The 119,952-nt window shown below is 48.4% G+C and overlaps 5 protein-coding genes, 1 long non-coding RNA gene and 1 other non-coding gene across 10 annotated transcripts; 1 reads left to right on the forward strand and 6 right to left on the reverse strand.

Annotated features, from left to right (window-relative positions):
• Positions 1-210: 210 nt before the first annotated feature.
• On the reverse strand, positions 211-6,120 carry XKR8 (XK related 8). Its single transcript, XM_047085039.1, has 3 exons — positions 5,789-6,120; positions 3,377-3,573; positions 211-1,795 (listed from the first exon to the last, which is right to left on the reverse strand). Exons 1-3 carry the CDS (start codon positions 6,079-6,081, stop codon positions 1,086-1,088), a joined length of 1,200 nt encoding a protein of 399 aa, XP_046940995.1. The 5' UTR covers positions 6,082-6,120; the 3' UTR covers positions 211-1,085.
• Positions 6,121-6,952: 832 nt separating this feature from the next.
• Positions 6,953-29,912, reverse strand: SMPDL3B (sphingomyelin phosphodiesterase acid like 3B). Its single transcript, XM_047085048.1, has 8 exons — positions 29,852-29,912; positions 20,890-21,103; positions 16,128-16,225; positions 12,011-12,154; positions 10,996-11,168; positions 9,959-10,139; positions 9,740-9,873; positions 6,953-7,318 (listed from the first exon to the last, which is right to left on the reverse strand). Exons 1-8 carry the CDS (start codon positions 29,910-29,912, stop codon positions 6,953-6,955), a joined length of 1,371 nt encoding a protein of 456 aa, XP_046941004.1.
• Positions 29,913-39,982: 10,070 nt separating this feature from the next.
• RPA2 (replication protein A2) lies at positions 39,983-57,463 on the forward strand. 3 transcript variants are annotated; one of them, XM_047082168.1, is made up of 10 exons: positions 39,983-40,375; positions 40,613-40,719; positions 45,395-45,496; positions 45,623-45,736; positions 47,908-47,982; positions 48,490-48,606; positions 54,950-55,057; positions 55,473-55,567; positions 56,762-56,869; positions 57,019-57,463. In XM_047082168.1, the coding sequence occupies exons 1-9, from the start codon at positions 40,366-40,368 to the stop codon at positions 56,844-56,846; spliced, it is 813 nt and encodes a 270-aa protein (XP_046938124.1). In that variant the 5' UTR covers positions 39,983-40,365; the 3' UTR covers positions 56,847-56,869; positions 57,019-57,463. The 3 variants fall into 3 exon arrangements, with proteins under 3 accessions (XP_046938124.1, XP_046938123.1, XP_046938125.1); XM_047082167.1 differs by having other exon boundaries at positions 39,985-40,375; positions 56,762-57,463; XM_047082169.1 differs by lacking the exons at positions 39,983-40,375; positions 40,613-40,719 and adding an exon at positions 40,770-40,869 and having other exon boundaries at positions 56,762-57,463.
• A 2,696-nt stretch (positions 57,464-60,159) lies between these two features.
• On the reverse strand, positions 60,160-74,156 carry THEMIS2 (thymocyte selection associated family member 2). 2 transcript variants are annotated; one of them, XM_047082164.1, is made up of 6 exons: positions 73,881-74,155; positions 71,579-71,719; positions 68,669-69,079; positions 63,591-64,657; positions 61,221-61,377; positions 60,160-60,790 (listed from the first exon to the last, which is right to left on the reverse strand). In XM_047082164.1, exons 1-6 carry the CDS (start codon positions 73,972-73,974, stop codon positions 60,735-60,737), a joined length of 1,926 nt encoding a protein of 641 aa, XP_046938120.1. In that variant the 5' UTR covers positions 73,975-74,155; the 3' UTR covers positions 60,160-60,734. The 2 variants fall into 2 exon arrangements, with proteins under 2 accessions (XP_046938120.1, XP_046938122.1); XM_047082166.1 differs by lacking the exon at positions 60,160-60,790 and adding an exon at positions 60,811-60,898 and having other exon boundaries at positions 73,881-74,156.
• A 761-nt stretch (positions 74,157-74,917) lies between these two features.
• On the reverse strand, positions 74,918-80,671 carry LOC124516580 (uncharacterized). The gene is made up of 3 exons (XR_006963072.1): positions 80,393-80,671; positions 79,977-80,133; positions 74,918-75,074 (listed from the first exon to the last, which is right to left on the reverse strand). It is a non-coding gene; the product is annotated as an uncharacterized LOC124516580 (long non-coding RNA).
• An 11,197-nt stretch (positions 80,672-91,868) lies between these two features.
• On the reverse strand, positions 91,869-112,434 carry PPP1R8 (protein phosphatase 1 regulatory subunit 8). Its single transcript, XM_047084797.1, has 7 exons — positions 112,327-112,434; positions 110,372-110,432; positions 104,094-104,247; positions 102,553-102,773; positions 100,878-101,022; positions 95,679-95,743; positions 91,869-93,345 (listed from the first exon to the last, which is right to left on the reverse strand). Exons 1-7 carry the CDS (start codon positions 112,380-112,382, stop codon positions 92,992-92,994), a joined length of 1,056 nt encoding a protein of 351 aa, XP_046940753.1. The 5' UTR covers positions 112,383-112,434; the 3' UTR covers positions 91,869-92,991.
• LOC124516841 (small Cajal body-specific RNA 1) lies at positions 108,677-108,842 on the reverse strand. Its single transcript, XR_006963230.1, has one exon. It is a non-coding gene; the product is annotated as a small Cajal body-specific RNA 1 (non-coding RNA).
• Positions 112,435-119,952: the final 7,518 nt, after the last annotated feature.

Below are 119,952 nucleotides of genomic sequence, written 5' to 3' on the forward strand. Positions count from 1 at the left end.
ATCTGGGTTCTGATGCCCACCTGGCGACCATCAACCCGCAGTGGCTTACCATCTCCGAAACTTGGAGAACAAGCTTGAGAAGTCCAGCCTGTGCCAGCTGTCTTCTCTGGTCCCAGGACCTTTATCGATTTTAAGGGGTGAACTTCATGTCCCTGGCCCTTCTTTCCAGGTGGCTTTGAACTCTAGATTGAGTTCAGTGACACAACCAGGTTGGAGGGTTCCATGAGGTTTTAATAATACTGTAATAATACTGTTTAATAATACTGAACAAAAACAACACACACGTGTCCACTTGCAGAGACACATATGCGCACACACCTCTTCCTCTCCACATCAACTCTGAGGTAGAAAGTGTACTGCCTGAAGTATAAGAAACACTCTGGGCTGAGCCCTGGCCCAGACCACAGATTCAGAAGCACTTGGTTGAAAGGTGGCCCCTAGAGAGCAGGACCAGAGTCTGGGCCAGCGGCACAGAGGCCTTGGGAAGGTTGACAGGGGCCACTAGTTGGACATCCCCGGCTTCCACCGTGACAACTTACTCAGGAGTAGCTGGAGAGGGTAAGAGATGAAGCTCGGGTGGCAGCTGATCCTGCTCAGGTCCCAAGGATAGAATGTTCCTGGCACAGAAATTGCTCCCAGTAAACATTTGTTGAATGAACTCAATGACGGGTGGGGCAGGGAGGAAGAATTCTGGAGAACACATCCTGCAGGTCCTGGACCTTCTAGCCCAGGATACGGAAACCAAGGGGTAGGACAGCACCTCTACCAATTTTAGAGGTGGCCAGGGAGGTGAAAATGCCAGCACTAGGAACTTTGGGGCACCAGCTATACTGGTTGGCAGGGGAAGGGGGGGGGGTCTCTTCTTTCCTCCCAAAGTGCCTTGTACATAACTAGGGCCCTTGAGCCTCCAGGGCCCAGCCTTTCTCATCTCGTTCTTGTCCTTGAAATCAGGCCTCTGCCTTATTCAGCTCTGGTCTCCAGTGCCCGGCACATCAGGCATTAAGTGCTTCTTGAGTGAATCAAGAGTGAATCGGTTCCACCAACTGATGCCATCTGTTCTGTCCCCTGCTGGGTCTGACCCTGCCTCAAAGGACCCCGTTCACCTCTCCCTTCTGTGGCAAAGCAGCCTCATCCCTAACCCTGGGGAAAAAGTTCTGAGCCAACTGGGCCATGCGCCTGTTCTGAGGCAGCCGACGCCACTCGAGGGAGCCGAGGCCTCGGGTCCCATCCACGCGGTCAGGCTCCCAGCGGCAGCTAGGGTGCAGCCAGCGGTAGTAGACAAGCCGCAGAGCCAGGCCCAGGAGGACGCAGACGCCGCCCACAGGCAGCAACGTCTGCAGTGGGATCCCACTGGGCAGCCAGGCGATGTGAGTCAGCCAGGTGACCGCCATGAGAACACTGTCACTCAGGAGGAACACCAGGTGGATGGCGGCGCGGCCTCGGGTACGGCCCTCGGCCACGTTGAACCAGGAGAAATAAAGAATGGTGGCCACGGTTGCCCGATACAGCCACTCGGAGCAGGAATCTGGCATGAAGTCCGTGCCCTGAAGCCAGACCCAGAAGAGCAGCACCAGCCACAGGCCCAAGAAGTGCAGGGCCACATAGTGGGGGAAGAGAGCTGAGAAGAGGGCCACGACGAAGACTCGGGGCCACAGCAGCAGCAGGTTCCACAGGAAGTAGACCACAGAGGAGCCTGGCCCCAGGGGCGGCTTGGAGGGGAGGCAGGTGCGCAAGGCCCGGTGGTAGTCAAGCAGAGCCCACGAGATACCCACGAAGGATGTGCAGATGCCGACCCCTACAGAGAGCAAGTGGAAACAGGTGAGCCCTGTGGGCAGCCTGCCCGGCGCTCCCTAGAGGTCACAGCCCCCCAGAGGTGGGTGTGGCAGCCCCTGATAGCTGAAGGGAAACTACACCTGGAAAACATCCATTCAGGCAACCAAACACCGAGCTGGGGTTCAAATATGGATGGAGTCTGCCCTGCACCACAAAGCTTTACTTTTCAGGTGCTACCATGGTGATATTCTTCACGGATGAAGGGGGTGTGACTTACCCTCATCTGCACCCTGTCACCCAGCATCCAGGACCCCGGGCCCTGGCCACACCCTGAGCATCTTCTGGGGCCCTGTAACCCCTTCCTTTCCCGGAAGAGCCCAAGGCTTTCTTGGGACTGAAAATCAGCAATCCCAGTTCCCCTTCTGTGGTCTCAGAAATGGAAGCAGGAAATCCCAGGGTTTCCTGGGTGAAGCCGCACTCCGGGCCAGGAGGGATGTCTCTGCCACACAGATAGGATGTCTCAGCTCAGGCTGGGCCTTCGTCTTGCTTGATTTCTCGACACTCCAAGGTTACGGTGGAGATTCTATCCCACCTCCTGGTCGCCCACCCTGGACTAGAAGCACTGGACCTCCAGGGAGGGATAGAAGCAGCGCTGGAATGTCTCTAGAATGCTTCCTCCCCTGCCCTTTCCCACGGTGGTCAGTCAACAGGTGTTTACCGGGAACCTGTCATGGACTAGGAAGCCCACCCTCACCCTGGAAGCAGATCTGTGGCCCATGACCCTTTCAAACTACCTGGCTGATATCCTTCCAGTTTGCCCAGCACACCGCATTCTCTGACCTGGACAAGCTTAGCCCACAATGTTAGGTAGACCAGGAGCACGTGCCCTGCGAGTTCCAGCCTGAATGGCCCCTGAGGACACTTATCCTGACCCCACTCCACCCCACCCCGCTCTGCAGGTGACCTGTAACATCTCAGCCGCTTCTGTCTGGAGTCTTAGCACACGGTAATTATCAATCTCCTTGTCTCCGAGCTCCTTGAGGGGACAAAACATTCTGCTCCACTGGGACCCCTGGAGCCCAGTACCTGGCACATAATAGCAGCTACATAAATGTTCACTAAATAAAGTTAGGAAAAGCTGTCTCTTCCCTCACTCCCTGCCTCCCATGCACATACAGTGTAGACTGGCTCCATGTAGCCCTGATCCTAGACACCCACATCCCTCAAACGGACAAAAATACGTGCCCAGTGGATGCTATGTGCCCCGGGCAGATTACTTCACCTTTCTGCACCTCTTCCCTCTCATGTAAAATGGAGAGAAACGTAGCACAACCTGTAGGGCTGCTGTGCGTGGGAGTGATGCCGACCATACAGCACTTTACAGGGGGCCCGGCTGATAGCTGGCCCTCGATCGTCATGGCCGCTGTTACTGTCATTCATCCTGACTCAGAAGGCTAAAGGGTTGAACGCAGACCTGCCGGGCTAAAGGGTATTCTCCTGTTTTCTAAGCAGCTTTTATAAAAGAGTGAAAACACTCCTGACATTTGTCGGAAGCTTTCCCAAGCCATGAAAAGGGGGGCTGGCCACTGGCCCCATCACTCACACTGGTAGGACTCGGCCCGGCCGCTCTGCAACACAATGGCCAGCACCAGCGTGAGCTGTGGAGTCGTCTCCAAGAAGGTCTCAAAGAGCCGCAGCATGCTGATGTCCAGAGTCAGGAAGTCGGCATAAGCCAGGTCAAAGTCAGAGGGCGCCTCCTGCTGCCACACCAGCAGCCCCTGCTGCAGCCCCTGCACGCACCTAGGCAGCACATACGGATGCCCCAAGGGGCCAGGTTAGTGTCCTGCGATGTTCCACCTTCCCTCCCCCGCTGGGTAGATGCGGACGGGCTCCGATCCTAGTCTGTCACTTACATGCCGTGGGGCCTTGGGCACCAGTGACTTAACCTCACTGAACTTGTTTCCCATCGTAAAGTGGGGATCAATACAACTACCGCCGCTCCAGCTGGCCAGCACGTCCCAAGGTCATCACAAACCTTGTCCCATGTACTCCTTACAACATCCCCATTTGACAGATAGGGAAACAGGACCAAAGTGCTAATAAATGGTGGAAACAGGATTTGAACCCAAAGTTGTCTCAATTTCGAAGGCATACTATGAAATTGCCTCAGGTGATAGTTCTCAAATGTTAGCAAGCATAAGAATTTCTTAGGATCCTGTGGGGAAGGGGGGGCCACTGAGAGCTTCTGAGCCCGGGCAAGATAGGTCAGACTGTGCTATGGAAAGATCACCCTGGCTGTGGAGATGTGGGAGGGATGGAGGGGTTAGAATGGAAGCACAGATCCATTTAAGAGGACTGCCCAGAGTGATGGGCATGGAGTCCAAGGCAGAGTTAAAAGCGAGCCCAGAGGCTGGAGAGATAGGCATGGGTGACCGACCCATTGGCATGAGGGAGGTAGTGGAAGGTGCCCCAAGATCTCCCCCACCCAGAACTGATCTCGGTTGTCCACTGGGAGGTGAGCCCATTCACTCACTGTGAATTCATTCATCAGACATTTACTGTCACTTTCCCTGGACAGACTTGACAATACACTAAGGGAGCAGGGGGGCAGGCCCAGGTTGGGGCTCTCCCTCAGCAGGAGCCTCTGCCTCTGGTCCCCAAGGCCCCCGCCTCAGTCTAGTCACAGACAGGTAGAGACCCCATTTTCAAAACCAAAGTTCAGTATAGTCCGTCTGCCTCGTGCTCAGCAGAAACAGAAGGGAAGACACATGATACAGTTATGGATTCAGGCTCGTTGAGGCCCACTGGGACGGGGTAGCTGCACCCCTTCATGCCCGGCTGGCATGTAACTGATGCCTGTGCAGTCCCTCAGGCAAAACTCCAAGATTCCAAGCTCCTCTTGTCCACCCCTGGAGACTCAACGCAGCTTCATCAAAGCAAGATGTGGAGAGCATCTGTGAAATGGATTCGAGAGCAGATCCCGCCTCCAGCCACCCCATCCCTACCCAGATCACATCACGTCCTGACTTCATCACACGGCTCTGATCCCTTGGTTTCAGTTTCCTCATCTCGAGGGGGCCCTGCCAGTGCTGAAAAGGAGTACAATCCACACAGATTTGCTGGGCCCCAGCCTGTGCCCGGCCCTGGCTGGCTCAAGGGGCATGGATGAGTCAGACCCCATCTCTGCCCTCTTGCTGGCGCTGGGGGTGCGGGGGTGGGGCAGGGAGAACAAAAGTGGGAAAGAAGGGCTGAGAGAACGGGCTCTGCTCTGGGGGGTCCCGGCTGCTGAAGCTCCCCAGGCACCCAAGTAATCAAGCTGGCTGACATTTGTCGAATGCTTACTCTGCATCAAAGCAACTTACAGGTCTTAGTTCGTTTAATCCCTCCCAAACTGAGGCAGGCACTATAACCATCCCCACTGGAACAAAGAGTAAACTGGGACCCCAGAGGGCTCAAGTGACTCGCCCAAGGCCCCACCCACAGCCAAAAGGAACACCTGGGTCTGCCATTACCCTAGATTCTGCCAAGACCCCCGGCACCATGCTAGTCACGTTCCCACTCTTGCCTTCGCTCCTCACAATAGCCCCCCCCCGCCCCCGCCCCTACCAGAGATGTCTCTCGATTACTGCCGCCTCTTAACACAGGAGGAAACCGAGGCTCAGAGAACGGCAGGAATGAGGCCACAGATGGCAAATTAGCTAGGACTGGATCCCAAAGAGGTCGGGCTCCAAATCACGTGCCTCCTTTTCTTCTCTGGGCTTCAGTTTCTTCCCCCGTGCCAGAGGGTAGGACTAGCTGGGCTCTGACGGCTGTCAGCGGGTGTTCTCTTTCTTTAGGGGCGGGGAGCTCACCTGTAGGCAGAGGTGCCCACAAGGGCTTGGCTTCCCCCCCGGGTCCCCATCCTCTCCTTCCCAGCCCCTCCCCGGTGTCCGTGCCCTCCCCTGTGCTACTAGCCCAGCCGCAGGTGCCGCTGGGCTCCGTCCCTCTTCCCTCCCCCCGAGGGCGGGGCGCTCACCTGTACAGGTAGCCCAGCTGCAAGAGATGCAGCAGTGCCAGGCAGCGGCCTGGGGGCTGGGACGCGTGCAAGCCGACGGGGTCGGCGCGCAACCAGACCCAGCTGAAGAGCTGCAGCGCCACAGACGCGAGGCCCAGCAGCGCCAGCACCAGCGCGGCCCACAGGTAGCGGCCGCTGAGCACATACTGGACGGCGGCCCAGAGGTCGGCGCCCAGGTCGACCAGGAAGGCGGCGGTGCCCAAAAAGCCCAGGACCAGGTCCCAAAGGAGCGCGGCGCGGGGCAACCAGGGCATGACCCGCCAGCCTCTCCCCCTCTGGGCTCAGACCCGCCCTCTGAGCCCGGGGTCGCCGCGGCAGGAAGGAGGCGGGCGCAGCTCCAGGGGCCGCCCAGCTCCAGGGCCCGGGCCTTCTGGGCGGGACTTCCCCGTCCCGCCCTGTCCGGGGAGGAGCAAGGCCCCGGGACCCCGCGGCTGGGGCGTCCCCCCGACCCCACCTGTTTCCGTCTGCGCCCCAGACGGACGCCCGCGGCTGCGTTCCCCCAACCGGCGTAGGGGTACCCGCACCCAGCCCCGCTGGGCCCCGAGGACCGCTAGGACCGGCCCAGGCACACTGCCCTTACTTAGCTCAGCAAACTTCTAATTGCCTCGTTTTGCAGTTGAGGCGAAAGGAGGCCCGAGATGACAAAAATGGCCGGGAGAGTAGCGCCCGAGCAACAACTGGGATCCCTCACTTCCGCATAGTTGCAAAACATAAAGACCTGTTCCGATTCCCGATTGCGGGACTTCGCGAACTGAGGTTAGGCCTCGATTTCGGACGAGCGCGGGAGAGAACGAGGGCACGGGGTCAAGACTCGGCTTCCAGGAGGCTCGTTTTGCTCTGATTATCCAAATACAAGGGGCGGGGGGAGGACGTACGGTAACTGTGCAAGGGAGTTGTATTAAACCTTACTTACATATTAAGAGAAACGCACAGAGTAAGATGCTCGATGAGCATTGTTTTTTGGATGAAAAATGTCCTGGAGGGGGGCGGGGCTGGTTGCGCGGGAGTCTTTGGAGGTTCATTTCCCAATCCGGCTGCCCCATCCCAGTTCAGTCTGCCGACGCCGGGCAGGTGTGGCCGCGTGCTCCCCGGGGACCGGCGAGCCAGGCGGCCGGGCGCCCGAGGTCACGGCGCTAGCAGCGCGCACAGGCCCAGCAGCGCCGCGAGCAGGAGCGCGAGCCGGGGCGCGGGCGCGGCACCGGGGGCGCGCAGGCAGGCGGCGTAAGCGTCGAAGGCCACCTCGCGCATCGCGCACACGTGCTCGGCGCTGCAGGCCGGGTCGCAGGCCTCCCTGTCGTAGCTGACCGAGTTGTAGACGTAGTAGCGCTGCAACGTGCCGGGGTCGCTGGCGATGCGGCCCAGCACCGCGTGCATGGAGCGGGAGCCTGCGTCGGGCACCCCGTAGGCCTCGGTCAACCGGTACTCAAGCTCCCAGAGCGGGATCCCCTTTTCGTTCGCCTGGCTCAGGTTCACGAAGTAGGTCACCATGTCCTGGTGGAGGGAGGGAGGAGGGTAGGCCATGAGCAGCCGTCAGCTTCCACCCCCCAATCCTGCACCTTGCATTTGCCCCCAGACTCTTTGTAACTATGACTGCTGTTGCTGACGAGGTACCTGCACTTAATACCCGATTTCACAAATGAGGAAACTGAGTCCCAAAGAGTTTAATTAATTTGGGCAGGGTCCTACGGGTATTTAGTAGCAGTAGCAGGTTTGGAATCCAGGTTGTTAACCCTGCGGCCTACGCGTTTTCTGTCCCAGATACACAGGAAATGTTTATAGAATTAATGGATAAAAAGCAACTTTAAAAAGTAGGATGGGGTGCCTGGCTGAACGAGGTTATGGGATTGTGGCTGCCGAGGGCTTGGGATACACTCAAGACCCCTGGGTCTCCAGTGCATCTTCAGAACTAGAATCTGGAAAGGTTTATCTGTCCAATGCTTTCCACTTAACTTTGTGGGCCTGACTCAAGTCACTAGAAGTGGGGTAAGAGGAGCTGCTATGAATAGATGGTAACTTCCCCCTGGGCACATTGCATTATTTCGTTTGGTCCTCTCCAAACCCTGTGAGGTACTGTTACTCCCATAAACGGAGGCCAAAGAGGTAAAAAAAAATTTCATGAGTGGTGGAAAACCCAGGCCTCTCTGACTCCCTCCCTGAGAAGGATGTGGAGTATGTTGGGGGCAGGGGGGACGAAGAACCAGGCTGTGATTCCTCTGCTAAGGCCCTCTGAGTGCCCATGTGGACAACACGCCATACTCTTGAAAGTCCTCAAAAAAAAAAAAAAAAAAAAAAAAAAAGCCCTCAGACCTCTTTTCCATACACATTTGCTCTGGAATCAAGGACCTACGTTATCTCATCCAGCCCCTGGCTATAAATGTCCTCTCTCAACACCCAGATTAAATCTCTATATCCACCTCTTCCCGGGCCTGCTCCTTGAATACCCTGCTGCCGCTTCCCTGGGCACTTTTGCCTGGATAGCATCTAGACCTCCCAAAGTTAACAGGTCCCCAACCAGACTTCTGATCTTCCCTCTGAAACCTGTTCCGTGTGCAGTGATCCCATTTCAGTGAAGGACAGCTTCACCCTTCGGGGGGCTGAGGCCAGAGCCGGGACTCCTGTCTCTCACACTGTTATCCAGTCCACCGGCAAATCCTGTCTTCTCTGCCTTCGGCACACATCCAGGATCTGGGGCATCTCACCGCCCCACTGCCACACCCTGGCCCGCGGCACCGTCACCTCTCAGTGATTATTGTTGTCACCTCCTAACTGATCCCCCACCTCCCCACCGCCATTTCTGCCCTTGCTTGCCCTTTAAGCCTGTTCTCCGAATAGCAGACGTGGCGGTTTTGTAAAATTACAAGTCAGAATATTTAGTTCTTCCGCTCCAAACCCTTCACATCCAGAGTCCCACTCATGGCTGACATGATCTGACCTCATTCTTCCCACTCTCCCTTTGTGCCTTCCTCTGCAGCCACAGACCTCCTTGCTCTTCCCTAACACACCGAGCACACTCCCACCCCAGGGCCTCTGAACTTGCTCTTTCCTCGCCGCCCCCCCCCACACCATGCTCACGTGGTTCCCTCCCTCAATTTACTCAGAATTCAAATGTCACCCTATCAGTGACCCTTCCCTGCCTCACCCATCTCACAGCATACATACATACCCTACCGCTGGCACACTGGCCTCCTCACTCTGTTTTCTCCTTAGCGCTTCTCTCCATGCCTCACTTAACTTTCCTGATTTATTTATTGTGTGTCTCCTGTAAGAACGTCAGCTCCAGGAGAGTGGTGACTTTATTATTGTTCACTTATGTATCTCCTGAACTCAGGGCCTGGGAACCAGGGAACACGGTCGATGCTTGGTATATTTTGTTGAATAAATTAAGGAATAATATTTCTTTGCTGTTTCAACAATCGCAAGCACATCCCAGGAGATGAGGGGTTGCTTGATGAGTTAGGGGCCTGCTTTGGCTGGGACCTAGTTGGTATAGGCATGAGGTGGGCAATGGGCATGAGGTCACGACTGTCGGAAGCCTTGAATACCAAGCCAGGGAGATCCAGCTTATTATCTTATGGGCACTGGGGAGCCATTGAAGGTTTTTGAGCAGGAGAGAGACAAGAAGGACTTAAAACAAAATTAGTTCCTTCTGTAGTATATAGCAGACGAGCTACAGCAGGGCAGGGCTAAAGGCAGGGAGGCCAAGTTGGAGAATGTGATCTAGGGTGAAGGGAGATTTGGGGACAAAAAACTGACCTGATTTGGTTGCAGGATTTGGAGGTGGCTCAGGGGTTCTGAACCTGAGCTCTAGAAGAAGGTGGATTCCCTGGAAGGACTTAGGCAAGGCAGTGATACATTCAGGTCCCTCCCCACCCTCCTCCTCTGGCCCCAACAGACCCAGGCAGGGCTCCTGACCTGCAGGCTCAGTGTGGCTCGGTCGTATTCAAATACCCGGATGCCTGGATTGTTGGCCCCGTTGACCACTCCAGGTAAGGTGGTTTTCCATGGGGTGACCCCCGGTGTAAGGAACATGACGCTGATGGGGGCACCTTTCAGGAGAGAGACAATGGGACTGAGAGAGGCTGGCAAGAGGAGGAGGGAGCTGGGCTGGCAGTTGCCCTCCTCGCCGAGTACCTGTATCATCATAAAACATCCGGAAGCTGTCAGTGTGGTGGTGACCGAAGAACTGCCCCGCGATGACATGATGGTGCTTCCGGACCACCTTCAAGTACTCCTCATTGAAGCCCTCCCGGAACCAAGCTTTGTTCCGAGTCTTCTCAAAGAACCCTGGGGGCACGTGGCCAATAATGTACACCTGCACAGAAGGGGTACCCAGGAGGGGCTCAAGGATGCCCTCCCCGACCCCTCACGCCTGCCCGCCCTCCTCCCAAAAGGCAAGCAGACAGGATCAAAGGTACCCCTTGCAAAGCAGATTCCGGTACTCTGGGTACCCAGCAAAGATTTCACCAGGTGTTTTCCACTGTGTGCCTTTGCCTGTGCTAAGCCTGCCACCTGGAGTACGCTTTTCTATTTTTCTATTTATGTATTTTGAGAGAGAGAGAGAGAGAGAGAGAGAGAGACAGAGTGTAAGCCAGGGAGGGGCAGAGCGAGAAGTAGAGAGAGAGAATCCCAAGCAGGCTCTACCCTGTCAGCGCAGAGCCCGATGACGGGCTCGATCCCACAAATCATGAGATCATGACCCGAGCCAAAATCAAGAGTCAGACGCTTGGGGCGCCTGGGTGACTCAGTCGGTTGAGCGTCCAACTTCTGCTCAGGTCATGATCTCGTGGTCCATGGGTTCCAGCCCCGAGTCGGGCTCTGTGCTGACAGCTCAGAGCCTGGAGCCTGCTTCAGATTCTGTGTCTCCCTCTCTCTCTGCCCCTCCCCTGCCCATGCTCTGTCTTTTTCTCCCTCTCTCTCAAAAATAAACACGAAGAAAACAAAAAAGTCAGACGCTAACCAACCGAGCCACCCAGGTGGCCCCTAGAATACTCTTACTCTTTTTCACAGGCTGTTGTGTGGATGGAAAAAGCTGCCTCCTGGTACCAGGATGATGAAGGACCCCTCTGTGATGGGGGCATCTTGAGTGGTTGGGTGAGTTTGTGTGGAGGCAGGAGACTCCTTCAGGAAGTGACCCCAGAGAGGTGGGAGGTGGAGGCAGGAGCCGTTACCATTTCCTTAGCTCGGGATGCATTGGTCAGCACGTCTTCCAACCACTGGAACTGCCGAGCGGGGTCGGCCATGCCCGCTGTTTGCTCATTGTTGCCGTAGTACAGGTTGGTGTTGAGGACCACGACTCGCCCAGCCCCACTCAGTCCAGGCAGCTTCTCGGCATAGAAGGCACCTAAGACGTCACAGCCAGAGAGGATCTGAAGGGACCTCTGTGCCCTCCACTCCATGCCCAGCTTCTCCTGCCCTTGCGTCCTCCCTTCCCATCTTTCCCATAGGAGGGGCACGGTGAGTAAAACCAGAGGCTCTGGAGCATTTGTCCCTCCAGATCCACTGTCAACCCCATTCACTCAACACTCTGTCCCAGAAGCTGATCTCTATGGACTAAACCTGCGGGCTTCTGGTTGGGTTTTCACCATTTGGAACTGAGGACAGGGAAGAGAGTAAGCCAGGGTCACCTTGTGCTGGCCGTGTCTCTGGATCGGTGGCTCTCAGCCACTGATTTTGTCCCCCAGGAACCATTTGGCAGGGGCTGGAGACATGTTTGGTTATCACAGTGGAGGGTGTTACTGGTATCCGGTGGTTAGAGGGCTTGGATGCTGCTGTGCGCCCTACAACACACAGGACGGCCCCCACGGTGAATTATCCGGCCCGAGGTGTGAACGGTGCCAAGGATGGGAAACCTGGCCTCAATCGGAGATCACTGCCCCTTCCTAGGGTTTTTGTGAGGAGTCTCGGAATGTGCTGAGAGTAAGTGCCTGGCACACAGTATATGCTCAATAAACATTCATTTATGATCCTCACTAGTGCCATGGGGTGGAGCGTGTGGGCGCTGGAGTCGGCCATCTCTAAGCTGGTTGATCTTGGCCAAGTGACTCGACATCTTCAAGCCTCTGGCTCCTTATCCGTAAAATGGGGACAAAATCAGTACCTGTTTCACGGGGTCGTGTTGAAGACAAAATTCAATCAGACCTTGGCATACAAGTAAGTGCTTATAGCTGCAGCTGGTGCTAGTACCTTCTTTGAAGAGAGCGATGGATTCGTTACTGAGCCAGGGCCTCCACAGTTCTGCTACCTGATCATAGATGCTGTTGCTCCCTGCTGGGAGCTGGTTCTTGGGGTGAAAGTCATGATTCCCCAAAGCAGCGTAGACTTTAGTACCTGGGCGGAAAAGAGAGAAATATAAACATATTTATGTGAAAGCGCCTGGTGGAGTTAGTCATTTTCGGTCCGCGAGGAGCCGTCCGCGCTAATGGAGAAACGCCGTGGCACAAATGAGGAAAATACAGAGATAAGCAGAAAACCACATTCAGTGGAATCTGGCTCTACGTTGTTCAGACCTGGGAAGGAAGAGCCGTGAGTTCTCTGATCCCAGTTCCGAACCCCATTCCCAGCATAAAGTTCCCTGGTCGGAAGGAAGCGTCAGAGGATGAGAAGAAGAAAGCTAGAAGACCTAAATAACCTTCACATCCATTATCAGCCCCTTGGCAATTTAGTGCTCCCTTGTTCTTGTCGATTCCAGATCCACTGACTTTTAGGGAAAGGGTTTGGTTCACTCGGGGAGCCTTAGGAGTTTCACTCATTCGTGAGTCAAGGGGTGTTTATCGAGCACCTCATGTAGATCTGGGAACCAGGCACCCAGTCCCCGTCCCAGGGGTCTTGCAGTGCAGTGGGGTTGACAGGTATTGAGTAATTAGAGGTGTGAGGGTGTCACAAAAAAGGGAAGAGCCACTTGCAATAGAAGCCTACAACAGGGTGGGGGGTGGAAGGAAAGGAAGGAAAGGAAAGGAAGTGGCTTGTGAATGACTCCTGTGGGGAGGGAGCCCATCAGACTCATTTCCTCCCCAGAAGTAGCCTCATTCTTGCTTGTATTTTACTTCTGTGTCTGGCAAGTAGTAGTTTCTCAATAAAAGTTTCACAATAGGGGCGCCTGGGTGGCTCGGTCGGTTAAGCGTCCGACTTCGGCTCAGGTCATGATCTCACGGTCTGTGAGTTCGAGCCCCGCGTCGGGCTCTGTGCTGACAGCTCAGAGCCTGGAGCCTGTTTCAGATTCTGTGTCTCCCTCTCTCTCTGCCCCTCCCCTGTTCATGCTCTGTCTCTCTCTGTCTCAAAAATAAAAATAAAACGTTAAAAAAAAAAAAAAGTTTCACAATAAACACGGGGCACCTGGGTGGCTCAGTCGGTTAAGTGTCTTCAGCTCAGGTCATGATCTCATGGCTGTTGAGTTTGAGCCCCAGCTCGGAGCCTGGAGCCTGCTTCAGATTCTGTGCCCCTCTCTCGCTCATGCTCTGTCTCTGTCTCTGTCTCTGTCTCTCTCTCTAGAATAAATAAACATTACAAAAAAAAGTTTGACAATGAATAAAAACCCCTCTGAGCTCAGGGCAGGGTTTTGCCTTTAGCCTGGCGTTCCCCAGGGACTGACCTTGAACCAATGAGGGAGGATGGAGCCTCCAGTTCCCACTTGGAGAGATATTTTCACAGAGACTTTTTGCGCTGTAGAGCCTACAAGATCTGAAAGTGCTAAAAGGTCTGCTGAAGGAGGAGGTTGTAAAATTCCCATCAAGAATTGTTTGCAAAGGCAGAAGCCCTCACTGTACCTGCCTGGAAAACCCTCGCCTCTTTAACACAAATGCCACCAGCCTTTAAGAATCCATTTCAGGGGCACCTGGGTGGCTCGGTCAGTTGAGCATCCGACTCTTGGTTTAGGCTTCAGATCGTGGTCTCACGGTCATGAGATCAAGCCCCAAGCCGGGCCGGACCCTGCACTGGGCACGGAGCCTACTTAAGTTTCTCTCTTTTTCCCTCTCTCTCTCTCTCTCTCTCTCTCTGCCCCTCCCTCATGCACACTCCCTCGTGCTCTCTCAGAAAAGAAGAAGAAAAAGAAAAAGAAGCCGTTTAAAAAAAAATGCCCCAAGCCCCACAAATCCCTGGAATTCTAAGAACAGATGAGAAGGGAGGAACTCTCTCCTTCCTTCGCTGCTTCTTTGTGCCAGGCACGGTTAGAAGCTTCTGACAAGCACAAGCTCCATGAGGGCACAACCTGGCCAAGTTCCCTCCCCCCTAGAATGGTATCTCACTCACAGTAAGAATAAGATGCTCAATAAATATTTGTTGACTCACTAAATGAGTGAGTGGATTACTTAATCCTGACAACAACCTTCTGGGCAGGTACCGTTCTTCTCCTCGTTTTGCACAGAGAGGAAACTGAGTCTCCAGGGCATTGCCCCGTGGGAACTGGCAGAGACTGAATCCGGACTGAGATCTGTTTGCCCAGCACACCTGCATTCACCACTCAGCCATGCTGGAGGAGAGGGGCCGGGGTTCACAGTGACTCTGATGGGGAACACAGGTGGCACGTGGCCAGAAGAACGCATGACACACGATGTGGATCCGAAATCCGGAGTTGCGGTCCCTTCCTCCCCTGCAGCAATTTGCTTGACTTCTCAGTGCTCCGGCTTTATTTACCAATAAAACGGAGAGTGCTTGCTTGACCTGTGTTGCTGTAATTCTCAGATAATGCCTCGGGGCGCCTGGGTGGCTCAGTCGGTTAAGCATCTGACTCTTGATTTTGACTCCGGTCCCGATCCCAGGGGTCGCGGGATCCATTTGATTTGAACTCTTCTAGTATGTTCTATTTTAACATCTCTACAGGCGGAGTGTAACTTACTGAGGCCATGAGGAAGCACTGTCGTACTTGAATTAACAGCGTTTTTGTCCTTAGCAATACATAAAATACGATGCGACTTACAGTTGATAGCGTCTGGAATATTAGGAAATTCAGTAACTGTGCAAGTGTGTTATAAGCTAGAGGATCTTCTAACTTATGTTTGTGTGTTAACTCATACTTAGAAAGCATTTTCTCAGCCATCGTTCCGCTTTTATTCCCGAAGTGCGTGGGGAGCCAAGGAAAGAGGGCTCAGGGTTGGATGAGTTTGAGTCCCTCCCTGGGAACTGACTGGCTCTGAGCCATAGGTTCCTCATCTATGCGTCCAGACAACTAGACCATGCTGCATAAAATGATTCCCATCGAGGGAAGAAGGTGGCAGAAAGGTTGCCTGGAGGACAGATGTGGGGTGGTGACAGCACAGGGCCCCTCCTGGAGTGGCAGTGGCAGTGGTGGATAAGAGTGGCGCTCAGAGCTGGATTCGTGTCCTCACCCTTGCCACGTGACCTTGACCAGTTTACTTGACTCGGAGGCTCACATTTCTCACCAGGAAAGTTGAAACAGTAATAGCACGTCCCTCCAGGATTATCGCAAGGAGCTAAAGCATGTAATGTTCTTAGCACGGTGCCTGACACAGAGCACTCGATGCATAGATACGTGTAGTCACTGCTGCTGCCATATTTATTTGTGTCATCATTAGCCCATATCTGGGTCCTGGGGACCCATGACTAAGGCCTTTAGAGGACGCAGCTGTACCAGAACCCGAAGGAAGGGAGTGGGGGGCTAGTGGGCTGCTCTCACGGGTCCCCGGCTGGCAGCCCGAGAGCCTGATTCAGCCCCCACGACCTCGTGTTTGGCACAGGCTGCTTAAAAACATTTTCAGGGTCCATTAGGTGAGGGATGCGGATCCCATTCTCCTTGTCGTGTTCCATGGGACTGCTGCCATCATCACTCACAGCTCTGCCTGCCCTCCTGGGCTCTGAAAGCCCTAGAAGAACAAGAACATCACTTTAGCTGGAGCCCAGCATCTCCCGGAGGCCCCTGTAGCCAGGATGGTTTCAGGGCAGTGGATGGCAGCCCTGGGGCCACCGCAGGACATAGGGCTCTCTGCGAGTCCCCGTGAGACTTCCTGGGAACCGTGCCCGTATGTAACCGTAGATGCCCTGAGAAGGGGCCGTGAGTCTGCGTTAAACAGGCAAGGGCAGAAGGCAGCGAAATGTCAGGCATTTCTGTTAATGGGATGCTGCGTGTAAACACAGGCCGGTGATGTCTCACATTCTTTGCAGCGTTGCTGGAAGGGAAGAAACAATCAATCGCCGTGAAGTGCCCCGCCGGGGACTTGGCCAGCAGCCAGTGCTGCCCGTGGTTGAAGGTCGCTCCTCCACATCTTGCTGCTGTTGCTCTCCCACCGTGCCGGACACTGCCTGGGGTTCCGGAACTGCTTCAGGGGAACCAATGACAGAGTCTTACCTGGAAAGACCTCTCTGATGAGCCTGGTCAGGCGGTCCACAATTCCCAGCACGGCTGCCTCTCCCAGCCTCTCATTGGGCACATGAGGTGTGTCGTCACTGGAAAACACCATCGAGCCGGTTTGGTGTGGGCAGCTCAGGAAGGGGCACGAGAAAAGGAAGGGACAGCCCAGCCGTGAGAAAAGAGGCTGTGGAACTGGCCCTCAGGCATCCCCTGAGAGGGAAGGGCCAGGCTGGAGCTGGGGGTCACGCAAGACGGAGCTCAAACCTGGGCTCTGCCGTTGACCTGCTGTGGGTCCCTGGGCTGGTTGCTTAACCTCTCTGAGCCTCCATTATGTCGTCTGTAAAATAGGGAAGATAATGGTACCTACTCCTAGATTTTCATGAGACTTTATTAAAGGGGGAAAAATTATGTGTGTGTGTGTGTGCGCGCGCGCGTGTGTGTGTGTATATATATATATATATATATATAAAATGTAGACTGGTGGGACCACTTTCTGCCTTATAAAGGGCATATTTCCTGGGCAGCTCTCCTAACTTGGAAAGTCTTTTCCTTTATTTTCTTTTTTTTTTTAACTTCTGCTTTTTGGGGGTTTTTTTAAGCTTATTTATTTTTAGAGAGAGAGAGAGAATGTGCGTGCGTGCATAAGCAAGGAAGGAACAGAGAGAGAGAGAGAGAGAGAATGAGAATCCCAAGCAGGTTCCATGCTCATTGCAGAGCCCAACACAGGGCTCCATCCCACGACCCTGGAATCATGACCTGAGCTGAAATCAAAGAGTCGGACACTCAACCTACCGAGCCACCCAGGCGCCCTTGTTTTCCTTTCTCTTAAAAAAAAAAAAATAATAATAAATATAAAATAAAATGTAGAATAGTAGCTGCTCAGTTATAATTATTATTTAAAGAGGGAAGCTTGAGAGTTCCAGTCCCATCTTGCAGGCCCCCAGGAAGCTCGGGGTGGAAAAGTCATCTCTGAGTCCTGGTCTGTTCCCTAAAGGGTTCTCAGGAGTTTGGAGCTGGCTTCAGAGTTTAGAGTTCAAATCTACTCTACGGCAGATCCAGGACCTGCCCCAGGACCGTTCTGTCCCTCGTTCGGCTGACCTAAATTCCTGGATCCAAGTTAGAAATACACAGCAAGGCCAGGGAGCAGGGAGGAGAATGGGGAAAGGCAGGTTAGGGGATGGGTCGGAGCCCCCACAATCTAAAGCCTGAGGACCCTGCTGGACCTGACAGGGTGAGGCAGCCGCTGCCCAGGTGCCCTCCGCCCCCTCCCCACCGCCCCCCATCCCCGGAGAAGTTAAGTAGCTTAATTAATAGTACTGCTACCGTTGCTAACAGCTCACCGTGGCTTACTTTGTGCCAGGGGCTTTCTGTGTGTGACACCCACATCCCCGTGGGCTTCCCATCGATAATCCTACAATGTGAATTCTGTTGTTAGTCCTGTTTGACAGATAAAGAATCCAGGCACAGAGAGTTTAGAATCCAGGGTCTGAGTTTAGTCAGACTGGCTCCAGGGTCCACGCTTACACTCATCACACCCTGCTGCATTCCTGACACCCTCCTCAGGGCTGCAAGAGGAACCTCTCGGCCCTGTCTTCCCCAGGGACAGGCCAGGGGTCCAGAGTCATCAGAACAAAGTTCCTTTTTTATTTGTCCCTAGTTTGGAGGATCTAATTCTTTCTTTTGGAAAACACTTGCAGTTTCTTGGGGCGCCTGGGTGGCTCAGGCCGTTAAGCGTCCGACTTCCGGCTCAGGTCATGATCTCACAGCTCAGGGGTTCGAGCCCCGAGTAGGGCTCTGTGCTGGCAGCTCAGAGCCTGAAGCCTGCTTCAGATTTCTGTGCCTCGTTCTCTCTCTGCCCCTCCTCCACTCGTGTTCTGCCTTTCTCCCTCTCAAAACTAAATAAACAGGGGCGCCTGGGTGGCTCAGTCGGTTGAGCGTTCGACTTCGGCTCAGGTCATGATCTCACGGCTCCTGGGTTCGAGCCCCGCATCGGGATCTCTGCTGACCACTCAGAGCCTGGAGCCTGCTTTGGATTCTGTGTCTCCCTCTCTGCTACTCCCCCACTCACGCTCTGTCTCTCTCTCAAAAATAAATAAACATTAAAAAAACAATTAAAAAGAAAACAAAACTAAATAAACATTAAAAAAAAAAAAAAAGAAAGAAAACACTTCCAGTTTCTACAGATTACCCCTTTGGGATGGCAACTTGCCCAGGGAAGTCAAACTTTTTAGAAATTGAATTGTAAAAGGTCCCAGAGGTTTCCCGGAAACATCCTGTTTCTGTTAAAGGGTCAGAATTTCCCAAAGTAGTCACCTTTCCCAGAGGGCTCACGTCTTTCAGAATGTTGCACGTCCCTCCCACAGCTCCTCTTCAGAGAATTCAGAGCAGAGGCTCCCGGAGCCAGATGCCTCTTGGGAGCAAGAGTTCAAGGTCATGGCTTAAAGCTCACTCTCTTCTTAGACTGATTCCTGAGCTGCCCAGGACTGCCCTGAGACACTGCCCCATTTCTTTTTTGTTGTTGTTTTTTAAGTTCATTTATTTATTTATGTTGAGAGAGAGTGTGCAAGCAGGGGAGGGGCAGAGAGAAAGGGAGAGAGAGAATCCCGAGTAGGCTCCATGCTCAGTGTGGAGCCTGACATGGGGCTTGATCTCACGACCGCAAGATCACCACCTGAACCGATACGAAGAGTTGGACGCTTACCCGACTGAGCCACCCAGACGCCACGACCCTGTCACATTTCTTAAATGTCTAGTTTCCCCCCCCCACCACCACCAACCACAGGGTCCATCTGAGGGTCATTCCTGGTCACTCCCATGCCACACTAAAGGACAGCTGAGGGCATCATGGGTTTGACCCTGCCCTGTAGAAGTGTCCATTGAGGCTGAAAAAGGGAGCAAGAGGTCAGAGCTCCTGCCAGCCTTCTTCACCAGCTCCCTGGATACCACTTCCTGTGAGAAGCCCTCCCCGATCCTGCCAGATGGAATCAGGTGCCCTGCGAAGCTCCCGCATCCCCCAGTGACCCTCTCTCCTTGCCGGGATACGGTGGTTCAGTGGACTCGTCTGCATCGCCCCAAGACCGTGAGCTCCTTGAAGGCCAGTCCAGGTCTTATCATCTCGGCTCCCCAAGTGTCTACCCCGGGGGCTGAACACAAGTCAGGCTGACCTACCAAGGGAGGGAGAAAGGCGCCGGTGAGCGAAGGGTGGACCTCGAGTGACAAGGACCGCCAGTGCTAAGGGAAGTTGGAGGACTCACGGCAGCGTCCTTGGATAAGAAGCAGAAATGGAGTCTGGCTGAGCAGAAATCACCCCACATGCTATCTTCGGGCGGAACAGTCTGACCAGTGAGAACCCTCCAGGGCCAGGGCGGCCAGGACGCTTGGTCCCAATGCCAGACCACTCTCAGGCTCTCTGATGTGGTTGGAAGGAGCAGGGTTCGGAGCCCATGGCCAAGAAAGAATTCTTGAGACCTCTTCGGTGCAAAGAGGGTGGTTTTATTAGGGTACAGGGACAGGACCTGTGGGCAAAAACAGCTGCACTGGGGTTGTGAGGAGCGACTGGTTATATAAGATTTTCTATCCTATGGAGGAGAGGGTGATGTTAGGGCTCCAGGAAATTGAGTTATAGGTTTCTGGGGGGAAGTGGGGTCTGATTATTGATAAGATTGCTTTTTTTCTTACAAAACATAAAGCCAGGGGCTCCTGGCTGACTCAGTCGGTTAAGTGTCCGACTTCGGCTCAGATCACAGTCTCACGGTTCGTGAGTTCGAGCCCCGCGTTGGGCTCTGTGCCGACAGCTTGGAGCTCGGAGCCTGCTTCGGATTCTGTGTCTCCCTCTCTCTCTCTCTGCCCCTCCCCTGCTCGCACTCTGTCTCTCTCTGTCTCTCTCAAAAGTAAACATTAAAGATTTTTTAAAAAATAAAAAACAAAATAAATCATTAAAACAGTTGGCAAACCGATGAAGACCCATGTCCCGCATGACTGTGATCTCTATCAGTTAACCACTTGCTTTTTCCTTTCCCTTTCCTTCATTCTTGGACAGCCAGGAGCCTGAGAATGTCACACATATCCCACCGGGGGGCAGGAATAGGGTTCTGGGGTGTTACCTTGCGCTTTGTCCTCAGCTTGCCTTTTGCTCCCTCCTCACCTCTACCTTCTTCCCTCCCTGCATTTGGATCTCTAGGGCTTGGAGTCCCTAAACACCGGTGGGAGTGGCCCCAGTGTTTGTCCACCTGACTTAAAATCCAGGAACTCTTGGGGCGCCTGGGTGGCTCAGTCCGTTGAGCATCCAACTCTTGATATTGGCTCAGGTCATGATCCCAGAGTTGTGGGATCAAGCCCCAGCACTCTGCACGGAGTGTGGAGCCTGCTTGAGATTCTCTCTCTCTCTCTCTCTCTCTCTCTCTCTCTCCCTCTCTGTCCCTCTCCCCCACTCACATGAGTACAGGGATTCTCTCTCTCTCTCTCCCTCTCTCTCAAATAAAAAATTAAAAAAAAAAAATCCAATAGCTGTCCACATACCCAGATGGGCCATGACTGTCCCCAGCCTCAGAGTGAGCTGCGTTCTGCTAAGTCTGGGAGACACAGAGTCAAGGGCACAAATTTTGGGATCAGCCAGGCCCAGAGTCCTTTGAGCAAGTTGCGTAACTTTGAGCTTTAGGTTCGTAGACTCTGAATCAGGGCTGGTGAGAGGCCAAATGGAGATAGTGTGGGGAGGGTGCCGGGCCGGCAGGTGAAGGCTAGCTCTTGTGACTGCTCTCACCCGGTCCAGAGGATGAAGTCTGGCTTGGGCTCGATCTCCTTCATGGCATAGATGGAGGAGTTGATGAGGACCCAGGGAGAGTCGCAGAGGTAGTCACCCCAGGGGCCTGCATTGGGCACCGGCTGGGAGCCAGCTGATGGGCACACCTGGAGGGGGTCTTCAGACACCTTGTAGTCAGGGTCAAGGTGCAGGTCCGAGATGTGCCAGAACTTCCCTGCAGAGGAAAGGAGACCCTCTTCAATACTGGTCCCTCCCTGAGCCTGGATGGCGAAGGCGCCCAGGGGTACCCTGGGCTGGGAGAGAGCAAGCTGTAAATGTGAAATGAAGTTTCCTCTGAAGCCAGCGTTCAGAGAAAAAGAGCCACAGGTCTGACTTTGCCCAGGGAGGCACTGAGAGTAGGAGAGAAAAAGATTGGCTCTGTCCCTGCCCTGTGACCTTTGACCTTCCCCATCTCCCCACCTCAGGGGACCCAGCAGCAGCGTGAAGGATTGGGCTTCGTGACCCTCAAAGAATCCTTTGGGAGTTAGTTCTAAGCAGAGTGCCTGTTTTAAAGCAAAGTTTGGGGAGGGGCACCTGGGTGGCTCAGTCGGTTGAGCGTCCAGCGTCAGCTCAGGTCATGATCTCGCGGTTTGTGAGTTCGAGCCCCGCATCGGGCTCTGTGCTGCCAGCTCAGAGCCTTGGAGCCTGCTTCGGATCCTGTGTCTCCCTCTCTCTCTGCCCCTCCCCCACTCATGCTCTGTCTCTCTCTCTCTCTCTCTCTCTCTCTCTCTCTCTCTCTACTTCAAAAATAAATAAAAATATAAAAAAAAAAGAGCAAACTTTGGGGAGTGTCATGGATAAGCACTCAGGCTCTGGAGCCACATAGAAGCTGTGTGACCTTGGGTGAGTTGCTTCACCTTTCTGAGCCCAGAACCAGAGGCAGATCTTCTCAGGCTCCAGAGAAATACAGATGAAAATCTGAGCTGGGAGAAAGTGTACACACCAATTGCCTTGTAAGATCTTGCTAATTAGCGAAAGCCTGGGGGACATGTGTGGAGATGCAGCTCAGCAGTGCTGGGCGAGAAAAGAAGGAATGTTCCTTCAGGTTGGGCCGAGTTTCTGGTGTGTGTACTTAGTGGCTCTGGATGCAGCTGGGAGTGGCCCTGAAGTGGTCAACTGAAACCTGGTCTCAGCCAACTAAGGGCGGCTGAGATGCCAGAAAACCTCTTGGTGTGAGGGGAGCCTGGCTGGCTCAGGTGGTAGAGATACTCTCGATCTTGGGGTTCTAAATGAGTCCCATGTTGGGTACACAGATTCCTTAAAAATAAAGCCTCAAAAAAAAAAAAAAAAATCTCTCGGTGCGATCGAGAGAAAGGAGTCCCAACGAAGAAAACGAGCTACACGGGGCGGATTTGTCATCTGTACCCAGCACAGCACAATGGATAAGTAGTTTCGAGGAGGCTTATGGAACAGGTTTGGCCTCTGCCCTAAAGCCTGGAATTTCCTCACCCTCCACCATTGCTGTCGCTTCCTCCTGCATTTCCTGTGTCATTTAATGCCAATAGTCGTACCCACCCCCCACCCCCGCCCTGCCCCCAGCCCAGGAAATTGGGTCAGCCTGAGAGCCCCAGCTTCTGCAGCTTTCATGGTTGGATGGCCGGGGCACCACCCAAGCCACAGGGCATTCAGTGTGGCTCTAGGAGGGGTCCGAAGGTCAAGTCCAGCCCCTGATCCTCTCTCTCTATGACTTCTCACCTCTCCTTATCTAAACCTGGCCCCAGGAAAGGATCAGAAGCTTACTTATACTAAGGTGCAAATGACTGATTAAATCTTGATCCCTCCCAAGGTCATTACATAGTCACCAGAGCCCTGCAGGTACAGTTGACCCTTGGACAGTGCAGGTTAGGGGCACCGACCCTCCCTCAGTCACAAATCTGTGCATAACTATGACTCCCTCAAAACTTAACTACTAATAGCCTACTGTTGACCCCAGAAGCCTTACTGATAACATAAACAGTTTATAAACACTTATTTTGTATGTTATATATATATATATATATATATATATATATATATAATATACTGTATTGGTACAATAAAGTAAGCTAGAGAAAAAGTGTTATTAAGAAAATCATAAGGAAGAGGAAATACTGTATCAAAAAATCTGTATGTAAGTGGACCTACAGTTCGCACTTGTGTTCTTCAAGGGTCACCTATATTGATCACCACCCCCATTTTGCAGATAAGGAAACTAAGGCTCAGAGGTCAACCTGCCTGAGATCACACGGTAAATGGTGGAGGTCCTGCGTCTCTTGATTCTCTCCCAGGAAGATGTGATTGCTAACGGGGTAAAACCGATGCCTTTTTATTTTAGATATGTCTTCTTGTAGTCTTTTGCAGTCTATGCCTGCATGTTTATTCTTTACCCAAACTGAGAGTCTTTGTTTCTAATGGGGGCAATTTAAACTTGTTACACGGGCCATGACTGCATGTGAAATTACTCCTACAGAGACAAAATCCCAAGCCCGAGGAAAGAAACTGCCCCGTTTCAACTAGTAAATGGGCAGAGTTGGTAGGCTTTCCTGAGCCCCTGCACAGAGACTGAAAGGGGGGTCACATCCGCTTCCAAGCCGGAGACGGGGCTGACCGGGTCGGATGCAGTGAGAGGCCCTTTGCCCTTCTCTCTGGAGCGTGATCCCCCCCACCCCCCCACCCCCGCCCCGCCCAAGACCATGCAGAGACCATTCCCCTGCCTCAGGCCGGCTCTTTTCCGCTAACCATCAACAGGGAGCAGATCTGCCCTTTTGATGTCATCCCTCAAAGAACTCAGTGACAGTTGCTTCACTTCAGAAACTCCAGTCTGCTGACAGGCTCACGGGTCAGCTGTTGGTTTCTCTCTTCCCACGAGCTCCCTTCCCATGAGCTCTGGTCTAGTCAGAGTGTAGAACTGAAACTCCTTCCAGCCTCCCTGGCATTCCTCGTGGTGTGTGTGTGTGTGTGTGTGTGTGTACCTGCACGTGCCCCGGAGGCCCGACTCCAGGAGAGGCCAGGATGGTGGAAGGAATGGCGTAGAGAGCAGGGGGCTCCACCTCCTTGGGCTCTGGTGTCTTCACTGTGGAAGTAAATCACACAGACCTCACACAAAAGAACTCACCCCACTCTTTCGCCTCGTAGGGCCTCTTTCTGGCTTCTCTGCGGCCTTCCCCAGTCTTCCCCAGGCCATTGCTCGCATGGCTGCTTTGTGCTCCTCATTCAGGCCTCAGCCCAAAGGTCACCACCTCAAAGAAGCCTTCCTTGACTACCTTTTCTCAAGTTCCATCCCCCACCACCCGTCTGGTCACTAGTTATCGCCTCCCTCAGTTTTATTTTCTTCAGAACACTCTCACATAATGAAATGAGCTTATCGACTTGTGTATCATCCACCTTCCCTGTCTACTCTGTCAGTTCCGTGAGAGATGCCGCCTGTCTTGTTCATCTCTGTGTCCTCAGCACCTCGAGCAGTGCCTGGGAGGTGGAAGATGCCCGAACAGATGTTCAATCGGTGAGCAAGGCTGCGAGGAAGATGATGGGACTAGTGAGACTCAAAGAATGTTAGCCAGGTGCCCTTTACATGCTCATCTCATTTCATCCTTGCCGCCATTCTGTGAGGTGGGATTCTTATGCCCGTTTCACAGATGAGGAAACTGAGGCTCAAACCCAGCCCTCTCTGACTCCAAAGCTGAGACACAATGTTGACTCGGAGCCTCCAACAGATGGCTTTTATAAAACATGTATGTTGCCCACAGAAGGGTGGAAACCACAGGCTTCTATGGAATTAGCCACAGACTGTGAGGAATTAAGCTCTAATTAAAACGTCATGGAGGGGCGCCTGGGTGTCTCAGGCGGTTAAGCATCCAACTCTTTTTTTTTTTTTTTAAATTTTTTTTTTTTCAACGTTTATTTATTTTTGGGGGGACAGAGAGAGACAGAGCATGAACGGGGTAGGGGCAGAGAGAGAGAGGGAGACACAGAATCGGAAACAGGCTCCAGGCTCCGAGCCATCAGCCCAGAGCCCGACGCGGGGCTCGAACTCACGGACCGCGAGATCGTGACCTGGCTGAAGTCGGACGCTTAACCGACTGCGCCACCCAGGCGCCCCAAAGCATCCAACTCTTGATGCTTGGATGGCACCCGGCCATGTGGTGGACAAGCCAGCCTGTGCTCATTCCCTGGGCCACTCTGCCCCTCAGGCCTCAGTTTTTCTTCTCTTCTGGAACCTCTGTTTCCTCAAACTCAAGATGAGAATATTGCACAAAGGTTATCCGAAGGCCCTGCCGGTTCTAATGCTATTATTATTGTGTATAACCCACACCACAAGATGATCGTGGTCCCTATTTTAGTCCTTTGTTTTTGACCCTAAGCATCGACCCCAAACATTTCCATTATAATTCCTCCTCTGGAAACCGAGGCCCTCCAAAACACAGAGGGTTCCCTTGTTAAATCCAACATTTAGGACCCCTTGTGGTAAGTACATAAATTGCTCTCTCTTCATGACAGCCCCCTAGGCTTACTCTTGAGGGAAATGTTTTCCTACCATGCTAACCCACACTGAAAGAGACTGTTTCTCTGCAATTAGAAACTGAAGGATAGGGGCGCCTGGGTGGCTCAGTGGGTTGAGCATCCGACTCTTGATTTCAGCTCAGGTCATGATCCCAGGGTCATGGGATCAAGTCCCGCATGGGGCTCTGTGCTGAGCATGGAACCTGTTTAGGATTCTCTCCCCCTCTCTCCCTCTGCCCCTCTCCCCCACTCATGCACTCTCTCACTCTCTAAAATAAAAATAAAAGAGTGTGTCTCTACCATTTATTCTTTAAAAAATGAAGCTGAAAGACAAGGCCGTGCTGCACGGGGGCTACATGGGAGGAGACAGAGCCAGGGAGCAGGCACCCCACCCAAGCTCTTCGCTAAGGAAGGTGCAAGCAGGAACCCCACAGTTCAAGACAGAGCAGGTATGATTGCTCTCCGACTGGGTGTCTCAAAGTTCTCCTGCACTTGAGGAAAGATTTGGACTCTGAAAAAACCTAGCGGTACTGTGGAATTCTTTTAAAATTTCATTTTGGGGACACCTGGGTGGCTCAGTCACTTAAGCGTCTGACTCTTTGTATCAGCTCACGTCAGGATCTCACGGTTTCGTGGGTTCAAGACCCGCTTCCGGCCCCGCTCTGGCAGTGCGGAGTCTGCTTGGGATTCTCTGTCCCCACCCCCCCCTGCCCCTCCCCCATTTGTGCTGTCTCTGTCTCTCAAAATAAATAAATACGCTTAAAAAATAAAATAAAATGTAATTTTGTTTTTTAAAGTATAGATGTATACATTCCAGAAAGTTTGGAGAAAAGAGAAAAAAATAGTACCTATAAAACCCACCATCCCAAGAGGACCCTTCCAAGGGCATACTGTGTAAGGCAGCTGAGTACGGACTTGGTCTTGCCACTTCCTAGCTGTGGGACCTTGGGCAAGTGTGGAGCCTCCTCTGAGTCTCATTTTCCTCATCCGCAAAATGGGCATAATGGTAATAGTACCTGCTTTATAGGGTCTATAAAAACCAAATGAGGTTTTTCTTCTCTCATTTTTCTTTTTTTTTTCTTTTTTTTTAATTTTTTTTTTTAATTTTTTTTTTTCAATGTTTATTTATTTTTGGGACAGAGAGAGACAGAGCATGAACGGGGGAGGGGCAGAGAGAGAGGGAGACACAGAATCGGAAACAGGCTCCAGGCTCTGAGCCATCAGCCCAGAGCCCGACGCGGGGCTCGAACTCACAGACCGCGAGATCGTGACCTGGCTGAAGTCGGACGCTTAACCGACTGCGCCACCCAGGCGCCCCTAATTTTTTTTTTTAACATTTATTTATTTTTGAGACAGAGAGAGACAGAGCATGAACGGGGGAGGGGCAGAGAGAGAGGGAGACACAGAATCGGAAACAGGCTCCAGGCTCTGAGCCATCAGCCCAGAGCCCGACGCGGGGCTCGAACTCACGGACCGCGAGATCGTGACCTGAGCTGAAGTCGGATGCTTAACCGACTGCGCCACCCAGGTGCCCCTTCTCTAATTTTTCAAGTGGGTTTTGAAAGGACAGCTGATAAGCCACTAACATCAGCCTGGCCCCTCCTAAGTCTCAGAAAATAAATGGTAGCTCTTCTTGGCTCTTTGCTTTAGTGTCTCTTTGTTTTGACATAGCATTATTTTATAAACAGAGTGACGTTGTACTGCTTGGGTTCATGTCCCAACTCGGACATTTACTACACGTGTAACCTTGGGTTGGTCATTTAACTTCTCTGAGGCTCCGTGACCTTGATAATCCCTACCTGACAAGGCTGCTGTGAGGGTATTATGTAACAATTTCAGCAGTGCCTGGCATACAAGTACTTGATAAATATCCCTATTGTTCTCAGTTTTGCTGTGACTCCTTAAAACTCTTCCACCGGGTGGTTTTTTCCACAATCTCTTCAGCTATTCCATTACTGCTGTCAGCATAAACAACGCTGCAATGAACATCTTAGTGCCTTTGTGGGGCGGGGAGATCCATTTTAGCCACTAGGACGCTGGGCTGTGGGGTGCCCACTGGCATTTGGATTTCCAAGAAAGCACATTTAAAAGCGAAAGAGGGGCGCCTGGGTGGCTCAGTCGGGTGCTTGAACGTCTGACTTCAGCTCAGGTCATGATCTCACCATTCATGGGTTCGAGCCCGGTGTTGGGCTCTGTGCTGACAGCTCAGAGCCTGGAGCCTGCTTCCAGTTCTGTGTCTCCTTCTCTCTCAGCCGCTCCCCCATTCGTTCTCTCTCTCTCTCCCTCTCCTTCTCCCTCTCTCTCTCTCTCTCAAAAATAAACATTAAAACACTTTCAAAAAGAAAAGAAAAGAAAAGTGAAAGAGCAAGAGAGTGAGAGATCCTTGCAACCATTCCCGCCCTCCAGTCAGACTGGCAGGGCCCGGAGTCCCCCAGCAGGGTCGAAGGAGGACTGCCACTCAGCGTCTCCTGGACACGTTGCCCTCACAGGGAATGACACACTGTCAGCGCTCATCCCAGCGACACTTCCTCCTTGAGGTCAGAGCTTTTAGAGCCAAGTCCCTCTCAGGCGTCTCGCTCTGGTCTCCGGCCCCAGGCCCCGTGCTCCTCCTCGCTGGCCTCTGGGATGCGGCCACACCAGCAGAGTGCTTTGCCAGGGCTCCCAGCTGCTCCTGGGTAGTGTCTGGGGACATGCACTGACCAGGGGAGCACCTAGCAGCTCCAGCCTGGGAGAACTGAGCTCCGCCGAGCAAGCCACCAGCAGAGCCCTGACCCCTTTCAGCCTCAGTTTCTGCAGCTACAGAAAGGGTGGAGGGTCACCTCTAAGGTCCCATCCGAGGACTCCCGGAAAGGGCAATCTAGGATCCTAAGGAAAATTCCAAGTCCAGCCGGTCCACTGACTCCTCTTCCAACGCATGGAAATCCTTAACGGGCATCCCCAACTGGACACATCCCTAATCAACCTGCCACCCCCTCCTGCTGCACCTCAGCCAATGACAACTCGGTCCTCACAGCTGCTGAGACAAAAATCTTGGAGTCACCCCAGAGTCCTTCTGTCACCCCCACCGTCTGCCAGCAAGTTTTGTCCAGAATCACACCGTCTCCAACCACCCCTGCTCCTACCGCCCCGGGGAGCCTCCACCTCCTCTCACGGGGACGATGGCAACAGCCCCCCATGGGTTTGGCTGCTTCTCTTTTACCAGGGAGCCCAGGACTGAGGGAGCGTCCAGGTCACTGAACTTCCGGTGCTAAAACTAGGCAAGTCTCGGGCACACTGAGACCCTGCCTTTACCCCACTGCTGTCTCCTCTCAACATGCAGCCCAGGGAGCCTTTTAAACTCACACAAGACAGGGACACCTGGGTGGCTCAGTCGGTTGAGCATCCGACTTCAGCTCAGCTCATGATCTCATGGTTCATGGGTTCGAGCCCCATGTCAGGCTCTGTGCTGACAGCGTGGAGCCTGCTTTGGATTCTGTGTCTCCCTCTCTCTCTGCCCCTCCCCCGCTCATGCTCTGTCTCTCTCTGTCTCAAAAATAAATATAAACATTAAAAAATTTTCTTTTAAACCTACACAAGTCAGGTCACCCCACAGCTCTCCCCAAACCCTCTAATGGTGTCCCATTCTACCCTGAGTCCTCACATTGTCTACATGCTTATATGTGAGCTGACGCCAGCCCCCAGCGCCCTCCCTCCCCCCATCATGCCCCCAACTTCATCTCTCCCACTCACCTTGCCTACTCTGCCCCAGCCACTCTGGCCCCATGCTCGTCCTCATATGCATCACCTGAGCATCAGGCTCAGGGCCTGTGTGCTTTGTGAGCTCCCTTACTGGAATGTCCTCCTGGATGTCCATATGGCTCTCTCCCTCACTGCTTCAGGTCTCTACCCAAATGTCACTTCCTGGCCACTCGTAAGTACCCCCATCCCCCACTCCCACCCCTTTATTCTGCTTTATTATTCGCCATAACACTTATTATCTCCTAGAAGACCATGCATTTACTTGTTCGTGTGTCTTTTGGTCTGTTTCTCCCCAGGTGAAGGGCTGCTTCACTAGGGCTCGGCTTTGTTCCTTTTCCTTTCTGTCCCATTCCTGGTTCCTAGAATAGTGCATGATATGCAAATGGCCCTTAACCAACGTTTGCCGAATGAATTCATGAATCTGCCCGCCACCTTCTGCCTCTACCAGATGGCTGGCTCTTATGTGCCCACATCTCTTAGTGAAGCCAGTGTCCCTCCCCTGGCCAGCCCTGGCCTCCACTTCAAATCTTCAGGCCCAAAGAGCAGCCCCTTCCCACCCCCACTGACTCTCTCCCAGGCCTCCCTGCCCTAGCTTCCTGCCTTGCTATTTTTAGCAACATTTTCAGCTTTCTGTGAGCAGTCCCCAGCAGCCAGGATCGAGTTCATAGTACAAAACAAAGGCATCAAAGGCATTTGCAGCACCTACCTGGTTCAGCCCTGGTGACTCCCCAGTGGGCCAAGAAAATCAGCAGCTTGAACAGCCTCATCTTTGGGACTCGCCTCGTCTTTAGGGCTCACTTCACGGGAGCCACAGGACTCCCCCGAATCTGTGACTGAAACTGCAGGCTTCCTAACTAGATGTTGTTGGCCATGGGCCTGAGCACGAGTTCCCGTCCTGTTTCCCTGTGTGCCTAGTCATCCAAGGCCCTGCCTCCTCTGGTTTTTCTGCCTTTGCCTCGAAGGGCGTGAGCAGGGCTTGCCCAGGAAGATGCACCAGCCAGGCCTTTGAACTCTGAGGGGTAGAAAGCCACACCTGTCCTGCCTGTCAGTCCAGCCAGTAACTGGATTCTCCGGGAAACTCACTCGGCACCAGCCACTGAGCAGCAAATATCACCTACTTTCAGAGGTCTTACGTTGCCCCACCCTCAGCAGAACAAACAAAGCTGGATGAAACGGCTGGCCTTTGCCATCAAAGGAACTTACTGCTAGCTGGAGCTCCAGATGCCCTAGCATAAGAGAACCAAGACTGAGTCATCCGTTCATTTATTCCAGGAACCCATGTCCCCAGGAGACAGAAGGGACCCAGGACAGCCCCTGCCTTCAACAGGGAGAGGGAAACCAGTGGACTGCAGTTTATTTATTTATTAAAAATATTTTTTTAATGTTTAATTTTGAGAGAGACAGACACACACAGAGTGTGAGCAAGGGAGGGGCAGAGAGAGAGGGAGACACAGGATCCGAGGCAGGCTCCAGGCTCCGAGCTGTCAGCACAGAGCCCGACGTGGGGCTCGAACTCACAGACGTTGAGATCGTGACCTGAGCTGAAGTCAGACACTTAACCGACTGAGCCACCCAGGTGCCCCGAGATGCAGTTTAGCCCGTTAGGTGGCTCGACAAACCCAGAGGAGGAATCAAACCCTTGAGGAAAGGGAGGTGATGGGGCTCATATCTTCTTTTATTATGGAAATTACCAAACAGAAGCAGGTAGAGAGAACAGCATCATGAACCCTCAGCATCCATCCTCCAGTTACGACAATTAGGAACTTATGGCCAATCTTACTTCATTTGTACCCCCACCCTAACCTACTGGATTATTCTATAGCAGATTCCAGAGATCATATTGTTTTGCCCATAAATACTCTAAAAGATAAGGCTTCTTTTTTTTTTTCTAACAAAGTGATAAAATAAAAAATAAAATACTTGGTCAATGTTTAAATTCCCGACTGTCTCATAATATTTTCTTACAGTTGGTTCATACAAATCAGGATCCAAACCAGGTCTGATGCGGGCAGGCTGAGTCTGAGAACCCAGAGGAGGGTCCCACCAGACCAGCCAAGAGGGTCCTTGACTTCATGCAGCATAGAAATCAAATGCAAGCCAGAGAAAGTAAAAACGGAGTTTATTGAATAGTGTAAGTGATGGGTAGAGAATAACAGATGGGGTGTCTGGGAGACTGAGAAAGGAAAATAGAATAAGTCTTGTTGCTTGGGGCTCGGGGTTTATATTAGAAAAGGATCTAAGGTATGCATTCCTCCAGGAATCCAGGGTAAAGTCCAATCCTAGGCGAGTGTCAGGTGAACAAGCGATGTCATTCCAGGGGCGCCTGGATTTCAGCTCAGGTCATGATCTCACAGTTCGTGAGATTGAGCCCCAACATCGTTCTCCACTCTGGCACTGTGACACCTGCTTGGGATTCTTTCTCTTCCTCTCTCTGCCCCTCCCCTGCTCACTCTCTCTGTCTCTGTCTCTCTCAAAAATAAATAAATAAACTTAAAAAACAAACAAAAACAAACAAACAAAAAAACCCTGGTAGCAGAGCCCTCGGGGTGTGGAGGCAGCCCTCAGGTGACTACTGACCTTTGTCCAGGCCTCAGAGCCTCTGGGAAGCCAGGCTGTATCTATGGTTGTCTTGGGGTTCAAGTCCACAGAGTCCAGGAAGGTCAAGAATGAGGCCATGATAGAATCCATGAATGTTGACATCTAGTCCAGTTTTTCTAGAGCAAACATACATTGCTCTCATGTATTCCTTCATTTCCTCTTGTATTTAACATGTATTCATTAAATACCCTCTGTGTGCCAGATGCTGGTGATATAATGATGGACAAAAATAGTTTACAGTTTACTGAAATAGGCTTTAGTAAAATTCATATAGATTAATGTCAAATTATAACTCTGATGGTGCCCAGTTTGGATGCCATCCGAAAGACCTCAAGCTTTTTCCTACAGGTCATGGGCGATCAACGGAAAGTTTTGGAGCAGGTACGTGAAAGGATCGTAGAAGAATTCCTTGTGAATTTTCCCTTTGCAGCAGCAGTGACTGACTCAAAAGAATGAGTATCTAATAACAAAACGTGGCATGCCTCAAAGTATACTTTATAATTTGTGTCTGCTCTAAGCTGGGCTTTTTGTGATGGTTGATTCTTAAAGATCCCAGAGAGAGGGGCACCTGGGTGGCTCAGTTGGTTAAGCATCCGACTCTAGATTTCAGCTCACGTTATGATCTCATGGTTCATGGGATCGAGCCCTGTGTCAGGTTCCGTGCTGACAGCAAGGAAGCTGCTTGGGATTCTCTCTCTCTCCCTCTCTCTCTCTCTTTCTGCCCCTCCACTGCTTGAACATACACACACACACACACACACACACTCTCTCTCTCTCTCTCTCTCTCAAAATAAATAAATAAACATTCAGGGGAAAAAAAGATCCCAGAGAGAAATTCTGAAGCTGGCCATACTTAACAAACTCAGCATGGCCAAATCTTCACCGAAGAGGCTTGCTTCTGTTCTTGAATTCCTGATCTGTTTCTCCTTGTTACCCAGATTCACAACTAGACTCCATTCAGGGTTAGCATAGCTCTTGGCACTTCACAGGCACTAAATAAGTATTTGGTGAATAAGTGGATGATGGAGAAATTAAGACTGAATGAAGAACAAATTAATAAGTTGCAGACCTCTTGATGTAAATTAAACAATAAATAAATTTTTTTTAATTTTTTAATTTATTTTTGAGACAGAGAGAGACAGAGCATGAGCAGGGGAGGGGCAGAGAGAGAGAGGGAGACACAGAATCCGAAGCAGGCTCCAGGCCCTGAGCTGTCAGCACAGAGCCAGACGCGGGGCTCGAACTCATGGACTGTGAGATCATGAGCTGAGCTGAAGTCGGACGCTTAACCGACTGAGCCCCCCAGGTGCCCCAACAATAAATACATTTTAAAAAAAGATTATATGATTACTTCCACAAGAAAAAAAAATAAGTTGCAGACCTCTTAAATTCTTTCCTTTCCTGTGGCTTTTGCTTTATCACTGCCTCTCTCACTCCCTCTGGCCTGGGGCAGGCCCACAGCATTGCTACCTTGTTTTTTTTTCCCCAGCTTCCTAACAGATCACCCCGCCTGTAGTCTTGGGCCTTCCCTGGCCTGTCCTTGCTCCCTCACTCTGCCAGGGAGATCATCTCACAACCCGGAAGTCATCATGTAACTCCTCCGCTCCAAAACCTTCAGCGGCTTCGGGGGGAAAAGTTAGGTTCTTAGCATGACGTCCGGATTGAGCACTGTCACCCCTTTGGAGGTCCCCCTCTTACCATCTGTCCTCTTGGGCACACTTCCTCTTCTGGAGGCACTCTTCAAAGTTGCACACAGTTTTGAGAAAAGCCCCTTTTACTTGTGTTGGTTTGATAAGACAACAGCATCCAAGGGCTGAGTGTCTGAGGAGGAAGCCATGTTGACGAGGCTGAGGGGATGGGCGTAAAGGAGACACGGAGGGACTGAGCATCGTGGTTAAGAGAGTCAGGAGCACAGAGCGCTAGGTTCGACGCTGGCTCTTCTCTTTACCAGCTCTGTGACCTCAGGCCGATTGCTCAGTCTCACCCACAATGGTCAGGCACCCCGGTGTACCATTAAAAGGTCACAGGAGCAAGGAGATGTTATTCATCCGTAGGTCAGCCAGGCAGGCTGGGCATGGGGCAGCTAGGGACCCCTGGCCGGATACCTCTGCAAGGTGGATTAGCCATCTTGGTCGGATGGGGACTGGAGGCGTTCCCAGGACCAGGTACTTTCAGTTGTAAAACTGGGAAAGTCCTGGGCAAACTGGGATGAGTGGTCACCCTATACCCGGGCCCCTGCCAACCTCGTGTGTTTAATCCGGCATATGTTATTTTGTACACGTGTCTACGATATGGAAAAGGTTGGGAATTCTGTAAAGTGGGGATTGGAAAAGGTTGGGAAGCTCAGTTTCTTCATCTGTAAAGTGGGGGTGCTAAGAGTGCTTACCTCATTTGGTTGTCGTGAAGATTAAGTGAATAAAGCAGGACCTTTTGATCCTGCGCTTTTGACCCAGAGGCACAGCCAGATTCTATGTCTTTGCCAACCAAGGGCCCCTTGCTCCAAGATTTAAAAAAAAAAACAAAAACAAAACTATCCACAATTTATCTGCCAGTGTTACAAATGTGAGGTACAGTAGCACACTACGTTAAATTGGAAAAATAAATGCAAACTCCTCACCTTAAAAAAATAATTATTGTCAGTGCCGATTACTAATAACTATTGTCATTGCTGATTACTAAGAGGGCTCCAAGGGCAGCAGCCCCCTGCCCAGAGACAACTCTCAGTAGGCTCATGTGTGCTGTTCTCCTCCAGAGGAGGGGCAATGAGTCCATGGCTTAGGGAAAGAGAAAACTGGAACATCCTCCTGTTGCCAGAAAGCCAACAGGCTGCAAATAACATTAGCGGCACTGATAGGACAAAGGAACCAACCTCTCACGGGCCACGATGTGACCACTGTGGCATCTATATCAACCTGATGGTTATTTTATTATTGTTGCTGTCAAAGTTATTGGAAAAGTTGAATCTGTGAAAGGCCATGAGTCCATGATGACAACCGAAATAGGAAAGTTCCAAATAGAGAAAAGACACAAAAACTGGTTGAAACGCGTAAGAATGGTGACTGTCATACAATATGTTTAACGTTTTTTTTTTTTCTTTTTCAAGGAAGCTCTATGTCCAACGTGGAACTTGAACTCACAACCCCGAGATCAAGAGTCACATGCTCTACCAACTAAGCCAGCCAGGTCCCATAACTTTTTAATCTTAAAAAGATTGGGGTGCCTGGGTGGCTCAGTCGGTTAAGCGACCGATTTTGGCTCAGGTCATGATCTCACAGTCCGTGAGTTCGAGCCCCACGTCGGGCTGTGTGCTGATAGCTCAGAGCCTAGAGCCTGCTTCAGATTCTGTGTCTCCCTCTCTCTCTGACCCTCCCTCGTTCATGCTCTGTCTCTCTCTGTCTCAAAAAAAAATAAACATTAAAAAAAATTTAAAAAAAAGATTACTTAGTTGCTTCTTTTATTAATGAGATGTCTGTTTATAAAGTATACATATGTACTGTTCCCACCAGGATAAGGAAAGCAACTCACAGGTCTGTGAGAAGTCAAGAGTTCCAGGGTGCTTAGGTGGCTCTGTCGGTTAAGCGGCTGACTTCAGCTCAGGTCATGATCCCAGAGTTTGTGGGTTCAAGCCTTGGGTCGGGCTCTGTGCTGACAGCTCAGAGCCTGGAGCCTGCTTCAGATTCTGTGTCTCCCTCTCTCTCCACACCTCCCCTGTTCATTCTCTGCTTCTCTCTCTCTCTCCCAAAAATAAATAAACATTTAAAAAAAAAAAAAAAAGGAAGGACTCAAAGAGTTCTAGACAAAGGGAACTGTGGGCGGAACACAGGTGGTTGGGCTGGGTTGGTCACACACAAAGACGAAATTGGTGAGGACAATAGAGTACTCCGAGAACCAATCAGCCTTGAGTCCTGCTAACTCAACAGACTCAATCCCTCTTCTAGGAAATGAAGCCTTCAGGTGGCCCTATGAACACAACAAAATACGTCTTAGTAGGAATACATGAATTTTCAAAAATGCAAAAGTGCCCATCAGTGTTAACAAACGGACGAGTTATGTAACGTGGCCCATGTGAGACAGAAAGCCTATCGTTTGAGGGAAGACATCAGGTTGCAAAAAACTAACACCTATATAGAAGGCATGACTTAAAAAGTCTTACAGACACAACAAAAAGAAAACATCATTTTTGTGTGTTTTGTCTGTTCCCTAAGATATTTGAAGTACTTTTAAGAAAGAGCCATACCAAAACTTTAATTGCAGTTCAAAAATTTAAAGATATTTACTTAAGTTGGTCAACAATGTTTAAATACTCAAAAGAGTGATTTCAAGTTTTATTAGCTGTAAGACTTGAATAGAGTGAGCATTAAATAGTTGTGGGGGTTCTGCCACATATAAAAGCCTCTCTGGTATTGAGATAATTCTGTAGGGAGCGCCTGGCTAGCTCCAGTCAGTAGACCATATGAATCTTGACCTCAGGGTTGTAGGTTTGAGCCCCACATTGGGTGTACAGATTACTTAAAAATAAAATCTCATAGGGGCACCTGGGTGGCTTAGTCGGTTAAGTGTCCTGACTTTGGCTCAGGTCATGATCTCGCCATTCACAAGTTCGAGCCCCACATCAGGCTCTGTGCTGACAGCTCAGAGCCTGGAGCCTGCTTCAGATTCTGGGTCTCCCTCTCTCTCCGCCCCTCCCCTGCTCACACTCTGTCTCTCTCTCTATTAAAAGCAAATTAAAAAAAAAAAAAAACAGGAAAAAAAAACTTAAAAAAATAAAATCTCATGAAAAAAAGAATTCTATCAGTATTATCCAATTCATATCTATTATTACTGGTAGAAAGAATCAGTACAATATAAAACTGAAAATTGTTACCCAGTAAAAGTTGAAGAATCACATGTTGTGTATAACATTGACAACTTCAAAAAGTCCCCTGAATCAAATTGTTCTTGATAGAAATAATAAGCACCCATAAAACTACAGTGGCAGATGTGAAAAATTAGTAAAATTTGGTTTGGATCAAACTTGAATAATGAATTAAGCACTCAGTATAAAATTTGTCCAGGAAAGAACTGATTCACATAAAAATTATTTTAGTATAATTAAAAATGGAAAAAATTAGAAATGAGTAAATCTCACTGTAGAGAAAATTGAGCAGGAAATTAAGTCTAATGAAAATTCATCAATGTAGGGACAGTTCTGATTAAAATATGTGCATTTATAAAGTAGAGGCAAAATGACATGAGAAGTTGAAATGGCTTTTTTTTAATTTATTTTTATTTTTTATTTTTTTATTAAAAAAATTTTCTTTAACGTTTATTTACTTTTGAGACAGAGAGAGACAGAGCATGAATGGGGGAGGGTCAGAGAGAGGGAGACACAGAATCTGAAACAGGCTCCGCGCTCTGAGCTGTCAGCACAGGGGCCCGATGCGGGGCTCGAACTCACGGACCGCGAGATCGTGACCTGAGCTGAAGTCGGCGCTCAACCGACTGAGCCACCCAGGCGCCCCATGGCTTTTTTTTTTTTTTTAACTGTGGCCAAATATACATAAAATAATATTCATCATTTTAACCATTTTACTTATTAAATGTTTTCATTATTTTAATTTTTGAGAGAGAGAGAGACAGAGACAGACAGATGTGAGCAGGGGAGGGGCAGAGAGAGAGGGAGACCCAGAATCTGAAGCAGGCTCCAGGCTCCCAGCTGTCAGCACAGAGCCTGATGTGGAGCTCGAACTCGTGAACTGCGAGATCATGACCTGAGCCAAAGTCGGATGCTTAACCAACGGAGCCATCCAGGTGCCCCATTTTAACCATTAAAAAAATTTTTTTTGGTAATGTTTATTTATTTTGCAGAGAGAGAGAGGAAGACAGAGAGAGAGGAAGACAGAGAGAGAGAGAGGGCAGCGAGAGAGGGACACAGAATCTGAAGCAGGCTCCAGGCTCTGAGCTGTCAGTGCAGAGCCCAATGTGGGGCTTGAATGAAGAGCCATGAGATCATGATCTGAGGTTTAACCCACTGAGCCATCCAGGCACCCCTAACCATTTAAAATGTACAGTTCAGTGGCATTCGCACTATGTTCCCTGGTATTTTAGCATGTGTCAGAATTTCCTTCCTTTTTAAGGATGAAAAATATTCGATTGTATGCCCATACCACATTTCGTTTTCCATTCATCTGTCAGTGGATACTTGGGTTGCTGTGAAATATGCTACTATGAATGTGGGTGTACAAGTATCTGAGTCTCTTTTGGTTCTTTGGGGGTCTCTTACAATCTCTGGGGTATATACCCAGAAATAGAGCTGCTGGATCATATGGTAATTTTACTTTTCATTTTTTGAGGAACTACCATACCTGGAGAGGGAAAAGGAAGACTTCAACTTGACAAGAGCAAACCTTGAGAGATGAAATCACGAACATGCACACAAACACACACACATAAGTCACAGAATTATTTTAGTGCTGATTGAGAACTGAGCCCTCTGCTCATTTCATTAGGTCGTCAAGCTCTTGAAAAGGTGTGAAGAAAATCTTATTTTGATGTTTTGCCTTGTGCAGTATTTTAATTAAGACACTTTCATTTCATTTATTTTTAAATGTATGATCTTCTCGGCTGAATTTATAACTAGTAGAACCCACATGAGGACAATTACCTCAAGTGAACCCACATCTTAAAATTTCCCAGAATACTCTTAATTCCAAACATGTTACCCTATATATCAAATATACTCTTATTTGCCAGATTATGTAAATTTCAATCACCTTGGGCTTAATATAACAGTGTCCTCATGGTATGCCTCAAGTTTTTGTCCTTGGCTGTATCTTGTTTATTCCTCGGTGTTGATTTGGAGGCTTACAGAATTTAAATTTTATTTTTTTTTAGTGTTTATTTATTGTTGAGAGAGAGAGCGAGTGCAGGAGGGGCAGAGAGTGAGGGAGACACAGAATCCAAAGCAGGATCCAGGCTCCAAGCTGTCAGCACAAAGCCGGTGCAGGGCTCAAACCCACAAACTGTGAGATCATGACCTGAGCAGGTCAGAGGCTTAACTGCCTGAACCACCCAGGGGCCCCCCCGGAGGCTTACAGAATTTACATAGGTAAGAGGTGGGAGATGGGCAATGTCTGACCCACAGATACCTTTTCTTTGGCCTACACGGTGTTTTTTTAAGATTTTTAAATTTACTTAAAAACACTTAAAATTCAGAAATTTTTTACACAAAAATCAAAATTTCTGGCATCTGCTAAAGAAGCACATAAATGGCAACACTAGGCCCATATTCATTGGGTTGGTTGCTGTTTACCATTATGTTTGCATGGTTGTTTTTCTCACTGCGGAGAAAAAAGTAAAAAGTTTCCCTCTATTATCTAACCCACTACATCTACAGTTTTGCTGCCTGACCCCAGTTGTCAACTTGAGTTTGTGCTCCAGTTCTAAGATGTACAAGAAGGTATAGTGACTACACTGGTTGGTGCAATCAGACTTCCTGGGCTTGAATGCCGACTTCCACAACTTAGCCTTTCTTTGCCTCAGCTGCCCCCTTTGTAAAATCGGGACAATAAACGGTACTCACCTACCTCACAGGGTTGAGTTAGTGAATGTAAAATATTTAAGGCAGTGTCTGCAGTTTCAGAAAAATAAAATGGCCCAGGAACCCAGATACCATGTCTATCTTACTATTGAACCCTGGGGCCAGCACAGACCTTGGACACAAGACGCAACATTAAATACTTATCACATAAGCGAGGTGTGCCAACCTAGTGATATTTAGAGGAAGGAACTGACAGGCGCGTTCCCCTCTCTACAGGACGGACAGAACAAAGTTATATGAAGAAGTGGTTAAGTAATCGGGGATGCAGGGGATGCAGAGGCGTATTACCCTGGGGTGGATGGCGGGGCAGGAGCAGGATGCCATCCTCACATATTTTGGGGAAGAGAGTGTAAGTGCCTTATAGCCTCGCTGGGAAGAATCAGGACGAGGGAATGCGAATACGAGGAAAGAACTCGGCTTTTTTTTGAGGAAAGGAACTAGCAACCCCACGAGGGGCTGTGAAGCTCGTAAGGCGAGGTCCCCCGGTGCGCAAGCGCCGCACGACGGCGAGGCGGAGTCGCCGAGGCCTGAATTCTGCTGTAACGATGTAGATTACGGCGACGTCTGATTGGTGAGAGTTTGGCGGGAACAGGAGGACGCCTAACAAAGGAAGTGATGTAAAGTGTCGCCCATCTGGCGGAGGTGGGATTATACGGCCTGAGCTACGGAATTATCATTTTGCTTGGTTGTTTTCTTGAGACACCGCCCATCAGCCTCTCTCTGCTACTTGCTTCCGCTTGCGCAGCGTGTTTTGCCCGTAGTAAAAATGGCCGCAGAGCCTTCGGGCCCCCCGTGGCAGCGCAGGGCGCGTTTTCTTAAGCAGGGCCTGGGAAGACAGGAAAAAGTGTAGAGTTCGTGAGCATTGATTGGCTGAAGGACGAAGCGTTCTGGACGCTGATTGGCTCCGTCCTTCGCGGGAAGGAGTTTGTGGCACCCGCGGGAAGTAGGTGTAGCACTGCGGGCGAAAGGGGGTTCTGAGGATCCCGGCCAACCCACTAGACGGGAGTCTTCTGGGCCTCTCTCCTGAGGGGATCGTGACCAAGATGTGGTTTGGTAAGGATGAGCGTCGCAAGGAGGATTTAGCAAGAGGGCGGGGGGTCGGACAGACGTGTGGCGGGGGGAGTGGGGGAGGGACGGGGTGGGCAAGGGGCGAGGGCCCGGGGCTAGGTGGTGGGGAAGATTAGGGCGACGCTGGGAGTGGTTGGCCGTGGGGTGAAGCCTGAGGGGCCCGGTGGGCTCTTCAGAGGCTTGGGAAGCAGCACAGGCATTAATACTGTTGTTTAAAACCAGGCGGATCTGAAAGCTATGGCACTTCCTTTGGCGGAGTCGGCGGCGGCTACACACAGTCCCCGGGAGGCTTCGGAATGCCGACACCTTCCCAGGCTGAAAAGAAATCAGTAGGTTGAAAGAGCATTTCGTTTTATTTTATTCTGGCCTGAAGCTCCTAACTCATCCCTGAGAGAAAATGTCTGCGGCGAAAGGTGTTAAACATGAACTGATTGGATAATTACCAACTATTGTCGTATGGAATCTTACAGTTGAGTGCTGTAAGTTTCAAAAATGAAATTTCTCCCACTTTCACTTCCACTGTTTTTTTGGCTTTATTTTGAAGTTTACTAAGGAATCAGTTTTGTGGACAAACTAAACTGGTATTAGCCTATTTTGCCTTCTTCGTGTATTTGAAAAATTTTTTTTTAATTAAATGTAATGAGGTGATAAAAAGCGGTGGAAAGAGCATGGTGTTGGAAGTCAGGTGGATCTGTGTTCTGTTGCTCTGACACTAATGGTCTCATTGGACAAATTTCTTAACCTCAGGAATCAAGTGGGATTACTGCTAAATGGGATTAATAATACATGCCTTATATGTTGTAATAATACATGTAATATTGTAATAATACATGCCTTACAAAGTTGTTGTGAGACTTAATATTGTGGTATATATAAGTGCCTGCCTTATAGTCCCTTTTAATAAGTGATCCCAGATATTTTTATTAAAAAAGACATGAGTGATGGAGCCCAAATACATAGCGTCAAGAATCGGCTTTTAACTGGCGGTGACTTTAGTGCAGCAACTTGAACCTTGTGGCCCTTGGTTTTTCTCATCTGATAAATGGTACTAGTACGACTTCTATCACAGGGTGGTTCTGAGAATTGATAGGTGAGGTAATGTGATGTATAGGAAAGCTATGCGTAAAAAGCTGTCCAAATGCTTCTTATTCACTCTTGCAGGAATGAGTTTGCCTTTAACAACTACCGTTGATTTCATCCTTTATTTTTTTTTAATTTTTTAATTTTTTATTTTTAAACGTTTATTTATTTTTGAGACAGAGAGACAGAGCATGAACAGGGGAGGGGCAGAGAGAGAGGGAGACACAGAATCTGAAACAGGCTCCAGGCTCTGAGCTGTCAGCACAGAGCCCTAAGCGGGGCTCAAACTCATGGACCGTGAGATCATGACCTGAGCTGAAGTCGGACGCTTAACCGACCGAGCCACCCAGGCGCCCCTGATTTCATCCTTTAAACACAAGGTTGATGTGGCTACTCTTTAGCTGTCGTTCACATGTGGTGTTCAGGTTCAATATTAGGAAGTTCTCTGTTTTTTGTATGGGTTGATAAGCTTTCACCTAAACTATTAATTCAGGGGTGTGTCGGTGGGAAAGAATTCGTCGATAATTACCATACATTTGACACTGCATTATATTTTTCATACAGATTATTTCCTGTAATCCCATAACGTATTTATTGTTTACTCCATTGTACAACAGAGGCTCTGGGAGATTAAGGGACTGCCTAAGCTTATATAGCTAGTAAGTAAATGGGACTCTAGACAGTGCACACGTGATGCTGAGCGAATCCAAAATCTGGTAAGCAGCTTCTCTGTATTGTAGTTTTCTTTTTCCCAGCCAAGACCACAGGGGACTCCCGTACGCTTTGTCTTCCTTGAGGTTGTGAAGAAGAAAACAAAAGATAGAGCATTAGTTTTTATCTTTTCTGAGCGTAACTATTTTCTTCATTCCAGTTGATAGAATTTTTGTCTCAGGATCCCTTGCTTGGGCCGTGTATTAAGACAGCTTTTCGGAGAGTGATACTGGTTATAAACTGAAGACTCAAACCCAGATCCCGCTGTTTTTCAATCTAGTGCTTTTTCAACAGTAAATTAGATAATCACCTTATCCAAAATGTTTCCTGTCTCCTGTAAACCTGTTATATTTTATTGAATCATATGAAATTTTCTTTTTTTTTTTTTTTTTTTTTAATTTTTTTTTCAACGTTTATTTATTTTTGGGACAGAGAAAGACAGAGCATGAACGGGGGAGGGACAGAGAGAGAGGGAGACACAGAATCGGAAACAGTCTCCAGGCTCCGAGCCATCAGCCCAGAGCCTGACGCGGGGCTCGAACTCACGCACCGCGAGATCGTGACCTGGCTGAAGTCGGACGCTTAACCGACTGCGCCACCCAGGCGCCCCTCATATGAAATTTTCAATACTGATCATTTTTTCCCCTGAAGATGGTAGTTTCATACAGCACTGTCCAGAGTAACCTATAGTTTGTAGTCAACGAGAAAATAATTCTATTTTCAAATAAATATACATTCACATGCTCTGTGAACCTCTTTGGAACAAACCAGGAACTCCTTGTAACCAATTCCTGGCACATAATATGTGCTTGTTAAAAAACAAGAAATACCTGTGATTTGAGATGAACTTGAAGGTATTGCTAACACCTCAATCATTATTGGAATAGTATTTATTTATTGAGTACACACTTCATGGAGAGATAAACATTAGCATTTTTATATACATTATGTTTTGTTTACAATTTGAAAGGTAGATCTCCCTGTTTTACGGAAGAGGTGGTGGCATGTCCAGGGCTATGAAGCTGGGATTGAACGCAGGTCTATAGAACTGTGGCACCAAAGCCCATGTTCTTGTTCCTGCTACCAATCGTGGTTCATAGTTTTCTTATGCTAAAAATACAATGAAAATCTCACCTTTCATAGATGGAAACAGTATAGAGTAGTGAGAACTAAAACATGGGACCTCAGCAAATTTTAAATCTATAAATACTAATATCACATGTAATCTTGCCTATAAAGTACCATAAAATAAAATTGAAAAGCATCACTACTGATTCCTTCACAAGCTGTTGCACATAAAACAGGAGCAGTAGCTGACATAATAATTGCTAACATTTTTGGCGGGGGAGCAGGGGGCGTGCCTGGGTGGCTCAGTCGGTTAAATGTCTGACTTCGGGCTCGGGGCACGATCTCATCACAGTTTGCGAGTTCGAGCCCTGTGTTGGGCTCTGTGCTGACACCTCAGAGCCTGGAGCCTGCTTTGGATTATGTGTCTCCGTCTCTCTCTGCCCCTCCCCCACTCACGCTCTGTCTCAAAAATAAATAAACAGAAGGAAAATTTTTTAAAGTAATAATTGCTAACCTTTTTTGAGTGCTTACAACGTGCCAGGTATTATTCTACGTACTTCACCATATACTTAATTTTCGGAATTTTTATCATTCCTAGTTTTACAGATAAGAAAACTAAGATACAAATGAGTTGAAAAACATGACCAAGAGCACACTGCTCCTGATAGAGCCATAATCTTAACCCTCAAGCTTTACTGCCACTTTTTGTGACGTGTGCTGGTAGTTAGCGGGGCTTACTTTTTACCATCCTGGCAAGGCTCCCCATTCAAAATTATGCTTCAGCAGAAGGAAATACTCTGCTAGTATCATATGGACCTTCAGGACAAAGCTGCACCTTCTAAATCCATGAATGCTGAGAGTCTATTACGTTCTGTCTTCCACGTAGAACAGCTGTTGGGTTGTTGATGTCTGACAGGAAGAATTGTAATCTCTCTAATCCGTCGTGCATTTTCTTCCGTGTACTTATTCCCTCTATGAGTTTGCGAGAGTGCCTGTGTACCCTTAGTGTCATGCCCATCCCTCGCTCTCTGTTTTTTCACTGTCGAAGTTTTCACACTTCAAGGTGGAGCCCAAATGCTGCCTCTCGAAAGTGCCAGTATGTTTTTCTGGGATCCCACGTAGTGCATCTCATTCAAGAGTGTACCCAGACCAGGTCTATTATTTACACCTCTGCCTCCATTAGGTAGGAATGTGTTGTGAGCAAATCCTATCCCATTTTCCTCATCTTCATGCCATGAGACAAGCCCTGGCCAGTGGTAGGTGACAAGAAGAGTTTACGTTGTCGGTAGGCCGCTTTTAGATGGGATTTCAGTGTCCTCACTAGACAGTCTTCCGCCCGCACCGTGCCCTTTCCCTTTAAGAAAAGGCCCACACTGGCCCAGTGTGGCCAAACCCTTATCCCGTTTCCCCCAAGACTTCCATCTGATTGTCAGAACATCTGTTCTTAAGGAAGCCGTACCTCTAACGTTTTCTTATATTTTATCACAACACTTAGAGCAACTCCAAAGTTCTGTCTCCTCTGGCCATTTCTCAGACCCTTTCCAAATACCATCTCATGTCATTGGTGACCTGAACAGCCAGCTCCAGCTTGCCTTCATTCTAAAATTGGAGTTAAAGTTTTGTTCTGGAAGCAGGTCATCCTTCCTTATGTTGTCCCCATTCTGGCCTGGTCATTTCGGTGAATCTCTCGTGTCCCACAGACTTCTCAATTGACTGGGAGCTTTGGGGTCAAACAAGCCTGGTTTGGATTCTCAAGTATGGCATTTGTTAGCTATATAACCTTGGTTTCCATCTCTGCGAAGCAGGGGTAATGAGATTCATTCTTTTTTTTTTTTTTTAATTTTTTTTAAACATTTATTTATTATTGAGAGACAGAGCATGAGCACAGGAGGGGCAGAGAGAGGGAGAGATACAGAATCTGAAGCTGTCAGCACAGAGCCTGACACGGGGCTCAAACTCAAACCTTGAGATCGTGACCTGAGCCGGAGTCGGACACTCAACCGACTGAGCCACCCAGGCGCCCCAGTGAGATTCATTCTGAAGAGTCAGTGTTAGGATTGTGTAAAGTGCTTGGCACATAAAAGGTGTTAACGAGTGGTAATTATGAATTCCTTAATTGAATTTATGCGTACTTTTCCTTTTCAGAGAGCCCGAGCCCAGCACATTGTACCCTGTACCATATCTCAGCTGCTTTCTGCCACCCTGGTCGATGAAGTGTTCAGAATTGGGAAGGTTGAGATTTCACAGGTAAGTAAAGTAATTTGTTGCAGGTTCCCTTGCTCATATGAAGAATGAAATAAACTTTCTTTAAAAACACATAAATGTTGTTTTAGTTTCCAGGAAAAGCCAACTTTTTTTTACTTTCTGATCTAGGTCACTATTGTGGGTATCATCAGACATGCAGAGAAGGCTCCAACCAACATTGTTTACAAAGTAGATGACATGACAGCTGCACCCATGGATGTTCGCCAGTGGGTTGACACAGATGTAAGCGGCTGTTTCAGGGTGGGGTTACTTTGGGGCTTTGGAGAGGTTGAACTTCTTTTGTCTCACTTTGTAATTTCTTCCTGTAAGAATAATTTACAAGCAAGATATCAAAGGCAGAGGCCCTGCAATGAAAGGTTAATACATTTGGTTTCCTGGAAGTTTCAAATGTTCTCAACTTCACTATCCTTACAAGCAAAGTTAAAAGGCAAGTGACAGGAGGCGCTAGAATGTAAACTCCGTGAAAACGGGGTTTTGTTGTTGTTGTTATTTGTTATTTGTTGTTGTTATTTGTTTTTTAGGACAGGGATTTTTGTCTCGGTCACCATTGTATCCCCCTCACCTAGAACAGTGCTAGTTACATGGTGGGCCCTCGGTAAATATTGTTTAAATCAGCAGGAAGGTTTTTTGTGACACATTACAAATATTAACATTTTTCAATTAGTAAAAGCTATTACAAAGCAAAAAAAAAAAGCCACTGCGTCTTAGAAAAATGGGCAAAGAAGATGCAGAGATAATTCATAAAAGGTGAAACATAATTTGCAATGGTAACAAGCAGGTTTAATAAACATTAAGGTACCGTTTTAACTTATTAAATTAGCATAGAAAAAAAAAAGAATGTCCACTTCTGGTAAGAGTAGTAGCTAACACAGTGCCTCTGGCACTTAGCACTTAGAACGTTCGTTGAATGATTTGCCATTATTTCTCCAGGAAAGCGAATACCATCCTACCTTGATGGTTTGAGTACAGATGAGTATAACCTACCTCAGCAATCAGCCGGTGGTCAAAATCACCCATCATAAAAATGTTGACCTGGCACTCCACTGCTAGAGGTTTACGTTAAGGAAGTAATTAAAGATGTGTGCCAAGATTCAGCTGTAAGAATCTTGATCGTAGCATTGTTTCTAATAATGAAAAATTAGGGATGTCGTGGGGGCTCAGTTGGTGAAGCATCTGACTCTTGATTTCGGCTCAGGTCAAGATGTCACGGTTGTGTCAGGCTCCACGCTGAGCATGGAGCCTACTTGAGATTCTCTTTCTCCCTCCGTCCCTCTTCCCCACTCATGTGCTCGTGCTTTCTCTCTCCCTCTCACTCTCTAAAAAAAGGTGTGGGGGCCGGTGGGGGGGTGCCTAGATGGCTCAGTCAGATAAGTGTCTGACTTGTGGTTATTCGGCTCAGGTCACGATCTCACAGTTTCATGAGTTTGAGCCCCACGTCAGGCTCTGTGCTAATAGCACAGAGCCTGCTTGAGATTCTCTCTCGTACTCTCTATTCCTCCCCCACTTGCACTCTCTCAAAAAAATAAAAGAAAGGGGCGTTGCTTAGGTGGCTGAGTCGGTTAAATGTCTGACTTTAAGTTCTACATTATCACTTGCAATGGTGTGAAGTATCCCATTGTATAAATGCATGACTGTTGGGTATTTAGGTTGTTTTCAATTTTTTAGTATTCTAAACTATGCCATATGAATATTCTTGAAGCTTTAAGTGTTAAGTAATCTCTACACCCAACATGAGGCTTGAACTCAAAACCTCAAGATAAAGAGCTGCATTTAAAGCTAAATCTAAATGCATGTTCTTAATTATTTCCTTAAAATCCTAAAGGTAGAGTTGCTATGCTGATAAGTGTATCCACCAGAAAGTTGTATGCCCAAGACCATTTGAACACGAGTGCATATTGTCTTTTTTTTTTAATATATGTATATTTTTAATTTATTTATTTTGAGAGAGAGAGTGCAGGAGTGAGGAAGAGAGAGAATCCCAAGCAGGCTCCACACTGTCAGCATGGAGCCCAATGCAAGGCCCACGAACTGTAAGATCATGACCTGAAGTTGGACACTCAACCGACTGAGCCACCCAGGGGCCCCTAGCAGTTTTTCATTTCTTTCTTTTCTTTTCTTTTTTTTTTTTATGTTTATTTATTTTTGAGAGCAAGAGAGAGAGAGACAGAGCATGAGCAGGGAAGAGGCAGGGAGAAAAGGAGACACAGAATCTGAAGCAGGCTCCAGACTCTGAGCTGTCAGCACAGAACCTGACGCGGGGCTCGAACTCACAAACCTGAGCCCAAGTCGGACGCTTAACCGACTGAGCCACCCAGGCACCCTTATAATTTAGCAGTTTCAGAGTTTCACCAACATCTCTAAAACCTTAGTGTGATACGTATTTTATCTTTTAGGATGCCAGCAGTGAAAACACAGTGGTTCCTCCAGAAACGTATGTAAAAGTGGCTGGCCATCTGAGATCTTTTCAGGTAAAGTCAGAAAAAAATCATAGTTGAAATATGTTTGCATGAAGCAGTTTCTGGATTCATGCCTGAGTTTAGGATACTTAAGATTGAACCAAGCCTTTATATTCAATGGGTGTTAGACTGAAATTTTTTCATTATTCTCTTCAAAGAAATAACGGGTTTTGACCTTAATATGAAACTAACAGAATGGTAGGGAAAGAATAGGATCCCTGCCTATAATTGCCATCTGTGGCATCCGCTAGGGGTAAAAGGAGGACACAGGATTCGCAGTCAGACTATACTCTGCTTGGTTGTATAAGCTCGCGCAAGTCATTGAACAGCTCTGAGCTCTAGCTTTGGTTTTTTCTCCCATTAATAACTTTATTTGGATTAACCTTAAAAATTTGAAGTATATAATACATTTTCTCCATTTTGGCAAAATATAACCAGGAAAAGTGCCACGGTGTTTTAACCTGAAGTTGATTTGAATGTGCTCGTGCCTTATTTACCTTTTTCTCTTTATTTCAAAAGAACAAAAAAAGCCTGGTAGCCTTTAAGATCATGCCTCTGGAGGATATGAATGAATTCACCACACATATTCTGGAAGTAGTCAACGCACACATGATCCTGAGCAAAGCTAACAGCCAGGTGAGCAACTTTACTCTCAGAATTTTCCCTCTTCTCTGGAAGAACATAGACCGCTCTGTGCTACAGCTTTGATTTTCTTGACATTTTGAAGGTTGGGCCAGAAGAAAGGCCTCACTCCGTCCTCAGAACATTTTCTTTGTGAGCTTTGCCATGTGCCAAAGGAAGCACTCATGTTTCTCAGAATTACAAGTTCCTCTGACCCCACTGACTTGAAAGGCTGAGGCCTAAGACAACCTTCAAGTGTAGACGTATAATTACAGGCTGAGCACTTGGCTCTAGGATTATATTCATAGAAAAACCCCCACTAGGAGGTATTTTACTGCTTTTTTCCGAACCTGTTGGCTAAATAAGAAACATTATGGACCATTATTTTGCCCCTGAAGTTGTTTTTCTTGCTGAATATTGAAATTTCTCAACATTTTTTTCTGCTGTGTGAATTCCATTTGGCTAGTCCATCTAGGACCCCACAAAAGGTTTATTGATTCTTGTATTAGAATGTCCTTAGAGGGGCGCCTGGGTGGCGCAGTCGGTTAAGCGTCCGACTTCAGCCAGGTCACGATCTCGCGGTCCGTGAGTTCGAGCCCCGCGTCAGGCTCTGGGCTGATGGCTCAGAGCCTGGAGCCTGTTTCCGATTCTGTGTCTCCCTCTCTCTCTGCCCCTCCCCCGTTCATGCTCTGTCTCTCTCTGTCCCAAAAATAAATAAACGTTGAAAAAAAAAAAAAAAAAAAAAAAAAAGAATGTCCTTAGATTATCTAGGGGTGCCTGGCTGGTTCAGTTGGTAGAGCATGTGAGTCTTAATCTCGGGGTTGTGAGTTTACGCCTCATGTTAGGTGTGGAGCTTGTTTTAAAAAACATTAGCAAAAGGGGTGCCTGGGTGGCTTGGTCAGTTGAGTGTTCAACTCTAGATTTCGGCTCAGGTCATGAGCCAGGGGTCGTGGGATTGAGCCCCGCGTCAGGCTCTATGCTGTGCACGGAGCCTGCTTGAGATTCTCTCTCTCTCTCCCTCCTTCTGCCTCTCTCTCCCGCTCATGCTCTCTTTCTCTCTCAAATTAAAAAAATATAGCAGGGAACCTGGGTGGCTCAGTCAGTTAAGTGTCTGACCCTTGGTTTCAGCTCAGGTCATGATCTCATGGTTCGTGAGTTCAAGCCCCGCGTCAGGCTCTGCGCTGATAGTGCGGAGCCTGCTTGGGATTCTCTTCTCTCTCCCTCTCTCTCTGCCCCTCCTCTGCTCATTCATTCTCCCCACCCCCCAAATAAATAAATAAATAAACTTAAAAATAAAGTTAGCAAAAAAAGAAAAAGAAGAATATCCTTAGGTGATTCTGGTGCCAAGGTGGGGGATTGGTCGCAGTAGGAGAGACTAGAAAACTCTTCAGCCACTAAGGATGTTATTGCATCCTATTCTGTGCCAAACAGTTTGGTAAGCACTGGGGATACAGAGATAAATGTATTCATTCGTTCATTCATTCATTTCTTGGAGAAATATTTATTGAGCCTGGTATGTGCCAGTCATTACTCTAGGCCCTTAGAAGGTTTCATCTGGGGAGTGATGTGGTCTGATTTGTCTTTTAAAAAATTCATTTGGGCTGGGCTATTGTATGGAGTACAGATTATGGGGCTCTAAGAATGGCAACAGAATTGATTTGGGAATGGTAGCAGCAGCTGGGGTAAGGAGTAGTTGGATTCTGACGGATTTTGGAGGTGGAGCTGACAGGACTTCTTGGTGGGGACATGATATAAAGAGGGAGAGTTCAAAAATGACTTCTGGGTTTGGGGCATGAGCAACCAGATGAAGCTAGCAAATCTGGGGGTAAAATCCAGACTTCTGTTTGGACTTCCCAAATATGAGGTGCTCGTGCAATATCCAAGTGGAGAACAGAATGGATGGTTGAATATGTAGAACTGGGATCCAAGGGGGAGAGGTCAGGGCTGGAGGTAGAACTTTGGGAGTCGTCGTGTAGGTGATATTTAAAGCCTTGGATTAGATAAGGTAACTGGGGAGTTCAGAGGTCAGAGACCTGAGCTCTGGGACACACTAATCTTTAGCAATTTGGAGAAGAGGAGCCAGTGGAAGTCAAAGAAGTTGCAAATTGGGCAAGAGGAAACCAGGGAATGTGATTCTGTAGAAGATTCTGAAAAGAGTATTTTTAGGAAGGAGGGGGTGGCAGTCAACTGTAGAATGCTGCCTTGAAGTCAAGGAAGGTGATGGGAGAGATCTCCTGTTCGATTTAGAAACATGGATCTTTGGGGCGCCTGGGTGACGCGACTAATTAAGTGTCTGCCTTAGGTTCAGGTCATGATCTCACAGTTCGTGAGTTCAAGCCCCACATTAGGCTCTCTGCTGTCAGCCAGAGCCTGCTTCAGATCCTCTGTCCCCCCTCTTCTCTCTCTGCCCCTGTCCCACTCACACACTCTCTCTCTCTCTTAAAAAGTAAACTTAAGGGGCGCCTGGGTGGCGCAGTCGGTTAAGCGTCCGACTTCAGCCAGGTCACGATCTCGCGGTCCGTGAGTTCGAGCCCCGCGTCGGGCTCTGGGCTGATGGCTCAGAGCCTGGAGCCTGTTTCCGATTCTGTGTCTCCCTCTCTCTCTGCCCCTCCCCCGTTCATGCTCTGTCTCTCTCTGTCCCAAAAATAAATAAACGTTGAAAAAAAAAAAAATTTAAAAAAAAAAAAGTAAACTTAAAAAACAATTATAAAAAGTTTTAAAAAAAAGGGGGAGATGCCTGGGTGGCTCAGTCAGTTGGGCATCCAACTTTGGCTCAGGTCATGATCTTGCAGTGGTGGGTTCAAGCACCGCCTTGGGCTCTGCTGACAGCTCAGAGCCTGGAGCCTGCTTTGGATTCTGTGTCTCCCTCTCTCTCTGCCCCTCTCCTGCTCATGCTTTGTCTCTCTCTCTCTCTCTCTCTCTCTCTCAAAAATCAATGAACATTGAAAAGAATTATAAAACTAAAAAAAAAATAGGTTTAAAAAAATTAAAAACATGGATCTCCAAAAGGGAGGCTTTGGTGGTAGAAGATGGGGGAAGTAGGTTAAAAAGAACAGAATTGTGTATAGAAAGTTTAGGATGTTGGGGCACCTGGCTGGCTCAGTTGGAAGAGCATGCAACTGTTGATCTTGGGATCATGAGTTCATGTCCCACATTGGGTATAGAGGTTACTTAAATAAAGTTTTTTAAAAAGTTAAGGGGTGTCTCTTATATTACCATATTTAATGACATATATGTATGTATCAAATATATCATAAAAATGATTTTAAATTGAGGGTGGGTGGTTAGGGAGTAGAAACTGGGGGTGTAGACAATTGTATTGAGTAAATAAACCCCCCCCCTCTCCCTCAAAGAGTTGGTGTCTGAGCATTGGAGATTCAGATCACTTTAAGCTGTGAGAGCAGTGTAAGTGGCAAGCACAGGGTGCTGTGAAACCACGGAGAAGGGTTTCCTGTCCTGATCTGGACATCAAGAAAGACCCCTTGGAGGGGCACCTGGGTGACTCAGTCAGTTAAGCGTCCTACTCTTGATTTCAGCTGAGATCTTGATCTCAGGGTTGTGAGTTCAAGCCCCTTGTTGGGCTCGGCGCTGGGCATGAAGCCTACTTAAAAAAAGAAAGACCCCCTTGGAGCAGGTGATGCCTAAACCAAGTCCCAGGTACAGGAGGTGGGGCTACCTGAAGGAGGACATGAAACCCTTTCAAGCAGAGTATCTGGGTAAGAAATCGTATTCAGTTCGGTATTCTTAGATCATAACATGTGAAGCTTCTGTTTCACAGCAGGCAGTGTGAAGGCATCTAACTTGAAAACAAGGGATCGTGATCGATTTTTGTTTAGTACCTCAAAGCAATAGGCGTTTAATGAATGTTTATTAAATGATGGAATCTCCTGACTGGATGGGATTTCTCCTGATGAACTTCCACAGTGCTCTTACACCTGTAATGGGCACTTACCATATTTGATCTTCTATCTTGCTTATTTATTCAGTTCAGTAGGTTAAACATCGACTGGGCACGTACTGCACCAGGCACTGTGTGAGGATGAAGGGGCTAGTGGAGGAAAGTGACAGGAGAACAGCATGATGGCTGTTGTGAGAGGGAATGGGCCAAACATATAAGAGCCAAGGAAAGAACATGGCTAACCTGGCCTGGGGCGTGTCAGAAGGCTCTGCAAAGGCAGTGGCAGTTAAGTTGGCCTCGAAGGATGAGAAGTCAGCGTTTACTAGGCAGATGAGGGAGGGGCATTCCAGACAGGGAACAGCATGTTCAGGTCAGAGGCATGTTTGTAGCTGGCAAGAAGTCCAGGTGCAGCTGGGGAGTGAAGTGTATTGAAAAGAAATGGCCAAGAGTAAAATAGAGATTTTGACATCTAGTGGTACGTCTTAAATGTCTAGGTTTATATGATTTCCACAGGCAGGGGGAGCCACCTGAAAGCTTTCTGTCAGAGGAGGGACACGATTAGAAGCTGTTAACGTGGTAGCAAAGAGAAGGACTGACTGGAGTAGGCCAGACTTAGCGGCCAAAATGCCGCCAGGAAGCCAGGGTGAGGAGAATGGGCTCGAGCACCACCGAAGATTGTGTGATAGGCTATGGTGACAGGTTGTGGGAGGTGAGTGAATGGACAGTTGAAGTCTGCAGGATTGCATTTGGGTTTACTCACATTGGGTTTGGAATAGAGCAGGGCAGGCAGGTTTGGGGAAGGATGTAACTTTACTTTGAAGCGTGTGAGAGAGCTAGGTGGACGTAAGTCCAGTCAATGGCTGGGAACAAGGAATTGTGGCCTAGAAGGAGGTCTGGGATGGAATCCTGGGGGATCGATCAGCCTTTTGGGAGATGGGTAGAGAGAAAACTGGTAAGAGATACTGAGAAGGTATAGTTTGAGTAAGTAGGGAACCAGAAGAATATGCCATCAAGAAGTCTAGGGAGGGGTACATTTCAAGAGTGTGATCAGTATGTCTTTCTGTGAGAAGTCACATGTTTGGAGGGCTGAAAGAGACTGTCTGGTAGGTTGCTTGAAAAGTCATTGCTGATTTTGGTGAGAACAGTGTGAGAGGTGTATTTAAAGTTTTTTGGGTTTTTGTGTGCTTTTTAAGTTTATTTATTTTGAGAGAGAGTTGGGATGGGGGAACAGAGAGAGAATCCCAAGAAGTTACTATGCTGTCAGTGCAGAGCCCAACGCAAGGCTCGATCTCACGAACCGCGATATCATGACCTGAGCCAAATCCAGGAGTTGGACCGAGCCACCCAGGAGCCCCCCAGGTTCTATTTAGTGAGATTCCAAATAGTGGTGGGCTGGGGAGTGACTAAGAAGGGAAATGGAAACAGTGATTATAGCCCGTTATTTTTTAAAATTTGGTGCTAAAAAAAAGAACAAAAGAGTGACGGGCACTTTTTTTCTCTCCTTGTCATGCTTCATGCCTACATGACCACAGATGCTTGAGTGGGACTGTGGGGAGAGGGTGAAATGGGTGAAGGGAAGTAAGAGATACAAACTTCCAGTTATAAAGTAAGTAAGTTACAGAGAGGAGAGGCATAGCATAGGGAATATAGTGAATACTATTGTAATAACATTGTGCAGGGACAGGTGGTGACTACATTTATCATGGTGAGCGTCGCATAATGTAAAAAATTGTCAAATCACTGTGTTGTGCACCTGAAGCTAGTATAACATTGTATGTTAACTGTACTTCAATAATAAAACTTCTTTAATAATAATATGGGGCGCCTGGGTGGCTCAGTCGGTTGGGCGGCTGACTTCAGCTCAGGTCATGATCTCGCGGTCCGTGGGTTCGAGCCCCGCGTCGGGCTCTGTGCTGACAGCTCAGAGCCTGGAGCCTGTTTCAGATTCTGTGTCTCCCTCTCTCTGACCCTCCCTCATTCATGCTCTGTCTCTCTCTGTCTCAAAAATAAATAAACGTTAAAAAAAATTTTTTTTTAAATAATAATAATAATAATAAAGTCAAGAGCAAGGTAAGAATACCCCAAAATAATAAATGAGTGAATGAATACATGCATGCATGTTTAAATAATTAAGCACCAAGGAAAGATACCATTATAGCGGATCTCCGGGTAATTTTCTTCTCGGTGCTAGTTTTCCTTTGGTTCCCCTCAGCATCACAAAAACAAGAATGAGCCAGGAGGTACCCTTCTCTCTGATGTTATGTGCTTCAGAGGGTCACTTTACCTTCCTTTGAAATACTCGTTAATGATGACAGCTATCCCTTCCAATGTAAGCACTTGTTACTGGGAAAACTACTTAAATTCTTTCTTGTGAGCCGCTTATTAATAAGCTATTTACAATAACAAGGACTGTTTTTTAAATTGGTAAGTGTTCTAACGTTGTGAACTTTCTTAATTCAGCCCTTAGCAGGGAGAGCAACTATCAGCAATCCAGGAATGGGTGAAGCAGGGAACTTTGGTGGGAATAGTGCCATACCAGCAAATGGCCTCACTGTGGCCCAAAACCAGGTAAACACTGAGTGGCTCCAAAAATTCAAGACACAGAGAGTCCTAAATTTGTTACTTCCTTAATGATTCTAAGGCTTTCTAAGTACCTGACTCATTACTTTGTTATAAAGGGACTCAGGTAGGGGTGCCTGGGTGGCTCAGTCAGTTAAGTGTCCAACTTCAGCTCAGGTCACGATCTCGCGGTCCGTGAGTTCGAACCCTGCATTGGGCTCTGTGCTGACAGCTCAGAGCCTGGAGCCTGTTTCAGATTCTGTGTCTCCCTCTCTCTCTCTAACCCTCCCCCGTTCATGCTCTGTCTCTCCCTGTCTCAAAAATAAATAAATGTTAAAAAAAAATTTTTTTTTAAGGGACTCAGGTTTACATAAGGGAGTGGATTCAGAGTAGTTGCTAAAATCTTTCTCATTTGACTCTTCAGGTGCTGAGTTTGATTAAGGCTTGTCCAAGACCAGAAGGATTAAACTTTCAGGATCTCAAGAACCAGCTCCAGCACATGTCTGTAGCCTCAATAAAGTGAGTATTTGGTTTCCATCAGCTGGGGCTCCAGAATTGTACCCATTTGACCTCACTAGAGTTTTCTGGTAATGGAGAAGTAAGTTTAAAAAAACAAAACAAAACTGTCAGCTGCAATCTTAACTGACAGAAGGGAAGTTGTCCAGTCACGGAAAGAAAGAAAGAAAAAGGACTTACAAAAATGATGCTACCTGTCACGTCATTCATTCACTTGTTCATTTAACAAATAATGAATCCCATTACGTGTGGTGATTGTAATTTTGGACAAAAACTGACCAGATAAATTTGACGTCTTGTGGGATTCAGTCTGGAGGAGTGAGATCCTTAGCTCCTGGTCCTCAGATAATAACAGTCCCATTGGTGTTACTGTTCCACTGTGGAGATGTGGGCTTGGCTGTCTGACCCTGAAACTGTAGACGGTCCTTCCAACATCCTTTCTCTGATTCCGTGGTAGACAAGCAGCTTCCTGATTCTGGTGAACGAATCCAACCAACAGTATTTTGGTGCTTGTGATGGTTACTTGTTACTGTAAATCAGTTGATATTCTAGGCTTACACAGAATAAAAAGGCTCAGGTCTAATCTCATTTCCTGTTTTAAACAAAATGAAGATCTTAATTCTTATCTCAGAGTTACAGTGTTGATGAGGTACAGAATCACTGTCATGTGGTAATTGCTCTACAAATTATTACTGTTATTACATATGTTACTGGCACTGATCCAGAGGGCCTTGAAGGGTGTCCTGTCATTTCCGGAAAGATCTTTCCTTTATGCCCTGCAACTTTACTTCCCAGAGGGGGAGCAAGAGGGTTGTGATGGGTGGGTAAGGAGGAGGAATTTTAAAAGTAGCTGTTTATGCTAGGAGATTCTGTGTGCAAGCTGGACTGTGTTTTTAGATTCTTCGTTTGCTTACACGGGCATTTGAGTTAGGCCCTCGTTTCTTGTGTTTACACAGTTTGGGAGGAGTCCAAGGCACCCCTGATAGCCATTGTCTCCGTGCATTATCTCAGTTTTGCAGTTTTACTGGTATTTCTCCTTGTAAGAGCCCTCTGAACAAAGTGGCTATGAATTCTTAGCTAAGATAAAAAATGGGAAGTGAGTAAAATCTATGTTTGGCCATATCCAAAAGGCAGTTTCCTGTCTTCTGCATCAGTTTAAAATGAGCCTTTTTTTTTTCTTCCTTTGTTTCTTCCTAGGCAAGCTGTAGATTTTCTTAGCAACGAGGGACACATCTATTCCACTGTGGACGACGATCATTTTAAATCCACAGATGCAGAGTAACTGGGTCTACTTGAGTACCCGAGGTATTTTCCAGCTGGACCTGTTTTCATAATCTGTTGTCTCCAGCTGTGCATGTTTGGCCAATTGACTTCTAGGGAGTAGCTTTCATCTAGAAAGGGTCTCATTTTGAAAGTTACTGCTCTTCTTTTTTGTTTGTTTTTGTTTTTTGAAGCTCCATTTGGGGCAACTGACAGAATGTAAACCTGGCTGGACTTTCTTAAAGAAGTTACAAACAAGCCGCTTACAACATCAGCACAAATGGAAGTGGAAGAGAGATGCTACCAAGAGAGTTGGGCAGCATTACTCAAGCTATACCCGGGAGTTTCCACTCCTAACATGTTTCCTGTTGGAAGAAGATGAGCAGGACCCAGGGCCTTCAGCGGGGAGCGAGCCAAGAAACCCCCTAATCTCTGCCTGCTTTTGTTCCCCCCCCCTTTGGTTATAGGGTGTTATTTTTCACAATTGCACTCTCCTTCACCTCGTCATGGCTGCTGCCGAAAGTGTGTTGTTACGTTCTAGAGTGGTGGCCTCATGAGGGCAGGAGAGAGCAAGAGATGTTACTTCGATTTCATACAAAATAAGTGCCCCCATATGTCTAATAAAATAGTTCTATTGCAGAATTTGTGAAAATGTTATTCTTCTTCCTAAGCTGGTGTAATTACTACTTGATTATCCGAGGCACGTAGCATAGCTTGCTTTGGGTTTGAAATCCTGGCTTTTCCACTTCTAGTTAGGTTCTTGGGCCGGCCACATCCGTTCTGAGGGCCTCCCATTTATTCATGAGAAGAGAACAGCGTCAGTTCCTGTAGGTCTGTTGTGAAACTCGAGTAAGATGATATTCGTAAAGCATCAAGCATTGCCATTCTGAATCTTGACTCTGGCAGTATGTGGTCATGTAGCCGGATTGAGCGTCGGCCATTTGACCCCAAGAGGAGACTGTCTGAAGGCCGACAGCTAATTTTTGGCCAGCGTAACCAGTTCCACTTCTTGTGGGAGGGAACACTAGCTCAAAGATGTTTTTGACAACTCCAGAATGTAAGCTATGTCTTGAATAAAAGAACTAATTCTGAGGTAAGTTAATGAGGTATAACATGCAAATAAAAATTCTGTAACTGCTTTAACTGTGTTTCTGAGTGAAACCTACTAGCAGCAGTGCGGGAAAGGCCCCACCCTCCAGTTTCTAAAAATGAACAACAGTCTGGTGGTTGTTTCTGTACCTGCCGAACGGTTCCTATCTAGGGAGCTATATTCGTGCGTAAAAGTCAGTCAACCAGTACATTATCTGCAGATCTGTCTATATTTTGAGAGAGAGCACAGGGGAGGAGCAGAGGGTGAGGGAGAGAGAGATCCTAAGGAGTTTCTGGGCTGTCAGCACAGCCCAATGCGGGGCTCGATCTCACAACCTTGAGATCATGACCTGAGCTGCTCTCAAGAGTCGGACGCTTAATGGACTGAGCCACCCAGGCACCCCAGACATGGTTTCCCCTTAACCTCATCTTTCCTAGCTGTGAAATTGCTTTCTCCTCATTGCGGTGTTTGGCCACTCAGAAATCCCATTATGTAGGAATGGGTAGCCCCCTTTTGTGATCCTGCTCAATTTGGTGCCACAATTAAATGCAGACGGAAGTGAATTTTGTATGTGGGCTTGGTCCTAAGGGTTCTGTGCCAAGAAGGAACTTTTTTTCTTACTTTCTTGCTTATTGTTTGTCCCAGAGCACACTCTTCCTCAGGGTCCCGTGTAGTTTAGATGGTCTCTGCGGGAAGGCATGGGAACTGGCCCGCCAGCCTGTATTAGCTGCTTGGTAGTCATCTGGAGAGCTCCATGCTGGGGTATGGAAGCCAAGAGGCTTCCATAGGAAGTGCAGTGGGTCCGGACAGCCCGAAGGAGTGTTAGCAGACACAGGAGGGACACACTCAAGTGCAGTACCTAGAATCCAGGCTGCATATTGACACTCTTGGAGCTCGCATCTCAGCTGGAGACTCAGGTCACCTTTTTATCTGTGTCCTATCTCCTGCTGTCCGTGGTGCTTAGTTCCGTGACTGCATCAGTCTAGGAAACCAAAGCCCCACCACTTCCAGAAGTGAGGTCTGTGGTCTTAACTCACGGAACAGGCCTAGACTGACCTTGGAAGCTGAGTTGGTCTCTGCATAGAGCCGGGTTTGTATTTGTTCCCTTATCTCTGTTACACTGGATGGTGAGGCTCTCCAACCGATCAGTACACGTTGTCTCCAGAGTCTAAGAGCTTAGTATATTTCAAACACTGAGATGAATTCTGTGATTAGGGGACAGTGGGAACAGGGAAAGAACATAGGTTTTAGAGGGGCGCCTGGATGGCTCAGTTGGTTAATCATCTGACTCTTGGTTTTGGCTCAGGTCATGATCTCCTGGTTTGTGAATCTGAGCCCTGCATCAGGCTCTGTACTGACAGCATGGAGCCTGCTTGGATTCTCTCTGTCCCTCTTCGGCTCATGCATTCTCTCTCTCTCTCTCTCTCTCTCTCAAAATAAATAAACATTTAAAAAAAGAACATAGGTTTTAGAGACAGGTACAGTTATGTGATCTGGGTCAACAATAAGGATAATTAACATTCTTACTGAGTATTTATTATGTCCCAGGCACTGCACTAAATACTTTACCAAGGGGCACCCAGCTCGCTCAAGTCAGTTAAGCAACCAACTCTTGATTTTGGCCGAGGTCATGATCTCACGGTTCATGGGTTTGAGCCCTGCTTGGGATTCTCTCTCTCAAAATAAATAAACTTTAAAAAAAAAAAAAAAAACTTTACCAAGATTACTTCATTTAATCCTTAAAACAATTGGGGCGCCTGGGTGGCTCAGTCGGTTAAGCGTCCGACTTCGGCTCAGGTCATGATCTCGCGGTCCGTGAGTTCGAGCCCCACATCAGGCTCTGTGCTGACAGCTCAGAGCCTGGAGCCTGTTTCAGATTCTGTGTCTTCCTCTTTCTCTGACCCTCCCCTGTTTGTGCTCCCTCTCTCTGTCTCAAAAATAAATAAACGTTAAAAAATTAAAAAAAACAATTTTGTGAGGTAGAAAACTATTAGTTTCATTTTACATATGAAGAAACTGAAGCTTAGGGAGGTTAAAATAACTTGCTCATAGTCACGGCTGATAGGTGGTGAGCTGGGGTCCTAACTCAGCTCATGACTAGTCTGCTTCCTAAAGCACCTGACCACTCAAGCTTGTATTCTGATCTTTAAAATCGGGCCGGTGTCTATCTTAGAGAGTTAAGGATTTAGATCATGTTTATAAAGGGTCTGGCACACGACTTAACTAAATGATAACCTGTTAACCATTTTTCCAGAAGCCCAGATGTCATTTTTATTCAATGGTTTTCGAGTGAAAAAATCTTGGATAGTCCCCTGCAGCTCTCATGTGCTGTGTACTGCAGAGATGAGAGGGTCCTGGTCTCTCGGGGGCTTAGAGTTGGGTGGGGGAAGAGGAGAAGGAGTGGGCCAACAACGAGGGGGTGGCAAACATAACAAAAGGCTCTTGGTGCGGTGTGGTCAAGATTGAGTCCCCTTTACCAAGAGGCAGGAAACACTGTGCCACCGCCGCCCAGTTTGGTGTTCTCTGATTACTTTCTGCACCAACCAGTGAGACGACTGGTGCTGGGGACTCAGGATTGAGTAGAACCCAGTTGGCTCCTCTGGGTACCAAAACTCTGAGGCTGAGGGAGTGCAAGGTGCCAGGAGCCTAGAACCGGACGGAAGCTGGTACAATGTCCATCCCTTTACAGATCAGGCCCCCAGAGTCCTTTGCCGTCCGTAGTCTGATTTCAGTGAGATCCCGTCCACCGTCTTGTAATGGTTGGCTGGTATCTCAGATTCCCTGAGAAGCAGCAGTTAAGAAGCAGGGCTCCTCCGGCATCTACAGGGTATTCCGAAATTGTTCAAGTACTTCTTCATAATCATGTTCGTCATCATCTGCAGAAGAGTTCAAGTCAGTGACGATCTTTGGCCTTAAGCGGGTTCCTTCCCCTTTTTAGGGCACCGGACAGGGAAGGAGTTGGTGTGGATGCTCTGAGGTCCTTGCTAGACCAGAAACTACAATTTATTCTTTCTGAATGCTGTGTAAATATTCCCCCTGCATGCCTTGGGGAGGGTAGTATGTTTGAGGATGAACTCATTTTCCTTGCCAGGACTTGAGCCCCTGAGAGGGGGACAGTAGAGACCCCCCCCCCCCCCCCCCCCGCCCAGCCTCAGCCCACCCCTTAGAAGCCTGTCTGTCCGGCTGGGACTGCGGAAAGGCCTGCTCAGGAGCAGGGAAGGCCAACACCAGCAGAGGTGAGAGCAGCAGCAGAGGAGGGAGGGGAGAAGCAAGGACTCGGCTGAGCAGGAGCTGGCAGGGACTCACCTGGAGCCTTCGTGTTGGACTTAGTGGCCCTGAGGCCCTTCTTGTGGGCAGAAACCTTGCTGTATGTATCTGAGCTGCTCTTGGCACTCTGTGGCAGTGTCTTCATCCTGGGTTTGAGGAGCCGGGGGCATTGCTGCAGTTCTAAGACTTGAGAAGACTAAGTGGGAGAAAAAGCAGAAGTCAGCAGGGTCCATGACATGTAATTCCCTTCAAATGTCACTTCCTCTGCTCCCTTCGGCTTCCTTTTCAGGGTAGGGCTTCTCGGGACCCCAAGCGTCTTTGCTGCTAGCATATCTGAACTGTTCTTAGGCCGAGGAGACAGGCCAGGATGAGAGATGAAGGGTTGGGGGCTAGAGATAGGGTGCGCCGAGTGTCTCCACAGAGAGGATTCACATCTGCTGCTGAATGGTGGGGGGCGGGGGGGGGGACAAGCACAAAATCTCAGGACAGGTGCCAGAGCTGAGAGCGGTCCCAGAAGGAAGAGGGCTTTTGTGGGACTCCTACCTTATGCCATATGCATACCTGCTCATTTATCCTCAGGTGACCCTCTGAATAGCTGTTTGAATTCCCCATGAACACATGAGGGAAACAGGCTCAGAGAGAGTGTACCAGGTCAGACCTCAGGATTGCAAGCTGAGCCAAGGTTCAGACCCAGAACCATGTCCGTGGCTTCTAAAGCTGGTGCTCCTCCCACCACACTGTGCTTTGGAGAGCAAACAGTATAGGGCCCCTCATCAGCAGTGGGGTATACTGATGCTCGGAAAAGAAAAGTTGCAGGATCAAAGGCAGGGAGCAGGGACCGGGCCCAAAGTCGCTTCCAACAGGGGCGAAGGCTGGGACTGAGGTCTCAGTTCTTTGTACTGCGGGGTTTCCAGCACTGTCAGCAAGGCCTGTGTTTCAGACCCCCCAGCCCATTCTTTGTTCCATCAGAAAACCACTGCCCTCCTCCCTCCCCTACAGATGCAAGCCTCTTGTGGGGCCGAAACTGCTCAGAATTCATCTTTCTAACTTCCTCTGCTACTCCACCACTTACCCTCACGGTACGAAATAGGAGTCTCCCCAGGTCCCAAGACAGTAACCTTATTACACTCTATAAAGTGCTTTTGATATAGATCATCGGTTAGCACAGCACCGTAGTTAGGTGCTCGGGCTGGGTGGCCAGACCCAGTGTCAAACCCCATCCTGCCATTTGCTAGGTTGTGATCTCAGGTCAACTACTTTATCTCTCTCTCTCGTCTTCTCAACTGTAGAAAGAGGGGTCAGTGCCCATCTCAGAGGGATGTCATGAGAGCTATCTGGGGTCACACGCAATACAGCGTCTGCCACCGAGTAGACACCCGGCAGGTAGCCGCTGTGAAGCCAGCATTGTGAGTGATAGTATCTCAGGTTCCCTGGTGAGAACATGGATACTCAGAGAAGGAGTGCAAGCCACAGAGTAAACGGAGCCATAAACTTGGTCTTTCTGCTTCCGTGCCTGGTTCTTCCCCATTGTTGTGATTCCGTTTGGATCAGTTCAACACTTACTGGCAGTGCCTGCCTGCCTGGCGGCGGGTGAGGTCCCAGCCCTCACAGACCTCTCCCAACCAGGGGAAAACTAGGTGTGGTCCCGCCCACCCACGCTGTGTACAGCCCGCAGTATGAATACAGAAGAGGGAAGGCTGTCGCTGCCAGAGGAAGTCTGAGCTGAGCCTTGCCCACCGAAAGGAGGAAGGACATTTCCCAGCCAAAGGACTGGGATAGTAAAGTGCTGAGGCAGGAATCCTGGCCTACTGAAGAAGCCTCAGGAATTTCTCTGTGCCTGAGCGTGGACCAGAGAAGGTGGGAGAAGATGGACCTGGGAAGGCGAGGTTGAAATCAGCTTATAAAGGACCGTGGATGCCATGTTAAGGGGTTGGCATTACCCTCTGGAAATAGGGAACCACTGAAGGTTTCAGAAGAGAAGGGGCAGAGGCCCGTCGGTGACTGGGGAAGGGCGTGGGGGGGGCCATTCTGACAGCTGTGGGGAGGGGTGGGAAAGGTTGCTGACACCGCTTAGGTGGTGGATGATGACGCCTGACCAGGGGACGGCAGGGGAAGCACAGTGAACCTGGCGGCAGGACGCTCCTGCTCCAGTTTAGCCCTCCCACTTTTTAACTGGGACTTTGGGCAAGTCTCGGGGTCTCTGAGTCCTCAATTTCTTAACCTGCCGAATACGGATAATCCCACCAGCATCGGATTGTCAGGATCGAATAATAGCCACAAAACGTGTAAGTGTATATATAAACTGCAAGTTCTGTACAGTTGAAAGAAACGTGACGCTGGACAAACATGGCAAGACCTGCAATGATCCCGACAGGTGCCCCCCTCCTTGGTATATTGGTATATCGGTACCTGGCTGCCTTTTCCCTTGCTGGTTTGTTTCTTCTGCCCGCGGAGGCCCTCACTTTTGGGGGGTCTTGGTGGTGGGAGTTGGCTCTCAAAGGCTGGTAACCTCCGAAGGCTATAGTAGAAGGCATCTGCCAGCTCCTGCACTGTGGCTATAGGAAGAGGCCTGGCTGGCCGGCCCGGCCGGCCCTTAGCCTCCACAACAGTCAGGTCCAGCCACCGGGGAGGGATCTCAAAGCACATCGCAGGGTTGCAGTCAAGGCTGACCACCAAGAAGGGTTCCATGATTTTCTCCTCCAGCCGCAGGCCCGGGAAGGAGGGCAGAGGGTCAGCAGGGTGGCTGCTGTCCTTGACTACCACCTTGACTTCACAGGGCAGTGAAAACTGGGTAGTCAGATCTTCCAGGCTGTAGCGCCGGCCGTCATTCATCTCCTCCACGAAGCTACTGGAGCAGTAGAGGGGCAGCAGAATGTGGTCTTCATCTATCTGTTCGTAGTCTTCCTCCTCCTCCCCAGCCTGGTCGCTCAGCCGTTGACACACCAAGACATCTATGTCTCTGCCTTCAGCGCCGTGGGCCTGGCCAGACCTCAACACCTCCAGCCTGTCACCCACAGCCAGGGAAGTGAACCCAGGGCTCTCTACCCCATCGCCCTCATAGTCCTTTGTGGCCACTACCCGGAGCGGCTGGCCTGGCCGGAGAGCGCTCAGGAGGTCATAGGCCGTGAGGAACTCTCTTGGCCGCCGCCGCAGCTTGCCCTGGTAAGCCCCAGAGACCATGAAGTGTCTGGGCGCCTTCCGGCCCTTAGTCGAGACCAGGACCCGCCAGGGCGGTGAGGCCAGGCCATGGATGCAGAGCCTCTGGCCTTTCTGTAGGGACGCTACCCACGGGCTGAGGAAGATAGGGGGCCCCTCTGGAACTTCCAGGATCTCTGTGGTCAGAGGGAAGGGCCCCCCCTGGGCCAGGGCCTCACTCAGCAGCAGCGGTTGGATGAAGTGGATGTGTTGAGAGGAGGCCGTGACGTCTTCCACGTCGACCTCCAGGGTGGAGAGGATCTTGACAGTGGTTCTGCGCACTGTGGAAAGGGCAATTTCAGCTCAGGGGTGCTTCACACACCAGCCCAGTGGTGCCCCTCCACCCCCAGCAAAATGTCTGGGCTGGCTGACCTCTTTCCTGTTCTTTTCTGCCAGCATTTCCCCGTGGCATTCGATTCCTTGCTCACTCTTTTCTTTCAATCTCTTTTCAAAAGCTATCATAGAAATTTTTACACATTTGTAACAGTAGAATAGTATAGTGAACCCCCCATCGCCCGGCATCAATACTTAATTCACAGCCCATCTTCTTTCATTCACACCCTATCTATTCCCCTCCACTAGATTATTTTGAATCAGAATAATCACATCATGCCATCTATGACCTTCCAGTGTGTATCTCCAAAAGAAGAGGTAAAGCTAGAAACCACCATGCCACTACCACATCTAGATGATAATTATTTGATAATTCATTAGTAGCATCGAATAGCCAATGAGTTCAGCCACTTTTTAAATTTTAATTGCATTTTTTAAAGTTTAAATGCCAGTTAATGACCTTGGCAACTTGTTTACTCCCTGGGCATTGATGAGCACCAGGTTTACAAACTCAAGGGGTGCCCTCTAAGAGTCGGGAAACTGGCTCATCCCCTGTGTCTGAGCCGCACCGCGTGGAAGACGGAGGAGGGAATATTCTCGTCTTCCAGACGGTGACACTGAAGCTTAGGCGGTGACTTGCCTCAGGTCACGGTGTCGGGAGTTTTTTTTGCTCTGTGCCAGTCGAGCTAATTTACTGTCATTTCCCACAATATTCCAGGGCTCCCTGGGAAAGAGAGAACTTCCTGGAGAGGAAATGTGCAAGAGTCCGGAGCATCTTATACGAGAAAGCAAGAAAAACCAATTTGAGACGATGCAGGTGTGTGTCACAAGGATCCAGGAGCCAAACTACAAAGGCTCTCGCGGGCCAAAGCCGAGATAATGTGAGCATCCGTGAATAATTCCAAGGGGTTGGAACCCTGAACATTTTCGCCCGTGAGTTCATAATGATGACTTCAAAACAAAACAAGACAAAACACCTGAATAATCATCCTTGAAGAATGCTAGGGAGCCAGCTCATTTTACAAACTAGTAAACCAAGTATAGGCCATTTCTTAGATTGTTCTCCATGCAGGCTGGAGGCGGCGTGGAGAGCAGGGCTGGTCAAACAGGCAGAACGTGGCCAGGTAGGCCAGGGCAGAGGTAGAATGGTGCCCTGGGACCTCGACGTACATAAACACAATGCCTCTATTGCACAAACTAACTGAAGAGTTGGGTGGGAGCTCTTTCTAGCAGTTTCCTAATAGATGAAGAAGGAACAGTAGGATTAAGATCAGTATTGCAGTTCCTCAGGAAGTCATGGACCTAGGCAGGCATCGGCGGCAGCCACTCACATCACAAACGCTGGCCCCTCTGTTGTATTTGACCTACACCACACGGCAAGGTCGGTGGTGCAACTTTGGTTGGTGACACAGAGCCAGGTGGGGACTCCTTGCCCCACAGCAATGAGAACCTGCCTCCTGTGTCTGGTCAAGCCTCTAAGTGCCTGTTTACAGCTGTGCAGAAAAGAGCCAACAGCTGGCCTGAGGCTTCTATCCCTAGAAAAGCCTGCCTGCAACGTTGGTCGTTGGCTGGCGTCTGGGAACATGGTTTATTTAGCAAGTGTTCGCACCATCCTCTAACTGGTGAGGGTGGTTTCCTGTCCTCAGACTGTACAACCTGTTATGCTGAGCATCTGTTTTCTATCTGGAAGTCTAGAATTTTGGTACGCGCTGAGCAGGGGGTACCTATGTGACCAGCCCCCGATAAAAACCTTGGGCCTCGAGTCTGATGACCTTCCCTGGTAGACAGTTCCGTACATGTGTCGTCACAATTCAGTGCCGAAAGGATTCAGCGTGTCCTGTGTGACTCCACCGGGACAGGACTCTGTGTCCTTTCACTATAATAGACCATGGCTGCGAGTACAACTATATGTCAAGTGCCATGAGGCCTCCCGGCAGGCCATCGAACCTGGGGGCGGCCAAGGGCTCAACACGACAGGAAATACAGGAGACAGAGAAGCATCCTGGCACCATCACGAGGATCCTGGCCACAAAATCTAAAATGTGAGCGACGCTACAGGACAAAGGGCTTACTCCTGTCAACAGATAAATTATAAGAAAAATAAGAAAGGTGACCCTACAGATGAATAGAGATTTAAAAGGGCTAACAATCAACAGCAAGGTTGCGAATCTTCTCTGGATCCTATTGTGAAGAAATTGTAAAAAAAAATATATATGTATATATATATATATATATATATATATATATATATATATGAGATAGTAGAGGAAATTCAAACACCAAGTAGTGGTATTAGGAGTTATTGTGAACTTTTTTAGTGTGATGATGGTATTATTTGTTTAAAAAAATTATTTTTAAAAGAGACACACGGTGGGTGCCTGGGTGGCTCAGTCGGTTGAGCGTCTGACTTCAGCTCCGGTCATCATCTCGCGGTCTGGTCCGTGAGTTGAGCCCCACCTCGGGCTCTGTGCTGACAGCTCAGAGCCTGGAGCCTGCTTCAGGTTCTGTCTCCCTCTCTGTGCCCCTCCCCCACTCATGCTCTCTCTCTGTCTCTCTCTCTCTCTCTCTGTCAAAAATAAATAAACTTAAGGGGCGCCTGGGTGGCTCAGTCGGTTGGGCGGCCGACTTCGGCTCAGGTCATGATCTCGCGGTCCATGAGTTCAAGCCCCGCATCGGGCTCTATGCTGACAGCTTGGAGCCTGGAGCCTGCTTCCGATTCTGTGTCTCCCTCTCTTTCTCTGCCTCTCCCCTGCTCATGCTCTGTCTCTCTCTGTCTCAAAAATAAATAAAAACAATATAAAAAATTTTTTTTTAATAAAATAAAAAAAATAAATAAATGTAAAAATATATAAAAATAAAAAAAATAAAAGAGACACACTGAAGTATTTATAAAAGAAATGATAGGAGGGGCGCCTGGGTAGCTCAGTCGGTGAAGCGGCTCAGGTCATGATTTCCGGGGTCTTGAGATCAAGCCCCATGTTGGCTTTGCGCTGACAACACGAAGAGCCTACTAAGGATTCTCTGTCCCTTCCCTGCTTGTGCTCTGTCTCTCTCTCTCTCTCGCAAAATAAGTAAATAAACATGAAAAAAAAATTAAGATTTAAAAAAAAGAAATAGAACTCATGGGGTTTGTTTTGAAATAATCAGGTGTGTGGTGGAGAGAGATGAAATGGGAGAAATGGGTCATAAGTTGATAGTTGTGACGTCAGGTGACGGGGTCAAGGAGGTTTGTTACATTACCCCCTCCTCGTATATGTATGTTGTACATTCTCCCCTAATAAAGTAGTTTTCAAAGATTTTTAAAAAATCAAAATAAAGAATCCCCACTTGGCTCTGTAGTGCACCAGCAACCCTAACCAACTGCTCCCCAGGTAACCTCAGACTCTGTCTTCCAGGGAAGAGGCCCCAGGGCACGCCTTCCCCCTCGGCTCCAGCTCGGCCTCCGCTCTGCCAGACCTGGCCAGGTTCTGCCTCTGCTTGACCAGCCCCGCGCTGCACCTGCCTCCAGCCTGTCCTGCAAAATAGCCTATGAAACAGCTGGGGATTCACCCAGTACCCTTATCTCCCGGACAGAAGGGCCTTCAGGAACAATCCTATTCTCCCCAGTGGCAGGAAAACCTGCGTCTCCTGAACAAATGGTCCAGGTTTCACTCTGTAACACTGTTGCTTCGTCCTAGTTGCTGGCAAGCTCACAGTCCAACTTTTGCCGAATTTTATAAAACTAAGAAGAGTGGGACCTCACTCTGAATTTCCTTCATCTTCCTGTCTCCTTTTACACCTAACTTCCCACTGTTTGGGAATCTTCATCCTTTTATATTGTATGTTCTGGGCAAGCCACCTGGGGAAATCCCTAGCCAACCACAGGGATCAGGGAGGTGGGGCACGTCCCAGCTCAGCAGCTTCCCAGGGCCCCGTCTCTCGCCCCACCAGGCCTCTCCCCAGCTGCCCGGGCAACTCACTGTGCATGATGGCTTGGACTTCATACTGGGGCCTCAGGATCAGGGAGTGCCAGGGGAGGGTGGGGCAGGTGAAGAGGAGGTCCTTCAGGGCTGAGTCCTGCAGAGCCTGGAGCAGGGGCCGAGGGGCACCGGGCTCCCATTCCCAGAAGGGCCCCTTCTGGGACAGGGGCAGGTGCAGAACGAACTTCTGGGCTTCAGTGTCTAGCACACAGCGGGCGCAGTTGGCCCCGTGGTATATTTCCACAGCCTCAAGCAGGAGGGGCTGGTCCTCAGGCACCACCCTGGCCTCTGTGGTGATTCTGTGGGTCGACATGAAGCAAATGGGCAGCTTCTTGGAGTGCTGGGTTGCAGCAGACAGCAGCTCGTTCAGGGTTCCGTAGCTCTGGGGGCCGGTGAGGGGGCTGAAGTGGCCTGTGGGGCACAGCAGAGGGTGTCAAGGTGGGACAGGCCTTTGATGGGCGCAGGGCCACACACACCAGGCCCCGGTCTGCCCCAGAGAACCCAGTCAGAGTCCCCTGAACACAAGCACCAAGCATCTGGACATCCAGGATGCAGGGCGAGGGACAAGAGGCAGCAACTGGCCATGTATGAAGGGACAGTGAAGGGTAGAGATGGGGACAGTTCCTTCTTACACAGACAGGCAAGAACTCGGAGGGATTGGCACCAGAGACAGAACAGGAATGTGTTTCTCAAAAGACAAGGACAACGGCCACAATTGTCCACCTCCTGAATCGTACCTGCCTCTAACTTTGCCAACTTTGCTTCCATATTCCTCACCACTGCTCCAGTCCCCTACATCCACCACCTGTCACCCCATGCTGCAGCAGTGACACTGTCCCTCTCTCCCAAAGTAGAAACCCAGGAGCTACTGGCCAAACGACCTCTGACCACCCTTCTTCACCTCACATCTTGTCTGCCAATTCTAGTGACCCGACTGTCTTTCCCCATCTACTCCTTCCCCGGACCCCATCCACTCTCCTGCCACCGGACCGGCCTAAAACACCCCACATCCAGACATAACATCATTTCCAGAGTTTTCCTGCCTAAAACAGCCAACACAAATTGAATCAGTGCAACATCACACAAACCCGGACTGCAGGACATTCTGCATAGGTACCGATCCAGACTCTTCAAAACTGTCGATGTCGAGATAGACGCTGAAGAATTGTTCCAGCCTGAGGGCATCTGGGTGGCTCAATCGGTTGTGTCTGACTTTGGTTCAGGTCACGATCTCCAGTTCGTGAGTTCAAGCCCTGCATCAGGCTGTCTGCTGTCAGCACAGAGCCTGTTTCGGAACCTCAGTCCCCCTCTCTCTCTTTGCCCCTCCCCTGCTCACTCACTCTCTCACTCTCAAAAATAAATATTCAAAAAAAAAAAAAAAAAGAAGAAGAAGAAGAAGAAGAAGAAGAAGAAGAAAAATTGTTCCAGCCTGAAGGAGATTAAGAAATCAGTATGTGGGACTCCTGGGTGGCTCGGTCTATTAAGCGTCCGACTTCAGCTCACAGCTCATGAGTTCGAGCCCTGCGCTGGGCTCTGTGCTGACCGCTCAGAGCCTGGAACCTGCTTCAGATTCTGTGTCTCCCTCTTTCTCTGTCCCTCCCCTGCTCACACTCTGTGTCTCTTTCTCTCTCTCAAAAATAAACACTTAAAAAAATATTTTTTAAATAAATCAGTATGTGATCTGTGTTTGGCTTCTGGATCAAGGGGAAACACTATAAAGGACATTAGGGGCTTTTGGTGAAATTTGAATAGAGTAGGTTAGACAGTAGTATTATATCAATATTAAATTTATTGAATTTGATCATTGAACTATAGTTTTGTGAACAAATGTCCTTGTACTTAGGAGTAATATCAGTAAATATTCGGAGTAATATATTTTTTTATTTTTTTAATATGAAATTTATTGTCAAATTGGTTTCCATACAACACCCAGTGCTCATCCCAACAGGTGCCCTCCTCCATGCCCATCACCCACTTTCCCCTCTCTCCCACCCAGTAATATTTAGATGTAAAGGGTTATCATGTCTGTATTTCACTCTCATGGTTCAGGAAAATATATATATACACATACATATATAGTAATATGTGTTAAGGTACAGCTCTGGGCCACGCCCTGTGCTGAGTACTTCCTGCATGGCAACTCTGAATCCTCACGTCAAGTCTGATTGCCCTGTTAGAGAGGAGTAAGCTGAGGCACAGAGAGGTCCCAAGAACTGGCCAAGACCACAGCTATTTGCCAGCAGAGATGGGATTCCCATCCAGGCTGTTATTTTCAGCATCCGGTCCGGCCGTGGTCCACTGTGCCACACGCCTCCTGCAGCAACCAGGCTACGTAGTAACCAGATACACACTTGCTACTCCCTATAGTTACTCCTTCCGGGGATCCTTCCTCCAACTCGGGAGCCACCTCCTCCAGGAAGCCTGCACAGACCCCTGAGGCAGGCTACTTCTGCCAGGAGCCCTCTGTGAACTGGTTCCACTGTCCCCCTCCTCTCACTGCCATCCTGGAAGCTCCAGGCTGCAGAAGGCTACACTCGGTCCATCCAGAGCCCCACGCCCCAGCCCCTAGCACAGGGCATGGCACACAAGTGTCAGTAAATGTCTGGTGAGTGAATGAGCCAACACAGGGACAAGCACATGGACAAAGACCTGGAACAAAGAAAGTCCCAGCCGAGAGGCAGATGTGATCAGAGAGATGGGTGTGGAGAGGATGCAGCCACGCCGGGCTAAGGGCATTGTGGGACCACTTGGAGGACATCCCAGGCCTCGGGGCAGGGTAGTGGAGGATGTGGGAGCACATGTGCCAAACTAGTGAGGCAGGACTGCAAGCTGGGGTCGGTGAGCCCACGGGTGTGCCCGGAGGGGCCAGTGCCCTGGGGGTGGAAGGGGGGTGGCGGAGAGCTGCCTTACCACGGAAGGTGGGGGCGATTTCAATGGTCTGGCCGGTTCCTGGGTTCTCGCAGACCACCCTCTGGAGGCAAACCTGGGTGACCTTGATCAGGTCCCCTGTGGAGAGGCAGCACTCATTCCCAGAGATCTCGTAGATGGAGCCTGTGGAGAAACTGACTCAGTGTCCCGGTGCAGTGAGGGCCCAGTGCTGGCTGGGTTGTGCCCTGTTCTCCAACAGGCTCTGCTCTGCCACAGGTCTGTACATGTTCCAGCTGCCCGGGGCGGCCTTCCCTGTCTTTCCCTACCGAAGGGCCACTGCTTCGGCGGTACTCAGGCAGCACGAGCCCTACCTTTGCCTTCTTTTAGTGCTGGGTGCACCCCTCCACGGCACTCTTCTCTGGCCTTCTCCACCTCCCCATGCCTCCTAAACTGAGCTCACAGGCAAGGCAGGACTGATCCATCTCGGGGTCGCTGCAGCCGGCACAGGCCCAGCCTCTAAGCACGTGTTGAAGTCTTGAGCAAGGAACTAACCCAGGAAGTCCTAATTCCCGACGGTACAGCTACAAAGTCAGACCCCAGAAGTTCAGTGACTGCCTGGAGGTCACACACACACACCGCTAACAGCCACGCTGGTGCTTTCTTCTTCAGATGAGTTGTTTTTAAAGGAAGCACAGGAGAGGGGTGCCTAGGTGGCTCAGTGGTTAAGCGGCCCATTTCAACTTAGGTCGTGATTTCACGGCCCATGAGTTCAAGCCCCGCATCAGACTCTCTGCTGTCAGTGTGCAACCTGCTTGGAATCCTCTGCGCTCCGCTCCCCCCCCAACTCTCTCAAATAAATCAACATTAAAAAAAAAGTTTACGGGTGTCTGGGTGGCTCAGTAGGTTAAGCATCTGACTTTGACTCAGGTCACGATCTCACCATTCGTGACTTTGAATCCCGCCTCAGTGAAAACACAAGCCGCACTTCAGATGAGCCCTGCTTCTCCCCCCACCCCCCTCCCTGCCCTTCGTGGGCACCTGGGTGGCTGGGTTGGTTGAGCAGCGGACTTTGGCTCAAGTCATGATCTCCCTGTCTGTGAGTTCTTCCGCCCCTGTAGGGCTCTGTGTTGACAGCTGGGAGCCTGGAGCCTGCTTCGGATTCTGTGTCTCCCTCTCTCTCTGCCCCCCCCCCCACTCACGCTCTGTCTCTCAAAAATAAACAAACATTAAAAAACAGCTTTTTTTTTTTTTTCCTCCCGCCACCTGGCCTCCTCCCTGGTTCTTCTGTCACCCGGACTTCCGCCACTTCCCGCGCCCGGGTCGGGCAGGATGAGGAAACAGGCTTTGCGACACGCCCGTGGTCAGGGGACATCGGGAGGAGCGCAAACAGCGGGAGGCGCCGGCAGGGAGCCCCCAGAGGAGGCCAGTCGGCGTCTGAACCCGCATCGGCCAGATTCCCAAGGGGACCAGGGTGTGGCGGCGGGTGCTGCCCTCCCCCGGGGTGGCCTCGGAACACTTCACTGGGAGCTGCTGTGCCGCGCAGGGGATCAGAAAGAGGGAACAGATGTGGCCAGGCACCCTTGCACTAGTTTGCTTTCTAAGGAAGGACCCCCCCCCAACCAGTCTCCAAGTTCCCTCTCCCTGCACCTCCGCTGCCCCCACTCTGCCCGTGGCTCCCCCCACCACCTCGGAGCAGCTGCCTCTCCCCTCCGCCGCCAATCAACCCCGCCCCTCTCGCTCCTTCGGCTGTCACTAGTGACTGAGCCCCCGCGGTGCACCCATCCCTGGGAACCAGGTGGGCACGTGTGCAAGTTCCGCGAGGAGCAGAGAGCGGGGGAGGCTGCCGGGGCGGGGGGGGAGGGGGGGAGCAGCCATTCAAGCCGAGAACTGAATTGCTGATCAGATCAGGCTGCAAAGCCGAGGGCCAAGGTGGGCTGGACGGACTGAACGGAGGCGCGTAGACGGGCGTCGAGGGGGAGTGGGAGGGTGCGCGGGAGGCCTGACCCGGTTCGAGCCCCGACTTTCGGCTTCCCCACCGCCAGACCTCCGCCGGTGCGCACCGCGGTTCCACCCCCCCCCCCCCCCCCCGCCTGGCTCGGTTCCACCCACCCGAGTGTGTAAGGCCGGTGACTTCTCATCAACCTGCGGGGCAGTCAGCGCCCCCCCGTTCCACGAAAGCAAAAACCGAGGCCCGGAGAGGTTGGGTACACTTGGACTTGGGCAGTGGCAGCGTGGCTGGGTTTCCTGGGTTTCTGCCGCCCCGGGCGGCGCCCCTGCCCCACACCCAGCGAGAGCCGAGCAGCGGCGGGGGCGGGGGCCGGAGGGGTGCCGGCCCCTCACTCACCCTGGAAGTAGACCCCCGAGCAGACTCGCAGCACACGCGGGAGGGAGGCGGGGTCCAGGGCGCAAACGAAGTCCTGCAGGGACACCGGCTCCATGGTCCTCGCGGCTCGCTGGACGCCTCCTGAGTGGCCCTGCAGCCCTGCCCTGCCCCCTGCCTGGCCCCTGTGGGCGGAGCCGCTCGGCCGCGGGGCGTGGGGACCCGGCCGGAGCCCTCCGCGGGCCTCGGCCTCCTCACCCCTGCAGTGGCCTGCGTTCCTGCCTCTCACACTGGGGGCGCGACGTCGAAAGTGCAGATCAGGCCTGACACCTGGAGGCTCCGACTAAAGGACAGCTGCTTCCCACGCCCCGCTTCCCCATTCCCCCGCCCCGTTGTCTGTGATGTATCCCACGGTGGAGGGGGGAGGGGGGATATGATGAAGACGGAGAAGCCCCCGACGCCCCCGCCCCCCCCACCCGCGCCGCCCTCCCAGTTAGAAGGAGGAAATGTGGCCGGCCTGCTGCAGTTCTGGGTTTCTTTTTTTCCTTTTTAAAAAAATTTTTTTCTTACATTTTATTTATTTTTGAGAGAGAAAGAGAGCACAAGTGGAGGAGGGGCAGAGAGAAGGAGACATAGCATCTGAAGCAGGCTCCAGGCTCCGAGCTGTCAGCACAGAGACTGATGTGGGACTTGAACTCACGAACCCTGAGATCATGACCGGAGCCAGTCAGTTGCTTAACCGACTGAGCCACCCAGGCGCCCCAGTTCTGGGTTTCTCAGGAGAGGCGCAGCCCTGCCCTTTGGGTCTAAGGAGAAAGATACAGTGTCAGTTTCCCTGGATCCCTGTCGGGGACACTGACGGTCCCTTCACTGGTGGGGAACTCACGACCTTTCCAAGGCACTCATATCCCCCCTAACATTACAGTTAAAAATTCTTCTTTGAGAGGTGCCTGGGTGGCTCAATTGGTTGAGCGTCTGACTTCAGCTCAGGTCATGATCTCAGGGTTCATGGGTTTGAGCCCCGCATCAGAGCCTGCAGCCTACTTCGGATTCTGCCCCTCCCCCACGTGCACTCTGTCTCTGTCTCTCAAAGATAAATAAATGTTAAAAAAAAAATTCTTCCTTGGGCTAGACAGAAATCTGCTTAGGAGAGAGCCCACTTGCTTGGTATATATAACTTTAAGCAAATCACCGACTTCTGAGTTTCAGTTTCCTCATCTGTAAAATAGAGGAAAGAATCTTCTTAGCTGGTGGTACAGGTTAAATGAGATCATTTAGATACCGCGCAAAATACTTTGTGTGTGTGTGTGTGTGTGTGCTGAAACTGGAGAGCAAACTAGATTTTATTTCACTTTTTGTTGCTATAAAATAGCAGACTTCTAATAAGAAATAATAAAAGTTTATGGGGCGCCTGGGTGGTTCAGTGAGTCAAGCATGTGACTCTTGATTTCAGCTTAGGTCATTGAATTCACTTTGTGAGTTCCCCAGGCAACCGGCTCTAGGCTGAGCGCACAGAGCCTGCTTGGCATTCTCTCTTTCTCCTTCTCTCTCTCTCTCTCTCTCTCTCTCTCTCTCTGCCCCTCCCCCACTCGCTTTCGCCCTGCCTCAAATATAAATAAATAAATTTTAAAAAGAGGGAAATTGGGGCCTCCCTCTGGGGGCTCAGTCTGTGCTGACAGCTCAGAGCCCAGGGCCTGCTTCGGATTCAGTGTCTCTCTCTCTCTCTCTCTCTCTCTCTGCCCCTCCCCTGCTCGCACTCTCTCTCAAAAACAAATAAAATTTAAAAAATTAAAAGAGAAGGAGAAAGAAAAAAGAAATAATAACAGTTTAAAATAAAAGGTGTAGGGGCGTTTGGCTGGCTCAGTCGGCGGAGCTTGTGACTCTTGGTCTCTGGGTGGTGAGCTGGAGCCCCATGTAGGGTGTAGAGATCACTTAAATAAGTAAAACTTCAAAATAAACAAATACAATACAAGGAATAAACCCTAATTAAAGACATTTTACAAATTAAAAAGAGGACATTCTTTCCCACTATCCAAATATACTTGCTATTAACCCTTTGCTGTGTTTCTACTCTATTGTTTGTGTGCAGGTTTTTAAAAAAATCTTTGTAATTTACACTACATTTGAAAAAAAGTAGATTTCCCATATATCCCTCAGCTAGTTTTAAATTCCCCTAATGTTACCACTTCACATTACCAAGGTGCATCTGTCAAAACTAAGAAACCACCATTACCACATTAATGTTAACAAAATTGTAGGCTGCATTTGGATTTTATCTGCCTTTTCTCCAATGTCTTTTTTCTGTTCCAGAATCGCATCCAGGATTCCGTATCGCACTTAATCACCGTGTCTCCTGTCTGTGACACTTTCTCAACCTTTCCTTGTTGTTCTTGTAACCTTGTCAGTCTTGAGGAGAACTGGTGGAGTATTTTGTCGAATGTCCCTCAGTTGTTTTTTTTTTTTTTTTTTAACGTTTATTTATTTTTGAGACAGAGAGAGACAGAGCATGAACAGGGGAGGATCAGAGAGAGAGGAAGACACAGAATCCGAAGCAGGCTCCAGGCTCTGAGCTGTCAGCACAGACCGTGAGATCATGACCTAAGCCAAAGTCGGACGCTTAACCGACTGAGCCACCCAGGCGCCCCTGTCCCTCAGTTTTTTGTTTTTTGTTTTTTTTTTCCTGATGTTTTCCTCATGACTAGACTGGGGTTATGGGTTTGTGGGGAGGATACTACCAAGGTGAAAAACTCTTCTCATCACAGCCTCTGGGGGGTGCGGACACATGACAAGCCACAGGACTTTTCACTGTGATGTTAACCTCAATGGCTTAGTGAAGGCGGTGTTTCCAGGTTTCTCCACTATAAAGTTGCTATTTTCCCCTCTCCATACTCTGTTCTTTGGAAACATGTCGCTAAACCAAGTGCAGCCCTCCCTCAGGGGGAGCAAAGCCCCGCTTCCCAGAGCAAGGAACATCCAAATAAATGACTTGGGATTCCTCTGTAAGAAAGATATGTCCCTTCACCCCAATTAATTAATTATTCAATTATGTATGTCAGTATGGACCCATGGATATTTATACTTTGACTTATAATCTAATCTACATTAGTTTGTTGCCCAAATTATTCCTGCTTTGGGAGTGCCATCGGGATGGCTCCTGGGTCCCTCTGCCTGTCCCTTGTTCCGCTTTCTGAGCACTTCTCACTGCCTGGTGCTACAAAATGCCTGGAGGCCCATCTCATCTTTTTTCTGCCTCAGCCCTGTAGGCCGCCATTTTCGCTTTTCCTGAAAGGGTTCCTTTTATTGGAGAAGGGCGTTTAGAACCCACGATCTGGTCACAGGGGACTCCTCGCCACTGGGTTGTCTATTATTTCTGTTTGTCTTTTTCTTTCTTTGCATAAACGTTTCCAGACACTGCTGCCCATCCCATGACCGGCTGAAGTCAGGTCCAGCCGTGACCTTCCAGGGGAAGCTCCTGAGAGATACTGCTCCACAGAAACTTTTAAAATCCCCCCTTTCACTTTGCCTTTGTCTTTTTCCAGTTTCCTGGGAGCAGATGTGGACTTACCAAATTAGGGGGCAAAAGCCTACTGCAACCAACGTGTTGAAACACTGCCTTGCCATTACAATTTTCATTATATATTTATCTGTGTAATTGTTTAAGGTCTCCTCAGCAATTAGTTGGCTTCTTGGAGCACCCGGCTGGTTCAATTGGTAAAGCATGTGACTCTTAATCTTGGGGTCATGAGTTCGAGCCCCACATTGGGTGTGGAACCCACTTTAAATAAAATTTCTTTTTAAATCTAGAACTTGTTTTTTTTTTTTTTGTTTTTTTTTTTTAAAGAAAGACAGTTGACTTCTAGTGGTCAGAGGTTGGAGTACCAGTCGACTTTGCTCCCCATTGTAACCCCAGCATATCACAGGGCCTGGCAAGCAGTAGGTGCTCAATAAATCACTATGGCTTGGGGCGCCTGGGTGGCGCAGTCGGTTAAGCGTCCGACTTCAGCCAGGTCACGATCTTGCGGCCCGTGAGTTCGAGCCCCATGTCAGGCTCTGGGCTGATGGCTCAGAGCCTGGAGCCTGTTTCCGATTCTGTGTCTCCCTCTCTCTCTGCCCTTCCCCCGTTCATGCTCTGTCTCTCTCTGTCCCAAAAATAAATAAACGTTGAAAAAATAAAAAAATAAAAAAATAATAATAAATAAATCACTATGGCTAATGACTCACTGAACGAATGGGTGGAAAATGTCCCCTTGAGATAGATTCCTGAAGTGGAATTTCTGAGTCGAATGATACGCTTGTGTTTACAGCCTCTGAGGGTGGGTTTCAGTCATGTTGAAAGGTTGCTGAGCCTCCAATGGACCCAATAAGAAAAGGGAGAAGGACCCTTGCAAGGGCTGAGAGGAGTGGCACACAGGGGTATGCAAGGGCCCAGGGGTCATGGGCCCAGGGGGAGGGTATGTTAAGCAGAGGAGATGGGACAGAGGGGGCATGTCTATGTTTCCAGAAACACTGGCAGGTGTGATCCTGTGGGCACCCACCCTGAGCAGGCTCAGTGCAAACATAGGCTCGCTTAATCCTCCCTACAAGCAAGCAAGCAAGACAAACATTCCCACTTCACAGGTCAGGAAACTGAGGCTCAGAAAAGCACTGCCTGAGATCAGGCAATGAGAAAGTGGGGAAGTTAGGATTTTTTTTTTTTTTGAGTTTTTATCGATTCATTGAAGTAATCTCTACACCCAACGTGGGGCTCAGACTCACAACCTTGAGATCAAGAGTTGTATGCTCTTCCACTGAACCAGCCAAGCACCCTGGGGGAAAGCTGGGATTTTAATCCCCTCCTGCTGGGTTTCGGCTGCAGGCCAGAGAAAATGTCAGTTTTTCATCTCTTCCCCGTGTATTTCACCAGACAAAGCAGGTCTCTGACAAATTTTTGCTCAGCCCAGTTTGGCCTAGAAATGCATCAGAGGATGAAGAATGAAAAGATGGGCTTTGCAAACAGAGCTGGGCTCAAAGCCTGGCTCCACCTCTTCATAGCTGTGTGAGCTTGGGCTAATTCCTTAACCTCTCTGAGCCTCGGTCCCCTCTGTACCATAGGCACTGGCAGGGGCAAGATGTTGGTGGAAATGATAGTGTGATGGGCACATGGCACATGTCAAGTGCTCAATATCTGTTACTATGATTGCTTCCTGAGGGCTTCCTGTGCCCCTGAAATTTATCAGGGATCTCATATCTCATTTACTTCTCTTGATAATCTGCTTTCCAGATTAGGAAAATGAGATTCCTTTTTTTTGTTTTAATTAAAAAAAATTTTTTTTTTTATTTATTTTTGAGAGACAGAGCGTGAGCAGGGGAGGGGCAGAGAGAGAGCGAGACACAGGATCCAAAGCAGGCTCCAGGCTCTGAGCTGTCAGCACAGACCCAATGGGGGGCGCGAACCCATGAAGCATGAGATCATGACCTGAGCCGAAGTTGGGTGATTAACCAACTGAGCCACGAGGTAAATGAGAGTCTAAGTGGGGAACTGTCCTTCTTGCTGTCACTCAACATGCAAACGGAGGAACCAGAATTGGAAACCAGGCCTGCGGGAGCCATGGCCCCAGCTGTTTGCACTTTCCCAGCCTGGGAGCTCCAGCCCAGTCTCTGACTCCTCAGGAGTGTGGTGGGGAGAGGTGGGAGAGGCAGGGGGGTGAGAAGTCGTGGGGAGGAGGCCTGAGGAGGGGCCTGCCACCCCCCAGAAACCGGAGTTCCTCATTTCTGCCACAAGTCTCTCACGGTTTTCTGCATCTGATAGCCATAGATAGTGACGATAGTGTGGTCACCGTAGCAGGGAAATTGAGGGTGACTGGGGGTGGGGGGGCTGGGCCCTGTCGGCCGTGCTGGCACCAGACGCCCTTGGACTTGGTACCACTCGGCCCTATACAGGGGCAGGAGGGGAATGCAGCACGGGGGGGGGGGGGGTTGTTACAACATCCTGCTGTCCCCTCCTGCCCACCAGCCTTGCATGTTGGCCAAGGTGGGGCTGGTGGAAAACAAGCCAGCAGTCGGGAGGCATTTGGTGCTATGGGCCCGATGGCTGCTCTGAGGTGACCCTCTCACAAGCCCCAAGGCGTCAAGGGCACCCACCTGCACAGATACACAGCCACCCGTAGGCTCCGAAGCGGTCATTCTCCAGTGGCTCAGCGGAGACAAGAGCCCAAAAGTCACAGATGAAAACAGAACCGCTCACGGCACTGGGAACCCCAGGGACTTGAAGGGCAATCTGTCGTCTTTTCCCTGTTTTCTAGATTTAAAACAAAAAATTTTTAAGTTTTTTAATTTGTTTTGAGAGACAGGGAGAGTGAGCTGGGGAGGGGCAGAGAGAGAGAGAGGGAGAGAGAGAACCCTGTCAGCACAGAGCGCCTGAGCTGAAACCAAGAGATGCTAAACCGACTGAGCCACCCAGGCGCCCCATGTTTCCTGGAATTTCTAGAACTTGGTTTATAAGGATAATATGAACAGCTCCCTGCCAAGGATTCCCTGAGACCACTGTGGAGGCCCACCTGGGGGGGAAGGCCCCCCCTTTTGCAGATTTCCACAAGGGTGGGGGAGTCACTTCTGGAAAAAGATACTCGATATCCTTATATCCTCAATGAGGAGAGCGGCGGCTGGTTGTGAAGCTTTGAAGGGTTGAGTCATACTCAGGTGTGATGAAAAAGTACACTTCAAGCCTTGTCTTCTTGACCTTATGAAGCAGGGGGCAAAGGAAGTTTCACAACCTCCAGGGTGGGAAGGAAGGTAAGGAGGGGCAGGGGGTGGGAAAGGTGGGAGGGATGAGGGGTGGAGAGAAAAGGAGGAGGAGGGAGAGGAGAGGACGAAGGGGGAGACAGAGGAGGGGGAGGGAGAGCGGAGGGGGAGGGGAGGAGAGAAAATAGAGGAGAGGGGAGGTAAAGAAGAGGCTAGAAGGGAGAGGGGGGAAGGGAGGAGAGGAGAGGGGAGCTGAGCAACGCCCGGGCAGGAGTTCCTCAGGCCTGGGAACTGGCCAGGTCCCAAGCTGGGGGAAAGCTGGGGAAGGAACAGACCAGAAAGTGAAACCATCGACCGCTACCCTGGGGAAGTGGGTTTGAGCCCAGAGAGCTTTTTGCCCCGGTATTTCCTAACTGGGACCGGATGGAGGCAAACCTTACCTGCTCAGTATGTCAGAGGCTTCTGTCCTCTCTGGGAAGGGACTGTAGCACCTGTGGGACTGGCGAGCAGAGGGAAGGAAGTGGGCTCAGTCTGGGGGCAGGGGTCAGGCTTTGCGCCTTCCAAACCCCACAAGACCTTCTGCGTAACTTGCGGGTTTGGGGAGAGCAGCTGAGTCTGCCGTCTCCTTTCAGCAGAGGTTAAATGGAAAGTCACCTCTTTCTCAAAATATTAAACTAGAGTTACCATATGATCCCGCAACCCCACTTGTAGGTATGTATCCGAAAGAATTGAAAGCAGGGACTCAAATAGGTGTTTGTGCACCCGTGTTCATGGTTTATTCTTGAACAATGATCTGACTGGTGTTGTGGTGCAGTTGTAAGCAATGTTCCCCGCAAATATGGAAGCGTGGCTCCGTGCTCTCGTGGTACCCTGTTTGCTGTTGGCAGGTGCAAAGTCATTCTACTTCCAGACGCTTTGTGTGTGCAGCTGGGAGCCTTCTCTCAGTCCCTGATGCTCAGACATTTCACATGCTCGCCATCTGTGGGTCTCCTTGCTTCTGGCCACCTATGGTTCTTCTTCTCCTTTTTTTTGTAAATTTTTTTTTAAATTTGAATTCAAGGTAGTTAACACACAGTGTAATAATGATTTCAGGAATAGAATTTAGTGATTCATCACTTACGTTTAACGCCCAGTGCTCGTCCCAACGAGTGCCCTCCTTAGCGCCCATTGCCCATTTACCCCATCCCCCCACCTCACACCCCCGCCAGTTTGTTCTCTGTATTTAAGAGTCTCTTATGGGGGTGCCTGGGTGGCTTAGTTGGTTGAATGTCTGACTTCCGGCTCAGGTCATGATCTTACAGCTCATGGGTTCGAGGCCCAAGTAGGGCTCTGTGCTGCCGGCTCAGAGCCTGGAGCCTGCTTTGGATTCTGTGTCTCCCTCTCTCTCTGCCCCTCCCCTACGCTCTCTCTCTCTCAAAAATAAACATTTTTTTAAAAAAAGAGTCTTTCATGGTTTGTCTCTCTCTCTGTTTTTATCTTATTTTTGCTTCCCTTCCCCCGTGTTCATCTGTTTTGCGTCTTAAATTCCACATATGAGTGAAATCATATGATCTGTCTTTGACTTATTTCACTTCGCATAATACATTCTAGTTCTATCCACGTCGCGGCAAATAACAAGATTTCATTCTTTTTGATCGCCGAGTAAATATTCCATTGTATATATACACCACATCTTTATCCACTCATCAGTTGACGGACATTTGGGCTCTTTCCATACTATGGCTATTGAGGTGCACGTGCTCCTTCAAATCGGCGCTGCTGTCTCCCTTGGATAAATTCCCAGTAGTGCAGTTGCTGGGTCACAGGGTGGTTCTGTTTTTAATTTTTTGAGGAACCTCCATACCGTTTTCCACGTAGCCGCGCCAGTGGGCATTCCCCCCAGCAGTGCAAAAGGGTTCTTCCTTCTCTGTATCTTCGCCAACATCTGTTGCTGCCTGAGTTGTCAATTTTATCCACTCTGACGGTGTGAGGTGGTATCTCATTGTTTTGATTTGTATTTCCCTGATGATGAGCGGTGTCGAGCATCTTTGCATGTGTCTCTTGGCCATCTGGATGTCTTCTTCGGAAAAGTGTGTAGTCACCTCTTTTGCCCATTTCTTCACTGGATTATTTATTTGGGGGACCTGTGGTTCTTTTTAACATGGAAACTCACACCCCTCAGTTCTAGAAACATCCTTGCCTTTCTCTTTGTTTGTTTTCTGTTTTTCTTTCTTTTGTGAGCTCCTTTAAATATACGTTGTATCTTCTGGACCAATTCTTCATCTCCTGCCCTTCTGTTCTATATTCTAGGAGATTTTTAGGAAAGTTCACGGACCTGGCTTCCAAAGAGGTGCAAAGCTTGCTTTCAGCTCTGCTACCAAACCTGACTCTGAGGAATACTCTGGCAACAGCAACAGCTGCTGCCTCCTCTCAGCCTCAGTTTCTCCAGCTGCAATGAAGAGGGACTGGAGTAGTTTCGGGAGCCCTCCCCCTCGCGTTTGGATTTCTCCCTCTTCTTCAGTCCCAGGGCCCTGCCCCACAGCCCTTGAGCGGCCCTCTGCCTTGTTGTCCTCTGTCCCCTCTGCTGGGTCTGCCCCAGCCAGCCAGGGCCATCCACAAACTTGAATTTGCATATACATGGAGGCCATGGGAAGGCCCAGGAAGGGGAACTTGGCTCCCCATGGGCAGGCACTGTGCCAAGTGCTTTCTGTGCATTGTTTTGTTGAGCTTGCAATACCCTGGGGTGTAGGTTATCTCGCTCTTTCCATTTTACAGATGGGAAAACTGCCACCTAGAAAGATGAAGCAGTGTGCCCAAAGTCCTGCAGTCAGGAAGATTGAACCAGGGTCCCAGGTTCGAACCACCCCTCTGTGCTACTCAGAGCAGGGAGCCCTGGGGCAAGTTCTCTTCTTCAGCCTCTCTCGTGCAGTCCCACTGGAACGGGTGCCCTGCCTCCTTGTTCCCTTACCTCCCCAAAGGTTGGGGAGTCGTGGAAATGTGACCTCAGTTTGGTGACTTCTCCCAGCACCACTGGGAGGCCGCGGGGATGCTGGCAAAAGGACACAGCCTCCGGCAGCTCCTTCTAGCTGGGAAGGAGGATACCAACATCTGCTCACCCCGTGGGGCAAGAGCCAAGGATCCAGGGAGGGGAGGGAGGGGAGAGAACTCCATAATGCATTTCAACTTGAGGCCACCGTCCCTGTTTCTGGCAGCCTGTGGGTTTGCTGGGAAACCGGTAAATGTGGCCCACAGCCCAAGGTCTCTGCCCTCCGGCTCCCAGGTGGGGAAAACCCAGTGGGTGAGAGTCACTCAAGCGGAGGCTTCTGCAGCCTGGGGACCAGGAAAGGCTGCCCAGAGGAAGTGATGGGGTGAGCTGAGGGAAAGTGGGAGACAGAGGGGGGGAGGGTGGCAGGGAGGATGCATTCTGAGGAACTGGAAGAAGTTTCTGGTAGGAAGAGGCCCTGAGAGGCCCCAGGGAGGAGTTTGTCCTTTAACCCAAAGGTTTTGCAGAGGAGTCCCTGATGGACTGAATTGCACTACAGCAAGGTTCCGGTGGAGGTGTCCAAGATGGCGTGGAGGGTGGGGAGGGGCACTTAGGAGGCTGCTGTGCGCTCAGAGGAGAAGGAAACCCCACCTGGGCTGGCGGGCAGGGCGGAGGGGCAGGTAGGAGGCAGAATGGAGAGTGAGGGATGGAGCCCGTGGGCTCTGGGTTAGGACCCCACCCCTCCCATCTGGGCAGGGCAGACTTTGTGGTCAGAGTCTGTGAGGCAGGTGACCTGTGAGGCAGGTCAAAGTCTGGGGCCATTGGGACGGGGGCTGAGTGTGCCAGCCTGTGCCAGGCTCACCCCCAACCCCGCTGCCTGTGAACAGTTGATGGTGGCATCGTGCCTGGACTTTGTCTGGTGACCGCCCACTTCAGCCCCAGTAATGAGCTTTCCAGAATAACAGGGCCTGAGTCCCAGGGCCAGACTACCCTCTCCACCTCCAGGTGGGGTGTCGGTTCTGCAGTGGGTCTTATGGCTTCTGTCCGTGCTGGGGCAGCGTAGGGGCTCCCCTTCTGCTTTCAAAAGAAGCTTGGAGCAGTGAATTATTTGTTAGCAGAGACAGGAGACCTCTGTCCCAGTAAGTGATTCCAGCCACTGGGACTCTGGGGCCAAGGCAAGCCCTAGAGGCCCCAGAGAGAGAGGAGGGGGGTGGAGAGAAGTGGGCCTCCCCCACCTCTTCCCTGAAGCCCTTCCCATTATGGCTTCTCAGGTAGAAGTCTTCAGGATCCCCCTCTCTGCAAGGCTTCGGTGTCCATCTTCAAAGCCTGTGTCTCCAGCGGTCCTGGAGCTCCAGGTGTGCATACAACTGTGCCCTTGACACGTCCCTTGACGTTCTATGGCATGCAGTGCCTTGAACTCAGCACTCTCCCTGTAAACCACTCCTCCTGTGTTCCCCTCTGCAGTGAATGGCACCTCTGATTCCCCCAAATGCCCAGACCAGAGACCCAGGATTCACCTTGGGCTTTCTTCCTTGTCCCTGGACTCTGCCCCTTCTCTCCAGCAGCCACTGACCCAGGCCACTCACCCCGACAGCCTTGCCCTTGGCCTTCCCACCTCCAGCATCACCTGTTCCACAGCACTGTGCACCCACCACCTGATGTCCTGGCTCCTCAGGTCCTGGCCCCTGACAACTGTCCAGCCTCGTTTCTTAATTTATTCTTCCAGAACATCCTCTTCAGCTACCTTGAAGCACTTATTCTCTCCCAGTCTTTTTAAAAATTTTTACTTGGGGCGCCTGGGTGGCGCAGTCGGTTAAGCGTCCGACTTCAGCCAGGTCACGATCTCGCGGTCCGTGAGTTTGAGCCCCGCGTCAGGCTCTGGGCTGATGGCTCGGAGCCTGTTTCCGATTCTGTGTCTCCCTCTCTCTCTGCCCCTCCCCCGTTCATGCTCTGTCTCTCTCTGTCCCAAAATAAATAAAAAACGTTGAAAAAAAAAATTATTTATAAAAATTTTTACTTAATTTTGTTTATTTATTTACTGATTTTGAGAGAGACAGCATAACTAGGGGAAGGGCAGAGAGAGAGAGAGAGAGAGAGAGAGAGAGAATCCCAAGCAGGCTCCACACTGCCAGCGCAGAGCCTGACGCAGGGCTCGAACCCACAAAATGGCGAGACCGTGACTGGAAACTGAGAGTCATATGCTTAACCGACTGAGCCACAGGCGCCCCTCTCCCCCAGTCTTAACCCCTTCGCTTCCCCAGCCTTTTTGTACATGCCGCAAAGACTTTCCCCAGTCTCATGCCTGGATCAACTCTGTATATCCATCTGATCCCAGCCCTGATCCTTTCCCTTCCAGGGAAGCCTTCCTGATGCCAAACTGGTTAGGAGTTACCTGGGCTTGCTCCTGTCCCAGCACTGATGCGCTCAATCAACAAATATTTACTGAGTGCCTACAGTGGGCTAGGTTCTCGCCATTTGGGACACATCCGGAAACAAAACAGACAACACTCCCTGCTCCTTGTGGAGCTCACGTTCAGATGGGGGTGGGGAAGACAGACCACAAACAGTACAGAGAAAAGCATGTAAATGACCTAGTGTGGGAGAAGGTGGAGAAGGCCATAGGGAAATGGAGGGAGGGGAGAAGGCAGGAGAAAGAGAGGTGGCCAGGCTGCAATTGTCACTGGAGATGGTGGCCTTTGGGTGAAGTCTTTGTCTTCCAGCCAAAGACTGCCAGGAACACAGGGCGGTCAGCAAGTTGGGTTTACGACTCAGTAGTGACGGACGGCGCGCTCCACAGGGACTGTGGGTGACTCAGTGAGGGGGTATTAGGAAGGACTTGCAGGACTTAAGTTCGGGTTAGGGAGTTTGGGAGGGCTGATGGAAGCAGGGCTTGACCCTAGATTGGATGCTTTCCAGAAGCTAGGCCAGTTCCATGACTAGGGATCTTAATAAATTGTATTTACAAGGAGGACAGACCAGACCACGGCTACGGCTGTCTTTAGTAAGAAGCAACAGTCTCTCATATTAGCCAGTGTGGGGGATTGCGTCTGTTCCCTAGGTTTGCCACAACAAATCACCAGACTTAGTGGTTTATAGCGGCACAGATGTATTCTTTCACGGCTCTGTAGGCTGGAGGCAGGAAGGTTGATATCAAGATGTCCGAAGGATCGATTCCTTCTGGAGGGTCTGTGGGAGAACCTGCTCCATGCCTCTCTCCTGGCTGCTGGGGGCTGCTGGCTTGTAGACCCATCGTTTCAATGTCTCCCTCCATTCACAGGCCTCCCCCTGTCTCTGCCTCCTCCTTACTGTCTAAGGACATTCGTCATTGGATTTAGGGCCCATTCTAATCCAGGATGAACTCATCTCAAGATCCTTACCTTCTCCTTTAATTACATCTGCAAAGACTCTTTTCCCAAATAAGGTCACATTCTGAGGTTTCTGGTGGACATACGTTTCGGGGCCACAAGTCATAAGGGCAATGGTTGGTCCTGTTTGTGGTTTGGACAATGTTCATGTTCTGCGTTCAGACACGATTACAGAGTGGTCCTGTTGTGTTCATCACCGACACAGAGTGGCCTTGTCTGATGTTGACGTCCTGTGAGATGGTTTCTGTTCGACAGGAGAACACCAAGGCCCGGCTGTGAGTATTAGACTGGCTGCTGGAGGCCGGGGCTGCTTTCCTCTTTCTCAACTTGAAGGCAGTGAGGGAGGGGGCCATGCCGACATCTGGGGCAGAGTCCTAGCCACGCAGGCAGGGTTGGGGGACCAGCTGAGTGAGCAAGGGGAGAAAGGTGGGAAGAAGAGAAGTAATAGGAGGGGGTGCAGAGCAGGGCCAGACTGGCAAAGACTGGCTCTTGGGGTGCCTGGGTGGCTCAGTCGGTTAAGCGTCCAACTTCAGCTCAGGTCATGATCTCGCGGTTTGTGAGTTCGAGCCCCGCGTCAGGCTGTGTGCTGACAGCTCAGGGCCTGGAGCCTGCTTCCAATTCTGTGTCTCCCTCTCTCTCTGCACCTCTCCCACTTGTGCTCTGTCTCTCAAAAATAAGTGTAAGAAAAATTTTTTTAAAGGCTGGCTCTTTACTCTGGAGGAAATGAGGGGCCTCTGGAGCATTCTGAGCAGAGCAGGGAACGTGACATGGCTAACCAGGGTACCAGCAGGTGAGGTTCTAATGGAGCATTGGGGCAAAAGCCTGACTGGAGTGGATGCAAGGGTAAGTAGTGGAGAGGAACCTGAGACAGCAAGATGAGACCATTCTTTCCGGGGGCTGGGGTGCAAAGTGAGGCAGAGAAATAGGAGGAAGCTGAGGTGGCTGGTGGGGAAGTGGAATCAAGGTGGGGTTTGGAGCGGTCTGACCTTTCACGCTGCTGGGAATGGTCCCGGGAGAGGGAGGGCTTGGCCATCAGTAGGAGGGCAGAACTGCGGGAAGGGGACACAGGCTCCAGTGCCTGGGTGGCGGCCTGGCTGGCGAAGGAAGGCTGTGGCGATGGCGGGTGGCGGCTGAGGCAGGCAGGCTGGGAGACCTGGTCATCAGCTCTCTCCAGAGAGCTCCTTGCACTTCTTGTTAGTAACCTTGTCCCAGCTGATGGTACAGTACGGTTTGTGCTTTGGTCACCCTGGCCTATGGTGTGGAGATAGCACACCACAGGCCGCAAAGGGCGCCGGAGATGGAGACAGGGGAGTGAAAGTCCTCTTCAGCTATCTCTGTCTTGACCTCAAACTTTCTAAGTGATTAAGTTCTTTCCAGCTTACCTCTTAGCTCTGGCAAAAGGCCCGGCAGGCAAAGCATCCCCTGATGGGAACAGAAACTACCGCCTCAAGCAACCAGAGCTTGACTGCTCACCTGCCCCCCCCCCCCCCGCCCCAGATCTCTGCCCCTCATTTGCCTTATGTGAACCTGGAAGTGTCTTCAGCACTTTGGAGACAGTCTTGGGACACTCGTCTGCTGTCTTCCCAGTGCTGGCCTCGCAGAAATAAATTCCTTTCTCCTTTCTCGTGTCACCGCCACTCTCTTCTCTGCCTTTGGATTTTGTCAGCGCGCATGGCCGAACCTGGTCTATTTGGGACCCCGGGGCCGGGTGCTCTTGCCCCCTTGCACCCCAGCCACGGTAGGAAATCGAGAGGGAGACAAATCAGAAACGGACCAAGCCCCAGTCTCTCACAGACCCTAGGCACAAGCAGGGCAGCAATCAGGGGCTTTCTTTTGCCGTTCATGGTCCAAAACATCAGGCCCAGATGTGAATCCCTGCTCTACCACTTGCCAGCCATGTGACCTTGGTCTGTGTACTCTCCCTGAGCCTCGAGGTCCCCCAGCTGTGAAATGGGGCACCACCGACCTCTCAGGGATGTTGGGAAATTCAAGGGGAATAACATGCCCAAAGTGCCAGCAGGGTGCGGGACAATGAGCCAGATGGGTTTCCTTCCTCTTGCCCTCAGCTCCCAGCCCCACAGCCCTGGGAGGTCACAGGACAACCACAGTGGCTCAAGAATGGGAGCAGGGCCCCGCCTGCCGGCCGACTCCAGAGCTGCACCTGGGCCCGCGTTCAGGGGTGGTTGCCTCCCAATCCAATTTCCCCAGAGGAACAGGCGATGATTTTATTCCACGGAGACAGAGGTCGTCCAAACTCAGAGCCTTCCCACCCCCGCCCTCTATCATACGCTGGGGGACTTTGGTTCACCCACCCCCTTTGCTCCTGCAGCTGCCCCTGCTTGGCGTGCCCTTCCCGCTGCCACTTGGAAACATAAAAGGTCGACCCTCTGGTTTTTCATGACCTTCTCCCTGAGCCCTGTTTCCCTTCCCTTCCCTTTTCCTCTCTCCCTCCCTTCTTTTCTTCCTTCCTTCCTTTCTTTCCCTCCCTCTCTCCCTCCCTTCCTTCACTTGCCTTGACTGGCCTGCCTTTCCTTCTTTCCCTCTTTTCTTTCTTTTTTAAAAAGAAAAAACAGTTTCAGTGGCCCCCAGTAATTTGAAACTTTCAAATTCCCCAGCAAAGCTTACAGGGTGGGATCTGGCCTCTGCCTTTCTGATTCCCTCCTCCCCCTACCGACCATCCCCACGTTCTTCCATCCTTCCATTCTTCCATCTTTCCGTGCCTCTCCTGCTGGTTTCCTCTGCCTGGAGAGGCTTGATCTACACCCCTCCGTGTGGCAATTCCCCACTTGTTGTTCAGTGCTCTGCCCAAATGTCATCTCCCTAGAGGGCTCCCTGACCCCACCTGTCTCTGCTGTCTTCACCCTGTCCATCCTTCCACTAAAGCAGGCAGGCGTCTTGCAGGCAAGGTGGCACATGTTGGCGTGCCCAGCTCACACATTTCCATCCCTGTTAGTTGAAAGAAGTAGGTCCCCCATAGCCATGGTTTGCTCACAAGCAAAATGAAGGATCCAGACAGGATCTCATAAATGCCTCGGACTCTAGAATTCTATGATTTGCAGATAATGGGCATATTTTAGGCAGGTTGTCTCCAAACAGCCGATCTTGAGCCGGGAACACCCGGAGAATGGGCTGGTTCCTGTCAACAGGTGTCCTCCATGGGATTTGCCGCCTCTCCCCCCTGGGGAGGGAACAAAGGTCTTCTCCTCCCTCTTGAGCAGATGGCCCATCAGTGGGCGCAGGACTCTGGGGAAACCTGTGGTCGCTTCCCCTCCAGAGTGGGTCCGTGTCCCAGGCTGGGGAGAGGCTGTGTCCCACAGCAGCGTCACACTTACTAGAGCAACAGCCATCTGCCGGTCCTCGTGGGAAGCAGGAAGGGCTTATCCATCTGTGGTCGTGTCTCGAGCCAAGTTAAGGGTGAGCAGCGAGGCCGCTCCCTGTGGAGCTCACCTCTGAGAGGCACTACAGCATGACAGAAATAAACCAGAAATATGGTGCCAGGTGAGCCAGGTGTCCACACAAAGCCTCCTTGTGTCCTGGAACCACCAAACGAAGCCAGTCCTGCTTCCACTGAAGTCAAATGGGCCCTTGAAGGGAAAGATGTTACTTGGCAGGCTTGGATGTTCTCTGCGGGCCTTCTTTGAGACCCACTGCAAGTTTCACTCTGTAACTCAAATTCTGAAACCAAATAATACATAGTATAACCTCTCATCAGGAAGGATTTACTTTATCATCTAAACTAGATCGAAGCCCTTTAACACACCTTCCATTAAGTTGTTCAGTTTGGAACACTTTTCTTCTTTAAATGTCTAAACATGGAGTGACTGGGTGGCTCAGTCAGTTGAGCAAACTCTGCCTCTTGATTTCAGCTCAGGTCATGATCTCATGGTTTGTGGGTTCAAGTCCCGCATCAGGCTCTGTGCTGGTAGCTCGGAGCCTGCTTGAGATTCTGTCTCCCTCTCTCTGCCCCTCCCCTGCTTGCTCTCTCTCTCTCAAAAATAAGTAAAAAAGTAAACCTTAAATTTCAACGAAACCTAGCCACGGAGCTACAGCCCACTGAGCACAATGGTGTGCCCCCCACAGGCCAAGCACCTGCTTCAGCTTAGCTCATCCTGGAGGCTGTATAAGGCTCAGGCTCCGGATTCAGACTAGAGTTTCAATCCTGACTTCACTGCAATGGATCACAGGGAAGCTGATTTTGTCTGTTTTCTCATCTGTAAAATGGGGAATCAAAACAGGCCTCTCCTTAGGTCTATGTAAATAAAACTTGCTGTAATGGTGGGCAGGGTAGACAGGTGTTCAGTGAGGGACTATTAACCAGCACTAACAGTCACCTTCACTACAGTAAGAGGAAGGTGTCCTTTTAAAATAAGGACCCTCATTTTTACAAGAAGCTAAGAGGTCAACTTTTTGTCCAGCTGTGACTTTATGGATCCCTGTTCTTCAGCAAGCTGCTCCTGCTCCAAGGCCAGCCTCTCAACCCAAGGGATTTGGAAGCTAGTTGGCATTTCCATCACAAAGCCACTCCCCGCGTATGAGGTCCTGGCATGCGAGACACGTATGTTCAATCCTAACTCTGGCTGAAATCCCCTATAAAACGATGCAACTTTAGCTTCCTGAGCTGTGGCACCGACGTGAGCAGCTATGACCAGAGAGCAGGAGGACGGCCAGGCTTTGGCAACACCCGCCGGGGACCAGTGTCCCGAAGCCCAGCCTCCCGGTGTCAGTTCCACGGTTCTGCCTCCCGATGAAGGGCAGCAGGCACCTCTTAACCCACTTTGCTCAGTGAGGCTTCAGTCTGGGGACTGCAATCTCTAATTAGAATTTCCACATTCGGCAGGGGGCATCTTTATTTGTGGTAATAAAACGGGGCCAGAGCATCGCCTCCCAAGCCTACCTGCACCTCCGACAAAACATTCCCTGATGGCAGCGGGAATCCGTGATGGCGACCGAATCACAGACTGCACGAATGACAAAAGTTACGTTTAATTTACAATGTAATAAAGGTTACAGGTAAAAAGCTACACATAAAGCGTGAAAAGGCCTATTACACAAATGTACAAATCTCTGTACAAAGCTCATATCACTGTTTGCTACCTTCGTCTCCTGTGTTTGTTACTGGGCCGAGTCCTGGAGCTCTGGGTTATGAGAGCTCTCAGTAAAGGGGGGGGGGGGGGGGAAGAGCCTCTGAACCAACACCTAAAAATGTCCTCTTAGAGACATCAGTTACTTGCAAAGTAAAATTTTTTCAATTGGAATTGCTGCTCTAACTGGTCATATCCTTTAAAAATTGCCTTCATAACACACTTGAATAGGAAAGCAATGCCTTAAAGAGTAGAGGACAGTACTCTGGAATCAAACGAAAAACTTCAGCAAGTAGAGTACTCAGGTGTGACAAGAGAAACAAGTGAGGTTCAAACAATACCGTAAGTTTCAAACTACCCACCTGTATCTACAGCACTGGTCACAGATGAAGAAAATCATAATGTTCTCATTCCAACAGAAAGGACAAAAGAGAAAAAAGCCTAACTATTGGACCTCAAAACCAGTGACCCAGGCAAACACTTCTGAGTTGAAACCTTAGCTTAACTGAAGAATTCCAAACCCTCTTCTGATAGACCTGGGATCCGTGGCGAACCCTTTGCTACCTGGGACTTGCAGGGACAGTAAGCAGAAACCAGGCTGCTGGACCCACAGGCTGGTGATGCTGCTGCCATCAGCACAGCTCTAGATGCCACCGGAGGGCCTGGAGTCTCTCCCCAGGGTACACATGACTTTAAATCAAACTGACCCCAGAACGAGGAAGAAAAGAAAAAGGTGGTGACGGAAGAGGCCTGGGAAAGGGCCAGGGCAGCCTACCTAGTGGGAAAAATATGAAACACTGTTCTACACTCATAGTGTTCTGAAGACAGGTCTTTATGGGATATTCCAACCCCACCCCAGCTTTAACATTACATGGTTAGGGCCCCAGGAGACATTCTGAAAGACGAGACCGCACACATGGAAAGTTTTTCTCCCTAGTTCATTAGCTCCCCCGTCACCCTTCCACCCAATTCCCACCCAATCCCACCCTTCTCCATGACCAAAAATATCAAATCAGTAAGGAAGGTGTAGGCTTCTTGCCCGGCCAAGCCTCTTTTGCATATTTCTTCTTCTTGGGTTCATTGACAGCTTCGGGGTTATAGACTGCAGGATTTGGTGCAGGGTTCATGTTCACTGCTGACGGCACGACGGGAGTCAAGTCCACGTCAGGGGCGAGGTTCGGGTATGGCATGGGCAAGCCACCGATGAGTGCTGTCCCATGGATGCCGTGTGGCTGAGAGCCGGCTTCACTGTGCGTGGGGGGCAGGCCCCCGTAGAGTCCTCCACTGAATGCAAAGTTCTGCATGCGCCTGCTCCCTGATTCCTCCAGGCCCAGGGAGCCAGGGCCTTCCACCCGCTTCTTCTGTGGTTCACAAGAGACAGAGGAGACAAGAGGTAAGACACGAGAGGGTGTCAGTTAGCCTTTTCTATTCCAACCCTAGAAAACTTGAAGAAGGCCCCTAACCCTCTAGCTTGTTTTGTTTCCTAGACAACCTATTTCACTCTCCTGAAATCTCAGGGTTTGAAGAGACCACCTGACAGTGGTTGTCTAATGTTGATGGTTCCCAAATACTGCTCCACACAAAGTGTTCACCATCCTACAATGCACTGGGAAAAATGAGGACGTGTGAGCTTTTCATAAAGTAAAACTTACCCAGTTTAAGTGACTACTCTTTGTCATAAGGTCATACCCCTCCCTCTCTTTTTTGATTTTAAAAATGCCCTTTTAGGAAACAGTGGTGATAATAGGTAATACAAGTATTTAAGTAAAAAGTTAGTATCTTCACGTTGACCACACGACTTTTAAACATTAATCTGAGAGCAGAACAAATCTGTGGTGACAGAAAGCAGTTCACTGGGTGCCTGGGGCTGGGGGGGGTGGGGAACTGACAGCAAGAGTACATAAGTAAACTTTCTGGGGTGATACAAAGCTATACATGGAGTATGGTGGTGGTAACCCAGGTGTATACATTTGTCAAAACTCAAACTGTACACTTAAATGTATTTTATATGTAAATTATACCATAATAAAATTGACAAAGAAGTAAAAACATCTGGTTTTATATTTTATTTTTTAAAGTAATCTCTATACCCAACGAGGGGCTTGAACTTACAACCCCGAGATCATGCTCTACCGACTGAACCAGCCAGGGTCCTCTTGCTGGTTTTATACTTTAATGACAACAGAACATTCGGAAGGAAGGAAGGAAGGAAGGAAGGAAGGAAGGAAGGAAGGAAGGAAAGAAGGGAGGGAGGGAGGGAGGAAGGGAGGAAGGGAGGAAGGAAGGAAGGGAGGAAGGAAGGAAGGAAGGAGTGAGCTCAAGGAGAAACGTGACCTGAATGCTATGGAGACAACAGAGAAACACGTCATCTTGTACTTTTTCACACTGGCTTATGAATGCTCATGAAAGATCCCCCTCAACCCACTGACCCTTTTGGATTAAAAAAGACTAACCAGAAATTTGACAGACATTATCAATCTAAAGTTTAATTTTTTGTTTTGTTTTTTAAATAAAACTTTCTATAGCATCTGTGACCAGCATCTTCCAATCACTTTTTGAATATCCCTGTTGACAGGTCTCACTATTTCAAGGGGTCACTTGCCCCTATGGACAGTCCCAGCTGCCACGTAGTTCCTCCACATGTTGAGCAATTAGAACATCTCTGTAACTTCCACCTCTTGGTTCTTCAACATATCTGATCTTTCAACCTAATCCTGATCTGGGCTGGCTTTCCTATCTGCACCATTCTCAATCACAAGACAAAGGCACGGCCAAGCTGGAGGTGCCATGCAGAAACGTGACAATGTTCTTCCTCCCCTAACAGCTGACTTCAAGCCAGAAGGGCAAGGCTAAAGAAAAGTGGGCCTCTCTGTACCCTGCTGGAGGTAAATTTATAGGCTCCCATCACATCAGAATTTATATACAGCATCCAGCTGGCCAGTCGCCTGCAGCCTTTCTATGGCACTCCAGGATCCCCTAGATTCAGGTGGGGTGAAAGTCTTTCTACAGCATGAAAAAACAGAAGAACAAAGAATGTGTTTTAAAATTAAGCACACACAGGGTGCCTGAGTGGCTCAGTGGGTTAAGTGTCCGGCTCTTGGTTTCAGCTCAGGTCATGATCTCATGGTTGTGGGATCGAGCCTCGCATCAGTCTCTGTGCTGACAGCATGGAGACTGCTTGTGATTCTTTCTCTCCCCCTCCCTCTGCCCCTCCCCTGCTTACACACGCACAGTCTCTCTCTCAAAATACATGAACATTAAAAAGCAATTTTAATTAAGCACACATTTAACACTTACCTACACATAAAAGAGTGGGGTTTTATTTTTTATTTTCATTTTTTTCTTTAAAGATTTTAAAGTAATCTCTATACCCAACGTGGGGCTCAAACCTACAACCCCAAGATCAAGAGTTGCATGCTGACTGACCGAGCCTACCAGGCACCCCAAAAGAGTGTTTTTTTTTTTTTTAATATATGAAATTTATTGTCAAATTGGTTTCCATACAACACCCAGTGCTCATCCCAAAAGGTGCCCTCCTCAATACCCATCACCCACCCTCCCCTCCCTCCCACCCCCCATCAACCCTCAGTTTGTTCTCAGTTTTTAACAGTCTCTTATGCTTTGGCTCTCTCAAGAGTGGGTTTTTAAACCAGACTGTATGGCATTCCAAACAGTGTTACAATGTGCTTCCTACCTTGACTGGGACCACTGCAGTCTGCACCATGTTCCGGAAGCGACCAACTGAGGGATCCACATCCTCTGCAGAAGACACCAGAGGGTAATTAGTTTGATACTCTGCTGGGAGGATTAAGGGAACAGGGCTCACTGCAAACAAAGTAACCACAACAACTCATATTCAAACAGTAGAATACAGCTAGCAATTCTGAGTGTTTACTGAGTGCTGGCACCATGTTAAATCCTCACAACTCTATGAGGCAGGTACTGCCACAATCAACATCTAACAGACACACTCAGGCATCAATGAGTGAGCTGTCTGGCCCAGTCACCCTGCTGGACAGTGGAGGGACCAGGATTTGTGTTCAAGCAGCCAGAAACAGGCCTGGGCCCTGGACCACTGCACTGTACCTACCCTCCCCAAGTTTTTTTCCATTCCACATATGTCTTTTTTTTTTTAATTATTTTTTATTTTTTTATTTAAAAAAAAATTTTTTTTTTTTAACGTTTATTTATTTTTGAGACAGAGAGAGACAGAGCGTGAACAGGGCAGGGGCAGAGGGAGAGAGGGAGACACAATCTGAAACAGGCTCCAGGCTCTGAACTGTCAGCACAGAGCCCGACGCGGGGCTCAAACTCACAGGCCGCGAGATCATGACCTGAGCCGAAGTCAGACGCTTAACCAACCGAGCCACCCAGGCGCCCCTAAAATTTTTTTTAAATGTTTATTTTTGAGACAATGCAAGAGACAGAATGCAAGCGGCCGAGGGGCAGACAGAGGGAGACACAGAATCTGAAGCGGGCTCCAGGCTCTGAGCTGTCAGCACAGAGCCCGACATGGGGCTTGAACTCACGAACCGTGAGATCATGACCTGAGCCAAAGTCGGACGCTTAACCGACTGAGCCACTCACGTGCCCCCACATATGTCCTTTTGAAGAGAGAAACCAAAAAGCAGATATTATCAACCCCAAGCCAGTGATAAAACGATGACACGTGAGACATGTGATGTGGCCACATACCACATACCTTGCCAATGTCTGCTCATCAGCAAATAACGGAAATTAGGATTTAGGCCCAGGGCTTCCGACTTAACCTGGCCTTTGACCTGAACAACTGTATACAATCAAGAATTTTACTGAAGGATTTGAAGCCCCCTGTCGAGGCAGCATGGAGAGCAGCCCCCTTTTCACAGGGTACACACACATTATTGTGCCCTATAAAGTTTCTAGCTTCATTCGCTGCAGAAAGAAAGCGCTAAGACCAAGTAAGTGATGTGCTTGCAGCTGGTCACTCACTCATGCCTCACTGGACATCAAGGATGGAAGTAAAGAGCAAGATACTGTCCTGCCTTTAAGGAGGTCACAGATGAAAAGCCAGACAGGCTACAGCACAACGGAGGGGTGCAAAACAGTGTTCCTGGAGCACAGAGGGGACCACTGGGCTGGACTGCCTGGGATGAACAGGAGCTTTCTTGCTGAAGGCTAAGTGTGTGGAAACAGGAAGGGAGACTTACTATTATTACTAAAAACCTACTCCACGACCTCTTTGTCTTAATATAGTGGTGGGAAAGGAAGTTTCTCTAATAGGTGTTGTTTATCTTATTTTAAATGCATAGAGGGTGACTGTTATTAAAAGAAACACTCCTAGGGTTGATGGGGGGTGGGAGAGAGGGGAAAGTGGGTGATGGGCATTGAGGAGGGCACCTGTTGGGATGAGCACTGGGTGTTATATGGAAACCAATTTGGGGGAGGAAGAGAGTGAGGGAGGAAGGAAAGGAAGGAAAGGAAGGAAAGGGAAGGAGGAAGGGAAGGAAGGAAGGGAAGAAAAGGAAGAGGAGGGAGGGGAGGGGGGCAGGGAGGGAAGGGAAGGAAGGGAAGGAAGGGAAGGAAGGGAAGGAAGAAGGGAAGAAAGGAAGGAAGGAAGAAAGGAAAGAAGGAAGGAAGGAAGAAAGAAAAGAAAGACTCCTATGAATCCCTTTGGAAAACAAAGATTCCCTATTTGAGTAATTAACCCCTGGTCTGGCTTTTCACAGACTAGGATGCCTCTAAACAATACACCCTGGCATTGCATTTACAACCAATCTTTGTTCAGTGAGTGAACAAACGAATGACTTCTATAGGGAAGAAGAGGAAAAGATATCCAGGCTCATTAGGAAGGAGATGAGGGCTGTAAAAAAGGCGTCCTCACCTTTTTTCTCAGCCCCACAGGAGTCCTGTTCCAATCATCCCTTCAGCAAGGAAAGCCAAACAAAGCACAAGAGCAACTGGAGCCCAAGAGGAGTGGCTAATGGGGTACACACTCCACGTGTCAACACGCCTGCAGAGGGCCGGGGCTAACTCTCTGGGAACCCTGTCTTGCGCTGTGCTGGCTCAATGGCACTCCTGTGCTCTCCTCATCTCTAGCCATTCCACCCTGAGAGGACGTACCCGTTCCACAAGATCTCTGTTCCTTGAAGATCTACCAACAAATTCCTTGCTAAGTCTACTTCTGGTACAGGAAAGGTTGCACGGATAAAAGGCAAAAGCGGTGGTCGATGATGATGGGGAGGGATAATGGTTAACACTTATCAGGGGCTTACTGAGTGCCAAGCACTGATCTGAAGTACTTTTACATATACTAAACATTTAGCCTCCCCACCAATCCTATGAGGCCAGTATCTGTTAAGTCACTTGGTCAAGCTCACACAGCTACTAAATGTGGAGGTCGATTTCAAGCCTAAGTCCTCTTAACACCCATGCTATGCTCTGCCCGAGTACAAATTCTGCTCCAGGGCAATAATTTTTAAGGAGAAAAACAGAGCAGACCAGACCCTGAGTTCTGAAAGAGATTTAAAAGATTGACTAGTTCAGGCGTTCCCAATTTGATGGCTGTTCATCAGTACAAAAAAAGAGCTTGTTTCAAACTATAGATTTCTAGGTCCAACTCCTAGGAACTCTTATTCAATAGGTTCTGGGGCCCAGAAATAAGTCTCCCTAATTGGTCACTTGGCCCCTGCCTGAACATTTCCACTGGGTATTCACTGCTTTGGAGAGTAATCTCCTCCACTCCACATACCAAACAAATGCCCAATCTTTCACAGGAATCCTGTTAATTCTTCCTCTAAATATAAGAGGGATTTGGGGTGCCTGGGTAACTCAGTTGGTTAGGTGTCGGACTCTTGGTCTTAGCTCAGGTCATGATCCCATTTTGTGAGACAGAGCCCCATGTCAGGCTCTGTGCTGACAACGTGGAGCCTGCTTGGGATTCTCCTTCTGCCACTCCTGTTTGTTCTCTTTCTCTCTCAAAACAAATAAATAAACTAAAAAAATAAATAAACGTAAGGATTCTTTTTTTGTAAATGTTTACTTATTTTGAGAGACAGCGAGAGAGAGAGCAAGCGCATGAGCACGAACCGTGAGATCATGACCTGAGGTGAAATCCAGAGTTGACACTTAACTGACTGAGCCACCCAGGTGCTGCCCTGCCCCTTTAAAAATGTTTATCTATTGGGGCACTTGGGTGGCTCAATTGGTTAAGCGTCCGACTTCAGCTTCAGCTCAGGTTATGATCTCGTGGTTCACAGGTTTGAACCCTGTGTTGGGCTCTGTGCTGACAGCTCAGAGCCTGGAGCCTGCTTTGAATTCTGTGTCTCCCTCACTCTCTGCCCCTCCCTCCCTCCCTCTCTCCAAAGTAAATAAAACATTATTTAAAAAATGCTTATTTATTTTGAGAGAGAGAGAACACGTGCATATGCAAGCCAGGAGGGGGAGGGAGAAGGAGACGGAGAGGTGGGGGGGTGGGGTGGGGTGGGACAGTGAGAGTGAGAGAGATAGAGACAGAGAGACAGAGAGGGAGGGAGGGAGGGAGGGAGGGAGAGGGAGGGAGGGAGGGAGGGAGGGAGAGGGAGGGAGAGAGAGAGAGAGATGGAGGGAGAGAGAGAGAGAGAGATGGAGGGAGAGAGAGAGAGAGATGGAGGGAGAGAGAGAGAGGGAGAGGAAGGGAGAGAAAGAGGGAGAGAGGGAGAGAGGGAGAGAGGGAGAGAGAGAGAATCTCGTTGCTTTTTATGCTGAGCCAAATACTTGCTACTCATTGGCTCTGGCTTTGCCTACCCCTTCCTCTCTAAGGTCAGCCCTGCAAATACCCAACCGCAGTGGCTGTGCCTCCTCAAGCATGGTCCCCCTACCCAGCATTTGGAGGAGGTTTTCCATAGCTGCAAGTCTCCTCCTCCCTCAGGACTACATAACACATCTGGTGGCTGAGGTCACGCTTGCATTTGGTAACCCATTCGGGTGAGTTCTGCTGGGAACACAAATGAGTGGGGGTTGCTGTCCCCTAGTCATCATGCAATTTTTAACTGCACCTGACTAGTTGCCACATCACCCTGATGACTCATTCAATTAACTAAAATCCCCACATCTTTTTTTTTTCATGAGCTGTCACTGGAACAGATCTTCTCCATTTAAATAATTGGTATTTTGAACCTAAACGCAGGACTTGAAAGTTATTCTCACTGTATTTCATTTGGGAAGTAAAAGTTTGGGATCCTCGTTTCCATCCCCTGAGACTGATTTCAAACAAGGTTTTCTGAATCTCAATTCCATCTTCATCATACAAACTATACCTTGGGTCTCTATGTCATCCACCTCACCTACCAGAGTACCTGTCATACTGTGTATACCCAGTAAGTGGTTGTTGAAGGATGGAACAAATTAGTGAACTTGGTGGCCTTCCCATAAACTGATGCTCTCACCTTGCTGACATTTCCATACAAATTTTCTAGAGATTACTTCCTTACAGAGAGGCAAGTCTTCAGTGCAGTTAATGGTGACAGCAAAAGGTTTCCAATCTTAGAGAGAGGTACCATTCATACTCAGAACTCCACAAAGACAATAATGTTCTACTCTGAGGTAAAGATAGCAAACAACCCTACTTTACCTAAACTTCCGCTATGACGCAGACTTAGCGTCTCCCCTGCAGATCAGCAGGGGAGAATCACAGCCTGGCTCTGTCTACTGAATGACATGGGCCCTTCCTTTGGCTATTTCTTTCACAATGCAACTGGATAATGCTTGAGTGTTTGAGGATACTTCACCAAGGCACCGTAAGAAACCTCTCCCCTTAATACAGTGCCGGTTGTTCTAAACCTTGCTGAGAAACATTACAACTAACCTACACACTGTGTACAATACTCTCTGAGATCCAGCTTTTTCATCAGAAGAAACCAGGAAGATACCTCACCTGGATTGATGATCTCGTCATCCTCACTGAAAGTCACCCGTGAGTTCTTCCTCTTTCTCTTTGGTCTCTGAATGTCGAGATTCCCCTCCTCAATGGTCAGGGTGGAAATCCGCTTGTTGTGGGCAGTGTTGAACTCTGTCAGGTTCTAGGCCAGGGTTCACACAAGACAGACAGGAGTCAGTACACAGGGAATTTGAAGAACATAGAGCTAAACAAAGAGCAAGAAGGCTTTAGAAGTGAACCTTAACCTCTGCAGGCAAACAGCATTCTCTTCTGTACTCCAAAAAAATTCATTACCGCCCTTGGACTGCTACTATTAACAAACCTCTTTTGACAGAATGTGGAACATCCTCACTGACCAGCGGGGCAGTGATGGTCAAAAGAAGGTGAACAACCCTGAGTTGAGAACAGATCATCTGTGCAAGTATCCTTGAGTTGAGGTTTTGTGTTTTGTGGGGCGGAAGAAAGACTATCATGTCTTCAAGCTGGGAATGAAAGAATGTGGCTGGGAGGAACCCCATGAACCACTCTGAATTAACGAAACAGAGTGGGCAATTGATAGCTTCTTTCCCAGCAGGCCCTGCCCACTGAAGCTCAGAAGGACAGGGCCAGGGCACTTAATATTTGGCATTAATAGTTTGTCACTTCCCGTCCCTGCATATGGCCCCATTTCTATTCATAACTGCCCATCTATTTCAATGATTAACTTGGCCTCAGCACTGCTGCCTGCCTCTTCTCAATCCTCTGGACTTATTCCAATCTGCACTGCAGTCTGAGACATTCCAAATGTCTTGAGAACAAATGTCTTGAAGACCCAGAGAGGACCTAACAAACTGAACTTAAAAAACAGGGAAGCACGGAAGCAGCACAGTCACAGGAGTGACTGTCAGCAAGTCACTGAGGCTACTTCTTTAGAACAAAATAACTTTGAAACTGTAAGATTTCCACTGTGCTTTTCTTCCTAAGGGCTGGGAAACTGCCCTGGTGAACAAGAGGTATATGAATGAGGGTGGTTAAGGACATGCTGGTCTACCTGAATAGACCAGTCACACCAGTGCAGCGACAGACACGTAAACGGAACAGCCACATCACAAGCCACTGGGGTCAGCTCTAGAAAAGGAAAACTTCAGCACTTTACATTAAATCTTGTAAAATTCATGGCCTTCAGGGCAGCCGGGCCCAAAAGAACAAACGCAGCCTAGTTCTACTCAGAAGTTTCTTGGGCTATTCGAACAATATCAAAAAAAAAAGCAATGTAAATGAATGAAAACTTCAATCTCTCTGAGCTAATGTTTCTAGGTGACGGAAATGTTCTATATCTTTGCCACTCAATATGGTCACTTGCCACATGTGACTACTGAGTACCTGAAATGTGGTTAGTAGCTATAGCATTAGACAGTGCAGCTCTAGAAAAGTTTAACTCACAGCCTTGGCTTCTAACATCTGGTGAAGGTGGGCAGACAACCATGAAGTCTACTGGCTGTACACAACAAGCCCAACACAGTGCAGCTTTCCCAGGCATGTCACATGTGGCCACACTGCCTGGCAAAGTGGCAAAGGCCCACTACTGCGCTCAAGAAAACCTCCTGATGCTAGGTCACTGGCATTTCAAGCTACATACTGAAAACTAGAGTCCCAAAAGACAAAACAGTGTCATAGACAGACGTGAAATTACATCAAGCTCGGTCTCCTCCTCTGGAAGCCCCAGTAAGCCCTTGAGTTCATCATCCTCTCCACCCATCTTCTCATCTCCTTTCACAGCTGACGGCAGTGTCTGAGGCTTCTCACGTAGAGTATATGCCCTTGTGGATGCACCAAACGAGACTGTGGAATCGATGGGAATTTGCTGAGGCTTGTGAGGCTCCAACCGAATGTGACCCAAGAAAGTGCCGTGTGCTGGGAATAACCAAATCAGAAATATAAGAGAGAAAACAGAAACAAAAACCAACCTGAGTTGTAGGAGGGAGAACAGCTCCTCCCAGAACATCAGTTTTGTTTTTTAAAATGAAAACAGCACTGGGTCCGCTCTGCATCCCTTGTCATGTGTCAAAATGAAAAGGAAACTCTTCATTGGGTCTTGAATCTCTTCAGTGGATCTCTTATACATCTTCAGACCTGACGTTACCCCATGTAACAAAGACCACTGCTTGCTCTCTGCTGCCAGACAAGTTTGGCTTCATTCTGGGTTCAGCAGGAATGGCTCCAACCCAGCAAGAGCCATGCCCCCCAAGGCAGAAGACAGGCATCACTGTGGTCTGACCTCTCCAGCCCCAAGTGTAAGGAACATAAGAACTTCTGGCCTGGTGGCAGTTATATTTGGGTTTTCCCCAGGACAATAAAGGAGGCTGGCTGAAACAGGTACAATATGAATGCCAAGTCAAGCCAAAATCCTACTGGAGAGTTTGAATATTTTTCCATGTCTGCATTCTGCATGTTACAAAATGGAGAGAAAAAATGAGATAAATTTGCAAGTTAAGTACTGGTGAGGCAAGTTTCTCCAAAGCCATGATATAAGCATATTGTGTCTTTGTGTGTGTTTGTGTGTGTGTGTGTGTGTGTGTGTGTGTGTGTGTTAGAGGAGGGGAGAAAGGATAGAACACGACCAGCCTAGAAGCAGGAGCCTTTACATTTTACACTATATTTATACATGGACAAATGAACAAACTTCAGAGTCCCATGAAGTCTCAATTACATTTCTGGGATCATCTTTGGCAGAGTTGAAAATCTTACTTGGAGTGTGCTTATGCAATTAAAATTGGTATTATTAGTAGTCAAAGCAAAATGCTTTGAACCTATTATAAAAAATTAAATTTTGCTCAGAGCAAGTATTTTTTTAATGTCTTGCACCACTACTCTAATACATTAATGGAGTTTATCACAGCTTCTGCTTAAATTGGACCACAATTTTATCATGGTCCTATCAACACCTGAATACCCATAGCCCCTGGCTCCTGAGTAACTTTTTTTTGTTCTCTATATATTCCTATTGCCTCGTCCAGAACATGCCTCCCCAAAACCCTCTTCTCTCTCCAGTCATCAATTATTTCAGGAAAATAGGAGATACAACAGAAATAGAGAAGGGCTGATTTAAAAACCAAACAAAAACTTCTTCCTTGATGAGCAATAAAACATGATTTCAAAATGGAAGAACCCAAAGAGCATTTTCACATTGCCCCAAAGAGAATGTGTCAAACAGGGTGGGCGTGAGTTACTTACTACTGTTGAGATCTATTAGGAAAACTCTCTTCAGATGCTTGTGGTAGACCAAGGCAGCGTGGACCCGAGAGCAAGACTGGTGGTCAATGGTAAAGTCACACAAATCAGGGTTTCTCCCAAATAAGTAATACTTCTTCTCATCAATAATCAGTTTCTAAATAAATATTAAATTAAATATTACTTAAATCTCGTTTCAACAGGGTTTAGCAAAAACTCTTCCAATCTAGTAAGTAGAGAATCTTGAGTGGATAAAATTCCTTGCTGAGGCGAAAACAAAATTATTTCCCACTATCCTTCAAGATAAAGAGCTCAGAATAATTTACGAACATTTTTGGGGGGTGGATGGCAATTAATCTCCTCAAATACAGGGGTTAAAGGTCTTGTGTTGGTATGAAAAGAACTTTTCTTAATTCTAATAGATGAAAGTGGCTTGTGGGAGTGGCTGTCTTCTGTCCATTGGAAATTTAAGATTTCACCAGATCTTAATTTTAGGTCAACCAGGAAACCAGAAATACAAAGCATGTCTACAAAGTAATAAGACTGCTATTCAGAAAATCTACATTCAAATGAAGATTAACAATTGGTTAGGAAAGGACAGGGGTATAAACACCTATATATATTCTAATTATGCTGCCATAGCCCCAGACGATTTTTGGAATCTTCTATAGGCAGTGCAATTACATTAGATACCACTGTATGAGCATCTAAATCTAACTTTATTGTCACTTCACTCTGGCCACAGAAAAGTATTACTCCAAGTTAACTCTAAATGGGTATTTGCTATGTCCAAACATGGAACTACTTCATGGGGCAAAGATTTTCTAGGTTTGGGGGAATGGATTAACATTTATTAAAGGACTACTACTGCGAGGCATTTTAAACATGATCTCATCAAATCCTCAAAACTCTGTGAAATAAGTATCACCTCTATTGTTAAAGACAAGAAAACAGATTGAGAGAGATGAAGCCACAAATCTAAGGTGGCCCAGTTGGTTAAGTAGCAGAGCTGGGGTCTGAACTCAGGTGTGAATGACTTACAACGCCAATATTCTAAATAATGTGCTGTGGGTCCGAAACAATTCCAAGAGAAGAGTTCCAAATGTTTCTAGACACTGGTATGGCACTAAACAGAACCCAATATATAATAGAATACCCCAATATAATAGCAGAAAAGGATATTTCACAGACCAGTGAAGTGTTATTAAAAATTTATGAGGGGAGGGACACCTGGGTGGCTTAGTTAAGCATCTGACTCTTGATTTCGGCTCAGGTCCTGATCTCAGGGTGATGAGATCGAGCCCCGAGTAGGGCTCCGCGCTGGGTATGGAGCCTGCTTGGAATTCTCTTTCTCTCTCTCTCTCTCTCTCTCTCTCTCTCTCTGTCTCTGTCTCTCATGAATAAGTAAGTGTGAGGGGAGAAGGAGCTGACAGAGCAGTGTTAACTTTTTATTTTGCCAAAAAAGGACACTAAAAAAATTGTCACCAATTAGTATAACAATTTGTATAAAAGAAAGGTCATTTCAACACCAAATAAATAGGAAGGGTAAGGGTAAAGGACATTCTCCGAGCTGAATTTAGCTTTTTTTTTTTTTTTTTAATTTTTTTTTTTTCAACGTTTATTTATTATTTTTGGGACAGAGAGAGACAGAGCATGAACGGGGGAGGGGCAGAGAGAGAGGGAGACACAGAATCGGAAACAGGCTCCAGGCTCTGAGCCATCAGCCCAGAGCCTGACGCGGGGCTCGAACTCACGGACTGCGAGATCGTGACCTGGCTGAAGTCGGACGCTTAACCGACTGCGCCACCCAGGCGCCCCAAGCTGAATTTAGCTTTACAGAACATTCACAACACTGTCCTTATTTTCCTTTAATCCAGAATCAGTAAAGCCTTTGCTGATTGGTTGTAGACTGAACTGTTGTAGATGAAGGACTCTAGATGAATTACTGCTAACACTTCTCTCAGTTCTAGAGGTCTACAACTTGACCGCTCAAGAACATGATGTTTTTCCTTTATTTCTTAAAATGTTTATTTATTTATTTTGAGAGAGTGAGCACACGAGAGAGCACGTGCATGCACAGGAAAGGGCAGAGAGTGAGAGGGAGAGAGAATCCCAAGCAGACTCTGCTGTCAGCACAGAGCCTAACATGGGTCTCGATCTCACGAACTGTAACCTGGGCCAAAATCAAGAGTTGGACACTTAACCAACTGAGCCACTCAGGCACCCCTATGTTTTTCCTTTAAACACAAAGTCTCCTTAAGCTCTAGTTGACATTTCACACTATGCTGCTCCTAAAATCCCCAAGAGAAGATAGCACAAAGCTGAGTAGAGAAACAGTCATGTCAGTATGGTACCAGGCTAGCTCTCAAGAGGTTTAGATTTCATTCCTGGCTGTCACTGAATGCACAGCAGGCCACTATTCTACCCTGTGCTTTAGTGTTCCCCCTACAAAACCAGAAATATACCTCATACTGATAAGGAACAACTGCTGAGCACTTATGCGCCATATACTGTGCTGCGTTTTATGCTGGGTCACTTCATCTTCACAGCACTCTGTGGGATAGGTAGGTACTTTTATTCTTATTTTTATGATGACAAAATTGAGGCACAAGGAAAATAATTAACCTATTCCAGTTTACACAGCTAAACACAGAAGCCACCCCCTTATCCGTGGGGGATATATTGATTCAGCTGATGCCTGAAACCTCAGATAATACCAAATATATATATATGTATCTACTATGTCTCTTCCTACACATACACCCTTATGATAAAGTTTAACTTATAAACTAGGGACAGTAAGAGATTAACAGCAGTAATAAGAAAAATTCTAATATCCTGCAGTAAAAGTTATGTGAATGTGGTCTCTCTCTCTCAAAATATCTTACTGTCCTGTACTTACCCTTCTTACGATGATGTGAGATGATCAAATGCCTATGTGATGAGAGAAGTGAGGTGAATGGCACAGGCACCGTGATGCATTAGGCTACTACTGACCTTCTGACACCATGTCAGGAGGATCATCTGTGCCAGTAACTGAACCCACGGAAAGCAAAACTGTGGATAAGGGGGGACACTACCGTATTTGTAAAGCTGGATTAGAAATTCAGGTCTGTCTTACTTCAGACTCTGACTCTTTTAACCACTACATGATAGATTTTCTTCACCCTGCCTCCCTTAAAAAATGTACCATGAGGTGGGGCGCCTGGGTGGCGCAGTCGGTTGAGCGTCCGACTTCAGCCAGGTCACGATCTCACGGTCCGTGAGTTCGAGCCCCGCGTCGGGCTCTGGGCTGATGGCTCAGAGCCTGGAGCCTGTTTCCGATTCTGTGTCTCCCTCTCTCTGCCCCTCCCCCGTTCATGCTCTGTCTCTCTCTGTCCCAAAAATAAATAAACGTTGAAAAAAAAAAAAAATTTTAAAAAATGTACCATGAGGCAAGGAACATTTTCAGGAGTGAACAAGTACTACGGGTCACTTTCTTAATTTTTCTTTTAACTATTACTTACCCAGTGTCTTTCAAGCTTAGCCTTAAGGCTCAATTAGTTCAATCTAGCTAGGTACATGGGTCACTTCTGGGAAACTCTGTCCAGCAGTGCCCATCTGCTGCTGGCAGAGCTTGTCCCAGACCTGGACCACTACAGAGCACCAAGATTTAACAACAGCCCTGACAGCTCAATCAATCATCCCCATGTCATCCCCAAGCTTTAAGATTTGGGTTGAAAATAAGACACTGATTTAGAACTGAGAGAGCCCTGAAATTTCAACATCTTGTTCTCTCCAAGTACTGTCCATGCATGCTGAATCTCACGGCATTTCTCATTCATATTCATATGCACACAGATTATGTCCACACAAACTTAAATTTGCTAATAACTACAGTGCTCACAGACTGGTCTCAAGGAAGCAACATATAAGGTTACCGGCTCCTGGGTTCTAATACAACACTGACCAACCTTCTATGATTCTAAGGTGCCAAAGATATACTAGAGTATGTGTTCAGAGGGGGAAAAAAGAGGGGCACCTGGGTGGGCTCAGTTGGCTGAGCATCTGACTTCAGCTCAGGTCTCTGTGAGGTCGAGCGTTGGGCTCTGTGCTGATAGCTCTGAGTCTGGAGCCTGCTTCAGATTCATTCTCTCTCTCTCTCTCTCTCTGCCCCTCCCCTGCTCACACTGTCTCTCTCTCTCTCTCTCTCTCTCTCTCTCTCAAAAATAAACACTTAAAAAAAAAAGAGAGAAAGGGCCTCCAAATTAAATATATACATTCACTATTAAAGGGACCTCAATTACAGAAACGTTCAAATATACTGAGGATAACAGTATGTCTTAGAATCAAGGAAATGTGTTAATTCTTGGACAATGTCCAAGTATATGAAATTAATTCATTGGTCTTTCAACAGTCATTAACACACAATTTCTTTTCTCTCTCCCTCTTTTTTTTTTTTTAAAGATTTCATTTTTAAGTAATCTCTATGCCCACCATATCGGGCCCTCACAACCCCAAGATCAAGAGTGGCATGCTCTACTGACTGAGCCAGCCAGGTGCCCCTAACACAATTTCTTGACTAGTTATGGCTAATACCACTATTCAGTTGTGCCTCTGAGTTATAACTCAGAGTGTGTCTTTACACACTGGGCTTAAATGACTCATGGCTTTTGTTTTAATATTGCACTTCTTAAACCCAGCTATCACAACACATCACAAGCCTTTGACACAAGGCTAGGATATAGATAGCTCGGTTAGTATCAAGTGCTAAATCCTTAAAAATAGGCACATCTCAGGTCTATTCTTCTCAGAAACAATGTAGTGATGTCTAAGGACTGTAACTTGACAATCATGTGGCAACTCAGCATACCTAAGAGCACTGAAGGACAGAGAACACGATCAGTTAATGGAAACCAGTTATCGGAGGGATGTTTGAGAAATTAGAGTGCCTTGAAAATATGTATTATTTCACAAAGGAATATGATATTAGCATTAAAACTAGGCCTCCTTGTCTGTTTCTTCCTACTACAAACTAAATATTTACTAAATTCTAGTAACAAAATAAATTCCTGTATGTCTTCAAAGCTTCATACCATGTAGCAAAAATATTTTTTGTATCTATCAAACAGTCTACAGTAAAAAGCGTTTACAGACATTTTAGCTAAATTATTTCCTTGAATAATCTTGATGTTTTGTAACCTTGAAAATAGAAGAACCCATAACAAAAAGTCTCTAAGTGACTGGCTAAGGCATGATGAATTCACAAAATTCAACACAACTCATGCCTTAATACTTTGCAAAACACCTGGGTCTCCTTCAGGAGATTTCACAGATGGCTTTTCAACCATGGAATACCTTGATTTTTACTATAGGCCAAAGGAAAACAACTGCTTTCAAGAATAGGGCTTTGAACCTTAATTCTGAGTGAGCAAACATAAAACTGCTTGAAACATGGAGACTCACAACTCCATGCTCACAGGGGACTTAATCTCCATTTCTTGGTAAATAAATGGTACCCTAAGGATTTTTAAAAACTTAGAAACTTATACAGACTAATAGCTAATCAAAATTCATGTTCTCTTGAGGTTCTGTATGGTGTTCATTCTAAAGACTTGTATAAAAGCTGGAATTCTGCTCTTTTCCTTTATAGTACTTATTTAAATTATAATCATCTAATTTTTGTGTGACTGTCTTTCCCACCAGATAATTTAAGAATAGGAACCACATTTGTTGTGTTCACTGTTGTAGTCTGTATGCTGAGTACCATGACTGGCACATAGTAAGCATTCAGTAAATGTCTTGAATGAATGAATGAGTTTTATCTTCAATCCAGTCTCTTTCTGAACAAGCATTTTAGCTTACTATATTTCTTTGAAGGGCTTGGGCCTGAATTGCATAAATGCAACTTAAAAAAGTGAAAATCTACATCATTCACTTTCTTCTTCGGTTACTGCATATCTTGCAACTTCAACAGAATTCCACATACTCAGAGAGAAAGAATTCGCCAAGTTACAGGGCTTCCAGTTTGATGGGGACCCATAAGCCTATGATCAATTAAAACCCTTCATCTGGCAGGTGAGAGAAGTCACAAAAAACTGAGTGTCTGTGGGAGATACCAGTTTTGAATGTGTTATATCACCATGTGCTTTTAATAGAAAAAAAAAAAATCAGGATGAACGAAAGTAGCATTGCTGGAAAACAAAGCACAGGAGAGGGGGCGGAAAAGTGAGTCACTGGCAAAAATGCTTAGTGTGATGAGAGGAAAAAAAAAAAGAAAAAGAAGACATGTGTTTCCATACCTCAATTAGCTTGTCTCCTTTGACTACATCCAGATGTAAACCAGGTGGGGGTTTACCTGCCCTGAAAAATAAGAGTGAGGAAAGCAATTTCAGGATGAGTTTACAAATGCCATTTACAATTATTGTCCCATTCAACACTGCGGCTCTTTTACCAGTCTATAATTAGTTCATGTTCAGCAGAAATGTCATCTACTTCACTGTTATTACAGCTCCTTTCTACATTTGACACTTCCCCAGTGATTCAATTGCTCTAAAACAGACTTTAGTGGATCTGTATTTAGAGCAGCACCAAAGAAACCTATATCTACCTTGGAGAAAAAGCAGCACAGAGAGTCCAAGTACTACTATAGCTGGGGCAGTCTGGTCACTTGAAGTTGGAATCTAAGATGTGCCACTACCACTAATACCATATAAAGGCAGAATGAATCAGTGGTGTTTGGGGCTGATCAAGATTAGTCTCATCACAGAATAAACAGAGGCTACTGTCCTGGGCTCTGAGACCAAATCAGAGGTGCATACTTAGGGAGCTAGGGCAATCCAAAAGCATGTCCATAAAACCAGGTACCAATAAATACAAGAGATGTTTGTTACCCTTGAACAGGTCTGTCTACAGTGGTATGTTTAAGGGAACTGTTCCCTATACTCCTATAACCTATACTCCTATAACACCATTCAAGGAGGATACACATATGTCAAAGCAGCTAACAGTGGCTGGTACTTACCAGACTGAGGAAATGGCTGGTGATTGCAAATAGTCTCTTGTAACTATAAGTTTACAGTCCTGGTCCAACTTGTGAAACCCATGCAGCAAGGGACCAAAATGGACATACAATTTGTAGACTGAAGCAACTGGGTGTTACAAAAGTGCAGAGGGACCCAGAAAACAGCCACACATTTGCTTCAGGCCTTTGCTCCTTTTAAGTTTGAAGAAAGAACAATCTTGCCAGAGCCCCTACATTTGCATGCGCATGCGCGCGCGCGCACACACACACACACACACACACACACACACACACACCCCCCCCCCCCCCCCCCGTAGTCATCTCACAATCCTGCCTCAACTCTTCTATGGCAGTTGCTGAAAGGGCAGTGCACTGAGCAAAAGCCTATTTTGTCCGGAAAACAGGGAAAGAAATGTTAAATGTTACATCCAAAACATGCTTTCTGAACTCCTACTGTGTGCCTGGCTTAGGCCTCGGGGCTGGGAACACAAAGGTGAATCAGACAGCCCTTGCCCTTGAGGATCTCAATATAACGGGAAAGAGATGAATAACACCTAAACTGGGATGAGCTACAGCAGAAATAGCTCTAACTCGGATGGGTCTCCTTGCAAGGCAATGCATATGTATTCATCTTGTAACCTACTCAAAGACTAAACTAAATTATTCCATTATTCCCAAGAGCTTGAGAAGGGCTGAAAGGGGTTCATTCCAAAAATTACTGATGCCTACTTTGAGGTGGGTCAAAGCCGTCCCTACCCTCAGGGCGCTTCCAGTCTGCGGGAGACAGAAAAGTACTGCACGGAAGATGCAGCAACGACAGAGGGATGCTGGGCGCTGAGCTTGGGCTGGGGCCGGGAAGCTGGCTCGTGCGCGCTCGGGACAGAGAGCAGGGGGGCAGGTACGGTGCTCCACAAGAACACCAGGCACTCAGTCACTAGTTGGGGTAAGTTCGGGGCCAAGGCCCCGAAACGCCCCCGGCAACCGGCTGATCGCCCAAGGGACTGCCTAAACGAGCACCTCAGAGCCCCCAAGTCTGGGTTTCCTCAGTTTCTGGGCCCGGGTTCCAGGCTCCCGGTTCCTCCACACGCCGCCCGGCCCGACGGACAGTTCTCCCTCAATCAGTTCCAGGGTCTCTGAGCCGTCCGGCTTGCTGCGAAAAATGAGCCGCCCTGCCAGTCCGGGCCAAGCCAGGCCGGGCCAGGCCACTTCAGCCCTGGCCGCCCCGCCACTCACCAGGTCGGGCAGTCGAACAGCGGGAGGCTGGAGCCGGAGTTCGCGGCTGCCGCCATCTTGCGTCTCCCCCTCCCATTTGGCGGGCCCTAAGCACGCCGGGAAACTGGAAGACCCAGAGGGGAGAGGCAGCATCCCAGCAGGCTGTGCGTACGCACTCGCGCGCGCGCGCACGCACACCTACGCATTCATAGGGCGTTTCTAGTGGTGGTGGGGTCTGGTTTCTCAAGTTCTCTTTCGGTGTTTTGAGACTGCCGCCCTTCTCCGGAAGATCCTCGGGAGGGTACGGCTTTCCTTGCCCAGGAAGTGCCTGAGGAAAAGGGGCTCGTAAGGAGGGGTGTCGGTCTCCCTTAATGTCCTCTTCCAGACAACGCTTCTGGGCTCTAAAATCTTGGGACTCTATCCTTGCCCTGGGCTTGCACCATCAGCCTTTCCACCCCTATCTAGCGTGAAGCTTGAGGGCAGAACTCAAAAGAGAGTGGAGTGTTCAGTTTCTCCTGGCCCTTCTGCACAGAGCTGCACGCACCCTACTTACTTCCCCTTTCTAATCCAAACCTGGGTCTTGAGGATTTGTGTAGATTCTGGGAGACTGCCTTAGGGGATCATCTAATCTGTTTATGAAAACCGGACAAACTGCATGCAGCAAGGAGCGGATCCAATTAGAAGGCAGGCGTCCAGATCTTAAGTGTATGCGAATGGAATGGTTAATCAAGCTGTGGCCCCTTTGGATTTTAAATTTTTGGTCACAGTGATTAGGTAGTGCAGGGAAGCATTAGGATTCAGGCCTGCCCTAGGTGTAAAGGCTGAAAGAGGCCAATAGCAGATCCTGTGCCTGTAATGGCTTTATTGAACGATTATTTAACTGGGCAAGTATATGTTTTATATGGATCATCCATTTAATCCTCACAACACTTGAGATAGATATAATGATCCCTGAGGGGAGGTTCAGAGAGGTTGAGTTACCCAGTCTCAAGTGGTGAGTGGGTTTCCAACCTAAATCTGTATGATGCTAAAGGCTGTGCTCTTAAATCACCACTGTCCCTCGCACTTAGATGTTGGTACAATTACATTTATTAGCACACAACTGATGCCTAACATTTTTTCATTTTCGTAGAAAACATGAGAGGATTATCTGGCCTTTTTAAAAGAAAACAATGGCAAAATTACTGTTCACCCAAGAAGAGACACTGCACAGCAAGCTAGCTCTATGATGGGGTTATTTCTTTTCCTGCTACTGGTCCTTTAGATTTTTAAATCAAACATCAGCCTGGTGTTTGCTCTTTTGACATCTCCAGACATCAAAATTTAACTGCAGCATAATATTAACTTTGGTTTTTAAATTATCAACTCTTATGGGTGTACGAGAATCACCTTTTCCTCTGGCCTTCAAAAACACAGTAAACTCATCCAGCAAGCTAACTTGATCACATCACTTACCAAATGACCTGTTAATATCCTCCTTTCCAGACTTGTGATTCCAAAGACCAGGCTGATGAGAAAAATACAAATTCTAAACTTAATTTCAAGAAAACAGGCTACAGCTCCTCCTTTGAGCACAAGTACATGATTCTTGAGAAGGAATTATTCTCAAGTGTTTTGAGTGTAACAGAAAAGAACAAGGTAGTTTTATCTACAGAGATTGTCCATGCCTTTGAGGTTCCATGCCCCTTTTCAGGCATAAGGTGGTGTTGAAGCAATTTCCAGCTAACAGTGACCTGATATCTTATGTCAGCTTTGCCTTTCAATTTCTCAGCTTCTGTGTGTGGTCCATTATTTAATCCCTTCTAGTGCTGACAATACACCCAAGAAACCTAAAGCTATATTTTTACCCATATAATTCTTTACTCCTTGGCCATGTTTCCTGTTTCCAGCACAGCTGACAATCACACTGGCTTCTGATGTAATGGCGCCTTACATTTACCTAGGCCTTATAAAGCAAAATGCTCTTTGTTTGGGCGCCAATGATGTCAGCATAGATCAGCAAACTGGAGGGCAGCAGTCACTGAAATGGAAAGACTGATGGGCCAGCTGCCTTAGGATTTTGGTATCTCAACTAAGATTAATTTCTTAGACTCTGAGACCTCCTTAGAATAGAACCTAAAGACAATTAGGAGGATATTCAGGTCAGAAAACTTTCTTAAAACATCTTTGTGAGTGATCAAATGGGGACATTGAAAAAAAATTGTGTTGGTGTATAGATAATACAGACAGGAGGCTTCATTTAGCAGAGTGGTGAATGAAAAGTTCACAGGGTCCTGACCGAAGAAAAGATGTTCTTGAAAAGTTGGGCAGAAATTGCCACTACTCCATACTTCCAGAGAATGCTTCATGAAAGAGGTGAGCAGGATAGTTGTACCAGTGATACACAGACACAGTGGAGTGTCTCAAGGTGTGGTTTCAAAGCCTGAGTGCTTGGGATCAAATCCTGGCTCCATCATTCCTAAACTGTGTGCCTGTGGGCAGGTTACTTACTATGCCTCCATTTCCGAATCCATAAAAAACAGACAAGAAGCATACCAAATTTATATTTAGCATAGGAAATTACTAGTAGTAAGGGCTCAAACATTATGCCACAAATGACCACGCACATGTAGAGCACTTCTTCAAGCTTTTAAATTCCTGTATTAGACTGCCATTCCTGGCCCAACTTCCTTCAACTGTAAAGTGATGGGGCTGGTCTAGATGAATGTCTCACAGACATCAGAGATGTCATGGACCAGGGGCGGGGAATAATACCAGGTGTCAACTTTTATTTTGCCAATTAAGGAGATTTAAAAATTAAGACTTCTGACATCACCTTTTCATTTTTACAATCTTGAGATATCCTTTTTAAAAAGTGGGAAAGATCATCTCAGACTCAAAGATGGTACTTGAAAAAGCCCACTACATCATTTTTCTCATTTCTCCGTGGACTGGTAAAAACTTGGTCCATAATCACAGTCCAACATTAAAAATCCTATCATTTCAAGTTTATCCCTTAAAAATTAGGTGCTACATTGTTAATCACATTTCATCTTGGAGAAGTACTAAAATGAACTACTCATTTGGCCTAAAAGTAGGTTCAGAGGTTGGGTATCAACACCTTTCAAACTCTATCCTGATTAAATGGAGAATCTATAAAGTAGTCATATTTCATAGCACTGTAAAGCAATACTGAAAAATCCTGTGAAACCTAGGGATACCCTTAACATACTTAGAAAAAGCAGGGAGAAGCAGGTGAGTCTTAGCCTTAGGAAACAGGATAGACTGAAATCTGAGTTGGGTTTTGGTCTGCATTTAGTGATCACAAGCAAAAGCTTCATGCCCATGATTAAAGATAGCCTCTGGATAAGAAGAAAAAAGAATAGATTTTTAAAAAGATTTTATTATTTTTTCAAATGTTTTATTTATTTTTGAGAGAGAGAATGCAAGCAGGGGACAGAGGATCTGAAGCGGGCTCCATGCTGACAGCAGTGAGCCCAGTGCAGGGTTTGAAGTCATGAACCAAACCGTGAGATCATGACCTGAGCTGAAGTCAAATGCTCAACCAACTGAGCCACCGGGGTGCCCCTTTTAATTTTATTTTTTAGTAATCTCTACACCCAATGTGGAACTCAAGTTCACCACCCTGAGATCAAGAGTCACATGCTTCACCAACTGAGCCAGCCAAGAGCCCCCAAAAAAGAATGGAGTTTTTTTTTTAATTTTTTTAAACGTTTATTTATTTTTGAGACAGAGAGAGACAGAGCATGAACAGGGGAGGGGCAGAGACAGAGGGAGACACAGAATCTGAAACAGGCTGCAGGCTCTGAGCGGTCAGCACAGAGCCCGACGCGGGGCTTGAACTCACGGGCCGTGAGATCGTGACCTGAGCCGAAGTCCCAAAGTCGGACGCTTAACCGACCAAGCCACCCAGGTGCCCCAAGAATGGAATTTTTTTTTTAAATTTTTTTTTTCAACGTTTATTTATTTTTGGGACAGAGAGAGACAGAGCATGAACGGGGGAGGAGCAGAGAGAGAGGGAGACACAGAATCGGAAACAGGCTCCAGGCTCTGAGCCATCAGCCCAGAGCCTGACGCGGGGCTCGAACTCCCGGACTGCGAGATCGTGACCTGGCTGAAGTCGGACGCTTAACCGACTGCGCCACCCAGGCGCCCCTGGAATTTTTAAAAAGAAGAACAAAAAGAACAAAGCTGGAAGTATCATTCTTCTGGATGTCAAACTCTACAAAGCTATAGTAATCAAAACAGTATGGTACTGGCACAAAAATAGACACACGGATCAATGTAACAGAATAGAGAGTCCAAAGAAAAACTACTTCTTACACGGTCAATTAGTCGATAACAAAGGAGGCAAGAATATATAATGGAGAAAAAGACAGTCTTTTCAATTAGTGGTATCGGCAAAACCAGACTCTCTTATATATTAAAATAAACTCAAAGTGGGTTAAAGACTTAAATGTAAGACTTGAAACATAAAACTCCTAGAAGAAAACAGGCAGTAAGCTCTTTGACATTGACTTTAGCCTGTTTCCTCAGGCAAGGACAACAAAAGCAAAATAAACAAATGTCCCTATATCAAACTAAAAAGTTTTCATACAGTGAAGGAAATCATCAATACAATGAAAGGCAACCTACTGAATGAGAGAAGATATTTGCTAATGATATATCCAATATGGGGTTAACATCCAAAATATATAAAGAACTCATGCAATGCAATATAAATTTTTTTCAATTAAAAAATGGGCAGAGGACCTGACTAGACATTTAAAAAAAATTTTTTTTTACATTTATTTATTTCTGAGAAACACAGTGAGACAAAGTGTGAGTGGGGGAGGGGCCAAGAGAGAAGGAGACACAGAATCTGAAGCAGGCTCCAGGCTCTGAGCAAGCGGTCAGCACAGAGCCTGATACGGGGCTCGAACTCACGGACCACGAGATCATGACCTGAGTCGAAGTCGGACGCGTAACCGACTGAGCCACCCAGGTGCCCCATGACTAGACATTTTTCTAAGCACACATGCAGCTGGTCAACATGAAAAGATGCTCAACATCACTAATCATCAGGGAAATACAAAACAATACCACAATGAGATATCACCTCACGCCTGTCAGAATGGCTAGTCCCCAAAAGACAAGAAATAGCAAATGTTGGTGAAAATGTGGAGAAAAGTGAACCCTTATACACTGTTGGTGGGGACATACATTGGTATAGCCTCTATGGAAAACAGTATGGAGGTTCCTCAAAAAAATTAAAAATAGGAAAAAAAAATAGAACTACCATATGATCCAGCAATTCACTTCTAGGTATTTATCTGAAAAAAATGAAAACACTAATTCAAAAACACATATGTATGCCTATGTTAATCACATTATTTACAATGGCCAAGATATGGAAGCAACCCAAGTGTCCATTGATAAATGAATAAAGATGGGGTATGTGTACACACACACGAACACACACACACACACACACACACACACACACACGAATATTACTCAGCCACACACAAAACATGAAAGCTTGCTATTTGCAACAACACAGATGTGGAGGGTATTATGCTAAATTAAATAAGTCAGAGAAAGATAAATACTGTATGATTTCACTTATATGGAATCTAGAAAACAAAAAAAAAATGAACAAAGAAAACAAAATAGAAACAGACTCCTATATACAGGAAACAAACTGCAGGTTACCAGAGTGGGGAGGGGTTGTGGGTATGCATAATGGGTGAAGGGGATTAAGAGGTACAAACTGACAGTTATAAAATAAATCATGGGGATATAATACATAGCACAGATAATATTGTTGATAACGTAAAAACTTTGTTTGGGTCACCAGGGTGGCTCAGACGGTTTAGTGTCCAACTTTGGCTTAGGTGATGATCTCTACTTCGTGAGTTCAAGCCCCCCATCGGGCCCTCTGCTGTCAGCACAGTGCCTGCTTCAGATCCTCTGTCTCCCTCTCTCTCTGCCCCTCCCCCGCCCTCTCTCTCTCTCTCTCTCTCTCTCTCTCTCACACACACACACACACACTCTCTAAAATAAACATTAAAAAAAAACTTTGGTGACAGGTGGTAACGGTACCTTTGTGGTGACCATTTCATAATGTACATAGATATCAAATCACTATGTTATATACCTGAAACTTAGAATATTGTAGGTCAATTATGCTTCAATTTAAAAAATGAATGGAGGACACTTAGGGTGTTTTACTTTGCACTGATGCAATGGTAATTCCAATTTGATATTTTTGTCCAATGGTAGAAGGCAGTGTATCACCACCCCTTAGCAAAACAAGACAAGACAAAACATTCTCTGAAAGCAGGAGTCTAGCTGCTACCAAGTTCTTGTTCTGGAGCATTCCCAGATGAAGGGCCCAGAATGACATTTCTACTTTACCCTATATAGTACTACAGTTTTAATTCACTTGAGAGAATGGTAGATCTGCTTAGTGTTTCTATAACATTCCATAAAGGAAGGAGAAAGGGGAAGAGAAAATGAAAATAATACAGGGGCAACAATTTGTTATGTTCAGGCCAAACCCCTGTGATCCTTATAATCAGAAAATTTTACAGCTAGAAGAGAGGTACTGAGAAAACTTGGGGCTCATACGTTAAAAGACTTGTCCAAATAACTACAGCGATTTAATGGCAGAGCCAAGATTCTTCAGTTTTTCTGTACTCCGGTCTAAGGGTTTTTGTTTGTTTGTTTTTAATGTTTGTTTTTGAGAGAGAGAGAGAGAGAGAGAGAGAGAGACAGACAGAGCATGTGCAGGGGAGGAGCAGAGAGGGAGACACAGAATCGGAAGCAGGCTCCAGGCTCCGAGCTGTCAGTGCAGAGCCCGATGTGGGGCTCAAACTCACAAACTGTGAGATCATGACCTGAGCCGAAGTCAGAGGCTTAACTGACTGAGCCACCCAGGTGCCCCCGTTTGTTAAGTTTATTTATTTTGAGAGAGAGAGAGAGAGAGAGAGAGAGAGAGAGAGAGAGCGAGCAAGGGAGGAGCAGAGAAAGAGAGAAGATCCCAAGCAGGCTCTGCCCTACCAGTGCAGAGCCTGACACGGGGCTCAAACCCATGAACTGTGAGATCATGACCTGAGCAGGAATCAAGAGTTGGACACTTAACCGACTGAGCCACCCGGGCACCCCACTCGTCTAGTTTTTGACCTCCAAACTAATGGTTCTCAACCATGGTTACACATGAGAATTATCTCGAGCTTTTAAATGCCCAGGCTATATATACTCCAAGCTAACTGAATTAGACCTGTGGCAGGGGCACCTAGGTATCAGTATTTTTTAGTTTCTGATGGGAAGCCATGGTTAAGAACCACCATCCTAGACCATGATGCCCCCTTCCCCCCCCCCCCAAAGACAAACAAGGCACAGATAAGGATTCTGTGAACACGTTTATTAAGACCACCTACCACAACCTCTTGGCAACTACCACAAACTCCAAGCCATTTGAATTCTAGCCAAGGTCATATTTGCTACCCATGACCGCTAGGTACCACGACCACTAGATTACATAGCATTATAGAACAGAACTATGATAGCTTCATTTAACCCACACTGAAACTGTTTTTCACAATCAAGAATGTTTTCTTGCCTGAAATGTTACAAATGATGCATCCGAGTCCAGCTTTAATC

The sequence above is a fragment of the Lynx rufus genome, unplaced genomic scaffold, assembly GCF_022079265.1.
Source record: "Lynx rufus isolate CCGP_SWC_20201006 ecotype Redwood Valley unplaced genomic scaffold, mLynRuf1.p SCAF_2, whole genome shotgun sequence".
NCBI classification, from domain to species: Eukaryota; Metazoa; Chordata; class Mammalia; order Carnivora; family Felidae; genus Lynx; species Lynx rufus.

Bases quoted from the DNA above. Each gene is read 5' to 3' on its own strand.
- XKR8 (XM_047085039.1), bottom strand. From the start codon at position 6,081: ATGCCCTGGTTGCCCCGCGCCGCGCTCCTTTGGGACCTGGTCCTGGGC. The intron at 3,574-5,788 runs GTGAGCGCCCCG...TGTGCTGCCTAG, and splicing joins CAGCTGGGCTACCTGTACAG to GTGCGTGCAGGGGCTGCAGC. The intron at 1,796-3,376 runs GTGAGTGATGGG...TGCTCTCTGTAG, and splicing joins CCGGGCCGAGTCCTACCAGT to GGGTCGGCATCTGCACATCC.
- SMPDL3B (XM_047085048.1), bottom strand. From the start codon at position 29,912: ATGAGGCTGTTCAAGCTGCTGATTTTCTTGGCCCACTGGGGAGTCACC. The intron at 10,140-10,995 runs GTAACGGCTCCT...CCTTCTGTGCAG, and splicing joins CATCCCGAGCTAAGGAAATG to GTGTACATTATTGGCCACGT. The intron at 7,319-9,739 runs GTCAGGAGCCCT...TCCCTCCACCAG, and splicing joins GAGCCACACTGAGCCTGCAG to GACATGGTGACCTACTTCGT.
- RPA2 (XM_047082168.1), top strand. The intron at 45,737-47,907 runs GTAAGCGGCTGT...TTTATCTTTTAG, and splicing joins GCCAGTGGGTTGACACAGAT to GATGCCAGCAGTGAAAACAC. The intron at 55,568-56,761 runs GTGAGTATTTGG...GTTTCTTCCTAG, and splicing joins ATGTCTGTAGCCTCAATAAA to GCAAGCTGTAGATTTTCTTA.
- THEMIS2 (XM_047082164.1), bottom strand. From the start codon at position 73,974: ATGGAGCCGGTGTCCCTGCAGGACTTCGTTTGCGCCCTGGACCCCGCC. The intron at 69,080-71,578 runs GTAAGGCAGCTC...TGTGCCCCACAG, and splicing joins AATCGCCCCCACCTTCCGTG to GCCACTTCAGCCCCCTCACC. The intron at 61,378-63,590 runs GTACCGATATAC...TCTCCCACTTAG, and splicing joins GCAAGGGAAAAGGCAGCCAG to TCTTCTCAAGTCTTAGAACT.
- PPP1R8 (XM_047084797.1), bottom strand. From the start codon at position 112,382: ATGGCGGCAGCCGCGAACTCCGGCTCCAGCCTCCCGCTGTTCGACTGC. The intron at 104,248-110,371 runs GTATGGAAACAC...ATATTTATTTAG, and splicing joins AAGGAGACAAGCTAATTGAG to AAACTGATTATTGATGAGAA. The intron at 102,774-104,093 runs GTAAGTAACTCA...GGTTATTCCCAG, and splicing joins CCTAATAGATCTCAACAGTA to CACACGGCACTTTCTTGGGT.